Genomic DNA, 144,179 nt, shown 5'->3' with positions numbered 1-144,179 from the left:
ATTGGGATCTCATATTGTTAAAAGTTTCTGCATTTCAAAAGAAATCATCAACAGAGTGAAAAGAAAACCCACAGAATGGGAAAGAATTTTAGCCATCAACCCCTCACACAAAGGACTTATATCCAGTACATATAAAGAACTGAAAAACATCAAGCCCCCCCCCTCCCCAATTCAAAGACTCTCTTCAAAATGGGCATCTGAGATGAACACTCATTTCTTAGATAAAGATATACAAATGGCAAATAAATACATGAAGAAATGTTCACCATCACTAGTCATTAAAGAAATGCAAATTAAAACAGCACTGAGATTTCATCTCACTCCACCAGCTGCCACCAGTAAATCAACTGGTAACAAATGTTGGAGAGGCTGAGGGGAAAAAGGAACACTGCTCCACTGTTGGTGGGAGTGTAGACTGGTGCAGCCATTCAGGAAATCAGTGTGGAAATTTCTCAGAAGACTAGGACTGGAAGTTCCATTCAACCCAGCTATTCCCCTCTGGGTATTTTTTCAGAAAAACTGAGAAGTTCATATCACAGTGATATATGTGCACCCATGTTCATAGCAGCACAATTTGTAATAGCTAGGTCTTGGAAACAACCAAAATGCCCATCAACTGCAGAGTGGATGAAAAAGATGTGGTATTTTTATACAATGGAATATTACTCAGCTATAAAAAGGATGATCTTGAGGCCTTCATAGGTAAATGGAGGCAACTTGAGACTACCCTAGTAAGTGAAATAAATAGGAATTGTATTTATAAATATCACACTGTATCTCTAGTATAAAATGTAATAAGAACTATAGGAGTAATAAAACCCAAAATGTGTAATAGCTATTATAAAAAAGAGAAAAAAAGAAAGTGCTCTAAAGGATATAACTGCATGTTTAAGTGTATAAGATAGATAACCATATTACTAAGTTTATGTTGAATCAGTAAACAGAACTGTTTGCAGTCTCACTGTTTGAACGCTCACTTTGTATGCTTTAATTTTTTAACTTGAACGACTAAAATAACAATTTGTAATCTATGAACTAGTGATTTCTTACTTTTTTGGAAATTTTGTATTATTTCTATCATTTTATCTGTTTTGCTTTTTTTCTCTTTAAATAAATTTTTTTAAAAAATTCTTTAAACAAACAAAAAACATTTTGTGCTTTCATTGTTTGATTGTTCGATCATTTTTTAATGGTAACCAATGTTAACTCCCTATTATCTTGTTTTACAATCCTATATTTTCATTGTTATGTTTGGTTTGGTTTTATTCTGTTTTGTCTTGTTTGATTTTGCTATATATGATGGCATAAGTAGCTATTACAAAGATAACAAGATATATTATGGTTCTTTGATCATTTTTTCATGCTTAAATTTTGTAACCTGAACAACTATTTCTAAGATTAAAATATGCAATATATTAACTAGTGTTAATTTTCTACTTTTTAAAAAAATTCTGTATTTTTCTATCCTTTTTCTGTTTTGCTTTTTAAAACAAACATACAAAAAAACCCTCTAAGATGCATTTACTTTCCCTTGCTGGTTTTTTTAAAAAGTAAATGCATCATTATTGGTTCAATTTCTTTAACAATGACATAATAGCCTTTACATGATTTATTGTAATTTTTATAAAATTTATACCCGTGACTAAAGCAATGAAAACAATGTACAGAATAGATCAAAAGTCAGATGTGTTCATCTGTTAAGACTCATAGACAATTCATAGAGGCTTCGTGATGTCTTGTCAAAAGCAGATCAGGAACACTGTATAAAATTCTGTGCTATGGGCTGAGGTTATAGCTCAGTGGCACAAATGCCTGTCTGGCATGGGTGAGGTCATGAGTTTAATCCTTGGTACCAAAATTCTGTGCTGTGTCTCCAGTAGAAAGAGAGAAGGACCCATTTTTGTCTTCTTTCCAGAGTTAAAGAGAGAGATCAAAATCAATTTAATCCAGAATCTTCTGGAGGGAGCCCCAAATCCTCCAAATACTCACAAAACAGATTATACAAATAAATAAGCATCTGGCATGCAAACATCTTTAATAGTTTTAAAGTTCTTGACCAATGAGTAAAATGTGAGACCTGAAACTCTGTATTCCCTGGTGAACCCCTAGAGGGAAAAATTAACTTACTGACCTCTGTGCAATACGATCTATCTGTGGAGAGCAAGAATCTGCTAGTTTTATTTATATTTATTTTTATATTTTGCTTTAGAATTTCAATTTTCTCTCTATACAGAATATATCAGTATAGTGGTACAAGTATATATAATTTAAAATAAATATACACACAAATATTGATGTGAACATGCTTGCATTTTTAAAAATAAGTCCTCGCAAAAAAGAAAACATTTGAGACCAATTTTTTCAATTTATGTCAGAGAATTTCAGTGTAAGCCTTCAACTGAAATCTATTGTACTTAATATTTTATTGATAATAGTGAAGTACTTTATCAGTCTGAGATTTTAAAAAGTCAGAGCAGGGCTGTCAGTACCGCTCAGTGTTAGAACACAGGCATAACACATGCGAGGCCTTAGTGCCAAACACCCAACTAGAAATCAGAATAGATCCAGGCTCATCCTTTAACAGAATCAGTCTCACTTCTGACGTAGGTGGCATTCTCTCTTTTTTTTAGTAGAAAATAGACAAGCATTTATCTCACTCTGTTTTCTCCAAGGCCCTAAATTGGCCCTCACCATTAAAATGTCATTGAAAATTAAGAAAACTAGAACTCATTGGACTGCATTGTAGCTTCTTATTTTCTTTTAAGTGAGAAGCATGCATAGTGTATTGTAGGAATAAAAGATAAAATGTGTGTTAAGTAGTGCATAAGCATGAACGGTGCAATATACACTCACATTAATGCATATAATTACATGGTACATGCAATTATCAAACCAATGTTATGAGTGCAATTTGCATTAATGTTTTTAATTAATGGTACTATTTAAAACAGATTGTACATAGTCTTTCTTGAGACAAGGCCTCACTATATAGTACATGCTGACCTTGAATTCACTTATGTAGCCCAGGCTGGCTTAAGTTCATGTCAATCCTGCCTCGGCCTTCTGAGTGCTGGGATTGCAGACCTGTATCACTATGCCTGGCTTAAGCTTGTTCTTCAACCTAATACTTCATCTTGTTAATATATAACTATGGATAAATATACTGAGAAACAACTTGTTTTGCTTTTTTAAATAAAGTTTACAAAATACTTCTTCCATATTTTTCTATTTTGTTATAATTTTTGAAATTCCAAGTAACCAGATGGATAAAGTAATGAATCAAGACAAAATCTATAGTGCTAATTTTTCACTTTTCTAAGAAACATTTCTCTTTTTTTCCAATATTTGTGTAGTTCATGAAAAAGTAGCATGCTTGTGAATATTATCCACCATTTATGTTGTATGGGAGCATAGAAAGAAGACCAGAAATTTGGGCCTAGATTTGAATTCCATCCTTGAAAGTCTTTTCTCCATCAGTATCCCAGTCACTCTGATGGCTCCCCAGTCTCCTGGTCATTTCTGTGGATTAGAATTTCAGTGGTATGGATGGTGAAGAGCCTACAAAGGCTGTGAGGTATAGAGGTAGGAAAGAGAGCGGGTATAGTCATGGATAGTCTATGGCTGTGGGTGAGTCTGTGTGTTGGCTTTATTCCAAACCTCCCCCACACCAATAGAGACCAGCCATTTCTCAGGGTAACTCCCTACATAAGTATTTCCATCTATTCATGGCTTTGCTCAGCTATCAAGGGGCCACAGAAAAGTATATTAAAATGAGAGATTCTTCCATTCCCTCTAGGTCTCATAATGGTTTCGTCAACCCTGAAGATGGTGTGTATCAAAAAGGCAAAAATCAAGATCCTAAAGCAAAACTCTAACCCTAATACTAAACTAAACTAAACTAAACCAAGCCATTATACTAACTAAATCAAGAAAAACCTTCCTACAATGCAACAACCAACAACAAGAAGGGCTTTCTAGCTTTTGATTTAGAAATACTGAGCATGAGTTCCCCTGATTTATTAAGAAATAGCCATAAGTAGAATAATCAGAATTTAGACAGATCAGAAATTTGGCATAGATGGGATTAGAGTCCAGGGGATTTAAAATCTGGTTATAAAAGAAGCAGAGTTGGTAGACTGAGGAACGTGAGGTGAGGAGAGCTGTTTACCATGAGAATGGGTTATTGATGGAGATTATTCAAAGAACGTGTTCTCTTAGCAGACATTGAAATAATATAGACTATCATTCCTCTGGGACAGCAAATATCAGTCCTCAGAAAAAAATCCAAGTATCTAGGTATAAATCCCTAAGCATTTGAACTTCTTAAGACTCCAGATGATTTTAAACCATTGTGGGCTTAAAATTTACTGCATCAAATAAACTATTAGTCTTTTTTGACTGTGAATTTGTTGGCAGATATTAACAAGATTTTGGACCCTAATTTCACCAGTTGTTAATTCTAACTGGGAATAAATAGCAGGAAAAGATCTTGTTATGGCTTATACCTAGATGTCCCTCTAAATCTTCATGTGCTCATAGCTGGGCCTTTTGGGAGCTGGCTGGATTTAGGGTGTATGGACTTGGATATGTACCCAGTTAGTGCACCTATTGGTTTACTGTTTTTCTGGGTGTGGAAAATGGGGAGCTCTCCTGTAGGTGTGGGTGGCACCAAACAATAGACTTATAGCTTAGATGGAAAATAAGGAGGAAAGAAAGAAGACAGCCTCCTGCTTTCTGCTGCTGCTTTCTGCCCTGCCATGAACTGTTTCTCCTCTGCCATGCCCCTGTGCCATGCCACTGCAGGTGCATATTAGAGGAACATAAACAAAAACCCAGGGCAAAACCCAATGACTAACATTATAAAACCATCACCTACTTGTACCATGTACTTAAAAAAATGTACTCTACTTACCCTTATGAAAGTGTTACTTATATTTACTGCAAGCTGACCTTGTCTCCTTCTGAGAAACAAGGGCTAAAACCCTGACTGACCTAGACTAGATCAATCAGTGGGACAGTTATCTTTAGAAACTACCGCTACAAGTATGAAACACACTTCAAACTCACTGGGCATCCCAAGCGGGATGTTCCCTATCCTGTAGCACCACGCTGCTGCTAAAATAGCTCTTCTGTTTTCTCTGCCTTTGCTATATTTTAAATGAACTTTCACTTTCTATCAGTCTTGACTCCCACATTTCCTGTGAAGAGCCCCACTTCTTCATTCCTTGGAGTGAAGGCAAGGACCGGAAGAGAGGTGTAAGCTCATTAAAGGGGAACCCTAGTCTCCCATCCTCCACTGGACACAACACCATTGTGCCTTGGAGCCAGCCAGCTATGAAATGAAACCTATAAGAATGGGGAGCCAAAATAAACCGTTCCTTGTTTAACCTGTGGGTGTCAGGTATGTTTATCTCAGCAATGAGAAAAGTGACTAAGGCATATCTAGAGCAATCATAGAATTTACCAGTGCCACTAACAAAGGAATATATTATTTCATTACATTATAATGTGTTTTTTTAAAAAAAGTTTCCCCAGTGTTAACTATTCAGTTAGTATGTTTTTACGTATTTTCTATATCCTAATAGCACAGATTTTTACCTTTAATCACATTATCCTTAATTACAGTGTCAATATAACAATCTGTAATGCTCTTATTATTTGACTCACGCCTATTTCAAAGTTCAGAGTGGCATGTCAGTTTAACCCCCAGCTCTGAGGATTTCTCCCTTTGGCCCCAGGAATGGGTGAAACCTTCAGACCTTAGGTGGTCCAGGGGGCACCGAGTGATGTTTTAGCTGAGCAATGTCCTAACTATTTCATTTACCCTAAGCGAAGACAGGAACCATGGTGCTGAGCTGGGAGTGATGGAGCATCCCTGTAATCCCAGCACTACACAGGCTGAGGTAGGAGGATTGCTGTGAGGTTGAGGCCAGCTTGGGCTACATAGTGAGTTTGAAGTCATCCTAGGGTACTGTTGTAGTCAGGGGTTGTACACAGAGAACAATTCAGATCAGGACATGGAGTTTATAATATTTTTATAATGGTCACCGGAAGTTAATACAGAAGAATGCAGGAAATCTATCCGCAACACCAACAACATAGATTATATAAGTCAAGAGCCTAAACCCCACGGCAATGTCCCACATGAGTCCAGATAAAAACCCAGAGCTCAGGACAACGCCTCCACGAGTCCAACTGGAAGTCCAGGGCCCACAAGGACTCACGCCAGTCTCTTTTACGGATTCGTGCTGGGAAGACCCAAGGGTCAGTGGTGGAAGCCAGAAAGTCCATGCCAGCAGGATGAAGGAGCTGTGCTACTGGGATGAGAGTTCTACACTGGAGCTGAGAAGTCACACTCACAACAAAGAGCGGGGCTGTCCTGAAAAGAACCACAGCTGTCCTCAGTGACACGGAGGCCCAGAGCTCCTCCGACGACAAGCACAGTTAGGAACGTGCCAGGAAGCAGCGTGAGGAGTTCACCCTGGAGACCAGGCAGCACATGTCTTCCCCTCCGGAGCCAGGAAGCAATGCTCGATGTGAAGACCAAAGCTTCTCCAGGAGAACCAACAGCTCAGACAGCAACTTGTAGGAGAATTAACAATTCCTCCATAATGCCTCAATGCCTCTCCACACCTCTCTTCTTCTCCACCTATTTATCCTGGCAACCCTCCTCAGGTAGAGCATCTTCTCTCAATGCATGCTGATGTAATCCAGCTGGCGTTAAGTTGACCACTAGTTATCAAATCATAACAGGTACACAAGGAGAACTTGTGTCAAACACAAAACTAAACAAAACATCACAGTCTAGTGGTTTTTAATTTTACTTTATGAATTGATGAATATTTCAATTTAATATCCAAAAGTGAAGTTGAAGCAATAATTTGTTTGTCTAAGAAAGCAGATTTGGCCCAGAGGAGGCCCGATATGCAGAGTTCTAGGTTTAATTCCATTGCAGTTCCTTATGCAGAGGGACAGGAGCCTAATAATCCTCCTACTTAAGCTGAATGTTATGAAACATTTTGGAAAATGATTGTTTTCTACATGGCCTAATTCTATGATGAAAAGCATCCAGGACAAAACATGAGGAAGATTCAAACACAATTGCACAATTCTTGTGCACTCCACTCAATATAAAGTATCTTGTTTCTACAAAGATACCAGAATCATACACATACTGTTGTTGTTGGTGGTGGTGATGGAGGTGGTAAAGTTATTTTGTTGTTGTTTTTTACTTTGAATGACAACTTTCTTGGAATATATAAATTTCTAAACAAAAGTCTTTAAATTTTTAATTTACTATTACTAAGCAGAATGAATAAAGTATAAGACACATTCTGGGAATACATGAGAACTATGTAGAGTAACTACACCTATAAATTTGTTGCTTTTTATTCCATATAAGAAAGCAGATCAGAAGTGAAGTGAATAGAAATAGTGTTATTAATGATTGAACCCAGGGGGTCAGTATAAAACTCATGTTCATTGCACTAGTCTTTGCTAATATTTAATTTTATTAATTATGTTAATATTTAATTTCAATAGAAATGCAGTCAGTATAATCTTGTCAAGTAAATTGTATTTGGAGTAGTAATGAATCAATTAAATTTAAAATTACTCTAATAATAATATCAATTTAAAGGAGTTTTTTACTAGAGACTTCTGGCCTAACCATAATGGAGTAATTGCCAGGGGACAGTCCACAATTATAAATAACCACAATACCATGTGTTATATTTTAAAAAGACTCATGTATTGAGGGCTGGATTTCCAGTGCAGCAGCACTCAGGGGTGGCGCCTAGAGAGGGATCAAATCATGACAGCATTAATTTAATCCATTGATTTATACTTCAACTCACTTACTGGTAGGTGGGTAGATAACTAAGACACAGGTCACTGTGGGTGTGGCTTTGGAGATGTGCGTGGTCCCTGGACCCTTTTCTCTCAGGTTCTTTCTCTGTGCTCTGCTATCTCTCTAGCATGAAGCAAGAAGCTTTCCTCCACTGTACTCTTTTTAACATGATATTTCCACACTTTGGAGCCAGTTGACTATGACCTGAAACCGCTTAAACCATGAGCAACTTGCAACTGCTTAAACCATGAGCCAAAATAAACCTCTCCTCCTTTAAATTGTTTAGCTGGGATATTTGTCCCAGTGATGAAAAACTAACACACCATTACAAAGATGTAAAAGACCTATTTGCAGAATCTTTATAATAATCAGGGAAGACTATGATTCCTGAAAAAAATGTAAATAAACAAGATAAACTGCATGCACGCACACACACAAGTGGCTTTGCTGGTGAGTGATTTCAAAAATTTAAGGAAAACAAATACCCGTTTTATACAATACTTTAGCAAAAAGTAGCGGTGGTAGTGATGGAGAGAAACAGTCAGCAGCTCATGAGGCAAAGTTGATTATGATACCAAAGCCAGAAAAGAACATTACAAAAAATAAAACTACTGACTAACCTTGTCACATCCACGCAATCTCCTTAAAATTTTAGCAGATTGAACTCAGTAACATAGAAAAAGAATAAATATTGTGACTAAATGGAGTTCAATCTAGGAACGCCATGTTAGTCTAACATTTGAGTATGAATTGGTGCAATTTAACAGAATAAAAGATCATCATCTTAGCAGAAGCAAGAAAAGTACTTGATAAGTTCAACATGGTAAAACCTCTCAATAAACACAGAAGGAAATTTCTTTAAGATAATAAAGAAGATCGGTGAAAAATCTGTAGCTAACAATGTATTTAATAGTGAAAGATTAAAACATTTTTCCCTTAAGATTAAGATCAAGGCAAGTATGTGCCTGGTCCCTGGACCCTTCTCTCTCAGGCTCTTCCACATATATTCAAGATTTTAAATACTGTTTTTTAGAAGTGTTAATGCGATATGATAGAAAAGAAACAAAAAGCACAACATTGTAAACAAAGGAGTAAAACTACATTAATTTGCAGATGACATAATCAAATATACAGAATATCCTGGGTAACTTTTAAAACCTAGAGCTTATATGTGAGTTTAAGATGGTTATGGGGTGAGTTTAATAAACACAATGCTATTCTATTTCTATATATTAGCAAATGAACCTTTAAGATCTAAAATCTAAATAACACTATTTACAATAAAATAAAATCCACAATACTGAAGAATGCACTTAGTAAAATACAAGCCATGTACTCTGAAAATTACAGAATACTACTAAAACTCAAAGACAAAAATAGATAGACATACCTTTTTTTTTGTTTTGTTTTGTTTGAGGCAGGATCTCACTGTGTAGTTGAGGGTGGCCATGAACTCACTATGTAGCTCAGGCTGGCCTTGAACTAGCAGTGATTCTCCTGCTTTGTCCCCCCGAGTGCTGGGATTTCAGGCATGTGCCACAATACTTGGCAACATTTGCTATTAAGTTGAAACTTCCCCTAAATTTGTCTATAGATTCACCTCAACCTAATCAGAATCCCAGAATGCTTTTTAATAGAAACTGCCAAGTGGAGTATAATTTTTTTTCTAGAAAATTAAAGAAATAAAGCAATTCTAGAAACAAAGCTGGAAGATGTGCATTATCTAATTTCAAGATTGCTATAATAGTACAGTAATCAAGACTGTGGTACTGCCATAAAGTAGACAACAGATCACTACATTGCTGTGTAGCACAAAGGTAGGCCTTATATATTTGATTTTTTGATCAAAATGCCAAAGAAACTTAAAGAGGAAAGGTGATATTTCCATCAAGTTGTATTGGAACAATTGCTTACGTAGGCAGAAAAAAATATCAGTGGAAACTCATACCTCACACCAAACACCAAACACAAAAATTAATTTAAAACAGATCATAGTACTAAACAATAAAGCTGGAATCAAAAAGAAGTGTCTCTATTTGGTACCAAAAAGATGGATTTTGTGGGAGAAAAGTTTTCCATCAGGGCAGGGGAAAATTTCAGGATGATTCAAATAGATTAATTTGTTGTACATTTTATTCCCATTGTTATTCCACAGTGTACTCTGTTTCTCTTATTATTCCAGTAGATTTTCATACGGAGCATTAGCCCCTCTCTCCTCCACACTCACAGTTCACAGTAGGGTTTGTGCTCCTGTGAGAATCGAAGGCTGCAGCTGATCTGACAGGAACCACTGTGAGCCTCTGGTCTCAGCCTCCAGAGTGCTGGAATTACAAGAGGTACAAACAGCCAATGATACTTTTTATATAAATTAATTTTTATCTCTGTAAATATCTTGAAATATTCAGCTCAAAATGTAATATTTGTTCAGATATCTTACCAAAGAAGATCAGTGAACTGATGGATATGTTAACTAGCTTCACTTAATCATAATTTGCTTCACGATTCCAAAAAAGATGGCCATGGCCATGTTTGTTACCCAATGCAGAGTTCACAAACAAAAATGAAATTTTGCCAAGTCCTTCTTTTTGCATGCCAAATATGCATATATATATATATTTTTCATGCCACAGATCAAACTCAGAGCCTCTCACATGCTATGCTCAAACACAGAGCTATACTTCAAGTCCTAGAACTTTTTCATCACCCTCAAGAATTTTATCCAGCCTCTTTGCAGCCCATCCTCCTTTACTCTCAGTCTCATTGCTTTTTTTGTCACTGGTTCAAACAATTAATTTTATTGGTAAATTTTAGATATACATAATGATAATAATCATAGGGAATTTGTACCATTTTTGTCACTGTATTTGCATTTTCAGCCTAATTTTGTTTTACATTTTTGGCTCAAGTTTCTTCTTCTTGGCAGAATTTTGAATGAGGTTTGGCATGTGTGTTAGATTTATCAGTATTTATTCCTGTTTTATTGCTGAGTAGCATTCCATTGTACTGATGGACACCACATTTTGTTTATCCGTTCACTGGTGAAAGACATTTGGATTGTTTCCATTCTGGGCTGTTGTGAGTAAAGTTTCAATGAGCAATGATGCTTACAAAAATAAAGGTGGCATGTAAGACTATTTATTGATAGGGAAAGATACCTATAATCAGTTACTAAATGAGAAAAAGTTACAAAAAGTTTTGTAACAATATCAATCCATCTTTTAAATATTACATTGGTGTAAATAAGTAAATGTGTAGAATAACGTGCAAAATATTAATCAGGGTAATATCTGGATGTTGTGATTATATGATTTAAGTTGAAAAACCAAATGAGTAGGGCTGAGGGCATAGCTCGGTGGTAGAGTGCTTACCGAGTATGTGCAAGGCCCAGATCTCTATCTCTAGCATTACAGAACAAAAACAAAAATGAGAAATAAGAGGGCAAACACTTGAGAGGTACAGAACAGGTACCTCTCAAAGGAAAATATGTCAACAAGTATGTGAAAAGGTGCCTAACACCTTTAGTAACTACAGAAATTAAAATTAGCTGGGCGCAGTGGTGCATGCCCGTAATCCCAGCATTTGGGAGGCTGAGGCAGGAGGAGGAGGAGTACCATGGGTTCAAGGCTAACCTGTGCTACACAGTGAGTTCAAGACCAGCCTGGACTACATAATGAAACCCTGTCTCGTAGAAGAAGAAGAAAAAGGAGAAGGAGGAGGAGGAAGAAGAGGAGGAAGAGGAGGAGTATGAGGAGGATGGGAAGAAGAGGACATGAAAATTAAAGCCCTGATAAGATGCCATTGGTGATAGTACCAAATATTGGCAAGCTGTGGAGCCAGAAGAGCTCTCAGCTGTTACTGATGGGCAAGTGAAATCGTGTAACCACTTTGGAAATGGGTCTGGCAGTTTCTCATGAAATAAAGCATGCACCTACCCTATGACCTAGCAAATACACTTCTTGGTATTTACACAGGAGAAATGAAAACATTTGAACACAGAAAAGACTTGTACATTGATGTTCATCGCAGCTCTACTCATAATACTGAATTACTTCAGGAAAAAAATAGTGTTTCAAAAGCTTTATCAGGCTGAGTGTGCGCTCAGCATGCATGAGGCTCTGGGTTTCATCCTCAGCACCAAAACACAAAAGTAAAACCACTCCTCTCGCCAAAAGAAACCACCAACAGAAACTTTTTCCCTGATTCTTTTGTTTTTCCAACTTTGGCCTCAACAACTAGAATAGTAACAAACTAGAAACCACCAAATGTCTGTCAGCAGAATGAAGAAACAAACTGGGTGTATTTATTCTGTAGCATGCTACTTGGCAAGGACAGACACAGAACTCCAAAACACTAATCATGTGGATGAGTCTTAGCACTGTTACACTGAGGAAAAACAATCCAGAAACAATAGGATATGTATTGTCTGACTCAGTTTATAAGAAGATCTGGACCAGGCAAAATGAACTATGATGAAAGATCAGGGGGTGGGTTAGGAGTGTGCAAGGAATGATGGGATGGAGTTAAACCAATGTTCTTATCTTAATGAGAACATTGTATCCAGCTGCTGAAACTCCCACTGTATGTTTAAGGTTTGCTAGCTCCCTGAATGTAAATCATATTTCAGTACATATTGAGAAAATTAAAAAGAAAAAAAAAACAAGTCTATTATGCAACTTTTCAATTCTTTATTATGCAAAAAAGTAGAAAGGTAATGTAGTGAGCACTCCATTTGATTAGACTATTTACTTGCTAACTTAGTTGTTGGCAATAAATTGCTTTACACACACGTCAGAACTGGTCTTCACAAGCTCATGAGCAAGAATGATTGTATGTTCACTTTTTAAAAGGTTTCTTGTCCGTCTCAACAGGTTTCGTGCTTTGATAAATGGTGATGTTTTCTTGCCTTCTCAAAGATTTCAATAGAATATCAGAATTGGACCCACTGAGACCTACGGAAAAGCTTGCTTATTTCCAAATCAGCAGGGCTCCGTCTTTCAGGGTTGTTCACCAGTCAATTCTGCCTCTTAGGAGGGAACAACATGGACTGATTGATTTTAAAGGGAGCTCACTGTTGTTTGCCATTTTACCAAAGGAAGAAATACATTGATGGTTAATGCTATGCTTTTCTCCATTTTTATTTTAGAAGATGAATTAATGGGAAAAAACAAGGCTGATTTTAGTTAGAATGTTATTTTTGTCAATTATTTGTTATGTGATCTTGAATACATTTCTTAGTTTTTCCAGCCCTCCGTTTCCACATTATGAGGCATCTAACAATATCTAACCTATCTCAAAGTACCGTGATGGTGCCTCCCTCAGATTCTTAACAGCAGGAAAGAATGAACACTGCTTCTTCTGCTGCAGTTCAGAGATAAATGTACTCTAAAATGTGGATGTTCTTTGGTGAAAATATATGTGCCAATTGGAACATTTTTTTCTTTATTTCTTTTCAAAACTGGTGAGTAGGTTACATGCCCAGCGTTTTTCGCCATCATTATTAGTTAGTAGTAGGATTTTGAGACAGCGTCTCACTAGGTTGCTAGATTTCCCAGGCTGGGCTGGAATTTATGATCCTCCTGCCTCAGCCTCTAGCATGCTGGGAATATAGGTGTCAGCAAACGCACCTGGCTAATGTGAACCCTTATACACGGGAGGTGGAGATAGATGAGTTAAGTGGGTAAAGTAGGGAAGCCTGAGAGATGCTCACCTTTAATCTCCTTGGAACGTCATGAACATTTTAGAATAACTATATATTGTTTGCACTCTCTTTTGTTCTCTGAGCAAGAGCATCTGGAAAGCCATTCCTTGCAGTTGTGTCTGTTTTTACTGCTTACTGGGAAGCACTGATCTTGGACTTAGCTGCTATTTGGGAAGCCAGAGTTCCCAGGCTGGTGGAGAGGCGTGGCCGTGACTCTCTCCGCCTACACACTGTTCTGCAGTCCATGCACAGGCAGCACCCAGAGGCCTCTCGGCAGCCAAACCAGTGCCCTGCCTTTCCCTGAGTTTGAGATAGAGAAAGGACCCATTTTGGGGCTTTGTTACTCCCTACAGGGCCACCAGTCTTTTTTCTCTGTAAAGCCCAGCTCTGTCTTTATAATAAACACATTGGAGACCACCACTGGAAAGAGAGCAAAGAGCAAGTTGACATGCTGTGAAAGCTGTCTTTCTGCTTGGAGTATTCCGTGTTGCATGCTGGAGGGGACCGGGCGGATGCTGGATGACTTATAGACCAAGGCTTGTAGAAAATGTTTGTTTGGTTCATCTGAGTCATCACTTACATATTCCCCACATTAATTGTGATATATTTCCAAATTTAAAGTTTCAGAGTGTTAAAAAAGATAGCATTGGTTTTTGTACACTGGGTCACAAACATATATTTCATTAAACCTTTGTAACTTTGTATAGAGAACTCCTCTCAGTCCTTATCATAGTTTAAGGAGTTTAAATTTGTAATTCCATCAACAAGTTATTGGAATTCTAGTAAGTTAATTCCAGTGCACCACTTACAGCGCAACCCATGGCAAGAAGAAAGACACTAAGACACATTTATAGTTATGGGAGACAAGAGGGTCCTAAGTCCTACCAAGACAGTGGTTCACCAGAACAAAGGCCTCTACCCAGGGTTCAACCTGGATTTTATTAACTCATGAAGAAGAGAGAGGCTTGAGGAAGCGTGACTGTCAGAAAGACAGGAAGTACATAAATGTTATGAGCTGGGTTAGGTGAGTGGCCTGATATCAACTCTGCAGTACTCTGAGGGACAGATATGCAGACAGAGTAATCTGCATAGCACAGCTGAGGTAGCGTCTAACGTTGTGGGTGGTGCTCCCGTTGATGCATAAACTTTTCTGCCCTGGGAATTCGTAGCCTCTTATCTCAAAGTTATCCCAGTTGACAGCATGGAGAGGTGGCTCTTCATCCCACCTGGCTTAACTGTGCCTTTTGGGAGTCATGGTCTAGGAAACAGTGACTATTGCTTCAAAGATTATGCATCAGCGCCTCAGCCAGCCCTATTTACATTGTTTAGAGCTAACTGAAGGGATAAAGAAATGGCCTGGCCAGCTCTGTACATACTAGACTCAGAGATAGAACCAGTGTTATCCAAAATGGAGATAATAGCTCTTTAGTCAAGGGCAGTTATCTGGGTGGTCCTCCACGTTCTGTGAGGTGAGCGCTACACTTTGTATGTGGATTGTCCCCTAAAGTTTCAAGTGAGAGAGGCTTGACTTTCAGTGTGGCAGTGTTGAGAGGTGGTGGAATCTTTAAAAGCTAGGGCCTTGTGGAAGATGATTTAAACAATGGGGTTGTTGCCCCCAGTAGGGAAGAATGTAGTTTTCATGGGCCTGGTTAGTTCTGCGGACAGCAGGTTGTTACAAGTGAGGCCATTCCTTGGTTTGACCACTTCTGTACACAGCCCATCATTTTCCTTCTTGCTTCTCTGCTGTGTTGTGACACAGTCAAAACAGATGAAGCCACCCATTCTTGGACTTTAAACCTCCAAAACAGAGAACTAAATACGTCTCTTCCCTTTGTAAAGTACCAGCATTGGGTAATTTGTTGCAGCAACAGAAAATAGGCTAATAGAGTCTACTAGTCTATTTTGTATTAGATATATAGTCATATTATATATCATATCATATTAGATATGATTTTATTAGAATCTGTTTTGTTTGATAGTATCAAGTCTGAGAGTATAGACAATGACTTTGAAGACAATAAGATTCACTATGATACCCATTCTGGTTTGACTATTATCTTCCTTTAAAGTCATGTAATGTCTCCAGTGTTTTGTTTTTATTGATTTTGTTCTGTACTGCTATGTTCAATTTTATTATGCCTGATGATACAGGCAATTCTACTGAAGATAATAAGAGATATCATGGTAACCATTGTTGATCACCTTGTTTTTTGGTTTTAAGTCATGTACTATGTCCATCCTTTAGTTTTGACTGATCCCATTTTGTTTTCTTTCATTTGATTTTATTCCCTTCAAACTAAAAAAATAGCAATAAAAACACTGTCCCAGAAGCCAGGTTGTGGTGAGCTGGGGAGAGGGAGGAGTGGGATTATATTACTTGAAGTGTACAAAATTTCAATAATACAGGGTAAATCAACTCTGGAAATCCCAAGCACAGTCTGATGACTATAGTAGTAACATGGCATGTATACTTAACACTTGGGAAGAGAATACATTGAAAATGTTCTCCCCACAAAAAGAAAAATGGCAACTCTGAGGAGATGGAAAGGTTGATTAGCTGAAAGTAGTACTTTTCACAATGTTTCAAAACACCATGTTGTATATGTTAAGTGTGTACCATTTTTACTTGTCCATTATACCTCACTAGAGCTGGGAAAAATATTCAGCCCTATGCAATAGATTGAGAAATTATATAGCAATATCTGAGTATGAATTTAGCGAAGTATGAGTAGCAATTTATATTTTGCTACTCATAAGAGTGCCTTTGAAATTAAATTTTTCACTGTGGGATACACTGTATCCCACTGAGCTCAAAGATTGTTCAGTTTTTTTTGTCAGCTTGATGTATTTTTGTTAGTAGTGTTGACCACTGCAATGATTACCTTAGCAGAGAAATTTTTAGCAAACTTCCTGTGTTATTGTAAACTTCCTCCTACTAAACCACTATTCCTCTTCTCAGAACACTCATTACAGGCTTCAGGAGAGCTAATAATCAGCAGAAAATTAACACAGCAAGGTATGTGTTTAAAGGCATCAGCTTCCAGGAGACAGAAGTTTTTGTTTTGTGTTACCAAGCATTGCTTTTTATTTGTGGTATGTCTTTCAAAGTTAAAGATTACTTTTTGAAGATACGAACTTTCAGTTTAGTCTAGTTTGCAGGACAAGTTGAACATCCCTAATCCAAAATTCTAAACTTTAAAATCCAAAACTTTTTGAGCACTGGCATAATACCTCTGTGGGAATTTCCATCTTTGATCTCGTGAGCAAATTTAATTAGCACTTGGTACCAGGCACTATGCTATGTATCATATTATTTTACTAACGTGAAAAATTGTGACTCAGAGGAATTAATTTGTTTACTATATTAGAACATAGAAGTATCAAAGCTGGAAAGCAAAAATTATTTAAATAAAGTCTATGGTCTCATTACCTTTTTGCCATTTACACTATAGTAATTAAAGGATATGCTAGTGAACGCGGGAACCAATATGCTGCCTTTCAAAAATGAGATACTTGAATAAAGACTAACTCTGATCCCGACTAGACCAGTCCTTGGTATAGAATATGAAATTTTAAAAGCATATGAAAATAAAACCCAGGTACAATCCCTGTTGGATATATATGCCCTTTTACTGCCTCGTTCTATTTTTATAACCCAGCAATGTCTCCTTCTGACTTGGAAATTGTAGATTAATGCTAAGAAAGGCTCAGGTTAGCCTTCACTGAGTTGAGCACCAGAGTTGTGTTTAGTCACAAGGAAGCAGGACTTGGATGACCCCCATGCAGGAAGCAAGGGCTGATCTGTGCACAGGGTAGGACTCCTGAGGACACACTATGGTAATATTAGTTCAGAATCCCTTTTGGAGGCTGGTGCATCGCAGCACCAAGCCCGTATCCAGCTACAGATATCCAAACTGTTTCACCCATACGGCAACTGTTCAGTAAAGAACAGCTAAACTCAGAAAAACAAAACTTCAACTGAGCCTAGCTTTAATTGTGATGGGGAAGCGGAGTGCTTGCCGAAGAAGGTTTGTGACTCTAATGTGTATGTGTGCTATGTGATTTGGGGCTTAGATGACCCCTGTGCCCTGTCACTGCTTCCTTTTCCTAAGTTCCCCTCCCTTCATGGTCTCTCCTTTATCCTCATAAATTGTTGGTTTGTCTGCTGATAAACAGTTGGAGCAAGCCGGGCTTGTGGACATTTTTAGAGTCCTGTCTGCAGTAGTGAGAACCGCTGATTTTAGAAAGAAAGATAGAGACGAAAGCAGACAGAAAAAGGGAGAAGACACAAAGAATGCAATTGGCAGTTAAAGACAGTCACAGATAGGCCCTGCGGCTCAGCCAGAGAAAGAAGGAGACAGACCTGGAGAGACTCAGAAAGAGGATAGATTGGGGTGGGGACACAGGGGACAGTGAGTCATGAAGAGGGAGAACCAGAGCAAGTCAGCAGAGAGCCAGGCAGGAGACAGCGTCAAATGAGAGAATGGCATGCTGAGCAGACAGGGTGAGCAGGGATAGGAAGGAAGAGGCAGGAGCATGGGATAGTTTTGTAGGTCTGTCTCACCGGAAATGAGGAGTTGGATAGATTTTCCTGAAGTGACAGCCTTTTGGTTAGGACTGCTGAAGGGTGTGCACGTTGCCATCCTAAGCAGAGGCAAGAGTCCTTCCCCACAAGGACTTTCTGGAGGACTGGGCTTTCTGGAGGGCATCTGGTGGGTGTACGTGTCTGTGCTAGCACCCTGGGCTGCTGCAGGACCTCACAGAATTGCTGAACATTGGAACTGAGATCCTTGTGGTGTATGTGTGTGGCTTCTACCCATTTACCCTGTTTCCAGTAACAACCTCTAATGTTTGTGGGGAAACCAGCCCTCCCCTCTTTCAGTCACTGTGGCTTTTGTCAAGTTGATGGCATAGTACCTCCCTCACCCACCCATTCCAGGGATAGCTTCTCCTGTGGTCAGTCACTGCTTCGGGGATAGGTACATACATAATTTAAGGGAGGCAAATCAGAGCTAATAGTGTCACTTTGAAGATTTGTTGGGAGTCTTGGGTTTGTCCTCACATCCAGACTTGAAACATGAAGCCATGCTGGCTGGGGGTTAGGGTGCCATCTTGTCACCATGTGGTCTGGAAATGAAGCCAACACCCAGACAGCAGACAGCAAAATGAATAACTGGGTTCTTTTGGCCTCTTTGAGTGCTAGTCAGGCTGTTTTGGAAACTGGAACTATCTCTAGACTTTTTATTATTACATAAGCCAAAAATGTACCTTTTTGTTTAATAGTTTAACCAGCTTGGTTTTTTTTTTGTCACCTGATATTAAATTCTAATCGATACTATGTGTGTGTTATATGTCATGTGCAACCACATTTTATTTGAAAAGGGTTTAATAAACCTAATATTACAGCTAACTAACGGTAACATATGAACTGTTGTCTCATCTACCATGTGTCTCTTGCATCTCTGAACCCACTCTTTCATTCTTTCTACTTTATTTTATTTTTATAATATAGGGCCTGTTTTGCTCTAGAGATGCTGTAAGCTCTAGAAATACCAACCTTTCTGAAATTGTCACCTTAGACAATGCTCATCTTTCTTTAGCTATTTCCTTTTTCTCTGTCTTCTCTCTTCCTTCTAGACCATGGTAAGCAAAATATGACAGATAACATTGGTACTTTTAGGTAAATTTGATAAATAAACCAAATCTTTAAAAGACAATGGTGAAAAGATAACCAAAGAAATAAATTTCCAATGCAGGAATTCCACATATTGTGGCATGTGGTTAGTGCATTGAATTTGGAGTGGCCAAATCTCCTTAAAATTCTCTGAAATTGGGGCTGGAGATTTAGCTCAGCGGCATAAGCGCCTGCCTTGTAAGCAGGCAGTCGTGAGTTCGATCCCTGGTACCGATAAAAAGGAGAAAGGCAAAAAAAAAAAAAAAAAAATCTCTGAAATTCCATTCCTAAGTCCACTCTTTGTTTCCTAAGATTATAAATGACAATTCACTGAAGAATCCTGAAATGTGTCTCCTATGTAACGTACACAAAGTTTAGAGCAATAGTTCTCAAGCTTCTTTGTGTGTTAGAATCACTGGGGTCAAAACACAGATTGCTGAGTTCCACCCCAGTTTCAGGTTTAGTGGGCCTGAAAGCTTGCATTTCAGCAAGTTCCCAAATGGCACTGGTGTGGGTCTGGATGCTACACTTTGACATCTCTGTTTCTATTTAAGCATAAAACTCTACAGGAGGTTGTCCAGGTGGCATAAACCCTCAGAACACTTCTGCCTCAGTTCCAGAAGTTCAGGGTCACCCAGAAGAGACATGAACAAGAGTTCAAAGTGTAGCCTGGGAGATGGAGGAAGTCAAGGCCAGGGGCTCTGCTGTTCTGTAGGTGAGTCTACTGGTGAAGTTGCCAGATTATACCCAGAAGATCACAAGGACTACAAGTAGTTGATTCTTGGGTAGTAGGAAACTATTCTTTAAATTTAGGATTTTTTTTTAGCTTTCCAGTGCTGCAGTATTTCAGCTTTGCTCCTTCTTGCCCAGCCAACCCCTCATTCCAGACAATAGTTTGTGTTTTGTTTGCTGTTATCTTGCTTGATTTGGTCTTTTGAGACAGGGTCTGTCTCTGTAGTTCAGGCTGGCCTTGAGATCACTAGGTAGCCCAGGCTGGCCTCAAACTTGAGGTGATTCTCCTGCCTCAGCACTCTCAATTCTGGGATTGCAGGTGTGCGCCACTGTGTCTGGTTCCACACAACAGTTGAAACTATTCTCATTTTTCTGCATTAAGGAAGAGATGGTGCAATGCAAGCAGAGAAATGGGGAGTCTGTGTCTTGGCTCTTGTGTGTACAGGCAAGAGCTGCAGGCATGTGCCCAGTATAGATGTTTAGGGCACCATACTCAGAAAAGGGTCCTGAACTAGGGTTCAGTGATCTTTAGTGAATATCTTGGAATTCTTAAGTTTAGCTTTGAATTAAAGTCTTGCTGGACAATGCTGTGTACTCTAGGGACTTAAGGCCTTGGCTTTGTCCAGTCTTGGTCCTTGTCTGTTTCCTTTTTCCCTGGTCCCATATGTCCTGCCTTCTTGACTTTCCTCTGCCTGAATTTGGATCCTCTGTCTTCCTTCACATTTGGTAGGGACCTGGATACAGGTGCATGAAAGGTCAGAGTATATTTTGTATACCCTTCTGTATCTGGGGCTGGCATAAAGGCAGTAGCTTTCTGGCCCCAGACTGTGGGTGCCACAGCCATCTAGTAAACAGTCCTGTAGAAGTTCCTACCCACTCCCAATTCAGGCGCTCAATGCATTCAGCAGGAAGTTTTTTTTTCCTTCAGGGTTGCCAGCTTTTTGTAGGCTCATAGAATGAGGAGGTTCATTTTCCCATTGCCCAGCCCCAAATTTCCATCTTTGTCTGAGGTCTAAAAATGATATTACTGGCCCTGTATATGGGCCTGAAACAACTCTCAGAGACCTTTGTGCTTTTCTTCTAATTTTGCTACAACAAATGTGGTTTAATTATACAATATTTTTACAAGGCAGGAAAAGCTCTACCATGAAAAGGGACTCACAATGCTTATAGTAAAGATGACTTTATGATTCTAATCTCCCTTTTTCTGCATTGGGAAAAGAAATAAAGGGAATAATAAAAATGCACAAACCACAAAGTTTCATTCTCTTCCCCATTCACTGAATCCAGACAGAAACAAAAGAATGTAAATTCCCAGTGATTGACCAGAATGAAGGCAGGAACGTCCTAAAAGGACCAGGACTTCAGAGACCAAAGGCCTCCTCAGTGGCCTCTTCAGGGAGCGACTGCAGATGGAATAATAGCCTGTCTGTAGGATGATCTCAGCAGTTTACTGTACTTTCAGAATGGAAGTGGATTCTGTGACCAAACTAAATCTTTGTTGATAAAAATTCTTGTATAACCAAATAAGATCCAGGTTGTGACAAATCTCAAGAAGCTCAGATAAAACAAATCCACTCTGCCAAAGTACTTGAGTTAAGCCAGGCATAGTGGTGCATTCCTGTAATCCCAGCATTCCGATGGTGACGTAGGAGAATTGTCACAAGTTCAAGGACAGACTGAACTACATAGTAAGACACTGTCTCAAAACACCCAAAAACAAACAGAAGTATTTGAATATTTCTCTGGAGCTCCTTGGAAGTGAGTTGATTTATGAAAATTTGTAGCTTCTCTTTGTGGCACCAAACCTGCCTGCTATAAGACAGAATTTAATATAAATGCAATTGGTACCTGTGATAAGCCAAGAAAAAACTTCTATTCAAGAACCTGAAGCATCCCCAGAGGAAAAGGAGCAGAGAAACTCAGACTCAAAAAAAAAAAAAAAAAGACACCTAGTGACTTAGAGTGGAGAGCTGATTTATTTTTATGAACTCAGAGTAAAAGGTGCTTCCGAAGAAGTCAATCCCTGAACAGTTAGAAGAGTGAACACCCTACTTGGCTGGGTGCCTTCTTCATTGATGTGGCCTCTGGGCAAAGGGAATTGGGTTCCAGTTCTCAGAAGCTCATATTTCCTCACCATCAGGGACCCTGTTTAGTACTCAATGGGAATTTTGTCCTTATCAGCATCGTTTTTCGAAATTCCTCACCCTGATGCAGACTCACAAGAGAAGAAAAGTCCCTTTGGGATGTTTTACATCGTGACTCACTAGTCCCTTCCTGACTTTCTGGGGAATCTCATCCACACACAGAGGTTCCATTGACTCCTGTGGTCCCTGTCAAAGCCACATTCAAGAATGGAAAAGATGAGCTGGAGTCTGTTTCATGACAGACTTACTGGCTAAGTTCTGTTGCAGCCACAGGTCAGAGCAGCTTAGCCTGAAAGAGGCCCATTAGCACTGAATCCCTGAGGGAGAGGAAACTGCTTTCCTTCTTGGAAGATCTGAGGCATAAACTGCTGTTTTTCTTTGTCATCTCACTTTTAGCCTTTAAAAGAAAGAATATAATTCTAGTTTTGATGTTTGCTGGCAGATTTCAAGTCGTCTCCTCTTCAGCCCATAGCTAGTGTGAATGTTAAGCTGCTCTGTTCGCACCAGTTGGGAATTAAGAGATGCAATCTCCTCCCACATACAGTCAAGCTCATGCCAGCCATCATGAAAGCCAAGCCAGCCTCTTTCCTTGGCTCTTTGAAGCCATGTTTAGATCAGTTTGGCAGCCATCCTTACCTCTCAAAAAAGCTTCATCATGTGAATGATAAACATTTCCATATCCTTTTGGTGCATATGCAGCATCATCAGTCTCAAATCCAAATCAAATATGGAGTCCTGGGTCTATCCTGCTTCTATGAGCAAACACAACCACCCACACATGGCCATAATTGGTAAATACAGAGCAGATGAGAATCAAAAAGGGAAATATCAGAGAACCACAACATAGAGGAAGACCTCATTCACTGGAGAGTTGGAAAGCTGCCATCCTAGTTGTTTAAGAACCTGGGCTTATTTTCAAGTTTGCATGCATGAATCGGATCTTGAGGACCTTAAGATAGACTTTGGAGAAGGAACTAGACAAGAGGCTGTTGCAAAAGATGCCCGCTCCCCTGCCAGCATATTTGAGTCTGTTAGTTGCCCAGGTAATAGTTTTTATTTCAGTTCCTGTTGCTTCTGGTCTGTCAGATGCACAGCTGATTACATGATGCATATTGTAAGAACTCCAATCCCCAATTGACAATCCATTATGTCTCTGTATCTCCTGCTTGCTTATAATATATAAGCCCTAGACCACCTGATATTCTGGGAATGATCCCAATCAGTACATGAATAAATCTGCCTACAAATCATGGGTGTCAGTTGTCTGTTTCTGTTTGCAGTTGCTAGATCATTTCCCAATCACAGACTTGCCACTAGGTGGAGACTACATCACTTGGCTCCAAGTGGCAATGCAAAGGCTTTTAAAACTGCTGACACAGAAACCACAATTCATAAAAAGAGTGGCCAGAATTTGCAGCTGGAAACCAATTGGGTTGATTGCTTGTTAAAATAAAAAAGTCAACATTCCATAGAGCTTAAATATGACCCAGAATCGGTTAGGATGATTTTTCAAAATTTTCAAAATATAGTTCAAAATTATTCAGCATATAAAGAACTAAAAATTTTCCTACTTTAATACATATGTACATATGTTAAAATACAGTAAGTGTACATCAAACAAATTCTGATTACATTTAAGATATGCAAATACTCTTACAAGAAGCACACAATACAGTGTGGGAATAGAACTATAATGGATGATAAGGTGTTTAGTACTGCTATGGTTTCTATCTCGATGTCTCCTTAAAGCCTCATGCAGTTGGCAGGGGAAGGCTTTTCAGAGGTGGTTGACTCCAGAGTTTGTGATTGGTTCATGTTCCAGTGGTGGAATTAAGGGTGTGAGTGCTACACCTGCCCTTGGATGAGTAGCCTGCATACAATATAAGGACAGAAAGAAGTGTGGCTCTTCTCTCTCGGTTACTCCTTTTGCTGTCTTCTACCACCATAAACTGTTGCCCCTCTGCCATGTGCTGCCCTGCCTTGGAGCCAGCTGATTATGGACTGAAACCACCACAAACTGTAAACTAAATAAATATTTTCTCCTTTAATTTTGTGTGTTGGGTATTTTGTCTCAGCAATGAGAGAAAAGTAACTAAGACAAATACGTACAATGATAGTGATATAGGAAAATGGAGGAGCATGTTAGGGGTACCTAACCTAATTTAGGGAATGTGGATCAGGAATTTGGAATCAGCTTTAAGGAGGAAAAGATACGTATAAAAGAATGAGATGACAGTGAAATTGGGGAAGTAGAAGAAGGTATTCACATCTAAGTTAGGGGCAGTATGAGCAAAGATATCAGGGAAAGTGGGCATGGAGAACGGTAAGCAGTTGTGGGATTGTGGGGCGCAGTTATTTGCTGCCAGGATGGTGGAATATCCAGGACCAGGTCATGGAAGGTTTCATATAACATCATCTGCTACACTTAACCCTACGGGTCATCCTATCAGGAATCTGATCTTTGTTTTGTCAACACTAACACAAGAGTCATAGTGAAATCATGGTAGCATCTTGGACCTTGGTTTCTTGTGGCACATGTACCCATCTCTGTACAGTCTTCCCTGTTTCCCAGCCTCCCTTTCAACTATGTTCGTTGTGCAACTGACTCTGCCTATGGTTGTGAGTAAAAGCAATACGTGTCACAGTCCATGCTGAGATACTTATCCACACCTTAGAGGCCAACTATTGAAAGTTCATGAGGCAAGATGGAAGGAACCTGGATCACTGAGTCATCTCATGGGGGAGAGTTCCTGTCTAGGGATGCCCATGGTAGAGTTTTCATATGCAGTAAACTTTTACATGGTAGAATTTACTGTGCAGTAAACTTTTCCTGTATTTAGTCACTGAGATTTCATAGTTTATTAGTACATAATAATGTAGCCTGTCTGATTAACCAGTTTCTCCACCTCAAGAGCATGGATTGTCTCCTTCCAAAGTGTTCTCATACTTCCATAAATCTAACAATATAGAAAATTCCTCTCCCAGTTATCTGGAAGCTCCTCACTGCTTTGCCCAAGCTTCATTAGTCCTGCCTACATTCTTGTCCAGAATATTTCTGAATCTTACCGCATTATACCCTAGATATTCAGGTTGCATAAGCTCTCAGTGTTCAGCTAGTTTTCCTTTCTGTTTAGTGCCTGACTTACCTTGACAAGAGCTCTACTAAGTGGTGGTCCAGGGTCTGATTGAAAACCTCCAGTGACAAAACTCTTTGCTTTGACTATACAAAAATTCTTCCTCTTGGTCATTCTAAATAATGCCCACAAGTCTTAATCCCCATGAAATGTGCCTGTGGTCTCTACCTTTTATTTTTTAAATGAATAAATAATAAATCCATTTAAATAAATTAACAGTAACTCCAATTCAAATATTTGAATCTTTTCCTGATTTTGCCTCATAATGGCAAGAATTCTTTTGTTCCCTTTACACAATGAACTATTTATTTTCTAGTCAATGTGCATACATAGGTTATATGGCCTATGTGTGACAATCCAGAAATTATTCTTATACCAACTTCATACATCTACAAATAGGAAGCTCTTTCTTTGAGAGGTTTTTGTCTGCAATGTCAAGAATAAGGTCTGAATATAAGCAATAGCAGTCTCAAAATTCAATTATCTGGAAGCAATAGCCTACCTATAATCCCATGGAGACCCTCTGAAATCACAAACATCTTTCAAAAGCTAATACAGACTTCCGGGAGAACATGGCAGACAGATAACAGCAACTACCGGAGGCTCTCTGAAAGACTCGGCTCAGAAGCCAGGAATGGTGCGGACTAAGGAGATATAAACAGGTGGAGATATGCTCTGCTGACTCAGGAACGAACTGGGCTGAGAGAAACCAACTTGGAATGCAGTCCTGGTGCTAAAACAGGAACAGAAAAGCCTCGGGGTGGAGGCTGGACCCCGCGCCATTAGAAGCCGCGATTTGGGTTTCCCGCCGGGAGGCGGCTGGCTGCCTCCACAGCGGCTCGGCAAGGAGAGATGCGCGGAAGCTCTGAGAACGGCAATCTGTGAACGGAGTCGAAAACAGGACGGGCAGGGAGGTGTGCACTGACTTGTGGTGAGGTGAGTGAGAGAAACTGACACTCTACCACAGTTTGACTCCAGCGGAGGACTTTCTGGGCCCGAGCAGTCCTGCAGGAGCAGGGCCTGGTGGTGACTCCAGCCACACATCCCCCTCTTGGACGGGATTGGTGAAAAGTGCCTGGCCTGCTTGACGCTGCCAGTGGACCTGGTAGACTGTCCCAACCCAGATCCCAGAGCCTGACGGTGGCTGGGAGGGGCGACGCGTAGGCTGCCTGGTCTGTAACTCCCTAGTGCGCAGCAGTGAGCGGGAACACCTAACCGTCGCAATTCGATCAGGCTGTGGATGACTGGGAGAGAAGCTGAGCCTCTTATATAAGCTTGCATATATAAGGAACAGAGAATATGGGAAGAGGCAGCAACAAGAAAGGCTCCTTGGCCCCCAATTCTGAGAAACAGGCAATAGCGGACACCGCACCAATAGACATAAAGCGCCATATAGAGAGCCTCATAGACCAATTCAGGAATGAAGTTATCAATGACCTGAAGCTAGAAGTATGCAGAATAGTTAGAGAAATGCTAAGCACCACCCAAGAAAAAACAGATGGTGGAATGGAAGAACAGAAAAAGAGGGGAGAATTGTTTGATGGAGAAAACAGAGAAAGCATAGAATACGTGAAGCAGGTTCAAAGGGACTACCAAGATACTAAGAAGTCTATCGAAGACTGGCACAACAGCTTGAAAGAAACTAAGGACAGACTATCTGAACTGGAGGGCAGACTTGTAATATGGGAGAATGAAATGAAGAACTTCTTAAAAATAACAAAGAAACAAACAGCAATAATACAGACAAGAAGATGATAAGAGGATCCATAACTTAAGGATTAAGAACATAAAAGAAGAAGTAGGGACACAAACAAGTGAACTACAAAAACTACTCACAGAAATAATCCAGGAGAATTTTCCTAATTTAGCAAAAGGTAAAGATACTCAGTTGTATGAGGCATACAGGACCCCAGCTACCTACAACCCAAACAGAGCAACACCCAGGCATATAATAATAAAAATTCCAGAAATTCAATACAAGAACAGAATATTAAAAGCTGTCAGAGACAAGAAACAGACCATTTACAAGGGAACACCCATCAGAATTACAGCAGATTTCTCTGCACAAACCATCAAATCACGAAGAGTGTGGGGGGAAATAATTCAAGCTTTGAAAGATAATAATCTCCAGCCAAGATTGAGATATCCTGCACAATTATCCCTGGAAATTGATGGAAAAACAAGGTGCTTCCAGGATAAAGAGGAACTGGGGGAATTTGCAACCACCAGTTCAACTCTACAGAGAGTATTGCAGGATATTCTAAAAAAAAGAAAAATACAAAGAATCCAGAAATAGTGGCAGGGAGGCCACAACGAATGGAGCAGAGAACAAAATGAGGAAGACAAACTGACAGCTACTGACAGAAAAAGAGCTCAACAGAAATGAGGCAGAGAAGATTGGATGATAGGAACAGCTATTTTGGAGAAAATGACATCTTACTAGGTAATACTGATTTAGTATCATCTTGTTTTGAAGTCTCATCTAGCTTTTGTCCTTCTGTCTCCAATGGTCTAAATAGGTTGTATCTTATTGGATTTTATTATGTATGATAGTATAAGCAAAAACCTTTTAAAGACAAGGAGATTATACAGAAACCATTGTTCATTTTCTGTTAGTCGATTCTAAATACTCTGTAATGCTGTCATTCTCTTAAAGGTTTTACATTGTTTTGATATACTTAATGCTACAGTATACGAAGTTGTGCTCAAGGATTTTAAGGAAACAGACAATATGGTAACTATTTTTAGGTTAGGATTATCTGGTGGTGAAACACTATTCTGCTTAAATGGTTATGTTTTGATCTGCGCTGTTTCGTTGTTATGCCCTCTTTTATCTCAATCTCCACTCCATTATTTACTTTTTTATTTTTATTCTTTTAATTAAAGGAAAAAAATAGCAGGATATATTATAGTAACCCACTTTGACTTTCCATTACCTCGATTTAAAGCCCTGTATTACTCTCACCATCTGGTTTTTAACTGATGTTCCCCTATTCTGTTTTGCTGGATAGTATCAGGTTCGAAAGTTTAGGCATCAGCTGTGAAGATAATGAGATTCATTATGACGCCCATTCTCGTTGACTTTTATCTACTTTTGAAGACCTACAATGTCTCCAATGTTTTGGTTTTGTCGGTTTTATTCTTTACTGTTTTGTTCAATTGTATTATAACTAACGATATAGGCAATTCTATTAGAGATAGCGGGAGGCATTATGGTAACCATTGTTGATCACCTTGTATTATGTTTTTACATTATCTATTATGTCCACACTTTTGACTTGACCGATTCTGTTCTGTTATGTCACATTTGGTTTTACTGTCTTCCAAAAAAGTAATAAGAACCGTGGGAGCAATGAAACCCAAAATGTGTAATAGTCATGGTACAAAAGAGAGGAAAAGAAAGTGCTCTAAACTATATAACTGCATGTATATTTAAGTGTATAAGATAGAAAATGATATCACAGAGTTTTATTGGATCATTGAACAGAACTGTTTGCAGTATCATTGATGGAATGTCCACTTTACAAGCTTTAATTTTGTGACTTGAACAATTATTTCTAAGATGACAATATGTAATCCATTAACTAGTGATTTCCTACAGTTCATTTTTTTCTGTAAATCTGTATAACTTGTGCTCTTTCTCTGCTTTTTTTTTCTTTTCTCCTTAAATAAAATTAAAATAAGAAAAAAAAATAAACTTAGGAAAGCATAACATGAAAAAAAAAAGCTAATACAATAAAAACAGAATAGAAGTAAATATCTACTCCTGGTTAGGAAGTTTCAACATGAAAGCTATTCATAAAGGACTTCGTCTTTGATTCAATAGTTGTTCAGTGTGCATATTAGAACTTAATGAGTCACACTTCATCAAAATTTAAAATTTTGCTCTGCAAAAGATTCTGTGGAGAGTATGAAAATAAAAGTTACAGAATGGGAGAAAATATTTGCTCATCACATGTCTACTGAAGGACTAAAATCTAACATATACAAAAAACCCTCAAAACTCAATGGTAAGAAAATAAATAATCCAATTAGAAAATTGGCAAGGGATAGGTTGTAGCAAATAAGCTGTGGAAAGATGTTCAGCACTATTAGGTTTCAGGGACAGGCAAAGTAAAATCACACTGTGATATTGCTACACCTCTACTGAAATATAGGAGTGAATATGGATGCTGAAATATAAAATAGTACAACATCAGATGCTGGCAAAGATACAGAGAAACTGGATCACTCATATGTAGCTAGAAAGAATGTAAAATGGTACAACCATTCTGGAAGACACTGTTGTAATTTCTTTTAAAACTCAACATGCACTTCCATACTAACTAATAGTTTTTGCTCCAGGGCATTTATCCCAGGAAATGAAAATGGGCACTCAAAATATTACATGAGTATAGCAGGTTTATTCCTGATAGCCAAAACCTAGAAAAAACTCAGAGGGTTAAATTGGGGCCCACTCACACCACTAGATGGAAGGATCCTTGTGGTGATGGAAATGTGTTACCAATGTCACATCACTGTTTGTGGCATCGTATAGTCTTGGAAAATCTGTCCACTGAGGGGAGTTAGCTAAGGAATACAAGAGTCTTTACAGGTGAATCCAACACCATATGTCTGTCTACAGCTATCTCAATATATATTAAAAAATCAACTGAAATCTCTTCTCAGCCCTGGATAATGTCTGAGAATGAGAGCCAGGCGTTTTTCTTAGGTTATTCCAATAGAGCAAATTTGTGAATCACTAAATTAAGCATCTCAGAAACTTCCAAGCAATTCTTTAAGGAGAGGTAAAACTTTCCTAAAATTCCATCTTTAGATATATTTTTGTGAAAGGTAACAACAAAGACGCATCATACAACTTTTTGGCTAAAGTCTGTCAACAAAAAGGAAAAAAAAATACTTCTTATTCTTATTGGGCCCTTCTTATTTTCTGGTAGGCTCCTAGTCTTAAAGCTTCACTAATCAAAAATCTAAGCCTAAAAAACAATGTCATTAATTACCTCATTACTGGAATAACTCACCAAAACTGTCTTTAAAAGTCATTTCATAAGTACTGAAGTCTCTAATTCTCCATCTTCTTAATTAAGCATAATACCCTATTAATCTAGCCTGACCTGAGTTACATGACTGCTGTTAGATGCGCAGAGGCTGACTGAGATATCACAGGTATACTATTCTATTTTAAAAGTAATGATCCACCTACATCTGACTATACTTCAGATCCTTATATGATTTACTCTCCTTTTCAAGAAATTTCTCAGAGATCCCACTTGTTACAATAAGCATCCTCTTAGAGCAAACTGAAAAAGAAAGGAGGGAGAGAGATTGAACCTTTCTTCTTAAATTGTTCTTAACTTGACCTTTGTAGCAAGTCCAGTTGAACCATTGGAAGAATTTTTGAAGGCTTCTCAGTTGCATTTTTTCAGTTTTTATCATGCTCTACCCTTCTGTTTGAGACAAGCTCTCACTATGCTAGTCAGGCTGGCTTTGAACTCACCGTGTAGGCCTTGAGCTCACAGTGAACTCCTGCCTCAGCCTCCCGGGTGCTGGGATTGCAGCATGTACCATCATGCCTGGCATGCTCTACTTTTTTGGTCTAAGCCTTCTCTTGGACATTTTCTTTGACATTAAAACATTGTTGAATGCACTAGTAGAGTAACATTAAGGTAATGAGAAGAGTTAACCTTATCAAACATAATAATCTGGTTTTCCTGAAAGGTGTCATTTTTATTGCATTAAGTCTCCTTTCTTACAGGGATCTGAGAAAGATACAAATATTAACGATGTAAGTCAAATCTACTTTCTTACCAAGCTGATTTTCTGTGTGATTTTTACACTCTGAGAAGCAGAAGTACAGTAGCAGCTCCATGGAGATCAATGGAATAGGTAAAATGAAAACTATCTTTAATATTTTTTAATTTCCAAGAAATCTGTTTTGAGTAAGATGAAGTCGTGTTGTCCTTGTGTGCTAGTGTACACATGAAAATTCATTTGTTATCAAGGAGTCACTTCATTTGAGAGAGAAATTCTTCAGGGCCTCAACATGCACAGGTGTGTAACATTAAACGCATTGAATGTCAACCAATAGGAAACAACCTGTACAAGAAGATTACCTTTCACCCTACAATGTAAAATTCCCACTCAGCAACATCTGGAGACTGCATAGTCCAGATGTGATAAAATAGATGACTCAGATAGGAAAACCATACTGAGCCCTGGCTCTGTGTGAACCCAGCTTGTTTCCAAAACAATTCCCTCTGCCTAGAATCCACACCCTGCAGCTCCAACTACCCTCATCTAGTCCTCACAGGTCCCAGAGACCTCTCTCACCTAGACCCTCTGCTCAGTCCAAAGTGTTGTTCTACTAGTCACTTGCCCAGTGGATTCCTCTCAAATTCCAGATTTCAATTAAAACTATTTATTCCATCCTCCCCGCCACCCATACACTCTGGAGTCAGTTTCTGAATTGGCACCCTGTTTATTTCTGAGCCTTTCTCCAGGGCTTGATATCTAACAGAAAAATATCCTTTAAAATAATGTATGATTCCTCCAAAAATGAATAAATTAACATGTGCTTCTTTTAGCTGGAAACAAAACAAAACCAGCCCCCCAAACCCCTAGATGTCATACCACTTCTTCACTGAATTTTAGTGACAAATATTTTTAAACTCACACATGCATATGCTAATAAATCACAAAAGAATATTACGATTAGTTCAGACACTCAGGTCAGAGACTGCATTCCACTAATGCACACAGAACTTTAACAGGTGTCACACTGAGCACCCTGCAAGCTAGACCTGAGTGTTCCAGTTCACATCTGCTCCTTCTTCTGACTGCTCATGTGTGCCTATTACCTTGCCCCTTCATCCACTCGATAGGTACTTCTACTGCTTTGTGAATCTTCCCAACCTCTTCAACTAGAAGTCAAGCTGCTGGGAAAGAGGCACCACCTTGTTAATACTAATGATAAAATAAACATGGATGTGCATTTCCTACTGCTAGACATAATGCTATGTGCTCTTCTGTATTAGGAATAGATGTGATGCCTGATTTCCTTTATATGAGAATCCTAACATAAATAATTTAAAGAGCAAAATATAAGATGATAGAAAACAGGGGAACAGATTATTTGGAGATGAAAAGGGAATCTTGGGGAAAGAGAAGACCACAAGAAAGGGAGGAGAAGGAGAAGGTTAAAGAGGATCAAGATGTAATATGTGGACATACCAATGTGCTATGATGAATGTATTATTTATACATCACAAACATATATTAATAGAAATTCAAAACAAAACAAAAATTGATACTAGAAATTGTGGAAGATACATCAGTATCTTTTTTAGGCAACAAAGAACTCTGAGAAGATAATTTCACCTCACATGAGGGACAAAGTGATATATTCTTATGTGATTTTGGTCAAAGTAGTGTTTGAAGCATGAGAATAAACAAGAAAGAAAGAAAAGAATGAATAGATGCAGTGGAGCCACAGTTCTAACCCATGCCAACCAACCATGGATCCTACACACACACTGTTCTTAAACCTGAGTCTGAGACCTCTTTGCATGATCTTTTGCCATTTCCGTCTATTTTCTCCTCTGTAAGATGGGAAGACGGCATCTGCCTCAGGCAGTAAATCTGAAGAATTAATACCTATAAAATGCTTAGAACCAAGACCAGCACACGGCCTTAAAATGGGCATAACAATGTTTACAACAACTCATCCCACACTTTTCTACTATACATTTCTACTATATAATGGTAGCTGGCTGTGGCGCTCAGCTGCACCCGAGGGACACAGGAGCAATTTTTGTGTCTACCCACTCCCATATAGGATGAAGACTGGCAAAGTGTGTGCACAAAGTGTGTGCAAAAGTGTCAAACTGAATTTTCACCCATATTATGGACTAGCAGGATTTTGTATGTTCATCTGAGCATTTCAGGGGGTAAAATTTACCCACACTACTCTTCTGTTCTGTAAGCATGTATTTTACCATGAAGAAATGTGGATGTGACTCTCAGTAGCTGTACCTAGGGAAAGAAAAAAACCCATCTGTGCATTCACTCTCTTGGCAGGCAAATGGTGAGCTGTGCACAGGAGCTCTCCAAAACAGCAATAGGTAAGTTTTACCCATGAAATGCTCATTGTTAAATTTCTTTCATTGAGGATTTGTTATTTTTACAAAAGTTTTCTTTCGATTTTTCTGATAGAAGATTTTTCTGATACCAGTATTTTTCTGATAGTATCTCAATTCAATACAATGGCACATGAAAAGCCAGATTTGAGAGTCTTAGAGGAAGTCAAAAGTGAATCATCAGATTACTCATGCATGGATGATGACAATAATAATGACTTTGATATTGGGCATGTGGGCCAAAATTTCTATGATGATGAAATGGAGCAAAAATCGATCAATACAGACACAGGGAATGCAGATCTCCTTGATTGAGATGATGAAGTAAACAGGAATGTGAGTACACATTTGACTAGTCAAAATGGTACAGAATGGTCATGTAACCAAATGGAATGTTAGAACTAGGTCTAAAAATATAATGTGACTCTCAGCAAGGACGAAACCTATAGGATGAAATGCCAGTATTGCTATTCAATGTTGGAAATTATTTGAATAGATGAAATGCTGTGTTACAAGATGTGAAATACACAAATGCTGAAATACAAATCATTCTGTATGCACTGATGGCCATACTAAAAAAATGTGCTTATTAAGACACCTCACTAGCTGAACTGAAAGCCTTCTTAGGTCTGCTACACTGAGCAGAGCTTTCTCATGGTCATCATAGGAATGTAAAAGACTGATGGAAAACCGATGAGTGTGGGCTTGAGGTTTATAGAACAGTGATGACACTGAGATTTGGTTTCTTTCAAAACTGTCTGAGGTTTGATGCCAAAAAAGAAAGAAAAAGAATTGGTAATCTGGCTGGTATTCAATCACTGTTTGAGAGCTTTGTGGGTAACTGACAAGAAATTGACACACTATCTGAACACATGACTATTGATGAACTCCCTTGCAGCATTTCATGGTGGTTGTAACTTCAGGCAGAGTATTAGTAGAAAGACCTTCAAAACATGGCATAAAAATTTCTGCCCTTACAAATGCAAAAGCATATTATGTTCATAATTTAGAAATTTATCGTGGTACTCAGCCACCAGGTCTTTATTTGTATAGTAATAAACCAAATGATATTGTGAACAAATGAATTGAAATGTGACATTGCACAATTGGTTTACCAGTTTCCAATTGATGTCACATTTTCTAACTGAGCACAAGTTGACCAGTATACAAATTGTACACAGGAACAAAGCAGAAATTCCAAATGAAATGCTGCAATCTCAAACAGAGAACTGTAGAGTAAAATCTTTGAACTTCAGAAAGATGTAATATTGACCTCATGTATGGCAAAGAAAAACACACTTTTACTGCTGATGGCAATGCTGCACCATGATGGAAACATTACTAGGGAAATCCTGACAAAATGGAAGCCTGAAATGGTAATTTTTTACAACAAAATTAAAAGCAGAACAGATGTTATTGATGAGTTATGCAGCAACAATGATGCCTCTCGAAACACATATTGTTGGTCAATGGCTGTGTTTTACTTGATCCTAAACATGTGTGGCATAAATAGTTTGATGGTTTACAAAGAAAATAACAAGTGAAAAATACCAAAGAGAAATCTTAGAAAACTGGGACTGAAACTCATAAGAAATCATCTACAGAAGAGGAAAAACAAAATGTTTCCCGGGGAGTTAAGCAAAAAAAGCTGCACAGCACCCTGGTAAGGACAGGTAAACGGGTAAGTGAAGCATCAAAAAGACCTAATACAAAAACAGATGTTGGGAGCCGCGTCTGTGATAGCTCGCCTTGCGCGGCGGACGTGAGGCCTGTGGTAAAGAGCAAAGCCTGAGGTAGATTACCCCTCCCACCGAATATGTTAGTTTCCTGCTTACCGCGTAAACAACCCGCTCAACAATATAGTCTGCCTGGCAACTGATGATGTTAGCCAATCAGCTTGCCTTGCTTACTTTAACATGATTGGACACTGTACCCGTATATATACCGGTGCCACCCCTGGGCGGAAGAAGAAGCCAGGTAGAAGCCCGGAAGTAGAAGCCCAAAAGGAGCCGCGGAGAGCGGACCGGTAGAGGCTTCGGAGCGAAGCACAAAAGGAGCCGCGGGGAGCGGACCAGAGGAGGCTTCGGCTGGGAGCGATCCCAGGGCAGGCTGTACGGAGAAGAAAAATAAAAAGAAAAGGTTGTCCACTACCAGACTTTGTCGTGTGTCCTTCCTGCCGGCCGGGAGCGGACATCGACATTTGGAGGCCCGCCCGGGGACTGATCACCCCCGAGACGTGGAAGTGGACAACGCTCAAGTACAGAGCTGCGAGACAGGTGAGTTGGGGATAAGCCTGGGCTCTGGGTGGCGCGCACCTACAGGGCTTTTAGACTCCCCTCAGGCTCACGCGTAAGTGGCGGATTCCTTGGGCCTCACGCGGTGAGTAACATATTAAAAGATGGGAAACATGTTAGGTAGCAACACTAAGAGCGAGGGTGGTTGTGGAGAAAGCTCTCAAGAGCTTACAAAAGTACGCAGGGTATCTGAGCAGGCCCAGTCAGGGAGCTCCCGAGAGGGGTCCGTCAAGGGGAACAAGGATGCTAAGGAGGAGGACGGGGCTCTAGCCTCGGAGTCGTCTGACTCCGAGGACGAGGGAAAGTTGAATGGCAAGGAGGCCAAAGAGACCAGCTGTCAGGAGCCTAAGTCGCTCAATAAGGAGTCGCAGGGTTCTTTTCCAGCGTTGCCCCGCGAATTGCGCTCTGCTCAACCTGGTCTGCGGAGGAGTAGAGAGCTCCTGAGCGCTCCCCGGCGCGAGAGGGAGGCGAAGCCTTCCGCCCCACCTTGGGGGCCGTTTCCGGAGGCGATTCCTCGCCACGAGGCGGCCGCCTGGGAGCTCTCTCCCCTTTCGCCAGAACAGGAAGTGATGCACGGGCCCCCATTTTCCGCCCAATCACGGCCGCTGTCTTATGCTCCGCCGCCGGCGGGTCGGTATTTTTACAGGCGGCTTTGGCAGGGGGGACGCTTGTCTCATGAGGTACATCCACCTGGGATAGATAGTGGCCCCTACGGGATATTTCCTGTACAAGTAGCTATGGGCCAGGGACGCAATGTATGGGAGCCTTTTGAGATAAAGCAGATTAGAGAACTTAAAAATGCAGTTACAACCTTTGGGCCGACTGCGCCTTACACCATTGCCATGCTGGAGAATCTGTCTTCTGGGCCCCTCACCCCCGCGGACTGGATTCAGCTGGCAAAGGCGTGTCTGCCCTCGGGTAGTTACCTGGATTGGCGAGCCTGGTACACAGAGTTCTCTGCCGAGCAGGCTGAGAAAAACGCCGGTCGAGGAAATGGGAGCTGGGGATTTAGCTTAGCGGCATAAGCGCCTGCCTTGTAAGCAGGCAATCGCCAGTTCGATCCCTGGTACCAAAAAAAAAAAAAAAAAAAAAAAAAAAAAAACGAAAAAGATAAAAATAAAAAATAAAAAACAAAAAGGGGGAGTAAGCCAAGGCCTGCCTCCAAAGGCGCGGTTATCTATGGCATGACAATGGATGGGCCCGGATCCGGTAATCAGCTGGAACCGAGGCGCGGTTTGTGTTTTCCCACAGGAACCGGGACGAGAACCACTGTGGATACCGGAGAGACTGACACGGGCAACAAAGCCCTCGACTGAAGATCAGACCTGCCCTACTGGAGATCCATCACAGACCAACCAATAAGATGAATAGAAATAGCGGTAGCCCGAAATGGACAAGAAGATCCTCAGGCATATGCATGGCTTGCTCAATTGGCCCACGACCGAGTCTAGATATGGCGGGCATCCCTCATTCTCCTCCATAAGGTGACAATACACAGCAGGGTAGGTGAGTCAATGACGGGTAAGAGCGTGCCTCCCCAGCACGACTCGACCTAAGCCAGGCCCTACCCCATCCTGCACGTAAGCCGCTGGACTGTTAGATGCTGCCCAGGTCTAAATTTCTCTCCGAGGGAATTTCTTTACGGAGAGGAAATGAGTGCAAGCTTGTGTGCATCCAGGTTCCGTCCAGTTTGTGCCTGGCCCTAGAAAAAGGACGAGGGCCTCAGGGCCTTGGCAGACCATGGCATGGCCAACCAGGGTCTAAGCCAAGGACCTACGGTGGGCCTACACATAGGGCATAAGCCTCTGCACCCAGTCCAGGAAGGGCTACGATGCGCACATTCATAAAAAATAAAATAGGGGGAGATGTTGGGAGCCGCGTCTGTGATAGCTCGCCTTGCGCGGCGGACGTGAGGCCTGTGGTAAAGAGCAAAGCCTGAGGTAGATTACCCCTCCCATCGAATATGTTAGTTTCCTGCTTACCGCGTAAACAACCCGCTCAACAATATAGTCTGCCTGGCAACTGATGATGTTAGCCAATCAGCTTGCCTTGCTTACTTTAACATGATTGGACACTGTACCCGTATATATACCGGTGCCACCCCTGGGCGGAAGAAGAAGCCAGGTAGAAGCCCGGAAGTAGAAGCCCAAAAGGAGCCGCGGAGAGCGGACCGGTAGAGGCTTCGGAGCGAAGCACAAAAGGAGCCGCGGGGAGCGGACCAGAGGAGGCTTCGGCTGGGAGCAATCCCAGGGCAGGCTGTACGGAGAAGAAAAATAAAAAGAAAAGGTTGTCCACTACCAGACTTTGTCGTGTGTCCTTCCTGCCGGCCGGGAGCGGACATCGACAAACAGAAAACCCAAAAAGATGCCAACTGTGCCCTGCAAGAAAGGGCAGGAAATACGTGCTTTCAGGGTAAGCAGTATTTGGGTATGGAACATGGAGACTGCCTCAGGTGTGACAATTGAAGCCAAGCTTATTTCCGTGGTAGATTTTGTTTGCATTTATATTATGATTCACATAGAAATTTATTTCCAATGTTATCTTAGGTCTGGTAAGCAAGTAAACTGCTGGTGTGAAAATATTGATGTTTATTTGAAGCATTCACTACATATTTGATATTTTATGTTACTGATGTCTTATTTTCCTGCTAAGTGCACACTGTACAATACTGTAGGAAGCTCCTGACGAAACAGGAAGAGTGGTAGTAAGAATGATCTTCCCCCTAGAGAAAGAAAGCTCAGAACTTGTGCTCTCAGTGTTAAGTGAGACGGGTGCCTGGAAAATGCAGTTGTCAGGTGTGAAGACTACCTTCAGTGAGACAGGTGAAGCAAAGATTATTTTTGTTGCGGACTTTGATTTGCACTTACATTGTATTTCACATGGGACTTTGTTTCTGATGTTATCTTTTAGGTTTTGTAAGCAAGTGCACCGCTGATGTGAAAAATGTTGTTTATTCTAAACATGCAATACATACTCAGAATTTAATATTTTAATTGATATTTTATGTTCCCGTAAATTACACATTATATAATATAGTAAGAACCTCCTGACAAAACAGCAAGAGCAGCAAGATATCAAGTATGTCCTACAAAAAGGCCAGGAAAGCAAAGCACCTGTGCAGTCAGTGTAAGCAATACACATGCATGGAACATGTAGCTGTGAGACAACGGCCATACGTGTGAAAATTGAAGGAAAGATTGTTTTTGTAGAGTTCTACTGATATTTTCATTGTAGCTCATATAAGAATTTATTTCTGCTATTTTTTAGATTTTGTACCCCAAAAGTGAAAATTTGAAAATTTTTAATGAATTGAATATTAAAAAGTCAACACTTTATATTTTTGATATTTTTCCTGTTAAATACCCATTGTACAGTGAAATAAAACTTATGAAATTTAAATTAAATAATTCATCAATAGAAATATTCTAAATAATAAATATGGGCATTATACACCTGTTTCTGTACTTTCTTATGACAAAATTTAAGTTACAACCTTCGAGTTTTTAACCCTAGCTGTTGTACAGCCATTGTTTATATAGCAGGAAAGTCCCATGTGCAAAGAAACCCTTCAGTCCCTGTGTACCAGGCAGAAGTTCATCAGAGGTCCAGATGCCGGGTTCTGATGGTCCCTCTCCACCCCACCTTTCTCCTCCTCAGAGCACACTTCACAATTCTCCACTATGTTCTGTAACTGGCCTTTTCCTGCTCATGTCACAGAGATTTGGGAAACCGTAATCTTTAGTCTACAAGGCGTAGCATAGGAATTGTTCTTCCACATTATTTTCTCTATTTGTTAAGAGCAAACTACTTGATGGCTGGAAAGAGCTCTGTAGGGCTAAAGAGCAGGCCCGGATGAACGACGCCCTGCCCTCTAGTGCCCCCTGCTGTCTTTCCATGGGAAAGGCAACAGAAAGAAAATTCGTATTCTCCAACCAAGGTCCTAGGAGAAATACTTATAAATGAAAGTAGGTTCATGTTATTCTTTTCTTGACTCACTTCTTTGGATTTTAGTTGTTTGCTCTGCCTTTTCATAAATCGGCTTTTGCTTATACATTTCTTTCCTCGTTTATATTTTTTTATTTGGTCGTTTTGCTCTGGAGCTCTGAATTTTTGCCTTTTTCACTTTGGCAGAGGTAGAGACCGGCGCGCGGGAGCGAGAGGCTGCTGTCTCAGTGGGCGAAGGCTGGGAGCGCGGGGCGGTCGAGACCGAGAATGATCCGCCAGGCGCTGCCTCGCTGAGCCGCGGTAGAAGACAAATCCGCCCAGATTTAGAGCGCAAGCTGTTGTAGCCAATGGGACGCTAGCGCAAGACTGAATGGCACGCAGAGCTAGCCAATGAGATCCCGTTTCTGGAGATGTGGTCCCGCCCAGGCGTGGGCCGGGGGCTGGACTGGCCGGGGTGGGAGAAGGGTGAGCGTGGGTCGGGGCGCGCAGCTTCGGGAGACAGCTCGCGCCCCGCCAGGCCCCGCCAAATCCGAACCCCACACTCAGCCGCCCCGGAAGGCGGGTCGCTCGTCCGGATTGCGGCGTCCCCGAACTCGGGCGGGAAGGGCGCTAAGGCGACCGGTAGAGCAGCGGCAGGGCGAGGACGCAGGGCAGGTGAGGGGCGTAGCGGGAGGTGTCCGTGACTTAGCGGGGCGGGGGAGCCGCTGGGGGAGCCGCTCGGGCCCCGCCAACCGGGTCGGACCAGGTCCTGGAGACCAACGCCGCTCCTCCCGCCCTCAGCAGGGTGTCCAGTGAGTCACTTCACCCCGAGGAAGACTCCGTTCCTTCCTGTCAGCGACATCTGGGCTCAGGGAAGACAGGGTATAAGTGGGTTTTAGGCAAACCAAGTTCGAGAGTGTCAAATGCGGGGGCCAGAGCTTGGCAGATGCCTTTCCTTTCTCTTTCTCAGCCCTCCGGTGCTGCAGCCTTAAGTTTTGTTGCCTTCAGGGCAGGGGTGAAATCTCAGAAAGCAGGTAATGCAGGTTTATGAACTACTTTCAGAGAAAGTGTCAATCCCAACTCTTTATGAACGCGACCTTACGGAAGGTGCAGACCTTTGCTTCATAGTGGTTCAACCTGTAATTCTGCCAGTGGCAATTTTGGGAGAGCCATCCTTCCTAAATCATGTAAGACTTTCTAACTTGTAAACTTATGGCTTCCATGTAAGAGTTCTTGTCTCTGTGTGTCTTATCCTGTCATTGCAGATTATTGTGTGTTGATCAGAATCTGGCCAGCGAGAGACTCGCAATACTATTTTTTTTGGTCCAGTATCATTGAGTATTGTAAAAATGGATGCCTGCACTGGAAGAGCAAAAGGATTGGAGTTTGTTCACTTTAAAGATGAAGCCAGTGTGGAGAGGGGAAGCTGTGTGCTCCATCAAGGTTCCCTGTGTATGGATTTGATTTCTACGAGAATGGCATTCCTGGATCGTGATGATTGTCTGAGCTGCATGTGGTCAAGCATGCCATAGGAAGCAGAACTTGGGTACTTGTTCCTGTACAGATTAAGTAGAGAGTGAGACGTAAATAGGCAGATAAACTTCGGGAGGGCAGGTGGCACCTGATAGTTCTGTATGTGCATGTTTGGGGTATATGCCAAATGCTTCCTATGTAAGGATCCACGGATGTTACGAAATAAGCATTTAGTGCCATTTATAGAAGACAACACTGAGGCTCCGAGAGGACTGGGTGGAAGAGATCAGACAGTGCATAGGAGTGAACAACCAGAATCCCAGCTTCAGGGATGTCAGTCCCTGCTGTGTTTCTGCTGGAGGAAGCGAGCCTGGCTGGCAAGCCTAGAAGAAGCTCATAGTGTCAAAGGCTGTGAGGGAGGCAGGACTGCTAATGTACATGTATTGGGGTGAACTAGCTGGATTGCAATTTAGAAAAGTTTGGGAGGTCAGGTTTGGGTGTTTGGAGGGGATGAACTACTTTATAAAGTGGCACCTTGTAGCTCAAAGAGAATAGAGTACCCGTGGGTAATGTTACTGAGAAATGCCAGTGAGAATTAGAGCCAGAATCTAATTTTCAGAAGAAATTTTCCTAACTTTGACACTGAAAATCCCAAGCCCCAATAAACCCCATGGTTCCAGTTTTAGTGCAAAAAGTCCCTTGTTTATGGTTTAAGCGCTGGAAGTTTTGCTTTCCATGAAACTTCTAAGTTTTGGATTCAGCACTGAAGGTCCCCTAACTCTTCAGTAAGTCTGGACAATTGATCGACTTGCCTTTCTGTTGGAATAGGCCCCACATCAGAAGCAAACAAGGCTGGGTGGCCTTGGTAGAGACCTTCAAATGACAGCTGTGAAGAAAACTTGCTGTAGAGAATGTCTCGACCCTAAAGCTACTAAGGAGGAGATAGAGGAGTATGGGATATAGTTTTTTTTTAAAGTGACTAAATCTTTAAAAATTTATTACAGTAAAATACACATTGCCATCCACCCCCTCAAAATACTGTCTTATCTCATTCTTGCTGCTTTCTAAAGCAGTTCTGAACTTCATCTTTCATGAGTGTTTTTAGTTGCACTATTGTGGCTGCCTCCGTGGTTTGAATCAACTTAAAATGTTCGCCTTTCATGGTCCTTTTGAATTTGTGGAGGAGCCAGCAATTGCACGATGCCAGATCTGCTGTGTAAGGTGGATGAGGACACACTGTGTTTTAACAAGCCTGCATTTCTGTCGGATGGCACTTGGCAGCATTTTATCTTCATAAAGACAGTCACAAAAGAGGACTTCCAAAACCACGACACGAAGTGGCAAGAATGATAACTGTGTGAAGTGAGAAGGAGTGTTTTGAAGAAGACTGAAAGCAATCTACCTTTTGCTATAAAAATCTTTTTAATTTGAAGCTACGGTATATTTCAATCATACATCATACTTTGGTGATGTTGGAGAGGTGAGTTTCTCCTCAAGGTGTAGTTTATGCTCACTGCCAGCAACCTGCTGTTTACCTCCAGAATGCTCAGTGGGCTTCTTTCCTGTTCTTTCTGACCTTTGAGGGACCTTATTTCCTGTGATTTCCCTTTAGGACCTGAGCCAGAGAAGGCATCAGCCCTTAGCTTTCTCTGTTTACAGTTAAGGCCATTTGAGTTTTCAGTGCCTTCAATGTCTAAGAAAAGACAAAAGTGCTGATTTTATCACCTTTAGAGAGGGGAAAGCTGGGAGAAATTCAATACGATTAGTGGGAGCAAGGTAGGGTGTTCTCTCCTCCTGTGTTTGGAGAGCCAGCCTTTGGGTTCGTAGGGGCCAGGACAGCAATTAGACATCCCAAGTTTAGCACCGAAAACACTGGGAAGCCCTTCTTCGGAACTGAAAGACCTTGGTGTTTTGGCAGTGTGTATAAAATATTGGAAGAAAAGTACAAAACCTGTTTTGGAGGCTGGAAGCAGCACTGTCTGGTGTCAAGCGCGGATCAGAGCTTACCCACTTTCTGTATCCACTTTGCTGTTCTGTTTTCCTCTGATGTTGGCTACCATGGTTCACAGTTCCTGATCATGGTTATCTGTCCATTATTGCATAACTCAGTGATGTGATTTAAATGTACTGTAATTCATAGTGATGGTTCTGTCTTTGACTTTGCTTGGGGATTAACTTTTGTGATTTTTTTTTTCTTTGCACAGAGCTTTTTTTTTTTTTGAGACAGGATCTCACTAAGTTATTAAATTATCCACACTGGGTTCAAATTTGTGATCCTCCTACCTTGGCCTCCAATGTGCTGTGATTTCACGACGTTGTAAATATTGTGATCATCTTTTACTTATTTTTCTGTATGACAATATTTTTAAAAAACTCAGATAATGAAAATGAGGTCAGATTACCCCAATGCAGACATGACCCCATCATTGAAAAACAAAGCTAAAAGACTGTGCTATTTTAATAACAATGGAAAAGTACATACAACTTGTTTAGAGAGGTAAATAACCAAACAGAGCATACTACACAATATGCATAAAGGAATTTACAGTTGGTCATGGGGGAGAGGGGATATAGAAACATAAGGAGCATGAATTTCAACATCAAGGACAAAACAGCAAAGTTCTAAGTCAATAAGGAGTTTTGCTTTCTGAAAAGACACCAGGGTTGAGTCAAAACTAGTTACTGGACTGGCATGGGGCAAGTCACATAAACAAGCATTATCCTCTTAGTCTCTTGACTGTTCTGTGCAACTGAATAGTTACATGTTCTAATTCAGAGGTTGCAACTAAAATATCCTCAGATGAGCAAAAGGAGAATTTCTGCTAACAGGTACGTTGGCTTCTTGCCGTGTAGAGCTGATCCTGTCACATCTCACCAACAAGCATGCTTTCTACCATACGGTTTTACATGATACACTGAAGTGGAGCAACAAAACCTTTCCTGTAGCTCTTGGCTACTTCGACTTGAAAAGTGAAAATTTTTTTCAGTAATTATCTTGGTTTTTAAAAACCATCAAACTGGTTTTATTTTTGTCATGGACACATGCATGACATTGAAATTTGTCATTGTTTGGTTTGTTTCTTTTTTGTTTGTTTGAGACACTCTCGCTTATGTAGCCCAAGCTGGCCTCAAACTCATGGCAATCCTCCTGCCTCAATCTCCTGAGAGCTGGGATTATAGAAATGTACCACCACACCCAGTTTCTTTGTTTGGTTTCTTAAATGTTATGTAAGTGTGCGTTAAAGTATTTGTTTACATTTAAGAAGCGTTCTGTAAGCATAATTCTTTCTCAATATACTTTCCTATTTTGTTTCATACATAACCTAATCTAAAAAAATCATTTTTAAAAAACCACTCTTTGTTTTTATTAAGACAGAGTCTCACTCTGAAGTTCAGGCTGGCCTTGAACTCACTGTGCAGGCTAGGATGTCCTTGAACACATAGTACCCTCCTGCCTCAGCCTCCTGAGTGCTGGGATTACAGGCGTGGGCCAGCACACCTGGATAAGCCATCGACTCTTGAGATGTAGACTTGCACACAAAATTGGGGGTTGAGGAGATGTTCTCCTTGATTGTATAAATACCATTTTGTGTTTATTATCCATCAAGTGCTTCTCACAAACTCTCACTGTCTCCCAAATTGTTTTGCCAAATTAAACTGAGGTCTCTCAATTAAACTGAGAGAGACCTCTCAGTTTAATTGATAAAGATGCAGATAACATGACTATTTAAGGGCTGGGGGTTTAGCTCAGTGGCACCTGGCAGATGCAAGATCGTGAATTTGATTCTTGGTACCACCCCCCAAAAAAGATTGTTAAATATTGTTGAGTCCTACTGAAACAGTTTAGCTATGTCAACAAAAAAACATTTCAGAAGAGTGAATTCTTGACCATCAATATATGACATCTGACATCTAACAAAATTTTAAACTTAAGAAATAGTAAAATATGATTAAATTCACATTAGCCTTACAAAAAATTACAGAAATTCTTTTGGGGAATCAGAACCAATTCTATCCTAAACTTTCTAAAACTTATTTTTGAATCATCACTTTGAGTTAAAACTTAAATACAAAAGAATTTTACAGTGTCATAATTCCCAACACAGATTTCATTGGTTTTTGTTTAATGACTGCAACACTTCAGAAAATATATATCTATTGAAACATACCACCTACCTAGTGATTTAATAAAAAGCCACTCAAGATTATTTAGATAAACATTCTAGTTACTTTTCTGTAATAAAAGTAAAAAGATTTTACATGTTGGATGCATTTTACATTATAAATTATAAGTATATATAGGCTATAAAACTTAGAATTTTCAATCAATTTTATTTTAATTATGCAAACTACAAATAATACTAAGCTCAGTGCTGTCGTTACTTCCAAAATTTAAGTTTCTAGTTTTATTTTTATTCAGTACAAAAATGATCTTGCTCACACTATTGAACTGCTTAAAACTTTAGACATACATAACTCTTGGTTAAAGAACATATTACAAGAAATGTTTTCTATGTTCATATTTTTTAATGAACTAATTAATTTTGTTTATTTATTTTTGAGACAGGGTCTTGCTCTGTAATTCAGTCTGGTCTTAAACTTACTACATAGCCCAGGCTAGCTTTTGTTGTTGTTTGTTTATTTATGAAAAAAGTAAAACAAAATTTCATAACAAAATAAGCGAATAACAATAGTTAATACGTTGCATATTGTTATCTTTAAAGTAGTTACTCACAATACAAGATATGGGCACAAAAATTCTCCAATATTAGCACAAACCTTTTTTAATGAACTAATAGACAGTAGTCATATGACTATCTTGCATTTTTTCCTCTTTCCCTCACCCTGTTCCTTTTTCCCTTTGAACAATTTCGCCCCATTTCACAATATCTGACCTTATTTATTCTTTCAGTTTCTTACATCAGGGAGACAATATGATGTTTACACATGTGAGTCTGATTTATTTCATTTATGAGTATGGTCTCAAATTGCATCCATTTACCTAATATCTGTATTCTTATTTTAAAAACAAGTTTCTGGTATATGCAATCTAAATCAAAATTCACAAATCATAGCTGCAATCTTGTCAACTTTCTGCTTAATAGGGTGTAAATCCAGTGTAATGCAGAAGTAATTCAAAATTAAACATAATAGCACTATCAACAAGTCATAACTACTACATATCACCACTACTGGCTTCCGCTGTACTTCAGCCAGGCACAGCAGATGTGAACATCTGATGAACGCACTGCTTTGAAAATTAAAGCTGCAAATAAAGAATGCATAAATATGAACACAGCAATACCAACTTCTCTCTGTAAGGCATCTTCCACTGATTGATAAAGTTTTATAATTCATGTTTTACTTATGTTTGCTTTGCTCTGCTCTGAGACATGTTCTTGCTGTGTATCCCAGGCTGGCCCTGAACTGCCTCAGCCTCCTGAGTGCTGGGATTATAAGGATGTGCCACAGCCCCCAGGTATCATCCTTTTTAAAAGGAAATATTTTCTACATTGTCACATGCAGTAATTTCACTGTACATTCTTGACTATACCATAGTCTTCAAATTCTCTTACAGAGTTTGGCATATCAATTCCTCTAGAAAGTCAGCCTGTCGTATTTTTACTAGTGTTTAGTGCTTCAGTGGCCTTTTTCACTGTTTAAAATTTTTTAATAGTACATATTTTCCATACATAGCAATTCCATTTGTCATAGGGAATTCGTACGTGTCATGTCTTAATTCTTCTATTTTCCCCATTTCCCTCCTTTCCCTTAAACTGTTCTCCTCCACACTTACAAATCCTTATTTCCATTTTTTCCTTTCCATTCTTTTTAATCCCTTTTCCCTTCTTCCACATCTCCTTCCCATTTGAACATCTTACTTTACAATATCCATCCTCCATTTTTCTTCTTACTCTTTGGGTTTCTCATACAAAAGAAACAATGTGGTATTTAAACTTGTGTGTCTTATTTCATTTAACGTCATGGTCTCAAGGTGCGTCTATTTACCTAAAAATCAGCCAAGTTTATTCTCTATGGCAGAGTAGTACTCCATTGTATAAAAAAACACATTTTCTTTAAAATTCACAAGATTTAACGTGTCATAGGGTTCGTTCTTTGCTTTTTGTATTCTGGGGAATCCTGATATTCTTAGCCCCACAAAATCTCAAGGCTGCTTGACTCCTTCAGATTCCTCAAGGACTGTTGTATAAGACAGTGGGCATTACGTATTTATTGTCAGCCTAAAGCTAAGTCGAGATGAGACTGTCGGGTTCGTTCGTGGGAACAGATTATCCTGCAATAGACAAGATTTAAAGTACTTTCCAACTCTCAACTAGCATTTTTCCTAGATACCAAAGTCTAACCGTCCCTGGCTTGAAATGTAAAACCCATAATCTTGATTTCCCAGTCACAGCTGCAGGATCCGGTAGTGTCATTAAGGGTCCTGGGGCTTCAAACCCAGACAAAGCTGGGTTCTGCTTTGGGGTATCTTAGGCATTTCACCTCTTCAAACTTTCAGTGGTTCCTCCACTGAAAATGGGAATCATCTGCTAGACTTTATGTAAAATGCTTGGGTTAGAAGTCTTCTCATGAAGCTGGGGTTGCAGCTCAGTGGTAGAACATGTCACAGGATGCAGGAGGGGCCAGGTAAGATCCCCAGGACTGAGGATGGCTAAGGGACAAAACCTGTGAACACTTCTCCCCTTGTAGGATCCTTGTTACACCCTGCTATTCCGGCAGGGGGCAGCAGACGTCAGCCCCTGGTTCTGGGGTGGGGCGAGAGCAGGGGAGGCACTGCGCAAGCGCACAGCCAAGAAGCGGGGCCAGGTCGACGTGGGAGGGGCGCGGAGCTGGACCTCCTGCCGCAGGCTTCCGGGCTTCGGGCACCCCGCTTTTACTTTGGTAGGCCCCGACTTACCTTTCCAGCCGCGGGGAGGGTTCAGCGCTGCGGGTGAGCTGTGCGTGCCCACAGTCGGATTTTCCAGCAAAGGCACAGAATATGAAAGGGCGTTTGCTGAGCGTGACCCCCCCCCCATCGCTTCTTTCCTGGGAATGTCCTGAAGTCTGCCTTTTCCTGGCTGTAAATCGTCGCCCATCCTGCCTTCTACCCTGCTGCAACTGGGGTGTTTGTGAGGGTGGTGCGGTGGGGTCATGGACTATGGCACAAATGCCTGGTAGGGTTTTAGCTTTTCCAGCAGGCACTTCAAACTCCCCTCGAAACTGCCTTCCGAGCTCAGGGAGTAGGTCATTGTTGTACTGTTAGCGTGTGGACGTGCTTTGGCTATAGCAACATACACAAAATTTCTTTAATTGTTTGAATTTAGTTGTTTGATGCTGGGGCCCAGGCGTGGCTGGTAAATCATTTTGCTGCCTTTTACCCAAGATGTTTACAAACGGAGCGGAGCAGGTGATGGGCTCGCCGCCCTGCCGGCCCATCCTTTTTCATCCCTGTGCCTGACATGTGCGCTTTCTGGCCAGGCCAGATGGCCTCGCCATGGAAAAAGGGAAAGAGGTTAATTGCTTTTCGTCTGAGTTTCTCTGCAAAAATAGAAAGTTTTTGCAAGCGTTGGGAGTCTCCCAGTCAGTTCACTAAGGATGTTAGAGAGCTATTTGGTTCCTAGCAACGCAACCTCACGTCAGGAAGCTTCCTTGGATCTCTCACCCACTAACTTGGAATATCCTTAGCACTGACCCATGCAGGGAGTGTGTTTGGAGCTGGGAGGACAAAGGTGAACTGAGCCTGAGTTTGCCTTCAGGGGCTGACTGGCTAAGAGGGAGAATCCCAACGTGAGTAGCTCTACCTCCAGGTAAAGGGAATGTGTCCCCAAGAGAGGTCACTCAGTGGATGGACAGGAAATCTGCCTTTCATCTTTCTCAGTATTGGGAGAAAATTAAGTCCCCCAAATAACGTGAGGTTGAATCACCATCTGGGGAGCCTCAGATCCTTAAGGAAAGATGTTTTCCTGACTTCCTGGACACCTCCTCTCCCTCTACCACACACCTGCCTCTGTCCCAGGGACCAGTGGCAGGGCTGTCCCTACCTCTCCTAATGGCCCTTCCAAGCCAAAGGCTAAGAGCTATATCATTTCCGATTCGTCCCCACCCCTTAATCCCCACATCCAGGCCTGTTGATTCCCCATCCCTGAAGCTCTGAGTTCACTCAGGTTGTTCTAACCTGATCGCCAGCATGCTAGGCAAGGCTCCTGCCCGGAGCTAATTCATCTTCCCCCGCTGCAGCCAGGATGTGTTGCAGGAATTTAAATCTGAGTGTGAGGCTCACCTCGCTAACCTCACACTGCTCTCAGGACAGAAGCCAGGCTTCAGAGTGTGCAGCCCCTGTATTTCTCTCCTGACCCTCTCTTCATGACTTCCCTAGATTTGTTTTCATCTTGAAAATGTGACCTGCTTTCTCATGGCAAAAGGCCCCGTGCACACTGCTTCTTCGTGGCACATGGCTTCACTCCTCCCAGTCCTGCTTTCCCTCAGGTCACAGCTGGGACCCTGCTTCCCTGGCCATCGGTCCTCAGGCATCTCACGAGGCTCACTCAGCATCTGCCTCCTCCTGCTACGGTGCTGTGCATAGGTTCTGTGAGACCAAGGTCAGGTCCAAGGGCTTTTCTTGGCTTCTTACAGTATTTACAAAGAAGATGCTCAGTAAATGTCATTAAATAGAAATGAGTTTAAATGTCAGTTGTGATATGGTGTGATTCACTGAGTTCCTGACTCACAAATTCACCCTACCTCTGTTTCTCAGTGTGCTGAAATAGAAATGGCCTGACCTACATCAAGCCTAAATATAGGTGAAAGAGAAGGTAATTGTTATTATTGGAGCAGCAAGTGCACATGAAACTTGCCTGCAGCTGAAATCTTGGCAGTGCTGTGTGACTTTGGTGCATTGCCTGCCTTGTCTGTGCCTCAGTTTCATCACCTGAAAAAAGGGGGATAGAAAAGATAGCAGTAATTTTACCGTGTCATGAGGTGATGATTATGAGGCGCTACATATAAAGCCTTAGCACGGTGCCTATTTCCTGGTAATTGATGACCCACATTATCATCCTCGTTACTGTAACTACTTGTTTATCCATCATGCAGTCAATAGATGGTGTTGATCCAGCTCCTTCCTCCACGTTAGGTTCCGCATCGCCACCTCTGAGGTACAGATTAGCTCCTCTGTGTTCTTCATGTTCTCAGACTTCTTTTCCTCCTCAGACCCTTCCTCACAGGAAGTTGTCCTGACTCTCTGAAGTGAGCTCAGCACCTCTTTTCTGTTATAGTTACTACAGAGAGTAAAATCCTGGTTAATCAGTTGAGCAGTGAAAAAATTAAATAAACAATACACAAGAAATCTCATATATACCAAGATAATTTTCAGAACTAAGCACTTCCAGCTTGGTGGTAAACACTTCTAATTCCAGTACTTGGCAGGCTGAAGCAGGAGGGTCCCCATAAGTTCGCCAGTTTGGCCTGCATAGTGAACTCAAGGACAGCCTGAGGTACATGGTAAGCCCCATCTCAAAAAAAATGACAAAAATGCCTCAAGGAACTTTGATTTATTTATTTGTTTATTGGTACCAAGGATCAAATTCACAACCTCATGCTTACCAGGCAAGTGCTTGAGCCACTGAGCTAAATCCTGGCCCCCCCAAATTGTCTGTTTTTTGGTACTGGGAATCAAACTCATGACTTCGTGTTTGCCAGGCTGTGCTGTGCCACTGAGCTGTATCACCTCAGAGACTTGAGACTCCTCCATTGGCCTCACCTAGGAGGGACGTGGTGACGGAAGAGGTGGGGCTGGAGGAGCAGCAGCCTGTGTGGACTCCTCAGGCCTGTGGCCAGCACGCTCCCTGCTGTGTTTGAGAGTCGGGGCAGGACTTTACTGAAACTTCTTACCAGTGTGGAGCCTGCTGTTGGGGCGTACACACAGCAAGATTCACTGCCATTAATCAATGACTGATTGCCAGGACTTCTTTTAGTGATGCCATTAAGCGTGAATGTCTGCATCACTGCAGGAGAGCTGCCACAGCGGAGCAAATGACAGAGCAGATGCTTAGTGAGTCCTTCTTTCATTACTGAGCATTACCCCTTTTTGGTTCTTCAGTAAGAAACGAATGAAAGAATGAATATCTGCACAAATGTGAAAGTATTATAAGATAGAGTTACAGAAGTCAGAGAATTAGGAAGAGAAAGAAGCCATTTGCTGCAGACTAGAATGCCGGAGCGGGCTGAGTGCTAAGGAGAAGGGGGCTCCTTGCTAAGGGCGGAAGTCAGGGAGAAGCTTTAGAGGGCGGGGGTTGCAGAGGGTCGTGGGGTGTGAGGTGGAGAGAAGGAGGACCCTGCAGGCACAGAGGTGCAGCGTGAAGATGGAGTGTCAGGGCCCAGGGCCCAGGGAGGGGAGACCCAGCCAGCCGGGCAGAAGTCTGGGGTGAACGGGACACCTCTTTTCAGTTCCTCTGCATCAGTTCATTACTGGTTACTGCAGGGAATAAAAACCTGGTTAACCTGACTGATGAGCAGCTGCCTGAGCGTAAGAAAGATGGGAGGACACTTTGAGAGAGGTGAAGGCTGAGCTCCCTTCTTTAACTTCTATAATTCTGTGGAATACCTATCGCTTTTTTGTTTTCAAATTCATTGTATTTGAAGTAGAAAAAAGAAAAACAAAATTTCAAAACACGTCAATCAGGAGGCAACGATGCATTGCACATTGTCATCCCCAAATCATTCACCCAGAGCACAGGACATCTGCATTCAGTTGTCTGGACATACCAGCACAGATCTTTCTCATCAGTGAACTCAGAGAAATCAGTAGTGTAACTATCTTAACTGTTCCTGTGGCTGTTACTGTATGCACACTGCTTGTATTCTGTGTATTTATCCCTTTTCCCTTTAGAACTGCAGCCTCACCAATGGACCTGATCGGTTTTGGTTATGCAGCCTTTGTGACATTTGGAAGCATTTTGGGATACAAGCGGAGAGGTAAGCCTAAAGCAGAATTCTAGTTAGAGGGACTTTGTGGGGAGCTCAAAGCTGTGCTCAGGTCGTATGAGGACCTATAAGTGGGACAAGAAGCCAGAGATGCGTTGCAGATGGCTAAAGACTGGCTTGTCATGGTGGGATTTGTAGAGGAAGGGTTACACGGGGCTGAGTGTGACAGCCTTCCTAGCTGGGGCTTCTAGGCTCTGTCTGCCGTAGACTAATTTAACCTGAAATTATGAATTGCATAACTGCTTTACTTTTCAGGGCCACTCATTATTAAATAAGGGTTGCTTTTGTGTGCATAGTGTGTAAAAATACTGAGTTATACTGGTACTGTTGGTCAATACACTACTTAGATAGTATATCCATGTTTCATAGTCTGTTTTAAAGAGGACTGTTTAAAATCCTGATAAGGTTATTGGTGAAAATTATTTTTTGTCAAAAACATGTCTAAATAACGTGTATTACAGAACAGGAAAGAATAGTTCTGCCTTTTTGAAGGCTATGAGCAAGGTTGTGCGCTTGTGCGGGCACATATGTGTGTGTGTGCCTATATTGGCTGGCTGGCTGAATTTCCCGTGATATCAAAAAAAAGTAATAAAATAAAAATACCATGCTCGTACCCTCAGAGTTTCTAATCTAATAGATTTTAAATCAGAGGATCACTGTGAAGCAGTGACTCCATGTCACGTCACTGCTATGTCGCTCACAGTCCAGGGCCCAGGCAGTGCTTAGCATGTGTGCCTGGGGTCGGTGGCTTGGAGCTGGCTGGCTGGGGCTGGTGCTGGATCACCCCTCGTCTCCATAAGCCTCTTCTAGTCCTGGAGTCCTACATCGTGAGGCTTGAAGGTCCGTTAATTACGTAGCACCGAAGCAGCCCTTGCTTTGTGAGGCACGTGGCTTTTTACCATCAGCTACCAATGCCGTTGGTTCTCATCAACGTCATCACAACCTCCTAGTAAAAAGATTAAGCCAAAGTGAAGAAGAGCACACAAATGAACAGAAAGTAGCACCAAAAAGTCAACCGATTGCCCAGGATCAGGTAGAGTCAAAGCCGCTGTCACCGGCAGGGTTTCTTCCTCGTCCATGTGATTCCTGCCCAAGCACCGTGATGTGGCTGTTTCTCTGCTTTGCATTAGGGGTTCAACACAAAACAGTCAGTTCTTAGACACTATCGATGCAGAGGTCCATCTTTATTTTGGTGTTAAGTACTGATGTCCACTTGGAAGGACACTGGAAGGTGCGTGTGTTATTCGTGCAGTGGGGGATGAACTGCCTTTATTTTGGGACTCTCTTTATAAGCCTGTACTTTCTTCCCCAAGGTGGCGTTCCATCTTTCATTGGTGGTCTTTTTGTTGGATTTTTGGCTGCCTATGGAGCTTACCGGGTATCCAATGACAAACGAGATGTTAAACTGTCACTGTGTAAGTAACACTTTTTCCCCACTTACAGCGAACTGAACCTTGAGAAAACTGGTTGTCAGATGTTCAGTAACCTTGTGCACTGTACAACTCTTGTTTCTGCTGGACAAAACTGACATAAAAACAATAGTACTGCTGTGATGCTTTCCAACTCGAGTTTCTATAAAACTTGTTACTAGAAAAATGAAGTTAATTCTAATTTAGAAAAAGCAAAGAATTATTCTTGGACTTTCTGATTAATTTTATAAATGTACATTTAATATAGTTTTTACAATGCCAAGAAAATACTGTGTCTAAAAAGAGACAGTCTTACATTATGTGGCTGAGTTCACTTTTTGCTTTGCCCGAAGATACTCAGCTAAAGCAAGCTTACTTCTGTTTAGCTTTTCCCCCTAATGTGCTTAGTAAAAGAATGTTCACAGAAGAAGAAAATGGAAACCTGTGTGTTTAAACCCACAGGATATGTGCCTTTCTTTTTTTGTCTAGCTGGAAAGTGAGATATAGTTATGTAATTCTTATTCAAAAAACTATGCTGGGACATAGAGAAAATTACCAATGAACACAAAATTTTACCAGTTTTATATTTGAGGGAAGGAAAGCGATCTGGTGGGGTTTTTTCTCCTTTATTTTTTCTTCTCTCATTTTCCTCCTTTATTTTAAATACAGGTTAGGACTATTTTAAACAAAATTATGTCAGAAGATAAACCATATCAGCAAGCTATAGATAATGGGCATTTCATTCGTATTTAAGTTTGTATGTTTATTATCTATAATTTTATTTTTATGTCAATAAATGGTTTTTCTTTGAAAGCTGTTTTATCTTAGTTGTTCTCTCATTGCTGAGACATAATATCCAACATCCACAGTTTAAAATGCAAAAGGATTATTTCAGTTCACAGTTTGTAGAGGTTTCAGTCCATAGTTGGCTGGCTCCAAGGCAGGACGCCATGGCAGAAGAGAATTCCCCAGGACATGGTGGCAGGCAGCAGAGAGCTCTAGAGACAAGGGAGGGACATCTGGCCTTCCAGCACACGCCGGTGACCGGCTACTTCCAAGCAGGCTTCACCTCCCAAATCACGTTTGACTATAGAACATGCCCCACGATCTGGTGATTTTCCCGAAGCCTCACCTATGAGCACATCTGGATATAAACCATAACATTGTTCTTACACTGTGGCATTAATGCCTAATCCTATGGTGGTAAACCTAAACGACCCATGTTATTTGTTTAAGATAAAAAATGTTAGCATATGAGTTGTTTTTTTCTAAACGAAGACCTCAATATTCAGGTTTCATTGCAGTGCCGACACTTTTCAATAAGTAAGTGGGTTTTGGGTTGCAGTTGGGGCACTCGTCTCTAAAAGGTTCACCATCACTGTCCTAACCTCTTCCACAAAACCACCTCACAATCCTATTGGTGTAGTTCTTAAAAGGCGAAAGCAGTACTTGTGAATGTCATATTATTAGTCTCCAGACCTCAAATCCCTCAAAATGGAATGTTACAAAGAAAATATAGTCTTCTTCTTGATATTACTTTATAATCTGATCCTTTTTTTTAAAAAAAAATGTTATTTACTTACACTGAGTTACTGTTTTGGGAGGGGATACTGGAATTGGGCCCAGGGCCTTTTATTTTTTTTAGAGACAAAGTTTCTTTCTTTCTTTCTTTCTTTCTTTCTTTCTTTCTTTCTTTCTTTCTTTCTTTCTTTCTTTCATCTATCCTTCCTTCCTTCCTTCCTTTCTTCTTTTTTTTTCTTCCTTCCTTCCTTCCTTCCTTCCTTCCTTCCTTCCTTCCTTTTTTTTTCTTTCTCTCTTTCTAATGGTAACAAGTTTTATTAATGGTAAGGAAAGAAACAGGCTCTGCAAAGCAAGTTAGGGCCAACTAAGGTAGAAAAAGAAGTACACCCTAGCACGTGACGGCAGGCCACCATGCAAGAGAGAACGCAGGGGCCTAGACACGGGGCCCTGCTATGTCACTAAGTTGCCAGGCTGGGCTCAGACTTAAGATCTTGCTGTCTCAGCTTCCAGAGTGCTGGGGTTACAAGCATGTGCCACTACACCCAGGTTAACCATTTCGTAGGTATCTCTTGTGTCCAAGTGTACCACCTAGTGCTTCTGAAGAAAATTAAGTAGGACATGGGTCTAGCCTAGCCTTCCCAGAGTCTCCTAGGAGCAGAAATCAAGCAGGAAAAAGACTTTTGAAGATATTTCAGGAATAAATTCTAGCATGTTTGTTTACTGAGGAACTTTTTAATAAGCAAGTTTACAAACTTTCAGTGTAGTGCTTTATTCAAGAAAGCAGCAACTCAGGCCTATCTGAGTTACACTGAAAGCTTTGAATGTGCCTCCATTTCACAAGTGAGACCTGATAACATGGTGGAAGCTCTGACTCATGGGTTGGCTTGGCTTTCAGTTACAGCTTCCTTCCTGGCCACCATAATGGGTGTGAGATTTAAGAGATCCAAGAAAGTAATGCCCGCTGGGCTGGTTGCAGGTTTAAGGTAAGAACTCTTTTGATCTGTACTCTTCTTCCATCATTTTGAAGTACTGATTTTTTAAACCGAAAACTAGTTTTGATTTGAAAGGTCAGAGTAATTTTTTATTATAAGACACATGGCTGTGAAGACGGATCAGCAGTCACTGAGTCTTCGGCCTGTGTGTGCGTGGCACCCTTACGGGATGGCCTTGGTGTTGCTGTGGGATCAGCTTGCTGTTCCACCCTCACCTGCTTCAGAGTAAAGAGCTACATTTCGCCTCATTTTTCTTTAATTCACCGGAAGGAATAAACATGTTCGTAAGTCTCATTTGGAGAGTTGGACAATGACAGTCTGATGCTATTGTTTTGAATGTTAATGGAGAAAAATTTAATACTTTTTCAAAGGTATATAGCCTCGTTTCTCTTAATTTGACCCAGTAATTCTATTCATGAGATTAAGTATATTATCAAACATAAACTTGGAGATAATATTTTTAATTGCTCTTGGAAGCTGCCTTTATATGTTGAAAACCATAAACCTACTCATTTTCTTTGATACGCATTTTTATTTTTTGGAATTTGTTTCAAAGAAGTGATATGTACGTAAAGACTGATATTCATTGCAACTTTATTTTTTTAACTTTATGTTTAATGGAAAACGTAAACCGAAAAATTAGGAGCACCCTAGAAATTCACTATTAGGCAATAGTTCAGTAAATATTTTGCAATAAATGTTTTGTCCATTTAATGAAACATTGAGCAGGTATTTGCACTCCATTCTTCCAAAAACTATTTAGAGGCATTAGAAAACCTTAATCACATAATGATAAATAAGACAGGATTAAAGCCTATTAAGTGCAATGTGAAAGTTTTTTTAAATGTGTATAAAGCCTAGGGATGTTGGTACTTGGGAGGCTGAGGCAGAAGGATTGCTGCAAGTTCAAGGCCAACCTGTGCTACTTAGTTCAAGGCCTGCCTGAACTACATAGGAAGACACCATCTCAAAATAAAAATAAATAAGTAAATATGTCTGGGTATAAAATAAAATAAAAAGGAAATGCTTTACACTGTTAGTATTTTTTCTCTGGGTTGTTGCATAGTGAATAATTTAAATGTTCTTTCTGTTTTGCTGTACAATTTTTTAGTGTGGATTTGTTATGAGAGGGAAAAAAGTATGATTACAAAGGAAATCTTCCCATTAATGACTCTTGGTGTTGGGAAGATTCAGAAGTATAGTGTATTGACTAAGAAGGCCTCGGGCAGAGGAAAGTAGCTGCAACTGTAATAATAGCAGCCTTCCTATGGGCCCCTAGTTATTCCTGGATATTTATTTATTTATGGTGATACTGGGATTTGAACCCAGGGCCTTTCTTTGCACTGAGCATGTCTAGAACCCTCGCCACTTAAAAATTTTAGTATTTAGATGAGGTCTCACTAAGTTGTCCAGCCTGGGCTCAAACTTGGGGTCTTTCTGCTTCACTCTTCCTTGAGTGCTGGGATTACCCCACCATGCCCAGCTCCCTGAGTTTTTTTTGTTTTTTCCAAGTTGCTTTACTTGACAAGCTTTTGAACGTTGGTGTTTCTTCCCAAATACACCTCTCAAAATCCTCATCCCAGGTTTCCAGAACAGTGAGTTGTTTTCTCTCATTCATTCAGTGAAGCTTTTTCAGTTGGGTCTGGGCAGTCGGAATACAGGGATGGCGGGGTTGCTCCTGCTGGAGAATGGAGGGAAGAGAGCTGCAGAAGCCATGGCTGGATTGCGGCTGGTTGTCCTGTGTGACCCTCTGTCCGGGCCAGGTAAGAGTGACCCTTTCTTTGCCCCTGTTTTATTTGTGTGCAGCCTCTTGATGATCCTAAGGCTTGTCCTGCTGCTGCTCTGAGCGTCCAGAGGAGCCGCACTCGAAGTGCTCATCATTCCATGACGACGGGCAGAGCATATTCTTTGGACCTTAAAGGATAATTCCAACACACAATGTTAAGTGTTTTATGTTTGAAACAAAGGTAACACTGTCATCTTAAATCAACAGGAGTTTGAGTTTTTTTTTAAACGTAGAACTTTTAATTGTTTGTAATTGTCAAGCACTGTTTCCATTAAAGGTATTTAATAAGTCATGATATACTTTCATTTGCTGTGTCTGATACATATATCTATAGCTATACCTCTCTCTATATATATTATATATTGTTTAAATTTTATTTTAAAGGGGTAAAATTAAACGTAACACAACAGAACAAAACAGGTCAGAAGAAAACAATGTAAGAGACACAGAGTGCTGGGGTTACAAGCATGACACAGGAGATCATCACTGGCTATCACATTGTCTCTTGTTTTTTCTAAATAGTTGTCCGTATCTTCACACATAATGAATTCATACAAAACAAAATAGTCTTAGACTGATCAGAACAGGATGATCAAGGCAAGATCTTCAAAACCAGATGGTAGGGAAGTCAACAATGGCAGTCTTTGTGTCTCTTGTTCTCTTCAAAATACCTATCCATACCTTCATGTATGTTAAAGTTAAACAATACAAAACAGACTAAAATCACTCAGAACAAAGAATAATTGCTAGATTTTACAGTATGACGCTATGGAATCAGCACTGGGTATTTAAGAGTTTCTTTTGCTTCAAAGTAGCTATTCATTTCGTCATGCATTACGTAATCAATTTTCATGAACTGTTAAGGAGAAGTTCTATACATGCATGAGTCTTTACATGCATACCTATCCTTTTTGTGTTAGACGGAAAAATAAACCAAAACAATATAAAAGAAATTCCTAGAAAAACAGGAAACGAAAAAGACACAATAACAGAGAGCCCCAAACACTGACAATATAGGCCTTCAAAACAAGATGGTATGAACATCTCTAGGGTAGTTATTTTACATAATGATCTTCAAGAGGTCCTCTGATCACCATACAATAATATGCACAATTGTTCCAATCCTATGAATGTTAAGTATTTTGTATCAAGAACTTATAGAATCTGTAGCACAACCATCTTAGCTATCCTGTGTGTTTATGTAATTTTAGATATTTTTCTTTTCTCTTTCTTTTTCTTTTTCTTCATTTTCCTTGAGATATTATTTTCCCCCTTTAAGCAGACCCTTATCCTTTCACTATATTTATTGACTTTTTTATATCTTATGTACTCATACCATTTATTACACTTGGGAGACTATTGTATTTACACATGTGAGTTTGATTTATTTCACTTATGAATATGGTTTCGAGATGTATCCATTTACTTGTAAATATCTTAATGTGATCTTTATTTATAGCTGAGTAGTACTCCATTGTATAAAAATACCATATCTTTTTTATCCATTCCTCAGTTGATGGCATTTAGGTTGTTTCCAACATCTGGCTATTAGAATTGTGTTGTTAAAAACATATATCACTGTGGTATGACGTTTTCAGTCTTCTGTGAATATGCCCAGAAGTGAAATAGCTGGGTCAAATGGAACTTCCAATCCCAGCTTAATGAGGAATCTCCAGACTGACCTCCACAGAGGTTACACCAGTCTACACTCCCACCAACAGTGCAGGAGAGTTCCTTTTCCCTCTGTCTCTTCAGCGTTTGTTGTTGGTGGTTTTCTTTTTTTTTTTTTTTTTTTTTTTTTTTTGTCTTTTTTCGTTTTTATCGGTACCAGGGATCGAACTCATGACTGCCTGCTTGCAAGGCAGGCGCTTGTGCCGCTGAGCTAAATCCCCAGCCCTGTTGGTGGTTTTTTTGATCCTAGCTATTCTTTCTGGAGTGAGATGGAATCTCAGTGTGGTTTGAATTTGCATTTCTCTAATGAGTAATGATGCTGAACAATTTTTCATCCATTTATTTGTCATTTGTATTTCTTCATCTGAGAACTGTATTCATCTCAGATGCCCATTTTTGGATCAGGTCTTTGAATTTTGGGGATGTAATGTTTTTAAATTCTTTATATGTTCTGGAGAGAAGTCCTTTGTCTTGAGGGACAGTTTGCTAAGATTTTTTCCCAATTTGTGGGTTTTCTTTTCACTATGCTGGAGATTTCTCTTGCCGTGCAAAAACTCTTTAGTAATATGGGATCTCAGTTACTGATTCTGTGAAGTGTTTCACATACGATTTGATTCCTGTTCATGAATTCTCTACCTACCCCTATGTCTTCAAGATTTCTACCTACTTTGTCTTCTAACACATTTAGTGTTCCTGTTTTAAAATTTAGATCCATTTAGACTGTAGTACATGGAGATAGGCATGGGTCTAGTTTTAGGTTTCAGCATATGGAGAACCAATTTTTCCAGCACAATTTATTAAAGAGACTATCTTTCTTTCAGTGGACCTCTTTGGCCCCTTTATCAAAGATAAGGTGGCTGAGTATGTTTGTAGTTGTATCTTCTAATCTATTCCATTGATCTTCAGGTTTGTCTTTATTCCAGTACCATACTGACTTTAGTACAGTAGCTTTGTAGTATGACTTCAAGTCAGTGATTGTGATGCCTTTTGTCTTGCATTTGTTGCTTGGAACTGTCTTTGCTATTGTAGGTCTCTTCTGGTTCCAGATGAATTTTAGGAGTGATTTCTGTAGATCTGTGGGGTATGCTAGTGGTATTTTGATTTGGGATTGCATTGAATCTGTATAACAATTTGGTACAATGGCCATTTTCACAATGTTTGATCTTCCTATCCATGAACAAGGGATGTCTTTCCCTTTTCTGAGGTCCTTGTTGATTTCTTTTTCAGGGCATTATACTTTTCCCTGAATAGATCTTTGCTTCATTTGTTAGATTAATTCGTAAGGATTTCAATTTTTTGGGTGCTATTGTGAAGAGTGTGGCTTCTCTTATTTTTCACTCAGTGGTTTTGTTTTTAGTGTCTAGGAATGCTATTGATTTTTGAGTGTTGATTTTGTATCCAGCTACATTACTGAATCTATTTCTTATACCTATGAGTCTTTCAATGGAGTTTTTGGGGTCTTCTAGGTAGAGTACCATGTCATCTGCCAATAATGGTCATTTAACTTCATCTTTTTTTAATTTCTCTTTCTTGTCTAATTGCCCTTGCTGGTATGTCCACCACTATATTGAAGAGGAGTAGTGATAATGTTCCTGCTTTTAGGGTAAAGGCTTTCCTTTCAGTTTTTGGCTGTTTAATATGATGCTGGCTGTTGGTTTTTCATAGGTAGCTTTTATCATATTGAGGTAAAGACGATCTATTCTAATTTTCTGTAAGGTTCTCTCATGAATAAGTGTTGGACCTTATCTAAAGGTTTTTGTACATCTATACAAATGATTATGTGGTTCTTATTTTTGGCTCTGTTGATATGGTGGATTACATTTATTGATTTGCATATGTTGAGCCATCCCTGCATTCCTGGGATGAATCCACTTGATCATGGTGTATGATCTTCTTGATGATTTGCTGCATCCTGTTTGCCAAAATTATATTGAGAATTTTTAGATCTATGTTCATTAGGGAGATTGGCCTGTAGTTCTCTTTTTTGGTTGGGTCATTCTCAGATTTTGGTATTAGAGTAGTATTTGCTTCCAGGAATGAGTTAGGGAAAATTGCTTCCCTTTCAATTTCATTGAAGAGTTTGAGGAATGTCAGTTTAAGTCTTCTTTGAATTTCTTGTAGAATTCCACAGTGAATTCTTTTGGACCTGGGCTCTTCTTTGTTGGTAAGGATTTAATTACATTTTCAATTTTGTTAATTGAAATTGGGTTATTCAGCAGTGTTAAATCTTCTTAACCCAGCTCTGATAATTCATATGTTTCTAGGAATCTGTCCATTTCTTCTGTGTTATCAAGCCTACGAGAGTAGTTTTTTGAAATAGGTTTTGATGATCTTCTATATTTCTAAGGGTCTGTAGTGATTTCACCCTTTTCATTCCTTAGTGCATGAATTTGAGTTTTTTGTTTCCTTTTTTAAAATAAGATTAGCTAGGGGCTTATCAATGTTATATATTCTTTCAAAGAACCAACTCTTTGATTCGTTGATTCTTTGTATTGTTTTCTTAGTCTCTATTGCATTGATTTCTGCTCTGACCTTTATAATTTCATTCCTCCTTTCTTTTGGCTTTGGCTTGACTTGCTCTTCTTTTTCTAGATGTTTGAGGTATAGCATTAGGTTGTTTATTTGTGTTTATTCTGTTTTCCTGATGTGGGAATTCACTGCTATAAATTTTCCTCTGAGAACTGCTGTTTTCATTGCATCCCACTGGTTCCAGTAAGTTGTATTTCTATTTTTGTTTGTGTATAAATATTGTTTAATTTCTTCTTTAATGTCCTCCATGACCCACTGATTGCTCAGGAGTGTATTATTCAATTTTCAGGTGTTTGTGTGGTTTTTGCACTTTCTTTTGTCATTAATTTCTAGTCATGGCACTATGATCCATAATATGCATAGGATAATTTAAATTCTTTTGCATTTACTTAAGTAAATGTTCTATGGGCTACTATATGGAGTATTTTAGAGAATGTTTCATGTGCTATGAGAAGAATGTATATTCTGATGTTGTTGGGTGGAACATTCAATATACATCTACCAAGTCCATTTGTTCACAGGTGTGATCAGTTCTGTTTTTTGTTTGCTGATTTTCTGTCTAGTTGATCTGTCCCTTTGTGTCAATGGCATGTTAAGGTCTCCTGTTATAATTGTGTTATTGCTTATTTGATTTTTCATTTCTGTTAATATTTGTTTTGTATAGCTAGGTGCTCCCAAATTTGGTGCATATATATTTAAGATTGTTATCTCTTCCTCTTGAAGTTTTCTCCTAATTAGTATGTAGTAACCTTCTTTATCTCTTTGGATCATTCTTGGTTTGAAGTTCAGATTGTTTGCAAACAGAATAGCTATCTCTGCTTTTGGGGGAGGGGAGATCCTGTTGCATGGAGCATTGTTTTCTATCCTTTGACTTTTGGTCTGTCAGTTTCCTTTTGGGTTAAATGGGTTTCCTGTATACAGCATATGGTTGGATGTTGTTTCTTGATCCATTCTGCCAGGCATTTCTTTAAATGGGTGTATTGAGGCCATTTACATTAATGGTTATAACTGATATATATTGGTTTCCTTTTGACATGTTATCTTTCTGCTGTTGATTCTTTACCTTTCCACTGTTTGTTTGCCTTCCTTAGTGTTTTATTTTTTCTATGTCTATCTAGAATGTCTTTCTGTATTCTTTACAGGGTTGGTTTGGTGGTCATGAAGTTCTTTAGCTGTTCTTTGTTGTGGAAGTATCTTATTTCTCCATGCATTTCGAAGGACAGTTTTTCAGGATACATCAGTCTGGGTTGGAAGTTGTTTTCCTTTACAATCTGAAATACTTCACTCCATGCTCTTATTTCATTATTTGTTTGAGAAGTTTGCCGTGATTCTGATAGGCTTTCCTTTATAGGTGATCTGTCTCTTCTTTCTAGCAGCTTTTATGTTGGATTTTGGGATGTTGATTATTATGTGTCTGGGGGTAGTTTTCTTTTGGTTATGGTTATTTGGAGTTCTGCATGCTTCACTGATCTGTATGTCAGTTTCCATTCTCATGTTTGGGAAATTTGCAGCCATTACTTCTATAAATAACTTTTTGATATTATCTGTGTTGTCACCTTCTTTTATCCCTATCAGTTTATCCCTATCATCCCTTATTTTGTTTCTCTTTGCATCATCTTGCAGCTGTTGAATTGTTATTTCCTGATTCCTTGTTATTTTTAAGAGATCTTTCCTTTCCTATTTGCTAGCTGCAATCTTGTCTTCAAGGTCTGAAATTCTATCTTCACTTTCGTTGAGACAGTTTTGCCAACTTTCGATGGAATTTTTGATTTCCTGTATATCTCTTTGAATCTGCTTCATGCATTGTGTTTATTTCCTATATTGTTTATTGAGTTTCCATCTTTATCCATCGTTCCTCTATTTTTTAACTGTATCTTCTTTAGATGTACTCAGCATTTCTTTCATTACATTTATCATTTCTTCTTTTACGTGGGAGATTATTTCTGATCTGAGTTCTTTTATAGCTTCCTGGAGTTGTTTCTTTACTTCAGTTGTTATCATTTCAGGCATTCCAGGTGTATGGCTTATATTTTCTTCTGTGTCCATGTCTTCTGTGCTTGCTTAGGTTTGGCTAGAAGTTTGCGATTGCATTTTGGTCTTTTGTTTTGTCAATTTCCTATATCTCTGGGTTTCCAGTATTGTTCCAAAGCATCCTCCATGCACTGGGAATCATCTGGCCCACTTTTGGCTCGGGGGGCAGACTATAGGTAACTGCTAGGCAGTTGGAGGTTACTGAGTATGGCCCAGTTAGGCCCACAGGGACCTCCCATGCATCCTCTGATGATTTGGGGTGCTGGGTGTGGTCTTAGTGCCTGGGAGTGGGGTTCCAAAGCTTCCCCGTGCACTGGGATTCAACTGACGCAGGTTCAACGGCACCCAGAACTGAATTCAGGCCCCTGCTAGCCGCTTGGAGTTCACTGGGCATGGGCTTTATATTATATTTTTGAATACATTCATGACTCAAATAAGTTAAACTTCAAATTATCTGATGAAGGAAATCCTTACATGAAGTTCATAAAATGTTAATGTGCTACTTGATGCTTGTATTATATTTGAATTTTTTTCCTATTTTAACTGTATGCTGTCATTTTTGTCTTTCTCTTTAGAAGAATTCCATTCTTGGCTCACTTCGTTCCAACAGGATATATTCAGTATTCAAATAAAAGATATTTTGTTTTAAACTTGTTTCTTCAATTTTGGTGCCCTCTTTTTATATGCAAGTCATCTATGACATGTAAATGTTCAATTATTAATGAAACGAATTAGGAAAAGGTGTGATTAAGGCAATATTATACTTCTTCAGGGCAGATAATTTCTGTATGTGTGCATGTGTGTCTCTGGAATAGTAGTAATTCTGAGGGGAAAGATTTGGGCTAAAAACACTTCATTTTTAGGCATAGTCAAACTTTAAGTGTGCAGGGTAACTTTGGGCCCAAAATGAACATGAGGAGTCCTGAGACCCAGGCCAGCTGTCTTCCTGCCTCATGTACATTTTGAAAGATCATTCCCACTCTGAAATATACTTACCGATATCTGTAAGAAATTTTAAGCAAGATGCCAGATGTGTTGGCACATGCCTAGAATTCCTGCACCTGGGAGGCTGGGACAAGAGAACTGCCACAGGTTTGCTGTCAGACAGCTTTAACTACATAGTGAGTTTACTATATAGTTAGCATAGTGTAGCATAGCATACATAGCATAGTATAGCACAGTGAGCATGAATTATATAGTGAGACCCTATCACAAAAAAAAATATAAAAAATGAAAAAAAAAACACTTCAGAAAAGAAAAAAATTCCATAATCCTAATAGTTCTCAAGAGATTGTCACCCTAAGTCACACTAGGAGGTGATGTCTAATAGAATGTGCTACTTACTGGAAGCTACCAAAAACAGCTGAGGAGAGCCTTCAGGTTTGAGCTAGTAACAGCTTCTCTCAGACTGGGTAACACTGAAGTAGAAGCTGTGTGAGATGGGGCATAGAAACATATGCTGTGGTTTCTGTAGTTGCAGCTATGCTCTATGTTGGACTTTTCTCAAGAAGTAGTAGAAGTGATGATTATGTGCACACGTGTGTGTGTGTGTGTGTGTGTGTGTGTGTATGTGGTTTTGTTTTTAAAGTAAATCCTTGCTTAATTATGCTTAATTGCTTAATTATGCTTGCTTAATTATGATTCTGTTCTTTCACACTACTGGTGTATATAAAATTTAGAACTCTTATTTGGCTATTTCTAGCTAATTGGTGTCAGGGTGTCTTGGGAAAAATAGAAATGTTTCTGGCTTATAGGCATGCATGAGGTAGTTTATCTCTTCATGCACTTATTTTCTTCATTATTTTGTTAACTTGGCTTTGGGTATTTTTCTGGGCCTTACTACAAATATAGTATGAAGTATTTACTGAGTTCCTTAGGCCTTTTATCTGTTAATATTCAGTTATTATGGTGCTTGTAGTTTTGAGAAACACAGCATGTTCAAATGGAAACACATTCTTCACATTCCCAACGGATTTTCTATCCACCTGAGGCATCCTCTGGCTTCCAGGCTGCAGAAATTTGTTAATTTGGAGATGTGGCTATGCTTAAATTCCATGATCCATGAGATAGCAAAATACAGTAAATACAGATGAAGCATACTCTTACACCTGAGCAAAATGCATAAAATCTATATCCACACTGCTGCGGATGGTGGTGATGTAAATATAATTATCATACACTGTATAACAATACAAACTGATACTACTACCCTCTAAAAAGCACGTTGTAATATTTCTCAAGAAGTACAAAAATATAGGCTATAAATTGTATCTTAGTGATGTTAGATATGGAAAGAATATACCTTTAAAGATGCTGTTTGTTGCAATATTGTTTACAAAAGCAAACATTCCAAAGCATCCTGGTAGGCAGTTAGGAAAGGTTCTTATTTTTCATATGCCATGCTTCTGTTATGTAATCCTTGAAAACCTAACTAAATAACTGCATAAAATTCCATACATTAGCTATATTCACATTTATGTAGACATATTTCAAGTGTTTGACATTTAAGTTTGTGATTTTTACCTTTGAAAACAAGTACAGTAAGTGGAATGTTATGTAATGATACACATTTCCAAAAAAACACGTAACAATGAGGCAGACTCAATAACAATAGAAAACATGTTTATTATGTAATATGAAGTGGAAAATTGAGCCTACAGACTTATCACAACTCATGTTTAAAAAGCATACTTTTTAAAGATTATAGATAAATCCACTACTACATCGAAGTGTTGTAGGATGAAGTCCTGATATCTGACAGACATTTGAGTACCAGCCCCGGTACCTACTAACAATGTGGAAGCTATTTAACCTCTAAGCCTCATTTTCTGTGTACCTCGAGAAAGGACAAAATAAATGAAGTGATAGCCATTTGATTCTTGATAAAATGCATGACATATAGTAAGCTTCAGCAGCGGTTATGGTTATTAGTAAACAGTGTTTGTTTGCAGTGGTATTACCGGAAGTGTTCTCCCCTATTATATTGAGAGGAAAGCACTTTCATCAGGTTTCTACAACATTCCAGGCAAACTCTTTAAGACCTAAGAGATGTTGGAAACCTGTTACCGTTCCCTGTGCCAGTCTTGTGCTGTGACCCTCGTGTGCTCTCAGTATTTTGTTAATTTACCATGTTATATTAGAAGTACCTGTCTATGTATTTGTCTCCCGGACTCTCATACTTCTTGAGGGCATTTTTACTTTTCTATAACAAGTCTTGGCATAAAGAAGTTAGCAGATTCTTAAGTGATGATGAGTGAAAGAATAAGTGATAAAAAGTTTCTCTACCTTTCTGGGAGTCCTTTGGATAGCGAGGGAAGCCCGAGGGGACACTGAGTTTGCACTCAGGCCGTGACAGGACTTCAGGGAGCTGTGTTGATGCTGCTGGCAGCTCAGCCATAGCCCACATGGAACTCTTGCCGTGATCTCTTACACCTGCATGGTATTCGAGACGGGAGACGATTAGGGCGTACCTAACACATAACGACGATCCTGATTTAGCAGAAAGTGTTGTAGAAGTGAAGAGAACTGGTTTCCTTCGGCCTACCTGTATGAGTTGGATCCTGTCCCCTCTCTCTTGGGGTTCAGTTTAACCAAAAGATGTGGACTAGATTAAATTCCTCTGACTTGTACTTACTATAGAAGGCAGCTTCTTTCTAAAATGTTTTATTGTAAATTTATTATTTTTAATTAATTTTGTTTGTACATTTTTGCTAGAAGATCACATTCAGCATAGGGAATTTCTACCTGTATTTAATATATCTTGATTTCTCTGCTTTTTTCCCCTCCCCCTCCCACCCTTCCCTTCCTAATTTACAAAAGCTTTGTTCCAACTTTTTCCTTCTGTTCTTTTTTTTCCTTTTCCTTTCCTTTCCTCCTCCCTTCTCCCTTGCTCTCCTTTCCATTTGAACATTTTCTTCTGACTTCTCAATATCTATCATCTATTTTGGTCCTTATTTGGACCTTACTTTGACTTCTCTTACATGAGAAGCATGCTATATTAAAATGTGTATCTGACGTACTTCACTCAGAAGTATGGTCTCAAGGTGCTTTCACTTACCTAAAAATATCTCAGGTTTATCCTTCTTTAGGGCAGAGTAGTACCCTGCACTTCTGTGTCCATTCACCTGTTGATGCTCATCTAGCCTATTTCCAAGATTTAGCTGTTACAAATTGTGTTGCTATAAACATGGGTGTGCATATATTGCTGTGATAAAACACTTTTAACTCTTTCAAGAGTACATTAAGAAGGGAAATAGCTGGATCAAATAGAACCTCTACTTTCATTTTTTTTTTTTGAGGACTCTCCATACTGATTTCCAGATTGGCTGCATGAATTTACACTCCCACCAACAGTGGAGAAGGGTTCCTTTTCTCCCACAGCCCCGTCAGCATTTGTTATTGGTTGATGTCTTAAGATTATTCTTGAAAAGTTTTATTGTTGTTGAGAAGGGAAGAAGGAACACAAACTCAGCAGTCTAAGCAAGTTTTTTGCTAAACCTGAGAGAGTGTTCTTTGTTCGATCAGAACAGAGAAGGTCTCTTACAGGCTAACAGCCTTTTTGAGTAGCATTTTTGGGTGGGCTTTTGAGGGGGCAGGTAGGGAAACAATAGACTTGTGACTTGCTGATGTGTCCTCTGTAACCTGCTGGCATGTCCTCAGGGGCCTGCTCATGATCTGCTGGTGTGTCCTGTGTGGCCTGCCGCCTGGTGCTCTGTGACCTAAGTAAAATGAAACCTAATTTCTATTAGATGGCAGGTGGGCTCCTTTGAACTGGTGATGTCCCTGTCCAGGCTTTATCAGTTGTTAAATTTGAAGCTTTAATGACAGATATGTTTCTAGAAATTTATATTATTTTAATTTTAGACAGCAAAATTTTTTAAATATCCACATTTTTAGCAAAAATTTTTAAATATCCACATTTTAAAATGTGGAACTCAAAGCTAACCTTTATAAAATCCTTTGAAAATATGTTTACAACTCACCTGTCGTGTAACTAGAGATTCTATATATTGTAATTTATCAGAAATGTAGGAGCAGTAAATCAACAGAAGGAAAGGGAGGTAAGGCTAAAACAAATGTGTAAGGTGTTTGTTAGGGACACAGAGCCAGGATCAAATCTTTACCGTGAGCTTCCCTAGTCACTGACTAGGCATCAAGTTACAAAAGGAAATGGATTTTTACATTACACCATACTTTGTGATGACTCTTTCTTATAGTATGAAATTTCCAAAGGCTAAATCAAGACTAGGACAAAGGTTATGGGACTTCTGAGTGGAGCCAACAGTCATACAAAGGGCACCTGAGTTAGCCAAAGGTCATAACCTAATCAAGACTAGGACAGAGGTTTCCTTAAGCTTTGCTGGATTGACAGAAAATGAGACACAGAGAGACTGGACAATGCTCTGGTCATGCCAGTGAACCTCTTCCACAGTCAGTACCTGGGAGTGAGTCTCCCCTCTACAGCCACTCTGGCTAATATCCTGTCCACAAACCAGTAACCTGAAGTCAGAGAACACAACTGGTGTGTTTCACACATGGTGTGGTTCGTGGTGTGACTCCCTGGTTTCTAGTCACGGCTTCTCCACTGCCTCTTCTAGCATGGACAGTGTTGATTCACCTGGCTTATTCACAAATTGTGGATCCATTCCTTCTTGGTTTGGAGGTCATTTATGGCTATGAAGTAATGCTCAAACTCTTTTGAAAGCTAATTTGGGTGATCATGCACCAGCTTGGAGAAAGAAAACTCTGGTTTAGTCTCAAAAATCTTTGCTAATTTTGAAATGCCTGAAGTTCCGTTGTTCACTCACTGCCCTCATAATTCCAATTTGCCAGTTAGACACAGTTGTCATTCTTCCTTAAAGTGAGACGGAGTGTGTTGAGCAGGTTGAATGTGTCACACGAGTAAGCAAGTTTTGCAACTTATTCTGTGTCACTGAAATGTCCTGCAAGTGATAACTATTTTTCTACAAGAGATCTCTGGCATTGCTCTGCCCAGGCAAATTCTGGCCAGTTATCTCTTTTCATCTTCTCACTTCTGTGTACAGGAAGAGACATGCATGCTCAGTATCCATCTCCTCTCTGAGATCCACAAACAGATGTGAGTTAAGAATATGTACTTTCTTTTTTTATTATCACCATCTTTTTATTTTAAAGAGAATAAAACCAAACAAAACAATAAAGCAAATCAAGACAAACAATGAAAGTGATACAGGACTTCAAAACAAGGTAATAGGAAATCAACAATGACTACCATAATGCATCTTCAAAATAGCTGCTCATGCCATCACATACTAAAATCAAACAAAACAGAACAGAATAAAAACAATGAAAGCAATATAAGACTTCCAAGCAAGATAATAGGAAATCAACAATGTTATAATATATCTTGGTATTATCAAAATAGCTGCCCATGCCATCAGATATAATAAAATCAAACAAAGCAAAACAATAAAATCAAGCCAAACAAAATAATGAAAGTCATACAAACTTTAAAACAAGATAATAGGGAATTAATAATGGCTACCACCTTCAGAAGAAAATCCCCCATAATTGCTGTATTTCTGTGCATCCTTTTTCTAACAGGCTGTGGACTAGTACTTGTCTGTGGCTTGAGGGTTGATGATAATCTACTGTTTTATATTTAATTTTTTATGGTTATTTTTTTAAATTTTATTTTGAAAGTATACAACAGAACAAGTCAGAATAAAGCCAACTAAGATCATACAGTGAAATTGGTACAGAACTTCACAGCAGGCTACCAGGATAACAGTAATAGGTATCACAGTATATTTTGTTATCTTTATAATAGTTGTTCTTTCAATCACGTATATCAAAATGAGATGAAAGATAGAACACTATAGAACTTATCAAAACAGAATATTGAATAGAGCAGTACCATTTAATCAGAAAAGAACAAAACAGTTCTTTTGTTTGCCTTCAAAGAAATGGTAGAAGGAAGTTCCCCTGATTTGCTATGGTCAACCTCCCAAGAGATGCTCAGATTTCTGGTTCCCATTTGCTAATGGGCAGGGCCGGGGGGAGGGGGGTGCGGGAGGAGAAGGAGGATAGGGGAAGTGGGATGTTTGACTCTAGGCCATTTAGCAGTAGGTTCACTATTGCTTAGCAGGGAGGCAGGATGGTCATTGTTTCACAGTGTCCTTAGTTCCAACATGGCACGGATCTCAGGAGACTGCTGGTTCTCCCCCTGGAAGGGCTGCAGTCTGCCCCACTGCCTCCCCTTACCAGGGAGGGGAGGTGCTTGCTTGGTTCCCAGGGTCCTAGGTTCCAACATGGCGCAGATCCAGGAGACACTGCTGGTTCTCCCCCTGGAAGGGCTGCAGTCCACTCATATTTAATATTTTTGAGACAGGCTCTCTGTGTATCTCTGGTTGGCCTTAAAATCACAGCATTTCTCCTGCCTCAAACTCCTGAGTATTAGGATTTTAGGCATGAGCCATCATGGCTGTATTTGTTAATTCTAAGAAAAAGTATAGAAACTATTTAATTTTGTACATAATTAAAAGGGATGAATTGTAACTTGCTATGTCCACAGGCATTTTATCATATAATTAGCATTTATGTGGCACACAATCACAAAAGCATGTGCATGTTGCTGGTAAGTGCCATCCAACAGAAACGCAGGGATCTTCAGTGTGAGAAGCAGTGCATCAAACCTTTTTAAGTGTGTGGCAAATTTCAACTATTTCAAAACATTTTTTACAATCAATTTCAGTATGAGGCAAGTGAGTGTGAAATGTGTTCTGTGTTTTGACTATTTATCAGTCAATTTCGTGGAGTTACTTTGGATTACTTTGAGTCTATGGATATGATCCTGAGACCAAGGTTCAGAATTCTGAATAAAACCCAGTTCTCCTCTTGTGGAAATAAAAGTATAATCAAGTTACAATGTTAATGAGATATTGATTCTGTTTTTTGACCTTGATGGAATTGTGTGACAGATTTGTACCCAGGACCAACTGTGATGAACTCTGAATAGTCTAAGAGCTTATTAGAGCATTTTAAAAATGATGTTCACAGGAAGCCTGAGAAGGGGCAAACCGTTTCATCTTTCTGTTAAATAAAACATTGCAGAGTGCCCTCATCCACCTTATTGACTGGATCTGTTATGTAATAAAACTCCCATGGGAAACTGTAGCATAGGGGGAAAAGCCTCCCATAATCCGTACTGCTCAGACCATTATAAACAATTGCACTATTAAAGGGGTGATTTAGAAATTTTGGTACAGTGCTCAGAAATGCAAACATGAAAAAAAAAAAAAAACAAAAAACAAAAGAAACACACACATGGCCAGAGTTGGGCAACAGTGCATAGAATTGGTTGTGCAATCCTCTACGCTAAATGGGAAACAATTAGAATTAGAATTATTGGGTCTGAGGCATGTAACAGGATAATGACAAGGCCGAGTTCAGTCAGGGCAATTTTATGATTTATCTAAACCATACCTCAAAATAAAAGATAAAAAAGGCAGGGAATATAGCTCAGTGTGAAGGCCGTGGGTTCCTTCCTCCGCACTACCAAGGAGAAAAGAAAAAGTGAAAAAAGAGAGGGAGGCAAGGAGAGAGGGAGACAGAGAGGAATAGGGGAAAAGGCGGGGGGGGGGGGGGGAGGAGGAGAGCAAGACAGAAGGAGAGAGGAGGGGGCGGGAGAGAACAATTTACCTGGATTGGAGACCTAGTTTCAGACTTGGAGAAAGTCATGCAAAATAAGGAAATAAGCTTCCACCATTGTTAGTGTGGTGTTTGCATTAGTTAAGATCCTCTTTGAAAATAAAGAGCACTTCAAGAGGAAAACTACCTGAACTTATGCTAAGTAAAAAATCACGAGCCAAGACAAATATTGTACAATATGCAGGAGCTAAAAAGAAATTGGAGCAGTGCTGGCAAAACCTTTAGGGACTGAGTGGCCAAACTGCACCCAAAACTCGTTTATCACAAAGTGCCAGTATTGCAATGAAACCAGGATACTGAAGTTTTAGGTTAGAAAACAAAGCTGACTCATACTTTAAAATCTTTTGTCTTAAAATAATAGTACATGTGCCTCTGTCTTCTGCCACCCTTAGTGTGCTCGGCCACCTGCCTGGTGCTGAAGAATGCCTGCGTCTGCCTGCAGCTGTCTCCTGATAGCCAAATGTCACTCTTAGAATAAAGATGGGAATTGGGACTGTGGAGACCGTGTGTGTGGAAGGGAACTATGGGAAGGGAAATGCAGTGTCTGCTGGCGGGAACCCGAGTTGTACCCGAGTTGAGGAAAGAAAATAAGATGAAAGCACAGCTCCTTAGATTTGAGTAAAGGGAACCCCAGAAAAACCAGGGTCAGACCCCATCATGGAATAGAGCACTGGGAGAGGCAGATAGGTCCTGGGTTTGTCTCATTAAACAATGCAAAGCATTCTTTTTGAGGTGGCCTTTGCATCCAACTTCCTTGCATAACAAGATTACTTTCTTGCCTCAAGCCAGGCCCTAAACAACCATTTTGGAGGCCAAGGGGAGGTAGAGTGAAGACTGGATGAGGGCTGGAAGTCAGAAAAACACCAGCCCAAGGGTCTGAATATTAGATTCCCTGATTGGAAATGTGGGACTGTCTCTCGAGGTCATCAGATAGATAATGTGCTGCAGAGGGATGTCAGCTGTGGTGCCGGAGTCCAGTTCTTCCGCATGGTAGATAAGTTCAACCAGGTGACTGTCAGCCTTGCTCAGCTTGTTGCCAACCAGGTTTTCTTTTCCACAGCTCTTTAACACCTACAGAAATGAAAAATCAGACCAAGAGAAAGAACTTCACTAGAGCCTGGAGAGGATGCTTTTTCTGGTAGGGAGTGGGGTGAATCTACCATTGCCACCCGTGACCACATCGTTTGTTGCAAAGAGCAACCAGCAGGGTGAACTTTTCTCAGGAAGGTTTGTGTTTTGACACTTGAAATGTTTATTGGTAGGCATACACCTGGGGCCCAAAATATGAGAAATGTTTTCATTGTCCTATTGTCCATAATGAAAAATGTTTTCATTTTGGAGCCTTGGCCAATCACTGTGCTGATTCGCCTTGATTCTAGCCAAATAGAGGTTATTTATATCTACTTCCAACCACAGCTTCTCCTTCCTACAAGTATCACCCCTGCTATCATTCTCAAACTGTGATCTGGAAGCTCGTCCCACAGAAAACCAATGTCTGCACCACAGGTGTGGGAGGAAGACTTTATTCAGTGGTCACAGATACGAGGAGAGGATGCTTTCCTCACAAATCAGTTGTTCCACTCCACGGAGCTGAGGGATGAGGAAGGGCAAAGGTAGACTAATAAAGAGGGAAGAATGCTCATGTCTTTTCTTGGAACAGGCAGAGATCTTCAAAACCTGGAGTCCCGCCTCTTTTTCTCCCTCTGAGGTTTGATTCGGGTTGTGGTGGCTGGTAGGCATCTCTGGCCTTGAAGGGAGAGGAGTGAGGCTAAGCAAGTCTGTGGCAAGTTTCCCTGAGGTATAGTTTTGGACAAACATTTTTCAAATGTTCAGCATGTCCACACGTACGGTTGAGTAGAATCTGATCCAAAGGTTAAGGCAGCAAAGGAGCCAGAATAACGTGAAACGAAGAAGCAAGAGCTTTTTGTTGTTGCTGCTGTTGTTCAGTCACTCTGGAAATCTGCAAGCCCCAGTAAACAGTCCCTGCTGTCAAGAGGAGCAGGCTTCATGTTCCTGAAAAAAGTACCAGGTAACTCTTAGCATCTTAATCCACATACTAGAGATGTTATCTACAGTAAAACTACTGCTAGACTAATAATGTGTGGAGAGATGTGAGCTCCAAAATCAGTGTTTGTAGGTCAGCTAAAAGCAGGTAAAGAGAAATATTTAGATTTTCCCTAGGTGACAATACCAGATTAGGGTACCCTGTACAGTGGTTACTTAGGGTGTCTCTATAGGAAGACAGAAGCTTGGAAAGAGACAACACTTAGGACCCATGGACTGTCCCAACCCCACCCCAGGCACCAGAGACTTGCCTGATTGGATTCTGTGGTGCAGAAAACGTGGCAGGCCATCTGCTACTCAGGCTCATTGGGCTGTGCTTTGATCAAACACTAAATATGGGGAAACTAAAGGAAGTTTCCCCAAATTTGGGAGATGGGTTAGAAAGAGAGAAGAAGAAGGCAAAGGTCTGGTGGATCTCCAGAGACGATATCTTGCATCTCCTTTGGCTGAGCCAGTGAAGGGGGATCACAGAACCCCAAGCCTATGTTGTTTTTTCCTAAGAATTGCCCAGAAACCTGCAAGACCTCAGCGTTTTCTCATGCCCATCATGGAGAGTGAGCAAGAGAAAGATAGGCAGAAGTGCAGGAACAGCCTTTGGAAATGACCAATGTTATCTGTATGCAAAGAGACCAGCAGCCTGCCTTTTCATGCAGCCAAGGGAAAAGGGACAGACAAGCCAGAGCAGCACATGAAACAGGCTTCCTGTCAGAAGAACGGCAAGGTAGTGACTATGCTGACTGCTACCCTGGCTACACCTACGAGGACATACAGCAAAGGCCCAAGATGACAGCACTAGAGGGAGTCTAGACATCATCAGATCCAGCCTGAGGCTGGAAGGCAGAGAGGCCAGAAAGAAAAATTTAAAAATAAATGTGTTAGTTTTGTGCAGGAGAGGGACAGTGACACAGACTATATAGTATAATTGAATTCCTGGTTCATATAACAAAATGTCTTGGTATAGGTCATTATACCAATACAATCCAAATATAAAAAAATCTTTCTTTTAGTACCAGGGATTGAACTCACAACCTCACACTTACCAGGCAAGTCCTTAAACTGCTGGGCTGAATTTCTACCCCTGATAGGAACAAGTCTTAAGTAGCTATAAACACAAGAGAGACATTTCCAGATTCTAGAAATGAAAAGTTAAGCAAAAGCCAGAGTGGTAAGCGCAATTGAAACTAATGGTTTATTAGGTACCAAACCTAGAAATAGACTTCACTGGCTAGGGAAGATGTGTTAATATCCACGTGGGATTGGAGATAAAGCTAATAGAAGTTGAGAGCTAAACAGCTCGCTGATGAGAGATGGAAGTCACCGCCTGATGAACTATTTCATCTACAGAACAGAGGAAACCTGTCAACAGCCAGTTGGTGGGAAGAAGTGAAGTTTGGCATATTCTGAGTTAACATTATGTGTCATGGGAGAAATGGAAGTTGAAAACAAAGAGTCCTGATTAGTGAAAATGGAAGATCCTTCCAGGCATCTGCACAAACTAGTCCCCAGAGGATGTGGTCTTTCTTCATGTTATCAGCCCTGTTCTCTAACTTGTTAGCTAACAAGGTGAGCTAGACTACAAAGGCAGGAATGTGTTCAAGTATTGGCAGAGATATTAATTGGCAAGTGGTTGGTATTTTTCTTTTAACCCCTGATGCAGCAAATCAAGGAAACCTTGTAAGCTAAATGTTACAAACTCCCAGAAGTAGGTCTTAAACTGGATACTCCTAAGAGCCTGTCTGTAAAAAGGAATCAGATAGATCAGAGAGTCCCAAAATCTTAAGGACTACTCGATTGCCTGAAGAGAAAAATTCTTGTTGCTCTACAGCTAGAAACTAGTAAGTTTAGTCTCTAGCTGTAGTATGTCTCTGAGTGCATGTGTGCATGCACACACGTATGTGGGGTGTGTGTGTTTATACAGGCATTCACTGGGATTGGCCAAGACCTAGTGACAAGAGAAGTAGGATTTTTCCTCTCTCCTTTATGTTGCAAAAGATCACTGCAAAAGGAGAAATATTCTTTTTTTTTAATCCTGCTATTTTTTAATTTAGTTTTCCCTTAATTGAAAAAAAATAAGAAAAAATAGATTAATTTTTAAAAGGGTGGGATTGAGGTAAAAGAGGTCATTGTATTAGGACAACACAGGTCAGAACCGAACAATTTAAGCATCATTGTGTTTCACCCCCAGATAATCTAACATAATAGTAGTCACCATAGTGCTTCCTTCCTTGAATTATTTGGGTATAACATCATATACTATAGCATCAAGCATATCAAGTCAGTCTGAAGCTATTCAAGAGAATGAAGAAATTACAGGGTATTTAGAAGCAGTTAACAGAAAATGAACAATGGTTTCTATATTATCTCTTTGCCTATAAAAAATTTTGTTTATACTATCGCATATAGTAAAATATAGTAAGATATCACATGTTAAAATCAGTGGAAACAAGTGTACAACAGCTTGATGGGACTTCAAAACAAGATGATATTAAATCAGCACTAGCTTTTATGATGTGTTGTTTTCTTCAGAATAGCTATTTGTACTATCACCAATACTAAAATCGAACAACCCAGGTTAAAACCATTGCAATTAATGAGTGATAACATTATATGGATTCAAACTAATATGATTGGGAATCATGATTGCCACATACTTTTATGTATTCTTATCATTTCTTACACTAGGGAAACTATTCGGTATTTATACATGTGAGTTTGATTTATTTCACTTATGAGTATGGTCTCAAGCTGCGTCCATTTATTTATAAATATCTCAATGTAATCATTCTTTACAGCTGAGTAGTACTCCATTATATAGAAATACCACAACTTTTTTATCCATTCCTCAGTTGATGGACACGTAGGTTGTTTCCAAGATCTGGCTATTACAAATTGTGCTGCTATAAACATGGGTGCACATATATCACATATATCATGTATGATGCTTTCAGTTCTTCTGGGAATATGCCTAGAAGTGGAATAGCTGGGTCAAATGGGGCTTCCAGTCCCAGCTTTTTGAGAAATTGGAGAAATATTCTTACAGCACCAAGAACAGCAGAAAAATTAACACTTCCATCCTAGTTGCTCTGAAAATTATGTCACACTTAGCTTTGAATGCCCTTTCCTAAGAAATCATAGTACCAGGGGATTCTGTGCTGCGACTGACTTAAGACTGGCCATGCCTTGACCTCAGAGGCACTTGTGAAGACAGCAACAGGGTAACTTCTAACAATATGTAGTAAGAAGAAAATTCCTTACATTATTATAAATATTATTGAGTAGAGCAACAGTTGAAACCTGACACTCTCATAGCTGAACATAAATTTTGAAAAATAGTTGAAAGGAAAGAGGAAGAGAGGAAAGAAAGAAGAAAGGGAGGAAGAGAAGGAAAAGAAATTATAAACCAATCTCATATAGAAGTACAAAGGCAGACCTATACACTGGCTCACACTCTGGGAGGCTGCAGCAGGAGGATACCATGTTAAAGCCCACCCTGAACAATTTAGTGACTTAACAAGACCCTGTCTCAAAATATGAATAAAGGGCTGGGGATGTAATTCAGGGCAAAGCCTAGATTCAATCCCCAATAACACTCACACAGACACATATGTATACCAATTATATGATAAAAGACATTTGCACATTAGCGCTCTCTCTCTCTCTCTCTCTCTCTCTCTCTCTCTCTCTCTCTCTCTTTCTCTTGCTCTCTCTGTCTTTCTCTCTTTGTGCTTTCTGACCGCCACTAAGTGAGTAGCTTATTTGCATATTCATAGGCATAAGCAAGGACTTTTGGAACAGAATCCTAATGGTACAAGAACTAATACTGAGAATTACCAAATGTGAATTTATCAAATTAAAAACCTTTTGTACAGCAAAGGAAACAGCCAACAGAGTGAAGAGATAACCTATAGAGTGGCCCACAGAAAAAAATTTTCCCATCTATTTCTTGGACAGAGGACTAACATCTAGAAAATATAATGAACTCAAAACTTTAGACTTCGCAAAATAAAAGTCTCAGTGAAAAAATGAGCAAATGTCTCTTGGAAAATCTCTTGTCAGTTCATACAAAAGGGACCTAGCATCTGTGTGAGAGATTTCCTAGATTGGAAGTCTTTAGAGATTTTACTTTAGATAGAAGAATTAAAAGAAAGTTAAAAGATGAAGTCTTGACCTGTGAGGAGCAATTCTTGTTGCTTAGCCCTACCCATATCAAGTTGTTTTCTGAAGCTAGAGAATTACACCTTCTCCATCATTTCATGAGTCCATGGGACTTCAGCCTGAACTCTTAGTTTTAAAGAAAGAAGCACACAATAAATGCAAACTACAGTGCTTTTCCAGTTTGTGTTCTTTTTATAAATGAAAACACTGGTTTTTAATAATAATCAAACTTTGTGAGTCATATTCCAAACCTCTGGAAGGATAAGTGTGATATAAGAAGAGGAAGTAGAGACAATGCCTCAAGCAGCCAAGATTTCCTATTCTCTATTCCATTTTGAATGAAGAACTTGGACAACATTATGCAAGCCTTTAAGTTTTCTGTGACTAAAATCTGATTGTTATAGACCCCTCTATTGACTTTCTGGCTCAGATCTAAAATGTCACCCCAAGTGCTCATGTTAACACACGGGGCCTTTGGTAGATGATTAGATCATGAAGGCCATAACTTCTTCAGTGGATTAATTAATTGGTGGACTCATAATGTAGTGCTATTATTAGGAAGACGTGAAGGATTAGGAAGTATAGTCTGGTTCCATGGAGTGGGTCACAGAGGTATGATCTTGGTGCTTGTATCTTCTCTGTCTGTCTGTCTCTCTCTCTCTCTTTCTCTGTGTGTCTCTCTCTCTGTCTCTAGCTCTCTCTAGCTTGCTCTTTGTAGCTCTTTCTAGCTCTGTCTTTCTCTCTCTCTAGCTCTCCCTCTGTTCTTTTTCTCTTTCTCTCTAGCTCTCTCTTTCTCTGTGTTCTCTCTTTTGCTCTCTCTGTCTTTCTCTCTCCCTCTCTGTTCTCTCTCTCTTTCTCTCTAGCTCTCTCTTTCTCTCTTTATGCTTTCTGTCTGCCACTAAGTGAGCAGCTTATTTGCACCATGATTTGCCCTTATCATGTTTCTATTTTGACACACACCTAAAACCAATGAGTCCAGTTGACCATGGACTGGAACCTCAAAAAGCATGAGACAAAACAGATTTTTCTTCCTACAAGTTAATATTCTCAAGTATTTTATGACAACAGTAAAAACTAAATAGCACTCTTCATCAGCCTATCAACATCACTCACCCAGTCCTTCCCACCTCAGCCACCTTCCTGGGATGACCATGTACCATCTCTTGTGCTTTCCCTAAACTTGATGATTATTTTTGAGTGTGACTCTTCACACTTCATATTTCACCAGTTCTGTCTGTGAAGTCAACTGTATCTTGTCAAAATTGATTTTCTCCTTTGTACAACTAACAACCGCTCTGAGCCTCAGATTAAGCTGAGGGAGAGAGCTCTTCTAGAAGCTCTGCTTTTCCAACCAAAGTATCTTATCTAACAACAAGGTGGAAATTACTTAAGCCAAATCAATAACAAAGTAGACTGACACCAATATTCAATATCCTTAAAGGGAAATAAATAAAAGAGTGGTATGTCAAAATAGCAAGCATATATCAAAATCTTACTGGCAACTTGTCTTCCTGGAACACTTGACACACACCTGGTACATCTATAAACAGTTTCAAATCCTTAGTGACTTACTCCTCATACCAACCTATATCCTAGAAAACACAACGATGCCCATTTTATAGCTTAAAATATAGAGTCACAGAGATTTAGCGAGACAAGCAAGCATATGGAAAAGTTCATAATTAACTCATGCAGGCACAGAACTATAGTGTTGGGGTTAAACTTGTGTGATAACTCATGTGACCATACAATATCACAAAGTTTATATTTTTAAATTTAACCTGAAGGGAGGAAGCTGGGAAGATTGGCAGAACAATAAGCAGGAAAGTAAAGAGCCTCTCTGAGAGAAACAGCTCAGATGCTGGAATAAAGCATCCTGGAGAAGACCAGATGGAAGGAGATGGATCCTCTTGACCCAGGAAGAAACCAAAGTGGAAAAAAAAAAACCTGGATGGAGAGACTGTGGCCAGACATGCTCTCACCAGAGCTGGTCCCACTGTGTACAAAACACCACTGGAATGCGAAGACACATGTCGCAGTGTCTTTGGTCATGGTGAAGTTGGGGCTTGGTGAGCCCAAGGGCCTTGGCAGGAGGATGTGGTCGCAGAGAGTAATGGAAGAACAGAGAACTGCACTGGCTCACAGTGAGTGCAGGGAACTCAGTTCTCCTGCAGGAATGGGCAATTGGTCAGGTGACATTTTAGAGTCAGGCAGGATAAAACTGCAACCAGAACTGCAGCACATTCAGTCAGGCACTCCTAGTTCAGAGAAGACTGGTAAGAATTGTGCCCCTGTGTGTGATCCAATAGCCAAGGACAAGGTCTCCCTGAAACTATCCCTAACCAGCCATGTCCATGTGGCACACACTAACATGGTAAAGACTTCCAGTGGTTGAGCAGCTCAGGGGCCAGCCTGCCCTGCCCCTGCTTGTACTTTAGTGGCCACCAGCAGACTAGGGAGGGCAGCAATCCCTAGCCAGCATGCTTCAGAATAATCGTAGCCAATACAGGAAGTGTCGGGGACTCCCACTATCCACTTGTCTGGAAGAAACCAGAAACATGACATGAGGAAGAAACAAAAGGAAGTCTCCAGCCTCCAATCTAAACAGCATTGGCCCATGAGAGGTAAACACAGAAGATATTGAGGGTTGCACACCTGCATTTCTGAAGAAGCAGCATCTGACATGAAGAATTGTCTTCATGACAGTATACAATAACTTAAAACAGAAATACTAATACAAGTAAAGGAAGATATAAAAAAATAATAAAAGAAGTACCTCTCAAGAAGACACAGATGGAAGAATGGAGGAACATAGAAAAAGGAGAGAAATCTTCAATGAAGAATATTTTTAAAAATTAGAATATATGAAACAGAGTCAAAGAGATTACCAGAAAATTAAAAACTCCATTGAAAGCTGGCAAAACTGCTTGAAAGAAACTAAAGATAGACTATCAAACCTTGAAGACAGGTTTGCAACATGTGATCACAAAAGGAAAGATCTCTTACAAATAACAAAGAACCAGAAAGTAACAATACAAAGTCTAGAAGATGACAAGAGGATCTATAACTTAAGAATAAAAAGTGTGAGTGAACAAGCAGGGGTAAACACAAATGAAATATAAAGGCTATTTCTAAAATAATTAAAGAAAACTTCCCAAGCATAGGAAAAGGAAATGATATTCAGATATATGAGGCATACAGAACTCTAGTCAGCTATACCAAAGTAGATCTACACCCAGACATATAATAATCAAGATCCCAGAAATTCAACACAAGAACAGAATATTAAAAGTTGTCAGAGAAAAGAAACAGATCACCTATAAAGGAAAACCCATCAAAATCACAGCAGACTTCTCCACACAAACCAACAAATCAAGAAGAGCTTGGATTGAGGTATTCTAAGCCCTGAAAGAAAATAATCTCCAACCAAGATTGATGTACCCTGCAAAACTATCTTTCAAAATCAATGGAGAAACAAGATGCTTCCATGACAAAGAGGAACTGGGGGAGTTTGTGACCACCAATCCAACCCTACCAAAAATACTGAAGGATATTCTAGAGAGAAAGAAAAAAAGACCATGGTTTCAGGAACAGTGGCAGAGGGGCTCACTGAATGGCACAGACAGTGGAATGAAGGGGAAAAGTAGACAACCAACAGCAGAAAAATAGCATGGCAGAGATGAAGCAGAGAAGGTTGGCTGTAATTGCTAACATGGGTGGTCTTGATACACTAATAAAAAGAAACACAGGCAGATAGGGTCCATCAAGATGCCCTATATAAGAAATATAATTAATCTGAAAGAGGACTTATAGAATAGAAGTCAAAGATGAGAAAATAGGGGTAGCTCACCCATCAGCTGCAGATTGGTTGGAAAGACATGACACTATTATACAATAGAGAACTGTTCAGTTATAAAGAATGAAAACCTTGAGGCTCTTGTAGGTAAATGGATATAACTTGAGATCGTGCTCAGGGGTAAAAAGGCCCAGAATCACTTAGGTTAATAGCAGGTTGCCTCCCTAATCTAAAAACTAAAGGAGTTAGTGGGATACAAAATATACAGTGTACCCTGGGAAAGTGCAAGAAGAAGTATTGTCTAAAAACGGAAGGTAGAGGACACTGTTAATCTTGTATCATGATTTGGAATCCATATTGTTTTCATCGCTCTGTTTAGTTTGGTTATATTCTGTTCTAGTTTGTCTACTTGTACTAGATTTGAGGGCCAGACAGCTATTTTAAAGATAACAGAATATACTATGGTAACCATTTTTTATTTTCTATTAACTTAATCTAAATTCTGTATTGCTTTCACTGTCTTGTTTTTACTGATATTATTTGAATCTGTTTTGTTCAGTTGCTATCTTGTCTTGAGTGATTTTATTTGAATCTGTTATATTTGATAGTATTAAGTCTGAGAGTATAGGCAACTATTCTGAAGACAATAAGATTCACTATGATATGCATTCTGGTTTGATTATTACCCTCTTTTGTAGTCCTACAATTTCTTCAATGTTTTGTTTTTATTGATTTTGTTCTGTAGCATTAAGTTCAATTTTATTGTACCTGATGACATGGGCAATTCTATTGAAGATAACAAGAGACATCATGGTAACCATTGTAGATCACCTTGTATTGTGGTTTTGTTTTGAATGACCCTATTTTTTTTCTTACTTGGTTTTATTCTTTTCAAAATATAAATAAATAAATAAATAAACAAACAAACAAACAAATTTAACCTGGAGACTTTAATTATTTTTCTTAAGTTGAAGTTCCATAATGATGTCCTATGTATTCTAAACAAGGGAATTCTAGTTATAAGCATTAAAGCTGTGCAAAATCAGTGGCAGAATCTTACATGATTATTGGTCCATGGCGTATCTCGCTCTGAGGCCACACGTGTTCTATTCTAATCTCATTAGATGACAAAAACTTTCCTGAAATATACAACTCCATAACTATGAGCACTTTGTAGTCCCTTCCATGCAGTGACACCCTCCGAATCAAGAATTACCCATGGATAGCTGTATAGGTCAGGTTGCAAGTGAAGTCAATTTAAGAAAGAACCACTAAACCTGATGTGGTGGTGCATGCCTGCAATCCAAGTACTTGGGAGGCTGAGGCAGAAACATCAGTGTGAGTTTAAGATCAACCTGTACTACGAAGTGAGACACTGTCTCAAAAAGTTAAAAGAAAGGAAAAGAAAGAAAGAAAGAAAAAGCTTAGTTACATACTGGCAGTTATGCCTTCTTCTTGATGGATTTGCAAATTTCCCAATGGCTATGATCAAACTCTATGCCAAACTCAAAAATATTTCCTTTATATTAAATATCAGAGAGATATCAGAACATTAAATTTGAAATTATAGCCACGTGTGCATGCCTGCAATCCCAACACCTGGGAGGCTGAGACAGGAAAATGGTTGCAAGTTTCACAACAGCCTGAGCTACAAATTGAGCACGAGGCCAGCCTGAACTGCATAGTGAGACCCTGCCTCAAAAGGATAATGAATAAATAAATAAATAAATAAACTGTACTACTAATCTCCGTAAGTTCATCAAAAAGAACAGTTTGTGCTTTCATTGTTTTTTTAAATTTATTACTTTATTTGTTAATATTAAGAAGAAAAGGTAAAACAAATTTTCACAACAAAATAATGAAAAAGTAACAAATGTTCATAAATTATACAACATAATCTTTAGTCACTCAAGTACAAAATATGGGCATAAAAATTACTTCAATCAATATTAGCACAACCTTTCCTGTTCAGTGAACTAAGTGACACTAATGGTATAACTAACTTGCATTTTTTTCTTTTCCCTTCTATCCTTTCTCTTTTCCCCTATCTTATTTTCTTCTTTTTATTGAACAGTTTCCTTCCATTTCACAGTGACTATTGTATATTTTGAACCTTATGGTTTCACATATGTCACTGTGGTGTGATGTTTTTCAATCCTTCTGGGAAGATACACAGAAGGGGAATACCTGGGTTGAATGGGACCTCTAATCCTAATTTTTTGAGGAATCTCCACACTGATTTCCACAGTGTTTGTACTAATCTACTTTCTAACCAACAGTTGTAAAGGGTTTCTTTTTCCCTACAGAATCAGGAGCATTTTTTATTGGTTGATATATTTTTTTCTAAAAATTAAATGATTTTTTAATGAATAAGGGAGAGGATGAGATAAAAGGGGGCATAACAACATAACAATACAGGTTAAAGCATAACACTTTCAGCAACCTAGTGCTTCACCACCAAATAACCCGACTTAATAGTAGTTACCATAGTGTCTTTTCTTTGAAATATTTGAATATAACTTCATATGCTATAGCATCAAATATATCAAGACTGTGTAACACCATTCAAGTGGATGAAAGCATTGTAGAGTATTTAGAACCAGCTAACAGAAAAAAATGATCAATGGTTTCAATATTATCTCTTTGCCTATAACAATTTTTGTTTATACTACCACATATGTTAAAGTCCAGCAAATTACAACATAATAAAATCAATGGAGACAGGAGAACCATAGTTTGGTATGGCTTTAAGACAAGATGTTATTAAATCAGCACTAGCTGTTATTATGTCTTATTTTCTTCAAAGTGGCTGTTCATTGCATCACCGGCCATATCAAACAGCCCAGAATAAAGCCATTCCAAGTAATGAGTGACAATTTTTTTTTTAACTTTTTATCGGTACCAGGGATCGAACTCATAACCACCTGCTTGCAAGGCAGGTGCTTATGCCGCTGAGCTAAATCCCCAGCCCATGAGTGACAATTTTATAAGGCTTCAAGGCCATATAATCGGGAAACATGGTTATCACATACTTTTATATATTTGATTCATTTCCTACACTAGGGAAACTATTTGGAGTTCACAGATGCGAGCTTGATTTAGTTCACTTATGAGTATGGTTTCAAGCTGCACCCATTTATTGATAAATACCTCAATGTGATCCTTCTTTATAGCTGAGTAGTACTCCATTACATAGAAGTACCACAGATTTTTTATCCATTCCTCGGTTGATGGACATTTGGGTTGTTTCCATGATCTAGCAATTACAAATTGTGCTGCTATAAACATAGGTGCGCATATATCACTTTGGTATGATGCTTTCAGTTCTTCTGTGAAGATGCCTAGTAGTGGAATAGCGGGAACAAATGGGACTTCCAATCCCAGCTTTTTGAGAAATCTCCAGACTGACCTCCACAAAGGTTGTACCAGTCTACATTCCCACCAACAGTGTAGGAGAGTTCCTTTTTCCCCACAGCCTCTCCAGCATTTGTTGTTGTTGATTTTCTTGATCCTGGCCATTCTTCCAGGAGTGAGATGGTATCTCAGTGTGGCTTTAATTTGCATTTCCCTAATAACCAATGATGATGAAAAATACATTTTTTCATGTATTTATCTGCCATTTTTATTTCTTCCTCTGAGAAGTGTGTATTCATCTCAGATGCCCATTTTTGGATTGGGTCTTTGAATTTTGGGGGTCTGATTTTTTTTAATTCTTTATATATTTTAGACAAAAGTCCTTTGTCTGAGGGGGAGTTCACTAAGATCTTTTCCCAGTTTGTGGGTTTTCTTTTCATATGCTGGAGATTTTTTTTTGACTTACAAAATCTTTTTAATGAGAGGTAGTCCCAATTATTGATTCTGGGGAGTATTTTCCGTGCAGTTTGAATCCTGTTCATGAATTCTCTACCTACCCCTACGTCTTCAAGGTTTCTACCTAATTTGTCTTCCAATAGATTTAGTGTTTTTGTTTTAATATTCAGATCTTTAATCCATTTAGATTTTAATTTAGTACATGGTGATAGGCTTGGGTCGAGTTTTAGTTTTCGGCACATGGAGAGCCAGTTTTTCCAACACCATTTATTAAAAAGACTGTTGTTCTTCCAGTGAACCTGCCTGGCTACTTTATCGAAGATAAGGTGGTTGAGTGTGTTTGTAGTTGTGGTTGTATCTTCTAATCTATTCCATTGATCTTCGGCTCTGTTTTGATTCCAATACCATGTTGATTTTACTACTGTTGCTTTGTAGTATAACTTCAAGTCAGGGATTGTGATGCCTCCTGCTTTGTCTTTGCTGATTAGAATTGCCTTTGCTATTCTAGGTCTCTTCTGGTTCCAGATGAAATTTAGGAGTGATTTCTCTAGATCTATAAGGTATGTTTATGGTATTTTTTATTGGGATTGCATTGAATCTGTATAACAGTTTTGGGAGAATGGCCATTTTCACAATGTTTATTCTTCCTATCCATGAGTAAGGGATGTCTTTCCATTTTCTGAGATCATCTTCAATTTCTTCCTTCAGTGTATTATAATTTTCCCTGTATAGGTCTTTCACTTCGTTTGTAAGAGTAATTCCTCAATATTTCATTTTTTTGGTTGCTATGTGAAGAGTGTGGCTTCTCTTATTTCTCTCTCTGTGATTTTGTTGTTAGTATATAAGAATGCTATTGATTTCTGAGTGTTGATTTTGTACCCAGCTACATTACTGAATTTATTTATTATATCTAAGAGTCTTTCAATGGAGTTTAGGGGGTCTTCCATGTAGAGTATCACATGTCATCTGCAAATAATGACAATTTAACTTCTTCTTTTCCTATCTTTACCCCTCTTATTTTTCTCTCTTGTCTAATTGCTCTGGCTAGTACTTCCAGTACTATATTAAATAGGAGAGGTGATAAAGGACATCCTTGTCTTGTGCCTGATTTTAAAGTAAAGGCTTTCAATTTTTGGCCATTTTGTATGATACTGGCTGTTGGTTTGTCATAGACAGCCTTTATTATATTGAGGTAAAGACCATCCATTCCAATTTTCTGTAGAGTTCTTATCATGAAAGAATGTTGGCCCTTATCGAAGGCTTTTTCTGCATCTATGGAGATGATCATGTGATTCTTACTTTTGGCTTTATTGATATGATGGATTACATTTATTGATTTACATATGTTGAACCATCCCTGCCTGCCTGGGATGAATCCCACTTGGTCATGGCGTATAATCTTCTTGATGATTTGCTGCATCCTGTTTGCCAATATTTTATTGAGGATTTTTGCATCTCTGTTCATTAGGGAGATTGGTCTGTAGTACTCTTTTTCGGTTGGGTCTTTCCCGGGTTTTGGTACTAGAGTAATATTTGCTTCCAGGAATGACTTGGGAAGAATTGCTTCCCTTTCAATTTCATTGAAGAGTTTGAGTGTGGGTATTAGGTCTTGTTTGTAGTTCTTGTAGAATTCTGCAGTAAATCCGTCTGGGCCTGGGCTCTTCTTTGTGGGTAAGGAATTAATTACATGTTCAATTTCATTGATAGAGATTGGGTTATTCAGCAGTTTTTCATCCTCTTGATCTAGCTTTGGTACTTCATATGTTTCTAAGAATCTGTCTATTTCTTCTGTGTTATCAAACCTTTGAGAGTAGAGGTTTTCGAAATAGGTGTTGATGATCTTCTGTATTTCTATTGAGTCTGTGGTGACTTCACCTTTTTCATTTCTTATTGCATGGATTTGAGCTCTTTCTTCCCTTCATTTAATAAGGTTGGGTAGAGGCTTATTGATTTTATTTATTCTTTCAAAGAACAACTTTTTGATTCGTTGATTCTTTGGATTGTTTTCTTAGTCTCTATTGCATTGATTTCTGCTCTGATTTTTATAATTTCCTCTCTTCTTTTGGCTTTGGGCTTGACTTGCTCTTCTTTTTCCTAGCTGTTTGAGGTATAGCATCAGGTTATTTATTTGTATTCGTTCTGTTTTCCTGATGTGGGATCTCAGTGCAATAAATTTTCCTCTGAGGACGGCTTTCATTGCATCCCATAGATTCCGGTAAGTTGTATCTGTATTTTCATTTGTTTGTAGGTATTGCTTAATTTCTTTTTTAATTTCCTCTGTTACCCACTGATTACTCAAGAGTGTGTTATTCAGTTTCCATGTGTTTGTGGGATTTTTGCAATATCTTTTATCGTTGATTACTAATTTCATGGCGCTATGGTCCGATAACATGCAAACGATAATTTCAACCCTTTTGCATTTATTTAAATATGTTCTGTGAATTAATATATGGTCTATTTTAGAGAATGACCCATGTACTGCTGAGAAGAATGTGTATTCTGTTGTTGTTTGGTGGAATACTCTGTATATATCTATTAAGTCCATTTGTTCACAGGTGCAGTTCAGTTCTTTTATTTCTTTGTTGATTTTCTTTTTGGTTCATCTGTCCATTGGTGTCAGTGGTGTGTTAAGATCTCCTGGCAGAATTGTATTACTACTGATTTGGTTTTTCATTCTGTTAGTACTTGTTTTATATAACTGGGTGCTCTGGAGTATGGTGCATATATATTTAAGATAGTTATATCTTCCTCTTGGAGTTTTCCCCTAACCAGTATGTAGTGACCTTCTTTATCCTTTCTAATCATTATTGGCTTGAAGTTGACTTTGTCTGCAAACAGAATAGCTGCCCCACCTTTTTTTGGGGTTCCTGTTGCATGGAATGTTGTTTTTCATCCTTTGACTTTGAGTCTGTGAATATCCTTTTGAGTTAAGTGGGTTTCTTGTAAACAGCACATGGTTGGATTTTGTTTCTTGATCCATTCTGTCAGTCTGATTCTTTTAATTGGTGTATTGAGACCATTTACATTAATAGTAAGAACTGTTATAAATTGGTTTATTGTTGACATATTATCTTTCTGGCGTTGCATGTTTATCTTTCTGCTCTGTTCAACTGTCTGCTTTATTTAGTGGTTTTTTACCTAAATGTATCTAGGCTGTCTTTCAGTATTCTTTGCAGGGTTGACTTGGTGATCATGAAGTTTTTCAGCTGATCTTTGTCATGGAAGTATCGTATTTCTCCATCAAATTTGAAGGACAGTTTTGCAGGGTACATCAGCCTAGGTTGAAAATCATTTTCTTTTAGGATCTGAAATACATCAGTCCATGCTCTTCTTGACTTTATTGTTTGTGCTGAGAAGTCTGCTGTAATTCTGATAGGTTTTCCTTTATACATGATCTGTCTTTTCTCTCTGACAGCCTTTAATATTCTATTCTTTTGTTCAATTTTTGAGATGGTCATTATTATATGTCTGGGTATAGATTTATTTTGGTTGTGACTATTTGGAGACCTATATGCTTCATTGATCTTGATATCAGTTTCCAATCTCATGTTTGGGAAACTTTCAGCTATTACTGCTCTAAATATACTCTTGACATCCTTTATGTTGTCCCCTTCTTTTTCATTTATCCTTATCAATCTTATGTTGTTTCTCTTTGTGTCGTCCTGTAGGTGTTGAATTGTTATTTCCTGATTTCTTGTTATTTTTAAAAGATCTTTTCTTTCCTGTTCACTTGTTGCAATCTTGTCTTCGAGGTCTGAGATTCTATCTTCACATTCATTGAGGCGGTTTTTACAACTTTCAATGGAGTTTTTTATTTCCTGTATATCTCTTTGCATCTGTTTTATGTATTCTGTTTGCTTCCTATACTGTTCATCCAGGGATTCTATCCTTCCGTTTAATTCCTCTAATTTTTTAACTGCCTCTTCTTTAGCTATGTTTAGCATCTGCTTCATTTCTTTTATCAATTCTCCTTTCATCTGAGAGAATATTTCTAGTTTGAATTCCTTCAGGGCTTCCCATACTTGCTTCTTTATTTCGGTTACCATTATTTCAGGTATTTCAGTCATGTGGCATGTATTTTCTTCTATGCACATGGCACCTGGGCTTTCTTGGGATGGGCTGGATGTTTGAGATTGCATTTTAGACTTTCGTTTTCCTGTATTTGGAAGCTTCAAGTGTTGTTCCAGGTGTGAGAGAGAGATCCACCAGCCTGGGATGGGGTACCCTGCGATGGCCCCACTCACTTGACCCAGCAGGGAACTATGGCCTGCTCCTCAGACCAGAAAGAGTGTCTCAGGCTGGGCAGAGCTCCCAGCCGCTGCTGCCACAGTCTCTGATCTGGCCTGGTCCCTGGGTCTGGTAGAGACCTGGCCTGTGTCCCCAGGTCACAGCGAAAGTTCCCGCAGGCTGGGCGGAGCTCCGAGCCACCGATGTTACTCTTACCCTTCCGGTCTAGTCTCTGGTCTGGTAGGGAGCCCATCTGGTCCCCCAAGTCAGGGAGAAAGTTCCCGCAGGCTGGGCGGAACTCCCAGCCGCAGCTGCTATAGTCTCTGAACTGGGCTGGTCCCCGGGTCTTGTGGGAAACCGGCCTGGGTCCCCCGGTCAGGGCGGAAGTTCCCACAGGCTGGGTGGGGCTCCCAGCCGCAGCTGTTACTCTTACCCTTCGGTGGGGAGCCGGTCTGGTCCCCCAAGTCAGGGAGAAAGTTCCCGCAGGCTGGGCGGAGCTCTCAGTCGCAGCTGTTACTCTCACCCTTCTGGTCTGGTCTCTGGTCCAGTGGGGAGCCAGTCGGGTCCCCCAAGTCAGGGAGAAAGTTCCCGCAGGCGGTGGTACAAGCGCCTCTGTCACTGCTTTCGTTGGCCGCCCGGATCTTGCTGGAGTTTTATTCTCTCCCCCAGGTAACACACCGCGTCAAACTACACCTCGGCCGCGCCACTCACCAACACTCCGCTTCTCCCAGCCGCCCGGGCCACAGGCAGCAGCAGCCGCCGCCGACTGAGGAGCCGCAGCCCTGTTTTATTGTTAAATGTACTCCGCCTTCAGTTAGTGAGATGCTGAGTCGCAAGCTTCTCCAGCAAACGAGCTTTGAAGAGCAGGAGAGCTTCCCAGCGGAGATCGCTTTAGGTTATTCACCAACTGCTGCCGCCGCCTCTGGGCCGCACTCGGGGGCGCCACGCTCGCCTGCGACCGTCGCGGAGCCGCCGCGGCCTCCCCTGCTGCTTGGGCCCGGCGCCGGCCTCTGGGGCCCAGGCTTCCGCCGCCGCCGCGGCCCTGCGGCCCCCTCCTCTGGAGCAGGGGTCTCCCGCAGAGGGGTGCAGCACGACCCCGACGCGACTCTGTCCGAGACGACAGCGGCGAACAGGCAGCCGAGGTGCGCCAGGTCACAGTCCAACCGTCGGAGGACAGTGCACGACGAATCGCGTCAGTCTCCCGCTCGCTGGGCCTGAAGAACAGGCATTTCAGCCGCTCTCCGCAGCCGCCATGCTTTCATTGTTTGTTTGATCACTTTTTCATGCTTTTTTCTTGTAACCTGAACAACTACTTCTAAGATAAAAATATGTACTGTATTAATTAGTGTTAATTTCCTACTTTTAAAAAAATTTTTGTATTATTTCTATCTTTTGTTTTGTTTTTAAAGGAAAAAAGGGTCTACAACGCTATGGAATGAACTAACAATGACTTATTTACCACTTCTGCTTTCCACTCTGAAGAGAACTTTATAAAAACGAATAAAGACATGTAAAAGTTAAGTAATGGTAATTTCAGATATCTAAATGTTCCAGACACATACCTAGCAAAATGTATAAACACCAAGTAATTCCTTGGAATTGTAAAGTAGAAGTCAGGAATGGTGGAGAGGTAGAAAGTGTTGAAAATACAAGGGATGGAGCTTGTTAGGTGATCTGTGACTGTCTTAGGGCTCAGAAAGGCTTGGCTCTCTGAGTATTAGCTAAGGAACTGTTTTCAGTGCCCTCACAACCGTGTTTCCCTTGCTTTCTCATGGCTTCTGAATCATGACTGGGCTACAGGCAGCTCATGTTCCTACATTTCCCCAACCATCCAAACACATGACGGACATGCCTCAGATGAAAACAGAAATAGGCCCACTGGGTTATCTTGAGTTCTTTTCTTTCATGAATGTGACAAGGTCAGTCTCAGGCAATATTGTATGACTGGTATTGAGACAGTCTGGAATTCGCTGGAAGTTCTGGTGAGAATGTGAAGAGGGGAATAGTGAGAAACAATAACCAGAGACTCATTCTTGCCTTGAAAACCTGGACCAGTGTTCTTATTCAAGAACTTACAGATACCTGGATGCTAGAATCTGACAACATGGAGAGGGCAGATGATTGGAGAACAATTCTCACTAACCCAGGAGGAAAGGAAAAGGAAAATAAAAGTAGGAAGAGGAAGGAAAAATGCGGGTGGAGGGCTGAAGTATGATACGCTCACTGAGACCTGTTCCACACTGTACTGGAAGCTCCATGAAGTCTGACGATTCAAGGTCACACCAAAGCTACAGCTGCTGATAACAGGAGTTGGGGAGTCCCTGACCCTTAGCTGGAGGACGTAGCAGAGTGTGGAGTGGAGCCACAGTAGAGAGCTTTATTGGCTATCAGTGGGTGCTGGAAATTGGGTCTCGTGGGGTGAGAGGCTGACTGGTAACAAGAAATGACTGGAAAACATCTTGGAGTAGGGCAGAGCCTGGCACCATGATGGCATCAGTCAACCACCCATGGCCCAGAGAGGACTGGTGGGAGCAGCTTGGGTTGAACCACACTGCTGGTCGGGAACCAATAGCCAAGGATAAAATTGTTCTGACCCTGTGACATCTGCCACAGCACAGTTTAAAGTGCTGAAGGCAGTCACAGGTTGACTGCCTCAGAGGGGAAAGGCCATTCCGCAGCACCCGTGCATGCCACCTCAGATATCAGCAAACTGGAGAGAGCAGAAAATCAGAACACTTTAGAAAAACTGTAAGGAACACAGAGACAGCCTGAGACCTCCTCCAAACACCTGTCTGAAAGAAACCAGAAACATGATAAGAGCAAAAGATAAGACAAAACCTCCAGTCACTGACCCTGGGAAAATAAGTCCAGGGGAGGTAAGTACAGAAGAGAACCAGTCCAGCAATCATGCAGTGGTAGCCACAACATCAGCAGACATAAAGAAATACATTTGTGACCTCATAGATGAACTTAAAACTGAAATTGTAACCCAAGTGAGACAAGAAAAAAAAAAAGGTTAATAAAAGAAATTCTAAGCCTCTCTGAAGAAAACACAGAGGGAAGAAGGGAGGAACCCAGAAAAGGAAGAGAAACCTTTGGTGAAGAATATAAACAAAATCTAGAATACATGAAACAGATCCCAAGAGACTACCAGGACACTAAAAACTCCATTGAAAGCTGGCAAAATGCTTTGACAGAAACAAAAGTTAGCCTTTTGAAACTTGAAGAGAGATTTACAGTATGTGATCATGAAAGAAAAGACCTATTAAAAATAACAATGAGCCAAGAAATAACAATTCAAAGGCTAGAAGATGACAAGAGGATCTATAACTTAAGAATACAAAATGTAAGCAAAGAAGCAGGAGTAACCACAAATGAATTGCAAAGACTATTCACAGAAATAATTAAGGAAAACTTCCCAAGCATAGGAAAAAGGAATGATATCCAGATAAATGAGGCATATAGAACTCTAGCCAACTATAACCAAAACAGATCTATACCCAGACATAATAATCAAGATTCCAGAAATTCACCACAAGAACAGAATACTAAAAGTGGCCAGAGAAAAGAAGCAGATCACCTACAAAGGACAAATCATCAAAATAACGACAGACTTAACAACACAAACTATTAAACTGAGAAGAGCCAGGGAGGGAATAGTCCAAGCCCTGAAAGAAAATAACCTCCAACCAAGATTAATGTATCCTACAAATCTCTCTCTCAAAATTAATGAAGAAACAAGATGTTTCCAAGACAAAGAGGAACTGTGGGAGTTCATGGCCACCAACCCAACCCTACAGAAATACTGAAGGATATGCTAGAGAGCTAGAGAAAAGAAAAAAAAATACCAGGATTCTGGTAACAATGGCAGAGAGGCCTAAATGAACAAGGAGGACAGTGGAATGAAGGAGAAAAATGTACTAATAATAGCAGAAAAATAGAATAGCAGAGTTGAGGCAGAGAAGGTGGGCTATAATTTTTAACATAGCCTAGATAAACTAACAAAAAGAAACACAGGCAGAGTAGTTTAGGAGGCAGGATCTATTGAGATGCTCTGAATAGGAAATATACTCAACCTAAAAGAAGGTTAATAAACTGAAAGTCAAAGATGAGAAAATGAAGCTCTAAGTGACAGGGAACCAGAGAGAAACAGGAACAACTTGTCCAGCAGCCACAGACAGGTTGGAAAGTTATGACACTTTTGTGCAGTGTAGAACCACAAAGCTAGAAGGAAGGAAAACCTTGTGGCTTTAGTAAGTAAAAGAGTACAGCTCAAGATCAAGTTCAGGGGTAAAAAGGTTCAGCACCATTCGGATAGATAATGGGTTGCCCCCTTAATCTAAAAACTAAAGGAGTTAGTGGGACCCAAAATATACAAAACATCCTGAGAAAGGGAAATGTGAGGAACTGCCTAAAAAAGGAAGGCGGAGGACATTGTTAATAGTGTATCAGAATTTAAAAGCCACAGTAATCTTATCATTCTGCTTAGCTTGATTTTATTTTGTTAAGGTCAGTTTACTCATACTAGATTTGAGAACATAGATAGCTATTCCCAAAATAGCAAGCTATGCCATGGTAATTATCCTTAATTTCCTATTAACTTAAACTGAAGCCCTGTACTACTTACATTGTCTTACTATAACTGATCTTATTTGAAGCTGGCTTGTTAAACTGCTGTTTTGCCTTGACTGATCTTATTCGAATTTGGTATGCTTGATAATATTGAGTCTAGGAGTAGAGGCAACCACTCTGAAGGTGACAAGATGTAATAGTATACCCATTCTGGCTTGATTATTAACTGCTTTTGAAGTCCTACAATGTCTCCAAAGTTGTGTTTTTATTAAAATAGCTATGTTCAATTATTATATGTCTGATGAAGTGAACAACTCTATTGAAAATAACAAGAGAAAGCATAGAAACTACTGTAGATCCGCTAATAATGTAGTTTTATAAGTTTTTTTTTATTTCATGTTTTTCTCTTTTTTTTTTTTGTCTTTTTCATTTTTACCGGTACCAGGGATCGAACTCATGACTGCCTGCTTGCAAGGCAGGTGCTTATGCCGCTGAGCTAAATCCCCAGCCCCCATTTCATGTTTTTCTAAGAATTTGTTTTTTTGTCTTGTTATGATCTGTTTTTCCCTATATTACAGAAAGGATAGATATACATGTAGAGATTCACACGTGGGGAGAATTTCTAACCAGTTTATGGGACCAGATTATATAATGCATGATGTAACAAACACATACTCCGAAGAAGAAGAGACACTAAGAAATCCAGTGCTAATTCTTTAGCATTATGATATAAAATCTAGCAAAACTATTATTCACTGTTCAGAATGATATTAGTCTAGTCTCTTATGTTCAATTTCAGCGTACATAAAGATAATGACAGCTACTATAAAGAGAATGAGGGACATTATGGCAGTCACTGTTGACTTCCCAAAGTCAGATCTTGAAGAGCTAAAAAGCCTTCATCACCCTGTTATGATCGTATTCATTCTATAATGTTCAGTATGTTCAGATGGGGATACTATTTGGAAGAAAACTAGAGACAATAAGACAGAGAGTGAAGATCTCCAGTAGACTTGCTTTGAAATCAGTGTGTCTTAAAATTGTTTCCTTATGATCTGTTTTGTTCTGTTTTGTTTAATCTGATCCTCTTTAAGATATGGGCAGTTCTTTTGAAAATAGCAAAAAGCATTATAGTAGCCATTGTTGATCATCTTGTACTTTGTTTTTACATCATATACTATGTCTATTTTTGTTTTAACTGACTCCATTTTGCTTTGTCACATTTGGTTTTATTCTCTTCAAATAAAGTAATAAGAACTGTAGGAGTAATAAAACCTAAAGTGTGTAATTATTATTATAAAAAAGAGGAAAAGAAAGTGCTCTAAAGGATATAACCACATGTATATTTAAGTGTGTAAAACAGGTAACCAAATTACTAAGGTTTTATTTGGTCATTGAACAAAACCCTTTGCAGTCTCACCGTTTAAATGTTCACTTTGTATGCCTTAATTTTGAAACTTGAACAGCGACTTCTAAGATGACAATATGTAATCTATCAACTTGTGATTTCTTACTGTTTTTTGATATTCTATATTACTTCTACCTTTTTTCTCTTTTTCTTTTATTTCTCTTTAAATTACATCCTTTATAAAAGAAATAAAAATAACTCCAAATAGCCATAACCAAAACAAAACTACACCCAGACATACAATAATCACCATCCCAGAAATCCAACATAAAAATATTAAAAGCTGTTAGAGAGAAGAGACAGATCACCTATAAAGGAAAGCCTATCAGAATCACGGTAAATTTCTCAACACAAATAATGAAATAAGAAGAGCATGGAGTGAAGTATTTCAGGAAAATGATTTCCAACCTAGACTGAGGTACCTGCAAAACTGTCCTTCAAAATGGATGGAGAAATAAAATACTTCCATGACAAAGAATATCTAAAGAACTTCATGATGACCAAGCCAACCCTGCAAAGAATACTGAAAGACAGTTTAGATACACATAGAAAAAAACCAATAAGCAAAGCAGAAAATTAAACAGAATGAATAGATAAAGATGCAACAGCAAAAAGATAACATGTCAACAATAAACAAATATATAATAGCTATAACCATCAGTGTAATTCACCAATAAAAAAAAAGACTGGCAGAATGAATCAAGAAACAACATCCAACCATATGCTGTCTATAATAAACCCATCTAACCTAAAAGGAAATTCACAGACTGAAAATCAAAGGATTTTCAATACACCATGCAATAGGAACCCCCCAAAAAGCGGGGGTAGCTATTCTGTTTGCTGACAATGTGAACTTCAAACCAAGAATGATCCTAAGAGATAAACAAGGTCATTAAATACTGGTTAGGGGAAAACTTCAACAGGAAGAGATAACAATCTTAAATATATATGCCCTGAATTCCAGAGCACCCAGTTAAACAAAGCAAGTATTAACAGAAATGAAAATTCAAATAAACAATACCACAATTACAACAGGAGACCTTAACACACCATTAACACCAAGGAACAGATCAACCAGACAGAAAATCAGCAAAGAATTAACAGAACTGAAACACACTTGCGAACAAATGGACTTGATAGACATGTACAGAGTGTTCCCACCACCAACAACAGAATATACATTCTTCTCCGTGGTACATGGGACATTGTCTAAAATAGGCCACATACTAACCCACAGAACATATTTAAATAAATGCAAAAGAGTTGAAACTATCCCATGCATGTTATCAGATCATAGCATCATGAAACTAGAAATTAATGATAAAAGTAACTGGAAAACCTCACAAAAACATGGAAATTGAATAATACACCCTTGAGCATTCAGTGGATCACAGGGGAAATTAAAGAAGAAATTAAACAATACCTACAAGCAAATTAAAATACAAATACAATGTACTAGAATTTGTGGGATGCAATAGAAAGCAGTCCTCAGAGGAAAGTTTATTGCACTGAGTTCCCACATCAGGAAAATAGAATGAATACAAATAAACAATCTGATGCTGCACCTCAAACATCTAGAAAAAGAAGAGCAAGTCAAGCCCAAAGCCAAAAGGAGGGAGGAAATTATAAAAATCAGAGCAGAAATTAATGCAATAGAGACTAACAAAACAACACAAAGAATCAATGAATCAGTTAGTTGGTTCTTTGAAAGATTAAATAAAATTGATAAGCCCCTAGACAACCTAATTAAAAAATAAAGAAAAAGTTCAAATTCATACAATAAGGAATGAAAAAGGTGAAATGACTACAGACTCTGTGGAAATACAGAAGATCATCAACACCTATTTCAAAAACCTCTACTCTCATAGGTTCGATAACACAGAAGAAATGGACGGATTCCTAGGAACATATGAAGTATCAAAGCTGGGTCAAGAAGATGTAAAACTGCTGAATAGCCCAGTTTCTATTAATGAAATTGAAAATGTAATTTAATCTTTACCTACAAAGAAGAGCCCAGGTCCAGACGGATTCACTGCAGAATTGTATAAGAAATACAAATAAGACTTAATGCTGACATTCCTCAAACTCTTCAATGAAATTGAAAGGGAAGCAATTTTTCCAGGAAAGTCATTCCTGGAAGCAAATATTATTCTAGTACCAAAACCTGAGAAAGACCCAACTAAAAAAGAGAGCTAAAGGCCAATCTTCCTAATGAACCCAGATTAAAAAATCCTCCAAAAATATTGGCAAACAGGATGCAGCAAATCATCAAGAAGATTATGCACCACAACCAAGTGGGATTCATCGCAGGCACACAACGATAGTTCAAGATACATAAATGGATAAATGTAATCCACCATATCAATAAAGCCAAAAGTAAGAATCACATGATGATTTCTATACATGCAGAAAAAGCTTTTGATAAGGTCCAACACTCCTTCATGCTAAGAATGTTACAGAAAATTAAAATAGATGGTCTTTTCCTCAATATGACAAAGGCTATCTATGATAAACCTATGATAAAACCAAATGTGGCATCATATTAAATGGCCAAAAGCTGAAGGCCTTTACCTTAAAGTCAGGCACAAGACATGGATGTCCCTTATCACCACTCTTATTCAATATAGTACTAGAAATACTAGCCAGAGCAATTAGACAAGAGAGAGGAATAAAAGGGGAAAATATGGGGAAAGAGGAAGTTAATCATTATTTGCACATGCCATGTTACTCTATATAGAAGACTCCCAAAATTCCATTGAAAGTCTCCTAGATATAATAAATAAATTCAGAAATGTAGCTGGATACAAAAATCAATGCTCAAAAATCAATAGCATTTCTATACATTAACAACAAAATTACAGAGAGAGAAATAAAAGAAGCCCCATCCTTCACACTAGCATCTTAAAAAATGAAATACTTAGGAATTAATTTCACAAAGAGGTAAAAAATCTATACAGGGAAAACTATAATTCCCTGAAAAGGAAATTGAAGACAATCTCAGAAAATGGAAAGACACTCTTGTTCATGGATAGAGAATAAATATTGTGAAAATAGCCATTCTCCCAAAACTATTATACAGATTCAATGCAATCCCAATGAAAATACCAACATACCTCACAGACCAAGAGAAATCACTCCTAAAATTCATCTGGAAACAGAAGAGAACTAGAATAGCAAACGGAATTCTAGGCAGCAAAGGCAAGGTAGGAGGCATCACAATCCCTGACTTGAAATTATACTACAAAGCTACTGTAATAAAATCAACATGGTACTGGAATAAAAACAGATCTGAAGATCAATGGAATAGACTAGAAGATACAATCACAACTACTAATACACTCATCCACGTTATCTTTGATAAAGGGACCAAACATATTCACTCGAAAAAAACGACAGTCTCTTTTTAATAAACGGTGCTGGAAAAACTGGCTCTCCATATGACAAAAAATTAAAACTAGACACATGCCTATCACCATATACTAAACTAAAATCTAAATGGATCAAAAAAGATCTGGATATTAAAACAGAAACACTAAATCTGTTGGAAGACAAAGTAGGTAAACATCTTGAACAAACCACACAGAAAATACTTCCCAGAATCAATAACCAGGATCACCTCTTATTAAAGTATCTGCATGTCAAAAGAAATCTCCAGCATAGTGAAAAGAAAACCCACAAACTTGGAAAAAATCTTAGTGAGCTGTCCCTCAGATAAAGTTCTTCTGTCTAAAACATATAAAGAATTTTTAAAAATCAGATCCCCGAAATTCAAAGACCCAATTCAAATATGGGCACTTGAGTGGAATACACAATTCTCAGATGAAGAAATACAAATAGCAAAAAAATACATGAAAAAATGTTCATCATTGTTAGTCATTTGAGAAATGCAAATTAAAGCCACACTGAGATTCCATCTCACTCCTGAAAGAATGGCCAGGTTCAAGAAAACTACCAACAACAAATGCTGGAGAGACTGTAGGGAAAAAGGAACTCTCCTGCACTGTTGGTGGGAGTGTAGATTGGTGCACCCACTGTGGAGGTCAGTCTGCAGATTCCTCAAAAACCTGGGATTGGAGGTCCCATTGGACCCAGGTAATCCACTTCTTGGCATATTCCCAGAATAACTGAAAACATCACACCTCAGTGATATATGTGCACCCATATTTATAGCAGCACAATTTGTAATAGCCAGATTTTGGAAACAACCTAAGTGTCCATCAACTAAGGAATGGATAAAAAAGCTGTGGCATTTTTATACAACGGAGTACTACTCAGCTGTAAAAAATGATCACATTGAGATATTTACTAATAAATGGGCGCAACTTAAGACCATACTCATAAGTGAAATCAATCAAACTCATATGTATAAATACCATATAGTCTCACAAGTGTAAGAAATAGTAAAAGTTTATGGTAATCATGATTCCCAATTTACATTGTTTTGAAATCTTATAATGATCGCATTGGTTAGTTGTAATGGGTTTGCCCTTGTTTGTTTGATTTTATTAACTGTGATGGTATGAACAGATAATTTGAGGGAAACAAGTCATTATAACAGCCTGTACTGGTATAATATCATCTTACTCTGAAGTCCTACCATGCTTTGACTCTTCTGTTTCCATTGGCTCTATCATGTTGTACCTTATTGGATTGTATTACATGTTAAAATATAAACAAATTTTCTATGGAAAATGAGATAATATAATAGCCATTGTTTGCTTTCTGTTCTTTGGTTCTGAATGCCCTATAATACGCTGATTCTCCTGAATGTTTTTATACTAATTTGTTATGTTTGATACTATTGTATATGAAGTTATACTCAACTATTTCAAAGAAAAAGACATTGTGATAGTTACTGTTAATTACTGTTGTATTCTATTGAAATTCTGTGTTGCTTACATTGTTCTGTTCAGATCTGCTTTGTTATGTCTTGTTTTGCTTAATCTCTTTAAAATAAAAAACAAGAAAGATAACCTCAAAGTTCTTGTAGATAAATGGATGCAGCCTCAGATCATGCTCATAGATGAAAGGGTTCAGAGTCACATGGGTGAATATCGTGTTGTCTCCCTAGTATAAGAAACTAAAGGAGTTAGTGGGATCCAAAATGCACAATACATGTTGTGAAAGTGAAAGGGGAGGAAGTTTCTAAAAAGGGAAGATAGTGGTCATTGTGAATCTACAATTATGATTTAAAACCCATATTGTTTTCATTGTTCTATTTAGGTTGGTTTTATTCTGTTTCAGTTTGTCTAATTTTATTAGATTTGATGACATAGACAGCTGTTGCAAAAATAACAAAGTATATTATGGTATCCATTATTGATTTCCTGTTATCTTGTTTTGAAGCCCTATATTGCTTTCATTGTTTTGTTTTCATTTATTTTGTTCTATTTTGTTTTGCATGACTGTATCATGTCTGATCATGTAGGTGTCTACATTGAAGATAACAAGAGGCATTATAGTAGACACTATAGTTTTATTATTATCTTGTCTTGAAGTCCTGTATTGCTTCCATTGTTTTGTTCTTATTGATTTTATCCTGTACTATTTCATATGATTTTATTATACCTGATGGTATGGGCAGTTATTTTGAAAATAACAAGAGGCATTATGGTAGCCATTATTGATTTCCTTTTATCTTGCTTTCAAGTCATGTACCATGTTCATTGTTTTTGTTTTGATTGACTCTATTCTATTTTGATTTTACTCTCTTCAAAATAAAAAAAATTTGATTCCATACCAGATCCTAACAAACAAAATTCAAAATTAAGACTTTTCAGAGGAATTTCCTTATGCCACTATTATATACAATCATCTATGGTTTATCCCATAAAATCCAGGATCAACCTTTAGGCAAAGAACTTTATTATCACAAAATTTAGATGTTTCACATGCATGGGCTTGGTCAATACCAGTTTAACTAAAACTTGAACACCTTTCTTGCTTCTTCTAACTGTTCTTCAGTCATTAGAGGCTTCCTCTGGCTGCCAGGCTGCAGTCATTAGAGGCTTCCTCTGGCTGCCAGGCTGCAGAAACTTCTTCACATTTGGCAGGTTACTGATTCTGGTTTTTAGAGCCCACAAATTATAGTTTCAGCATTGGGTCTAAAGTACAAATCAACTGTTAGAAAATCTTTCTCCACCTTCCCAAAAAAAGACAAATTAAGTGGTTCTATTACACTAATGTGGTGCAGGAAATATGCACTCATACAGAATATAAGACAGAGAATACATAGCTCAATAGCATCTTGCTTGAACAGTTTTTAAAATTTTTATTAAGTCTTTCTTGCCTTCCTTGTTCAATTTTTGGTTTTAATTAGTACACGTTTGTAATGCAAACTGATCACAATCTTTGTGGAGAATTGGTACATGTACATGACAAACTTTAATTCTATCTTATCCCTTTCTCCTCTCTGCTCTCTCTTTTCCCTCCATCTCTTAGTTCTCTTCCAACTTGTAAAAGATCTATCATCCTATTTTCTATTATTTATCTTTTACTTTGCTATTCATTTATATTTTAGAATTATCATAAAAGAAACCACACAATATGAAAACTCTCTTTGATTTCACTTAAAATTATGCTATCAAGGTGCATCCATTTTCCTAAAAATGACTTGAGTTTATCCTTTTTTTTTTTTAATTTTTTTTTTTTGTCTTTTTCCTTTTTATCGGTACCAGGGATCGAACTCACAACTGCCTGCTTGCAAGGCAGGCACTTATGCCGCTGAGCTAAATCCCCAGCCCCGAGTTTATCCTTAATTATGACAGATTAGGACTTTATTGTGTATAAATACATTTTCCCTATCCATTCATCTGTTAATGAATTTATATTTTGCTTCTAAGACTTAGCTTTTATGAATTTTACTGTTGTAAACATAAGGTATGCATGTATCACTGTAATAGGGTGTCTTTAACTCTTTTTAAATTAAGCTTATTGGTACAATTTAGGTAAATATAACAATCACATTGTCACAGGGAATTTTGCCTGCACATGATATATCAGTTATTTTCCTCCCATATCTCTACCCCCTCCACAACAGGAGGATTGCTGTGAGTTCAAGGCCAGGCTGGGTTACACTGTGAGTACAGGCCAGCATGAACCACATAGCAAGATCCTGCCTCAAATAACAAAATCCTCTGGTGCCCTAGTTTAATATTATTTCCCTAGTCAGAGCCAGAATCTGTACTGAATAACCCCACCAAGTCTGCAGTAGGATTACTGCCGAGTGAGAGGCTGATCCTTGTACATGAGTTGTTCATCAGGTGAGAGCAGTGTCCTTGTCCTTTTGTCACCCAAGGCTGCTTGCCTGTTTGCACTACCGGTCACAAGGATGGGGCTTACCCTTGTCCTACCCCTAGCCAAGGCTCTTGCCTACTTGTGCCACTGTAACAAAGTGGGGGGTGCCCTTGCCCACATCAGGCCAAGGCTGCTTCTCTGCTTATGCTGCCAGTTGGAAAGGAAGGGGCTACTTCTAGTCCTTTGTAACGTGGGCTAAGTCTTGCATTTGACAGCAGCTCGAATGGTCTGAGTCTCAGCTCCTACCTCCCAATGAAGCTCTCAGTCTACTGTCCAGCTGCTGGCTGTCTGTTATGACTTAACGGTCCTTCCTTCATTCCACTCCTGGCTGCTGGCACTGAAGTAACCCAGGAGGTGTTCTGCTGCTGGTCTTCAAGCTTAAACCCTTTGATACAAAATGACAGTCCCACCAACCAGTTGCTGCTCCTCCACACAACTGTGCTCAGTGCAACACTCTGGTTCACTCACCAACTGACGACTCTAGGGTGGGCTCCGGAAAGTGTCTCATGTTTTCTGCTACCTCTGACTGCACATGTGTAGGCAGAGGCAGGTGTCAGTCTCCCAGTAAGAGCCTAAGTTGCTTTCACTGACTCCCTCCCTGCCAGGTCAGCACACAGCTTCTCTAGCCATACCACACTGTCTCAGGCCTGCAACAGTGAGCTGTTTCTTCTGTAGCAATGAATCCTATTTTCTTCTCCTTTTTTGGTTCTTTGTGGTTCCAGGGTGGCTTGGATATTCTTTGATTTCTCTCCAGGATGTTGTTTCCAAACTCTCAACACTTCATTCTAAGAAGCTGAGTAGCTGACACTCAGTACTCTGCCATTTTGGATTCCCCAAATGTCTTTAACTTTAAGAGGATATCCACAAGGGAATGGTTGGGTCAAGTGGAATTTCTAGTTTTAGTTTTTGAGGATTTACATACTAATTTTCATAGTGGTTGTACTCTTTTACATTCCCAACTTTGTAGAAAGGTTCTTTTTTCCTTGCAGCTTTACCAGCATTTGTTATGATTTGATTTTGGGAAGATAGTCATTTTTATTAGAATGAGCAAAATCTCAGTCCCCATCCTGTAATCCTGTCCGCCAACCACCAATATCCATAAATATCATTAGTGTAAAAGTTGGTTTTATCTGGACCCTGATTAATATTTTCTATCTTCCATCCCAACTCGATCTTTCCACATTTAGCTTTCTTTCCTTCACTACATCTCCCTGCCTGCATCTGGCAGACATTGTTGTTCTTCTGGTTACAAAAAACCCCAGAATGACAAGGGTGTATGTCTAAGAAGGTTGGCTAGAGGAGAATGTTTGGAATATGCAAAGAATTTAAAACCTTAGCCCCCATTTAAAGTCCCAATTAAAGCATGAGCAACTGAAATTGGCAGATCCTTTTGAGAATAAGTATAAATAGCCACTAAGTACATGAAAAAAATCCAACATCCCTGGCTATTAAAGAAGTGCAAATTAAACAAACTGAGATTTTGTCTCATTCTAGAAAAAATGACTATCTTCACAAAATCAAATCATAACAAATGCTGGTGAAGCTGCAAAAAAAAAAAACAAAAAAAAAAACAAAAAAAAAAAGAACCTTTCTACAAAGTTGGGAATGTAAAGTAGTACAACCATTGTGAAAACTTGTATGTCTAGATGGTCACTTTGGAGGCATGAGGGAAGGGACTGAAGACGTAGAGGAGCTGGAAGCCAGAACTGCACCCTGGGTCCAAACAAGAGATTCACTTTGGGAAATGTGGGGCCGCCTCTGTGAGGGCAGTGGAACAGTCACCTGCAGCAGGGTGAAGTTGGCCAAAAGACTGGCGTCAAACTCTTCAACCATGTACAAAAGTTCAGTCAGGAGAATGTCAGCCTTGCTCAGCTTGTTGCCAACAAGATAGCCTTGTCCATGGCCCTTTAACACCTGCAGAATTTGAGAAGTCAGACTGAACACAAGCAGCATCAGACTGGAACCCCGGCATCCCCCTGAGCCTCTCACCCCACACCACCCTGCTGCTGCTTCCCTGATGAGTGTGGAGCTCCAGCCTTTACCAGGGCCCTGACTCATGAGGAAGGGTGAGGATCAGGTGCTGCTACTCCTGTGCTACAGCCCAGGAACCCCCTTCATTCTCATGCCTGTGCTGCTCTCCTTCTCCACATTTTCCATGTGTACAGTGCTCAGCTCCTGCTGCACCACGTCTCCATCCTCCCACAGCCCGAGAGGAGCAGCCCTGAGTCCTTGGGATGCACGGCTGCCCTCTGCTCTCCGTGTGCCGTCTCCTATGGGCAGCAGCTCCAGCCTCACAGCAGCACCCTTCACAGGTGTGCAGACCACTTTAGTGCCTCGGTTTCCCCTTGTCTCTGTTCTCTGCATTTTCTAGTTGCCTCCCTGGGATCTGAGATAAACCTGAGCTAACTCAGTTCATTTCCTTTGCAAGATGGGCTCTGACTCCTTCCTTAGACTGGTATAATCTTCATGGAAGTTGCCTAGCGGTAAACAGTACTGATAGCTGTAACTCTGCAATGTATAAAAAGTTGTGTGTTTGACTAATGGTGAAAGAGGGAGAGACATGGACACATGATAGAGGCAACATATCTGGATGATGTATATGCATTCATTCAACATGTGTTTCCACTTTTGTGGCTGTATAAAATTTATGCAATAAACTTTTTGCAAGGCATATGATTATTTAAATACTCCAGCAACATGGAAATCAGATCAAATAAAAAGCAAAAATAAACATGATATCACCTTCTAATAAGAAATCCTCTTAAAAAGGTCAGTAAATACCTTCGGTGTAAAACAGAATGCAACATCAAAAGCCTTATTGTAATATATATAACTCATGTGTTTGCATGGAGTTCTTAGGTATAATAATGTACATGATTTAAATGCCTGAGAACTTTTCATCATGTTATATGTCCTAACCAATAAGATCCCCAGTGGCATGTTTGATTGTTCCTAAAATCATGATTTTTTTCACTGGGCTAAGCAGCAATTATTAAGTTTTACTGAAGTAATGAAAGTTTAATGCTTCATAAGATGAGTGTTGATGGATTAGTTCTCTTACTTATTTGTGTGATTCCATGTCCCTTATAATGTTTTGGGGGGACCTATATGTTTGTTTAGCTTAAGTCCAAGTGGTTTTTTCTTGAAATATTCTAGCTTAACCTTCACAAATAAGGTTAACGAAGGTAGACACTACATTTATAATGGTGACCTTTATTTGTTCAGTTTGGATGGCCCTCCTCCCAAGGCTGAGAGCCATATCCCCAAATCCCATAGGAGTCTTTCTTATCGTCTCTTTACATGTTCTCCTCCTCTCCATCTCTCTAACACCACCCTTCTTTAGAGTCTTTGCATTCCTCCCCAAAACCCTACAATATTCTCCAGCTGGCATTTGCTGCCATGTCTCTCTACACCGGGTCAGAATACCATGTGCCACACTGTTCTCATCAGGCACTCTGGGATGCAATGCAAGCCCAGGGCCTTCTGCAGAATCCACACAACTTGAAGAGCGGCTCAGTCTTCCACCCACCAATTTCTCCTTGTGAATATAACATCCCATCAAGGAGGAAATTCTAGGTTGAGGCATAAAAACTTCAACTTTGGCTCAAAAGTCCTACCTTTGGTATAATCATGTAATGCTTCCTCTCACTTTGTGTTTAGGTATCTCCCTGAGCCTCACTGTTTCCGTGCTGGTATTTTGAGGACTTCCTGGAAGGCAAAGGCTCTAGGAGAACCCAGCCATGGCATTTCTCCAAAACTTTGAACTTGGTGCTCACAAACGCTGAGCAGACTCACTTACTTTTTCAAAGGCAGGTAAGAAACGATTCTTTGCTTTGTCTCTAATCAAATTCATCTTGCTCTCTTTTTGATCTGGAGGAGTTATTATCAAATGTAAGAGCAATTCATATAAATCTGCCACGCCTTCTGTATACATATCAATCCTGAAAGACAAACACATCCAATCAAATATTTCCTTTCTTAGACTTTATGATTTAAAATCTAAGTAAATAAGAACACTAGGGCCTGGGAATTTAGCTCAGCGGTTCAAGTGCTTGCCTGATATGCATGAGGTCATGAGTTTAATTCCCAGGGACAAAAAAAACAAAAGCATTACATAGTTACAAAGTAATTTACCTACTGTGGATACGTTTTATATGTAGTCATTACACTGTGAGTTTTACTTATATATTAACATTTACTCCTTACAACAATCTGTAGGGATGTATATATAATTTTTGCTATATCCACGAAACAAATGTAGGTTCAAAGAGCATTGGTGGCCACTGCAGATTCACAGCGAGGAGCGATCTTTGTGGAATCACTCTATGTGGCCATCAGAGCTGCAAACAGCACTTGCAGCCTCTGTGTGGTTTGCTAGCACACAATCTTATCTTCTTCACATGTGCCTAGACACCAAGCAGGTGACAGTCTCCGGCACAGCTCCTCGGGCTCATCTCTGTTCTTTTCACTCCCATTACACAGAGGCTCACCGGCATGTTCATGTTAGAAATTCTGCCAATTATTTCCCATGAAACATATTTGCACAATCTTTTAAACATGTTTTCCAACGTTGGCCTTATTTCCAACTCTATTCTGCTTAAAATAACCTCTTCATTGATGTGTTTTTATATTCAGCCATCACCAGTTGCCATAAGAGACCTTTCTTTTTGCCATTTCAAGCTAGACTTTCGACAGTTATTTTGGAATTTATATGACAGCTTTACTGCCACATATTTACACACCTTAGCTGCCAGCCCTTGAAAGATATAATACTCATGTTTATATTGCATTCACAGAGTTTTATAAATATTAGAATTCACTAATGTTCAATGTTCATCAGAACACTATTATTAACCTACTCTCAAAAAATTTTGTTTCTTTGGCAACCAACTCTCCTTGATTACAGTCTAGGAACTCACTAATAGCTTCTCAGTCTCTATGAATTTTAATGTAATGAACATTTCATGGAAAATCATGGAACATGTGGCCTTCTGTGTCACCTTTCCTTTGTATGTGCAATATATTACCAGATTTTATTCCAGTTATATAATACACCACCACTTCATGTATTTTTATGACCATCGTATGTCTCCAGTACAGTTTTTCTCTACACACCCATTCTTGGATTTTGGGGTGTTTCTACTTTTGAAAAATTCAAGTAATGCTGATAAGTATATTTCTTTCTTTTTTTTTTTTTTTTGTCTTTTTCTTTTTTATTGGAACCGGGGATCGAACTGATGACTGCCTGCTTGCAAGGCAGGTGCTTATGCCGCTGAGCTAAATCCCTAGCCCCGATAAGTATATTTCTAAACAGTTTAAAAAATTTCATTTTCCTGTGGACATATATCTGGTAGAAGCATTGCTGGATAAGTTCATTTTTAACTTTTGGAGGAACTGCCAACAATTTCATGCAGGATTTCATTTTCAGTCAAGCAGTTCCATGCCAGGAAGGACAACCCCAGACCCCCAACCTTGGTTTTAAAGAGCTGCTCTGCTGGTTTTAACTCCATATGAAATGCATTAGTCAGCCCTGGTACCATGAGACTCACTAATATTCATCAGGCTGACATGTTTGGAGAATAAGCAGGTTTCTTAGGTCCAGGTCATCATTTTTATAATTTCTGAAATTGGAAAATTAAGTTCTTTGAATCCTGCCACTCAAAAACCCCTCTTTCTTGTCCTCAAAATCTGTGTCACTTGTCCAAAGCTGTTGACAAAGGTCCAAATTATAAATTTTTGTGCTCCTAGAGTCAACTATACTCTTATTTCCTAGGACTTTATTAGTGTGCCTCATTCATCATGTCTAGGCCCACCCAGCTGCTTGTTTGTTTGCATTTTTAGAGACAAGATATCTCTGTATAATTCAGGTGGGCCTTGAACCCACTGTGTAACCCTGGCCAGCCTTGAACTCAAAGTAATCCTCCTCCTAACTCAGCCTCCCAAATGCTGGAATTGCAGGTGTGCACCAACATGTCTGGCTCTCAAGCCCACCCTATGATTGCTCATGATCTTCCTGCCATGGTGCTGCTCAGTCAGTGTGGGACCTAAATGTCCCATGGAAAAGCCAAAATTCTACCGTACAGGAGTCTCTCCTTCGTGTCTTTCCCATAGAGGTTGTATTTGGTGGCGATGTAGTTGAGAATGGCTCTGGACTGCACCAGCTTCATCCCATCCATCTCCACCATGGGCACTTGCTGGAACATCAGAACTCCATCTATTGGAAAAAGGAAAGTAAAAAAAGGGTGAAATGTTTATGATTTCCAGTGTCTGCGGATGAGACTGCATTTGTACAAATGACTTAAATAAAACAAAGGGGAAATATTACACACTTATCTTCAGGTAAAGTAGCAGTTTGTTCCTACCTTCATGTAGTTCATTTTCTTATCAACCTTTCTTTTGCTTTTTAACCTATTCATTTGTCTTCCGTTTCCCATCTACATATCAAATACCTCTTGTTTTTCAGAATGTTTTATTCATCTTCATGAATACTATTATGACTTGCATCTAGATGTTCCTCCAAAGCCTCATGCAGTGTGCAATCATAGGTGGGGCTTTTACAGAGATGGCTGGATCTAGAGTGTGTGATGCTGAGATCAAGGGTGTGTGATTACTGAATGAATCCCCTGGCTGGGTTGGCATAGCTCCAAGCGTGGTAATGGACAGGCCCATCCTGGGTGTGAGTGCTGCCTGCTGAAAGAGTGTGTGGCCTGGATGGAATATAAGGAACAGAAAGCGGGTCGCTTGCAGCTTACTACTTCACTGCCCCTGCCTTCTCCCTCCCTGCTTTGCCACTTACTCCTCTGCGATGTTCCTCTGTCGTGCCACCTTGCCTCAGAGTCAGCTGACTACAAACTAAAACGTCTACAATCTGTGAGTCAAATAAACTTCTTCTTAACTTTGAGTTTCAGGCATTTTGTCTTAGGAATGATGCAAGTAACTAAGACAAAGACTTTCAGAATGTTTGAAGGTGAGCTGCAAAAGTAATATTCATGATGTCAAGAAATTTACAAAAGTTTTGAAGAAAAGTTTTTATATAGCGATGTCAATCTCAGTGTAGCTGGGATATCCACTCGCAACAAGCCATAAATGAAAAAGCTCACGATAACTGCCCCATACATTTCTCTGCTTGTTACCTAGTGATTATCCTTGTGTGTACATCAGTAGGTGAACAGTGTGGAATCGTGAACTGACTATAGCTCAAACAAGAGGAAGCAAGGAGAGATCATTTATAGGGTTGTGAGGATTGTTTAGTGACAAACACTCAAAGAGGTCTGGCCCTTTTTATTCCTGAGACGGAAGATCCCTCAAGAAGATACATTTCATATTTTACCACTTGCTATTACTCCATCATCCCCACTATCACCCCTATAATGTATGAGTGTTGCATGATATCTGTGAGTAAGAACGGTACAATGGCGAACCTAGGAAGTAAGAAATGCCAGGATCCTGAACCATCAGCTAAGAAAATCTGTGGGCTGTGAGTACAGCTGGCCCAAGAGAGAAGCCACGTAGGCTATGACTGACATGAGCACAGGAATGGGTCTCCCCAAGTCTTTTAGAACTTACATTTTACCATTGGGTTTCTCAGATGCCAGATATGGAGTCACTGGACTTTCTGTTCACCTTGTCGGGTTTCCATTTTGATGTGGTCCTGCTCTTTTCTATGCCCCTATTTCTCTTTCCTGGAATGAGAATGTTTACCTGCACCATTATAGGCTCAGGATTGTCTCACTAGTTTTTTTCTTTTTACAGAGATTCATAACAAAGAATTTGCCATGCATCTCAGAAGAGTTGGAGTTGGATTTCAGGAACTGCTGAGACTGTGGGGAATTGTGTTTCCAATTGTATGTGGAATAGCTATATTACATTAGTGTTGGAGGATGCCAAGCTGCAATCCTCTGAGAAATGAAGTCCCTTGCCTCTATCTTTACCTGACCTGTCCTCCAACCCCGTTTGCTGAGATATGCAGAGCTGACTGTATAGAAGCAGATATTCCCTTCATTGGCCAAAAGAATGTGACTGAGTTCAACCAAAGCATCAGTGTGTCTCAGGATGGCAAAGTGCTGTCCCTCGGGCAAGAATTGCTCCCCTGGTGACAGCTGGACTAGAGGTTTGAGCCTGTAAGATTTCAGGGCTAAGGCAAGACACAACATCTCAGCTGAGGCCATGGGACTCAGAAAACATGATGCCTTCTGACAGTAAAGGTGCCAGCTGTTCACACATCAGGTTATCTGTTGTGCTACTAATTGGAAGCCTCTGTCCATGGTGCAGAGTACTTTTTTCCTCCTCTGCACGCCATGTCTGCAAAGCTTTTTTTTCTCAAACATTCTATTGAGACCTCCACCTGCATCCCTGATTAGTATCAATTAGAGCATGGGCACTCTAACTCCTGGCCCTTTGTTCCACGGAGAATAATCAGTCATCACAGAGCCCCTTCACCTGCGGATCTCTCTCTGTCTTTTTTCATCCATGTGCCACATTGCCAGAGAGGAGACAGAACAATTCCATAGGGATTTCAGTACATTACTTTGAATTATGACCTTAGTATTTTCTTTATTGGAATATTAAATACAGAGGATTATTTGGTTGTGAAGTTGACAAAGTGTGGGTTGTGACCATGAATGAGAATATGTCAACTTCACTGAATTAAGAAATGCCTGGATAGAGCATGCTCCTGGGTGTGGCTGGGTGTGCTGTGGAGTTGTGGTTTGGGGTACCGTACGTGGCCTGCTCCCCCCATTCCTCTCTGGCACTGCTCCTCTAGTCTGTTCCCTGTCGTCATGAACTAAGCTCCTTTGCTCCACTGCACCCTTCTGCCATGATGTTTGTCTCTTGGAATCAGTCAGTCATGGGCTGAATTCTGAAAGCAAGAACCAAATTAAAGCTCCCTTCGCTCACATTGTGAGTGTCAGGTATTGTGCTTCAACAACAAGAAAGCTGGCTAATACAATATTCAAGCTTCATACTGAAAACCTTCATCAGAGCCATTTAGATACTTGATCTTACCCTTTCTTAACTTTTCCAAATCTTCCGGACATGTTATAAACTTCTCTTCAAACTGGAAGAAAATGTAAAAAATTCTTCTTAGTTAATTCCATAATATTATAGTCCTTTAAATGTGAATGACCCCTAAAATGATGTAATAGACATGAGGAAATTAAATATCTGAGTCTGGCAGTGTCTGATCTTGGGCACTTGGAAATTTATATTGGATCCATCATGAAAATGGCATAGATCACCATACAGGGCTGCTCATTTGTATTGTTCCCCTTTCTCTGATCCCAACAAGTCCATAGTTAGGCCTCAATTTGGGAGAGCTGTGACTGGAAGGCAGGGACTTGGAATTCTTTTAGTTATAAAATTGTATAATCTCAGCAGAACCACTGATGTCTAGTGAGATCCAAATAGAATCATTATGTTCCCATCTTAGTGTATGTGATAGGCCAACTTAAGATTTTTGTCATCATTGAGTCTCTACCACTGGATCTGTGGTGTGATTTACACCACTCCTTTCCTTTTCATAGTTTAACAGAAGTTTGTAATCATGAAAAGGTAGGTAAATCTCCTTCTCACTTGCTTGGGAAGTCAGCATTTGTCGTTGACTTCCAAAATCTGAGAGGGTGGGCGGCACAAATGCTGAAGAGTGTGTGCCACCAATTTGCATAGTATCCACAGAACCATTGGATGTTGTGGCTGTTCACCACAGGAGAACGTTCAAGGTGGAGCATGCACGATGAGGCTTATGGCCACGGATGAGCCTGTGATTACCAGTCTTTGGGCAGAGAGAGTGCAGAAGGTTTAAGCAAGGGTCTCTAGGCACCCTTGCCCACTGCCCTTCTCAGTCATGGGTTGGTGGAGAAGTAGAAGCCTTCCATGCTGAGGACACTGACTCTACTTCCTCTTCTTGTGCTGAACTTATTCTATCTGGAGGCTTGGGATGTATCTCAGTATCCCCATCTGGCATCTGGAGCATGCTGAAACCATGTCATTTATTTACAGGAAAAACAAAGTCTGGGTCGATATCATTTGCATTTTTGTGGACTTGTTTCTTGTGAAATTAAGAAAGGATCATGCCAAGGAGTCATAGATTTATGTAGGACTGAGAAATACTGTTTCCCTGGCTTAAGTAGACACATTGCTAAGAGCCTAGCAAGGACTTTAGAAGTTCCCTTTATAGGACATGACCTCACTGTTATGGCTTGTATCTAGGTATTTCCCTAAAGCCCAAAAGGCTCATGGATGGGCTTTTGGGAGGTGATTGGATCATGAATGTGTGATAACCACATTGTGTTAGCCCACTGATGAGTTTGTAGCTAAATGCGATGTTGGGAGGTGAAACCTGGTTGGATGAGGTAGATCAGTAGGGGTGTGGCCTGGAATGGTAGATGTCTCTCCTCTCTCCTCCTCCTCCTCCTCCTCTTCCTCCTCTTCTTCTTCCTCTTTCTCTCTCTCTCTCTCTCTCTCTCTCTCTCTCTCTCTCTCTCTCTCTCTCTCTCTCTCTCTCTTCTCTGTCTCTCTCTCTCTGCCTCCATACCATACCATACTACTTTTCCTCTGCAATGCCCCTCTGTTACTCCATCCTGTCTTGGAGACTGAAAACTATGGGGTGAAACCTCTGCAAATTGTGAACCAAACAAACCTTTCCCCCTTTAATTTGTGGATGTCAGTTATTGTGCCAGGGTGACAGGGAAGTAACTAAGATACTCACCCTTTAACCTTCCTTTACTGCTGTCACCTGAGCGACAACATCCATAGAATATCCATAATCTCCTCTCTAAGAAACCCTCACTCAGTTGCCAAGAGGGGTCTGTCCTCAGAAGCATTTTTATCAGTAATGCCTCTAAAGAGAAGGAGTCTCCATGTCCTAACAGCATCTCCCTTCCATTAAAAAGATACAGGAATGTCCTTAAAAGTACAATGCTCCCTTTCACACCCTTATTGAAATCTCCTGTTTACTTGTCTCTGCCCTAAGATTATCCAGTCTGCCAAATCTGGTCTCTTATTCAATTAAAATTCGGAGAAGCTTTCACAGAACCTGGCATTTAATAGATTTTCCCCAAATTACTTGTTGAACAAACGTATTCTATTTTTAGCAGGAGGTTTGTTACTGTCCACTCCCTCCATCCTTCCAGTTGCATTTTTTAAACTTAGCTCTTCTTGGTTTTGTATGTTTTTACATTATTATTGTATAAATTTCTAGAGCTATCTGTAAAATACAGATAATACACAAATCTTCCTGCTATCAGTCACCCAGGAACTCTAGTAGTTACCAAATGAAACTAATCTAGATTTATCTGTATTCCCACCTTCTCTCCTATCCTTGTCATAATGTTCAGCCAGTCCTAGGCATCATATGACTTCCTTAGAAACACTTTTGAATGTGTCTGTCTATAAAATATGACTTGTTTTGTTTTTGGTGCTAGGAGTTGAATCCAGAGCCTTCTACATGCAAGGCAAGAGCATTACCACATAGCCACATGCCCAGCCCCAAACATGATGGTTTTTATTTTATTTATTTATTTATTTTTTGTCTTTTCGAAACAGGGTTTTACTACACAGTTTAGGCTGGCTTTGAACCCTGACTGGCCTCAAACAAGCAGTAATCTTTTTGCTTCAGCCTCCTGAGTTCTGAGACTACAAGTAATAAAAATATCACATTTAAAAGCACTCTAAAAATTAACTGTATTTAATATCTCCTAATATTTAACCAACATCCAAGTTTCTAATTGTTACATAAATGACCTAAATTATATAATTCATTTAAATACAAATGAATTTTATACATTGTAAGTGTTTGAGCTTTCTTTTTAAAATATACTTACTTATGTGCTTTTTTGCTGGAAATATAATTTTATTTGGTCAAGTTGTTTGATTTTTTAATAAGTAGGGATATTTTTATTTATGACAAAATTCCTCATGGATTCTTTTTTTTAAATTTTAAAGGAGAAAAAGAAAAAAAACAGAAAAAGTGTACAAGTTATACAGAATTAAAAAAATAAACAGTAGGAAATCACTAGTTAATAGATTACATATTGTCATCTTAGAACTTGTTGTTCAAGTTACAAAATTAAAGCATATAAAGTGAACATTCAAACAGTGAGATTGCAAACACTTGTGTTCAATGGCCCAACAAAAACTCAGTAATATGGTTATCTATCTTATACACTGAAATATACATGCAATTATATCCTTTAGAGCACTTTCTTTCCCTCTCTTTTTTACAATGACAATTACACATTTTGGGTTTTATTACTTCCACAGTTATTATTTTTTTGAAGAGAATAAAACCAAATGTGACATAACAAAACAGAGTCAGTCAAATCAAAAGGATGGACATAGTACATAATGTAAAAACAGAATACCAGGTAATCAACAATGGTTACCATAAGGCTCTTGCTATCTTAAAAATTATTGCCTATATCATGTTATAATAAAATTGAACAAAACAGTAAAGAACAAAACCAATAAAACCAAAACATTGGAGACATTACAGGACTTGAAAAAAAATCAAACCAGAATGGGCATCATAGTGAATCTTATTGTCTTCAAAGTTGCCTATACCCTCAAACTTGGTACTATCAAGCAAAACAGAATAGAGTAAAATCAGTAAAAACAAAATGGTAACAGCAATACAGGGTTTCAAATCAAATTAATAGGAAATCAAAGTGGGTTACTATATCTTGCTATTTTTATTTATTTTTTCCTTAATTAAAAAGATAAAAATAAAAAATAATTTAAAAAAGGAGATTGAGATAAAAGAGGACATAACAACAAAACAGCACAGGTCAGAACATAACCTTTTAAGCAAAATAGTGTTTTACCATAAGATATCCTGACATAAAAGTAGTTACCATAGTGTCTCTTTCCTTGAAATCTTTGAGTATAACTTTGTATACTGTAGCATCAAACATATCAAGACAATGTAAAACCATTCAAGAGAATGACAGTATTACAGGGTATTTAGAACCAACTAACAGAAAATGAACAATGATTTCTGTATAATCTTCTTGTCTATAAAAGTTTTTTGTTTATATTATCACATATAATAAGATCCAATAAGATACAACCTGTTAAGACTGATGGAGAGAGAAGAACAAAAGCTTCATGGGATTTCAAAACAAGATGATACTAAATCAGCACTAGCTATTATGTCTTGTTTGCTCCAAAATAGCTGTTCATACCATCCAACCTTCTCTTCCTCATTTCTGTTGAGCTCTTTTTCTGTCATTAATTGTCAGTTTGTCTTTTCATTTCACTTTCTGCTCCATTCATTGTGGCCTCTATGCCATTGTTTCTGGAATCTTGGAATTTTTCTGTTTTAGAATATCCTGCAGTGTTCTCTGTAGAGTTGAATTGGTAGTTGCAAATTCTAGTTCCTCTTTATCCTGGAAGTACCTTGTTTCTCCATTAAATTTCTAGGGACAGTTGTGCAGGATATATCAATCTTGGCTGAATGTTATTGTCTTTCAAAGCTTGATTATTTTACCCCATGCTCTTCGTGATTTGATGGTTTGTGCTGAGAAGTCTGCTGTAATTCTGATGGGTGTTCCCTTGTAAGTGATCTGTTTCTTGTCTTTGACAGCTTTTAATATTCTGTTCTTATATTGGATTTCTGGAATTTTGATTATTATATGCCTGGGTGTAGTTCTGTGTGGGTTGTAGGTAGCTGGGGTCCTGTATGCCTCATTAGATCTGAGTATCTTTAACTTTTCCCATATTAGGGAAGTTTTCTTTGATTATTTCTGTGAATAGCCTTTGCAGTTCATTTGTTTGTATCCCTGCTTCATCCTTTACATTCTTAATTCTTAAGTTATAGATCCTCTTATCATCTTCTAGCCTTTGTATTGTTATTGCTTGTTTCCTTGTTATTTTTAAGTTTTTCCTTTCATGCTCCCATATTACAAATCTGTCCTCCAGTTCAGATAACCTATCCTTAGTTTCTTTCAAGCTGTTATGCCAGCTTTCAATAGAGTTTTTAGTTTCCTGGTAATCTCTTTGAACCTGCTTCATGTATTCTATGTTTTCTCTATTTTCTCCATCAAACAATTCTCCCCCTTTTTTCTGTTCTTCCATTCCACCATCTGTTTTTTCTTGGGAGGTGCTTAGCATTTTTTAACTATTTTACTTAGATCTTGCTTTACTTGATTAAATACTTTACTTTTGAACTCATCTATGAGATCCTGGAGATATCGCTTTACATCTATTGGTGCCGTGCCTGATATTGCATGTTTTCTGTCCTCATTCTCCTTTGCAGTTACCTTTCCTGGATCACAGTTACAGTTTGTTTGAGTTGCGCAGGCTAGGTTTTCCTGCCTACTGCAGTGTACTAGGGAGACACAGACTGGGGCAGCCTATGCTGGGCCCGCCCCTCCAGGTCAGTCAACCTGCTGAAGGCTTCACTGCATTAGGGTGCACTGCCAGGCACAGGGACCTGGTTTGGGTTAGCCTACTGGGTCTTAATCTGCAGCGTCACCCAGGTCAAGCACTCCCCACCAATCCTGCTTGAGAGGGGAGTATGTGACTGAAGTCACTGCAGCATCCTGTTTCATATAGTCTGCATGGTCCCAGAATGTCCTCTGTTGGAGCCTCCTAGTCTATAGAAGGGTCCCTGTTCCTCTCACTCACTGGAGGTTGATGCAGGGCCCCCCGCCAGCTCTGCTCTCAATTTTGTTTACCAATTTCTGCTCTCAGAGCTTTCGCATCTCTATCCCTGCAGTGCCAATTTAGATGCAGCAGTGGTGGCAGGAAATTCAAGCTGTGGTTTCAAGAGGCATGGGTTCCAGGTTTGGCACTGAGACTTTAATTGTTTCAGTCATAGTACTGGGATTGCATTTCCAGTTGGTTTCTCTCAGCTCAGTTCGTTCCTGGGTCAGCAGGGTATATCTCCCCCTGCTTAGGACTCCCCACACCATACCATTCCTAGAATCTAAGCTGGCTATCTCAAAGAGCCTCCATAGCTGTTGTTATCTATCCACCATGTTCTCCCTGAAAGGTTTATTTCTTACAGTTTTTGGAGGTTTCAGTCCATACTCAGTTGGCTCCAAGGCAGGGTGGCATGGCAGGGCCTCAGTTCAAGCCAACACCTGTCCTCGTGCTTGTGACTGTGGCCCTCAGACTATTTACCTCAGTGCTGCACATAGCTGGGCCATCAGTGAGGCGATTCAGCAGGGTGGGATGGAGTGGGGTGGGGGTGGGACGCCTCTTCACAGATTCTTATGGGAGAATTTTTCTGGCTTAGAAAACTGTTTTGATAAAGTGAATTTTAGGTCCAACATAAGAACTAAAAACCTACCTCTACCCCAGCTGCAGCCAGGAGCCATCGGATGGACTCCATCCTTCCCCGTCCATCGAAGTAGTGAAGTACTGGCTTCCCTGCCATATTAGCAGTCTTTGGTTTCACTAAAAGTGAATAAATGAATGAATTAATATACAGAACAAAATATACTCTAGGATTATGGTTGGCGATCCAACAATACAAAATAGGTTTCTCTATTCCTGGAAGGGTTAGAGAGAGAAGTCCCAGAAACTTCCTTGAACCAAACTGTCACTCTTCTGGGTGCACTGTCCTGAAATTGCACCACACGTGTCTCACATTGCCATTTCTTTATCCTGAGGACGTAAGCACACAGCACAGGCCTCATCCCATGGCAGGACCTGGTAGCCAGGATAGAGCCTTGAAGACCAGAGGACATCGCCAACAGGGAGGAGGTGACTGGACAGAGTCCCTCTCCAGTTCTTTGGTTCCATTTGTCCTTAAATATTCAGTGAGGCTCAATCCTCCCTGACTACAACCACAATGTGTAGTTTTCCCTCTGGAGAAGGCATATTTTTTTTCTACCAGAATTCTATTTTTCCACCACTGGTTTAAACTTTACTTTACACTCTAGAAAAGGGTGATTGCTACATTAACTTGTAAGGAAAGTAACGTGTTTTATAAGGATTGTAACAAGCCTGCTACATAACACGCAACTTCTCATTTTTTATCGGCTTTTAATCATAAAGATAGTTTGATATAGAACCAGGGCAAGATCCTTCTTAGCATAAGATCATCTCACCCATTTAAGTCATGCCAAGATTATACTTACCCATTGCATCATAGGCCTCTGAGTCTTCCACCAAATCTGAATCTTTTTCTAGCCCCATCTATCACTGGATACACCCATTAAAGAGTGGCTCTCTTGGCCCATTTGGAGACATCAACTTCCCAGTCACTCATCATGTATTACTAAGCTTATCTCATTTTATCTTCTTGCTGTACCTTTAATACAGGCAACTGTAGCTCTCGGCGAAGTCCCTGATATTTGGCCCCCAGTGTGATCAGAATGCATGACCTTCAAACCACAACAGCCACCATCAAGGTGCTGGCAATCCACCAGAACTTGCATGACCAGCTGAAAGGTAAGTGAAGCATTTTTCTAATGCTCAGACACATGTAGTAAATAGGAATCTGTTCTAGTAGTCTGTTCATCATGGGCAACATTCTCTATATGAAGAAGAGAAATAATTTAGTCTATTGATTGTGAAGCTGGCTGTTAAATAATATAGACATCAGAATGCCATGAAAGCAGGTTTTTGGATTACTCTAACTTCTTTACTTCTTTTCTCAAAGTGGATACACTCAATATGAGACTTTGGGATAAAATACATGGCAGATTTTTTTGTAGCTACAACCCCGCACCAAAAAATCCATCCAAAACAATAGCTGTGCATAAACTAGTGAAAGTGGCCCTCTCCTCCTTGCAACAGAGCTTAGCAAAAAAAAGCAGACCAATAAGGTACCATCACAATACACTCGAACTGTGCTGACCAAAAGATTACAAATGAGACAAAAAAAAAAAATGGAAAAGAGCCCTTATATAAGCATAATGAAAGAGATCATTATGACCCCCATGGGCTGCTGAAGAAAAATCAAACATAGTTTTTTTTTTTAAAAAGGGATAATCAAATGTATTCCTATTGCAAGATATTCATAATGAAATGCAAAACTTTTCCAATTTACTCACACACTCAGCTTTGTTCTCTACACCCCAATTGGAAAATACTGCTTCTTCCACTGTGCTTCCTATAGTTCACCCAAAATTAGATCAGAAACAATCTCCCTCCTCCTCCACCAAGGAAACTAAAGTACAGTGACATGACACTATATTCACGTGCAGTATGCAGAACTACCACACCTGGCTCATAAATGCAGTATGTACAAAACTTTTAATCTTTTACTCTTGAAAGAATTAAGGCAGGGCATGCTTGACAATGGAGTCCAGGGTCTTTATACTCTTGGTTGTTTGGATAACATAATTCAACGTTTTCAAAAGGTGCCAGGTGATGTAACCATCTTGCCCACACATGCCTATCATCAGTGCAATTCCCACATTTTGAATTACATTTAAAGGCAATGATTTCAGAAGAAACTCAGAATAAACAAGATAAGATGAAAACTTACAAGCTATTACTCAGGAAATGCTATCTGGCTCGGATGTGCTGATTTGAAGGTTCAGTCATGCACACAGTGCAAAGAACTGCTGCATCAAGCATGGATTTCTGTCCCAGAAAATAGTACATCCAATAAATCTTTTACCCATAAGACTTTACTCCAAAGTCTTACAGAAACTTACACCAAGATTGCAGCTAGACTGCAAGAAGCTGTAAATAGACAGATTTCTTCTTATGATAATGCAACTAAAATACTCTTTTGTCAATTAGCATATGAGAACATCAACAAGGATTGTAAATGAGCTTTAGCCTCAGTGCTTCATACTAAGGACTCATCTACTTCCTTACAAGCAGGCCAAAATGCTGAATCTACCAGTCACACTTCTGCACTCATGGCACAGGCTACATCCCAGTATCTTGCCCATAAGGCTGATATGGCCAAATGATCTAATTGTTCAAGGACACACTTGCTGGTCCTACAAAAGCACCAGCCCCCTAAACTAGGCAGGCTATTACTAAACCAGGCTCTCATTTACCACATATCCCATGTCTGTATTGCATGGAAGGTTTTCACTGGGTAAAAGGTTGTAAGACTACATTTCATAAGGAAGGCACATCCTTGCTTCAGGGAAATGGCAGATAAGCCCTTCCCTGGGGCCAGGCACGAACAAGGGGACAGTATTAAACAATGTCCCGCTACCTCATGCACAGTTAAGTCAGTTGCATCTAGTTCAAACCACACAAACATCAGTATCTCTACCAGGATGGGTACGAGGCAAGACACTAAGACCCTCCTTCAGGGACCACCCAGAGTGCAAGACTACATTTACTTGCAGCTTCACACATTCATTTACTGGAGGGAGGGAATTAGTTTTAATTCCCAGTGGAATCTATGGACCAGCACCAGAAGAGACCATGGGATTAGTTACTGGAAAATCAAGGTTAATTTCTAAAGGGCTTACTGTAATTTTTACTATAATAAGTGGTGAGTGTCACAAAGAAATATCAGTTGCACTGTATTCCAGCAACATTTGGGAACTGAACCTGATGGTCAGATTGCTCGAATTTTACTCTTTCCTTTAATCAATTCATCGGCTCTCTCCCTCTTGCATGAAGCTGACCATAAGCATCTGAGCAGAGAAATTTATTTTTCTCAGAGTATTTCTCTTTTATAGACCTCCTTGTACTATTAAATTAAATGGAAAATGCTTTACTGGACCGATGGATATAGGATCTGATGCCACTATAGTCAATAGCCAATCTTGGCCATCTGCTCAGCCAACTAGACCTGCCTCCACAGCTCTGATAGGCTTAGGTTCCCCTCAATCTGCCTCACAGAGTGCTCTACCATTTCTGTATATTGGCCTGGAAGGACCGGCAGGCATTACAACATCATTTATTGAACCCATTCCCATCAATGTATGAGGTAGAGCGGAGCACTGTCCTAGTTACTTCTGCCCCTCAGAAGAGGCATCACCGCTAACAAGATGATGACCCAGATGGGATATCAAGAAAACAAAGGTCAGGGTAAGAATGTAGAGGGCTGTCCACTTACATTTGAGCCTTTAATAAAACAAGGTAGATCCTGAATTGGATGTGAGGCAAATTTGTGGTGAAGACCAAGGGGAATTTTTCCACCTATTACTGCACTGCCAATTCAATGGAAAACTATAGAGCTTAAATGGATTTTTCAATGGCCTCTAACTCAGGAACAGTTAAAGATTCTATCGGCATTCGTAGAAGAGCAGCTATAATCAGGCTATCTGTTGGGCCGTGGAAGATCCCTGTGTTTGTAATTCCAAAAAGATCAGGCAAGGAGATTAATACAAATTTAAGAGCTGTGAATCCCTGCATACTGCCAACTGGCCGGCACCACAACCTGGCCTACCTGGTGTTTCTGCAGTCCCAGGACACCGGCCTGTGGTTGTTATTGATTTTATTTATCTCTCTGCTCAGGATGGACCCTTTGTTTTGCATTTTCAATACCGAGCATTAATTTTCATGATCCAGCAAAGTATTTTCAGTGTTCTGTTCTGAGCTGCTTGAGCAGGGAGCCAGGAAGAGCAGCTCATGTAGCAGGGTAACTAGTCAGGACCTGCAATGAGGTTGGGCAAGTTGGCTGAGGGTTGCACACCAAAGCACAGGCTTCAGTAAAAAGTGAAGATTCAATTACCTAATTACTTCCTTTTTATTTCTTTATATGCTTTTTATTTTTATTCATACATGTTTGCCATACATAATGATTACATACATCATGGACAGGTAGTACATGTATGTAACACCTCTCAACTCTTATTGCAAGAATTCAACTAACTAATTACTTCTTAACTAACAATTATTGAGCAATTTCCCTGTGTCAAGTGATAACCAGGGCTGGCAGGGAATGAGATACCAGCCTGACTTGGTCCCTGCCCTAAGGAGATGAAGCAAAGACTCATAAATACTGACAGAGCAAAAATGTATCTTGTAATTGCTAAACTTTATCAGTTTATGAGGATTCAAAGCGGATAACATTGTTCTCTAAGCAAGTCAGAGGCATGGGAGAAAGTTACAAAGTTGTGAATCAAGGACTTGTACTTTCTGCCCCATACAGCTCCTACATCACCCAGCCTCATCTGTTTGCATATTTTTCACGTGTCCTTTCTTATTGCTTATATTAGGGTTGCTCCCCAAGGATATATAAAGAAACTATTTGTAGCATATCATGCAGTGCATATTCTCCGTCACATGTCAGTATCTTTGCCGCCAGGTGGTATGGTTTTTCACAGGATCTCTTATATTATGAAGCTTTCCTGTATAATTGTGTTTTTTGCATGCTGACAATGATTCCTTGACACAGCTGACTCTAATTGGGTTACGTCCTACTTGATGACTTTGGTACCTTGCATACTTGTTCTGATATATCTGGTCATCCTTTCTGGACTTCCCAAGACATTAAATAAAAAGAGGACCTAAGAAATCATCTGGTTCTTCCTCCAAATTTTAGAGTGTTGTCATTGTCAGCTAACTCATACACAACAAAGGTGAGATTCAAACTCAGTTCTTCTGATATTTATTCTAGTGTCTTATTACTAATTTTTCACAGCCTACAAAAGTTACAGTTTTGTTGTTTGTTTAGGTTTTTGTTTTTTTGTTTTTGTCTTTGTTTTTATTTTGTTTTGTACCTCCCTATGGACACTCACTTGATTGTGAGCTCCAGAAAGCAGAGAAGTTGTCCTAGTTGCTATCATGGCATATTTCTCAGCATTCAATTCTCAGTCCGTGTACCTGACAGCATGGTAGCTCAAGTCACATAAGCTTTTTTTCATTTGCTTTATAGGACTTCATCATTTAAGAGTACAGTTAGTAGAGAGAAATTAAATCAAAAGCTAGGATTATGGTAATAAATTGATTTATTATGATGATAATTGTGATAATCCTGATAATTATTTATAGAACTCTAAAAGCAGTGAAAGTCATTTATATAAAAGGGACAAATTGCATAAAAATTGGTTAGGCAAATTGGCAGTGTAACCTAGGAGAATATTTAACTTGGCAAATCAAGAGAATTAGTTTATGTTCTGTTATACTGAGAACATAGTAATTCAAAAAGAACAGCATTGTCATTCTTAGGTTTTCCTGAAAGTTAAACTCAGTTCCACCTGACGTTCTCTTCTAAAGTCTTATCTATTTATGTTCACTTGCATTTTGAGATTTTGAACACTGCTCACCTTCTGGTCTCAGCAGCACTGAAAGAGGTGGAAAGGGAAGAAGAAGAGGGAGAAAGACAAAGAGAATGAGAGAGAGAAGCAAGAACAGGTGCAGTGGGAGCTGGAGAAAAGGAGCAGGAGGAAGAGGAGGAATGTCCTAGTACTTGGCAAATGACAAAGGCGCGCACATGCGCATTCACTTCTGTCATAGAATGCAAGTTTGGATTCGGATTGGCAGCTGCAGAGGATTGGTTTCCACACTGGTTATTTGGCCTCAAAGGTACAAGAGGCATACATCCATCCGGATCCATATTCACTGCTTAAGATGATTTCCCAGATATGTGACCTTCCCAAATAAAAACCCAGTATTTTTGTGTGGGCACCTGCAGGAATCACACTAGTGCCACATCTTCAGTGTCCAGTGCTTTAGTGCACACTGCTGTGCCCTCCAGGCTCTCTGTGGTTATATATTTAGATGGCTGAAAATGACAGCACTCTTACTTTTCTCATGTCATCAACGACTGTGGATTCATTTTCTAAATTACTGCATTTTTTTCCTTAAAGGACTAAGAAAAGATGCTTGAGTTATACCCTGAGCACACAAGGCAGAAGACCTGAAGTGTTCACACAAGGAACCACCTAGTGAAACAGACATGAGAACATTTATGAAGATTTAAAAGGCAGCACCAACCTGAGTGATGTCCTGCCGTTCTCTGTGTTCAGCAGTCCAAGGCTGACTGAGCAAGGGAGCAGAAGCTGCTTTAATATCCTGGCCACTCTTGCCTAGAAAATCGCTGAGCCCAATAGGGAGCAGCCACTCCCACAGCTGAAGCTTCCGGAGTCCACGCCAGATTAAACAGAAAATGAGTAATCATTGCTGCTGCCCTTCAGTGCTATCTGTGAGTGCACTAAGAGGGGTCTGAAGTTCCTTCAGCTGCCCCAGAAGGTCACGTGTATTCTGCTCCTGAAGGATTTTGTAAAATAGGCTGCCAAGTTTATGGCCTACGAAAAAATATGGTGACGGGAAGACAGGGCCTTAGGGATATGGTTTTGGGAAATGAGTCCTGATGGAGTAAATTGTGAAATCATCATCTACATATATTGAAAGTCGAAATTATGAATACAGCTGGACAATTGTATAAACACAGGGAATCTGGGTGTCTGGCCTCCACAATGAACTGTAATCCTTTTGAAGGCATCCTGGCCTACAGGTGTCAACAATATTTGAAGCAAATCCCAACAGCATTTTTAGTTCATCAAAAATAAATTAATTTCTCCTTTTAAACTTTCTTTGAAATTACTAAGGCTGCAAAAAAATTACAGAACTGAAGAACAGTTTGTACTTTCATTGTTTGATTGTTTGATAATTTTTTCCTGCCTAAATCTTGTAGCCTGAACAACTACTTCTAAGGTAACAATATGCTTTATATTAACTACTGTCAATTTCCTATTTTTTTCAAATTCTGTGTTGTTTCTGTCTTTCGTCCTTTGCTTTTTAAAATAAAAATTATAGAACTAATACAGTGTTCAAAATATCCTTTAATCCAGAATATATCTTATATAACCTAAGTACAGTGTCAAAATGAGGAATTTCACATTGATGATATTGTTAACTGAATACTAATCCTTGTTGAGAGGTCGCCAATTTTTCAACCAACATCCCTTTTCTAGTCCAAAATCTTCTCCACACTCAACACAGTACTTAGTTTCTGTGTCGGCTTGTTTTCCTCACTCTGTGGCTGGATCTCAGGTCCACTGGTGTTGCATTTCAATGTTATTTATGAAAGCTCTAAAAAGAGTTTGAAGTTCATCTAGTTCTGTTGTTCATTTGTCTTCTGTGATTTGACATTTTGGAAGGATAGTAGTTATTTTATGGAATGTGTCTCAACTTGAATTTGCCTGCGTTTTTCTCAGTATTTGCAGATGTTATACTTGATTTTTTTTGCAAAGTGTTTTACAAGTTAAGCTACCACCCTCTCAGTGCATGATTTCCAAACATAATATTACATTCCAGAGATAATGTGTTGCATTCATGGTAATGTTAGCCTTGATCCCTATTAAAATCATGTCTGCCAGGCTTGTCAAATGTTACTTTGTTCCCGCCTGGAATAAATAAGTATCTTGTGGGAGATACATTATGACCATGACAATATTCTGCTTCTGAATACATTTTTATCAATTTCTATCTATTAGTATCCATAATAGAACTTTCTTGGAGCAAATATCACTAAAGTGCTGATCAATTTCCCTCATTCCTTCCACTTTTAGTAACTGTAATTCTTCTCCAAAGCATCTTTCTTGTTTGATTAGTTGTTTGTCATCAATTTACTGACATTAAGACGGACTGATGGATATTTTAATCTAAGAATCCAAGCTAATACATCCAAGACATACTGTGTTACACAGATTGTCCCAGCTTTGGTCTGTGAGGGCTGCTGCATGGTGGCTTCTAGCTTATCTTTTATAGCAACACTCTCTGTTGCGAGCATTTCTGGATATTTTCTGTACTGAAGGTGTTGCCTGCTTATCAGCTATGTCTTCTGCCCCAGTCCTGCATTCAGACATTTCTCAAATGATTCTTGTTTTTGTTTTAAATTGGGAAATGTATTCAAAACTATATACTTCTGGATATGGTGGCACATGTCTGTAGCCCAAGCCCTTGGAGGGCTGAGCTGAGGTGGATAGTGACGATCTGAGACCAGCCTGGGCTACAAAGAGAGCTCAAGGCCAGCCTGAACTGCATAGTGAGACCCTGTCTCAAAAAGAAAAAAAAACAAACCCAGGCACTAGACTCTGCCTGGTCCTCACTTCTGAGGTTGGCATGGTCCTCAGTGCTTACCAATGGGAAACACATACACACGTATGTGTTAGCTCACCTATAGACTGAATACACTATATATTTCTGTATCTATATTCATGTGCATACTAACAAATCAAGTGTACCAGATATTTCAATTCAGTAGATTTGGTTAGCCTTTGAATGAACTTTCTCTGACAAATGAGAAACTTTACATATTTGCTTACTTGTAATGTGCATGATACCAGAACCAGCTAGTAGGTAGCTGCATCAGAAACGAAGTTACTAAAGAGAGCCAAATATGTTTTATCTTGCACATCTGCCTTCAGCCTTACACTACTTAGTCAAAATGAAATTTTCCAAAGATACCTGTTAGTTTCCCCCTCAGCATTTCAGTTTGGTTGACTTACCTAGTGAAATGCTGTTAGGCTGTTAGAGTTTGTATCCCAGCTTGGGTTGGCTTCACATTCATGTTTCTTCTAATTAATTATTTGGTCTCTTACAGGTATAACTTTCCCACGGTCCTAAGAGTCATGGTTAATCCTAGCAGTGCCCTCAGAGCGATGAGGCTCCCTGCTCATCAGTGCTGTCCATTCCCATGCCTTCTCTTTTCCATTTTTCTCCTCCTCCTCCTCCTCCTCCTCCTCCTCCTCCTCCTCCTCCTCCTCCTCCTCCTCCTCCTCCTCCTCCTCCTCCAGGGAACCAATGGCATTGGTTTGTGACTTACCCATTTGTTTTTATCTTGCTCAGCATATATTTTCATATAAGCTGTTCTTCCTCTCATGAAGGGTAACATACTACAGAGACTCTTTTTCTTCATGATTTGTTATTATTTCCATTTCACTATGTATCTGGGGATTTAGCTCAGTGGTTTAAGCACCTGCCTGGTAGGCATGAGGTATGAGTTTAATCCCCATTACCAAAAAAACCAATAACATTTCACTATGGATCACAGAAATTATCTCAAATTCAAAAAGAAACTTTTTTTTACAGCACATCTCTTCATTGTTTGGGCCTCCACTTGCCTATGTGCCAACATTTATATTTTTTCCAGTATTTTTGAATTACACACAATACTGTGATACCATTGTGCATATGTATTTGTGTATTGTGGGAAGTGTACCTCACTATGCTTCTTTAAAATGTAAACATGTAATAAGCAATTTCACTATACTACTAAAAATATATCATTTCTAATTTTTTTCAAATAGCCCATATGAATATCCTCAGCTGCATCAAAACGTATCTTATAGTTGGATTATTTACATCCGCAGTAAAGCAGGCCCACAGAAGACTCTGAGTGATCTGCACAAATACATTTTCTAGAGATGGATGAATGAACACAGGGTCAGGTCCTGAGAGCAGCACTCTGAGCCCAGGTGTCCTTGTTTGCCTGTACTTGTATGAGGAGGGAGTGTGCATGTCACTATTGTTTTGCGATGTGTGTGTGTTGTACTGGCTCACAACCCACTGCATGGGCTCACAAAACCACAGAGAAAACACTTGGACCTCCAGATCTTCTGAGAGGCCTCCTGGGACGCAGGGCACAGGGCCAAAAAAGAGCCATGCAAGATATTCAGGGGGCAGAGTCGAGTGATTTGTGTCCCCATTAGTGTCAGGGAAAAAGAACCAAAATGAGTGCCACCAACTGTCTGTCCCCTATGACGCAGTGCCTTACTCTCAGGCTGCAGTAGATTGATATTCTTTCTGTTTTCTGGAGCCACCCCTGAGATGCAAAGGAATTATCATCCTTTTTCTTTGCCACCTAGTGTCTCTCTGACCCAGTGTCTCACCAAGTCTCTCCAGGACAGGATTCCAGGAAAAGCTCCATGCTGGGCCTTTCTCTTGGCATCCGACTCCCTGGGTATCTGCCATCTGGACTTGTCCACCTGAGCCCCTCAAAGTGATCATGTGTCAAACTCAGCTCATTTCCAATCTCAAATATACTTGATCCCACACACCGTAGTAGACTGCACGGTTGTCCAGGTTGGACACCTCTTTCCCATACCCTTCCTTCAGTCTGTCCTCTCCCCTCAGTGTCCCTCAATGTGTCTCTGGACAGCAGCACAGAGAGCACCCGGGGTTTTGTGTAAATGCAGAGTGTCAGGCCCCTCCTGCTCTTACAGTATGGTAATCTGACTTAACCACATCCCCAAGTGACTTGCATGCCTGTTAATGTTTGCCGCACAGATTGTATTTTTATTCAACTTTCCAAACCTCATGGTCTGAGTACTCCTAGTACAGTGCTCTCCCCTCGGAGGGAGCAGGCAATGTTCTGTTACATTCCATCCCACACCTGCCGTCTTCACGTGGGAACTCTTCCCCATCTCCCCTGCTTGCAGAGAAACCCTCACTTTCTTCCAGGGCAGGTTGTTCTGTTAGTGTTCTCTAGCCCCAGGTCATGACTGGCTCCCTCCCACTATGTGAAGAAGTTGTGACATGGTGATAGTGATGTGGACTCTGGGCTCAGAAACACCTGGGATTTGGCTCTGTCTCCAGCTGGGTGACTAAGCAAGTCTTTATCTTTCTGAACTTTAGGTAGTAGATCTTTTATGTTGTATTGATTAGCCTGGCATAAATTCATCCACTTGCTTGATTTCCCTGTGTGGGCTTGGTTATCTCCTAATACCTGTGTCCTTGCAGATATGGTTGCACCCTCCTGGGAGGGCAAACTTCCCTCCTACACTTGTAAGAGTAGACTGGATGCACACGGTCTTTATGAGGCACGCAGTGCCTGTTTTAGATGGCATTTCCTGCTGATCTGCCATGAATCCAACTCTGAGTTTGCCAGCTCCTAAGTGACAAATGGAGGATGACACAGATGATTTATCCAGGTTGCTTTCTATAAACTGTAGTGATTATATGAATACTTCTGCAACTATAGCAGCCTTTTGTTTGGAGGACCAATAAACTACCACGAACTATCTTTTTTGTCTTATTTTATTTTATTTATACCCGGAATCTAACTCAGAACCTTGTGCTTGCCAGGCAGACACTGAGCCACTGAGCTATATCCCTGAACCTACCATGAACTACCAACAATTTTAATTACAGTTTTTAAGATACATTTTAAGTTAAAAACATGTTTAGTTGCTACAAATTCAATGTATTCCCCAAAAGGATATACTTTATTATTGCTTCTTCTTTTCTTTCTTTTTCTTTTCTTTGTCTGCTTTTCACCTATTTTTGACACCAGTAGTAATTATCAGAATGAAAAATATATATCCTACTCAAATTTGCCTGTTGGTTAATTCAGAAAAGAAGAAGTTAAATTTGTCTGTAGTAGTCTTTTTTTTCAAAAGGGGAAAAAACTGAAATTGATGTTTCTGTTTAAATTTAAGTTTTACTATGTATAGTATACAAATATATATTTTTGATAATTGGTGAACAGTCAAAATGTTACATGAGTGTCAGTTTTGACATGCATTTTCTCTGAGGTTTTGACTTTAAAATTGAATTAAGTGAGTCGTAGCACAAAATGCTAGCACCACATATGCAGTATAGAGATTGAATTCCAGTTAAGGAAATGATCTTTAAAAATAAAAAATAAAATTTTAAAATTACATCAACTTGTTTCATGAGGGTCTCACACCACAGCAGGCAGAGTTGGGGAGGGGACTCCATAGCAAAGACAGCTGATGGGAGATGGTAGTAACCGAAATTCACCCACCCGGAGAGGAGGTCGTTCTACTGGGAACACCCAGAGTGTGCATGTGTTTGGATAAATGAATGCCAACACTAGCTGTGTGGCACAGGTTAACAGATACAAGAGTCAACTGGGGATCTTGCTAAAATCCAGATTGTGAATCAGCAGTGCTGAGTGAGGTCTGAGACCGCATTTCCACAAAGTCCCAGGTGCACTGTGCTGCTGTTGAAGGCTACACTGGGCATTGTTAATATGAGCCACAAAAGTCAAATCTGGGTTGAGACCTGTTCACATACATTGCTGGTAAATTAGGTTCCTGAATGTTAGTTCTGAAATGGTTGGAACTTGAGAATCACATTCTTTCAATCTTTTCCTTTCTCAGCCTGCACAGCTTGAGTCACAAAACCTTGTATTGCTTATTCTGAGCTGTTGGATAGAGTCCAGGCTCTAACGCACTGAACCCCTGGGGTCAGGATTCCTCCATCCTGACTTCATGGTTCACCAGTGTTTGAAAGCTCTGTCGCTGCTGTGTATCTGAAGATATTATTCTATGCTGTAACCCCAACTTTAAATGCAGCCCAAGTTTACTCTCCCAGCACCTCCGTAGATTCTGCCGATGTGACCTCAGTGCATACAGTCTGGCCCACTCTGCTGGGGCCCATGATCTACCAGCTGTGGTCCTGCTCACTTAAGGTGGGATGTAAATCCTTCCTGTGTTCTATTGCAGTGTGAGCACGAAGCGCACAGGGCTCTCTCATTTCTGTCTTTCCGATGAGGTTGTATTTGATGGTGAGTGGTTGAGAATGGCTCTGGTCTGCATCACCTTCATCCTGATTATCTCCATCATGAACACTTGCCGGAATATCAAACTTTCATATTTTGGAAGAAAAAGAAAAAGTACAGTTCCACTCCTTCAGGATAAAAATTGTTGAAATATTTGTGATTTGGGGAAGATGGAGGGAAGGAAAAATGAGGGAGGGAGGCAGGGAATGAAAGGAGGGAGAGAAGACAAAGACAGACAGCTGTGAGGGAAACAGGCAAGTGAAACAAATCAGTGAAGGAACACTTGCCAGCATGCATGAGAACCTGTGCTAGACCCTCAATATCACACAAATGAAAGTAAACCAATTTTAATCATTACTTTGTAATGTTTGAATTGATGTATAATGTTCTTTTTAGACTCATGTACTCATCTAATTTCGATTATTTTTTAGTGATGCTTTAATTTCCATTAAGATTTATACTAGGTCCCTTGTATGTTTTGTTTTGAGTATTATCATGATAATTTTGTAAGGAAATTTCTAGGGATTGCAACAAGTCTGCTAGTTATGTGCCATTTCAAAAAGTTCCCCACGTAATTCTCATGGTGGCAAGAGCATTTAAGGTAGGTTCTAGGATGCATTCTTATGTGAAGGTTCTGTTGTGTGCTTTTTCAGGCTCACTCTATTGCTGGAATATTCACCTGTCATTTGTCTGAAAACAGTTAAAGGTCTCTGTGTTTCTTTGGAACGGAGAATGTCGTGGGACCCTGAGCTGCCTACAGCTCATTCTGGTGAAGAAAATGAGAAAACAAAGAAAGACTGCTCTGGTTTGTGTCTCCATGTCCCTCCAGAGCTTCATGTGGGGATTTTAGGAGGTGGCTGCGATTAAGGCTTTGGAACTGCCCTAATCCCAGCACCTGTACACAACACAAAGGATTGCAAAAGCCTTGTCTCCTCCCTTGCTCGTGTGCCTCCATGGTCTTCTGCTTGCAGGAACTGGATCTCCTCTGTAATGCCCCTCTGCAAAGCCACTCTGCCTCAGAGGCCCTTGATTATGCACTGAAGCCTCGATAAACTATAAGCTACATAAAATTTTCCACCGTTTACTTTGGATGTCTGATATTTTGTCTCTGCAGTGCAAAAAATAACTAAAAGACCATTAATGAGGCACTGGGAACGGTTCCTTAGCAAATAGCCAGAGCTGTCTGACCAGTTTTTCCCTGGAGGAGTTGTCTGATCTAGTCTAATAGCTGCACCCTTTATGTAAGACTCAAGGAATTGTCATCCCAACACTTTGGACACTGATCTGCTGATTACTTCAAACTACAGGGAACAACAGACACGTAATAGTGCTGTTTCTGGAACATTCTGTGTGTGATTCAAAGTGAAAACTCTGGCTAGAGTCCGCTGGAATTTCACTTTTAGCTACTATATAAGCTATCACCTATTCCTCTAAAGGCCCTCTGTCTTCCTCACATAGTTTGCCTACCTACCTACATGCACCTTCCCGTTTGCTATGCAGATGAAACTTTTATGTCACCTTGGTATTTCAGGTGTTTACTTTTCTTCAAGGGTGTTCCTCTATCTGGTAACACATTTTAATGTTCTTGTCTTCTGTGAATTTATCTGTAGTCCACTTTAGATCCTTAGTTATCAGTTCTGTCAAGGGAAGCATGGCTCCCTTCCCTGCTATACGGACCTCCCGTGTACTCTCTCCTCACGGTCTCTAATGCCTCCTGTACACATGGGAACTGCCTTGTGGTAACGTATCCACTGATCTTCAGGACAGCTGCCTCAGGCTCACCAAGTATTTTTCGTGACCATTTTTTAATTTTTCCATGTCCTCAGGTTTCTTTTTTTTTTATTTAAAGAGAAACAAAACAAAACAGTGAAAGGGTATAAGTAATACAGAATTTCAAGAAAAAAATATACAGAAGGAAATCACTAGTTAATAGATTACATATTGTCATCTTCGAAATAGTTGTTCAAATTACAAAATTAAAGCATACAAAGTGGACATTCAAACAGTGAGATTGCAAACAGTTCTGTTCAATGATCCAACAAAAACTTAGTAGTATGGTTTTCTATCTTATACACTTAAATATACATGCAGTTATAGCCTTTAGATCACTTTCCTTTCCTCTCTTTTTTACAATAACAATTACACATTTTGGGTTTTATTACTCCCACAGTTATTACTTTTTTTTTTGAAGAGAAAAAACCAAATGTGACAAAGGAAAATAGTCAGAACAGAAGGACTGACATAGTACATGATGTAAAAACAGAATGCCAGATGATCAACAATGGTTACCATTAAGCCTCTTGCTATCTTAAAAAGAGTTACCTATATCATCAGGTATAATACAATTGAACAAAATAGTACAGAACAAAACCAATAAAACCTAAACATTGGAGACCTTTACAGGACTTCAAAAGAAGATAATAGTCAAACCATAAGGGGCAGTATAGTAAATCTTATTGCCTTCAAAGTGGTTGCCTATACCCTCAAACTTAATACTATCAAACAAATAGAATAGAGTAAAATCAGTCAAAACAAGATGGGGAGAGCAATACATGGGTTCAAATCAGGTAAATAGGAAAACAAAAAAGTTACCATAATATATTCTGCTATTTTTATTTTTCCTTAATTAAAAAATAAGAAAAAATAAATTAACTTTTTTTTTTTAAAAAAAAGGGAGATTGAGAGAAAAGAGAACATAACAACACAGGTCAGAACAGAACAATTTAAGCATCATAGTGTTTCACTACCAGATAACCTGACATAATAGTGGTCACCATAGTGTTTCTTTCCTTGAAATATTTCATATACTATAGCATCAAACATATCAAGACATATCAAGACACTGTGAAACCATTCAAGAGAATGAAAGTATTACAGGGTACTTAGAGCCAGCTAACAGAAAATGAACAATGGTTTCTATATTATCTCTTTGCCTATAAAAAATTTTGTTTATACTATCCATATATTACAATATAATAAGATACAGCATGTTAAAACCAATGGAAACAGACGAACAACAGCTTGATGGGACTTCAAAACAAGATGATATTAAATCAGCACTAGCTATTATGATGTCTTGTTTTCTTCAAAATAGCTATAAATAAAATCAAACAACCCAGATTAAAACCATTCCAATTACTGAGTGAAAACATTATATGGCTTCAAACCAATATAATTGGGAATTATGATTACCACATACTTTTATGTATTCTTATCATTTCTTACACTAGGGAAACCGGTATTTATACACGTGAGTTTGATTTATTTCACTTATGAGTATGGTCTCAAGCTGGGTCCATTTATTTATAAATATCTTAATGTGATCATTCTTTATAGCTGAGTAGTACTCCATTGTATAAAAATACCACAACTTTTGTATCCATTCCTCAGTTCATGGACACTTGTGTTGTTTCCAAGATCTGGCTATTACAAATTGTGCTGCTGTAAACATAGGTACACATATAACACTGAGGTATGATGCTTTCAGTTCTTCTGGGAATATGCCTAGAAGTGGAATAGCTGGGTCAAATGGGATTTCCAATGCCAGCTTTGTGAGAAATCTCCAGACTGACCTTCACAATGGTTGCACCAGTCTACACTCCCATCAACAGTGCAGGAGAGTTCCTTTTTCCCCATAGCCTCTCCAGCATTTTTTGTTGGTGGTTTTCTTGATCTTGGTCATTCTCTCAGGAGTGAGATGAAATCTCAGTGTGGTTTTAATTTGCATTTCTCTAATGATTAAGGATGATGAACATTTTTTCATGTATTTATTTGCCGTTTGTATTTCTTCATCTGAGAATTGTGTATTTATCTCAGATGCCCATTTTTGGATTGGGTCTTTGAATTTTGGGAGTCTGATTTTTAAAAATTCTTTATATGTTTAAGACAGAAGTCATTTGTCTGAGGGCCAGTTCACTAAGATTTTTTTCCAGTTTGCGAGTTTTCTTTTCACTATGCTGGAGATTTCTTTTGACATGCAGAAACTTTTTTTTAAAGAGGTCATCCCAGTTATTGATTCTGGGAAGTATTTCCCGTGCAGTTTGAGTCCTGTTCATGAATTCTCTACCTACTCCTACGTCTTCAAGGTTTTTACTCAATTTATCTTCCAATAGATTTAGTGTTTTTGTTTTAAAATTCAGATCTTTGACCCATTTAGATTTTAATTTAGTACATGGTGATAGGCATGGGTTTAGCTTTAGTTTTTGGCATATGGAGAGCAAGTTTTTCCAGCACCATTTATTAAAGAGATTGTCGTTCTTCCAGTGAACATGGTTGGACCCTTTATCAAAGATAAGGTGGTTGAGTGTGTTTGTACTTGCGGTTGTATCTTCTAATCTATTCCACTGATCTTCAGCTCTGTTTTGATTCCAGTACCATGTTGATTTTGCTACAGTTGCCTTGTAGTATAACTTCAAGTCAGGGATTGTGATGTCTCCTGCCTTGTCTTTGCTGCTTAGAATTGTCTTTGCTATTCTAGGTCTCTTCTCACTCCAGATGAATTTTAGGAGTGATTTCTCGAGATCTATGAGTTATGCTGGTGGTATTTTTATCGGGATTGCATTGAATCTGTATAACAGCTTTGGGAGAATGGCCATTTTCACAATGTTTATTCTTCTTACCCATGAGCAGGTCTTCCTATTTTCTGAGATCATCTTAAATTTCATTTTTCAGGGTTTTCTAATTTTCCCTGTATAGGTCTTTCACTTCTTTCATGAGAGTAATTCCTAAATATTTCATTTTTTTGGTTGCTAGTGTGAAGGGTGTGGCTTCTCATTTCTCTCTTTGTGATTTTCTTGTTAGTGTAGAGGAACGCTATTGTTGATTTTTGAGTATGGATTTTGTATCCAGCCACAGTGATGAATTTATTTATTATATCTAGGAGTCTTTCAATGGAGTTTAGGGGGCCTTCTATGTAGAGTATAATGTCATCTGCAAATAATGATAATTTAACTTCTGTTTTTCCTATCTTTACCCCTTTTATTTCTCTCTCTTGTCCAATTGCTCTTGCTAGTATTTCCAGTACTATATTAAATAGGAGCAGTGATAAGTGACATCCTTGTCTTGTGCCTGATTTTAAAGTAAAAGCCTTCAGTTTTTGGCCAATTAGTATGATACTGGCTGTTGGTTTGTCATAGATGGCCTTTTTTATATTGAGGTAAAGACCATCTATTCTAATTTTCTGCAAGGTTCTTATCATAAATGAATGTTGGACCTTATCAAAAGCTTTTTCTACATCTATAGAAATGATCATGTGATTCTTACTTTTGGTTTTATTGATGTCTGGATTACATTTATTGGTTTATGTATGTTGAACTATCCCTGCATGCCTGGGATGAATCCCACTTGGTCATGGTGTATAATCTTGATGATATGCTGCATACTATTTGCCAATATTTTATTGAAGATTTTTGCATCTGTGTTCATTAGGGAGATTGGTCTCTAGTTCTCTTTTTCAGTTGGGTCCTTCTCAGGTTTTGGTACTAGAGTAACATTTGCTTCTAGAAACAACTTAGGAAGGATTGCTTCCCTTTCAATTTCATTGAAGAGTGTGATGAGTGTCGGCATTAGGTCTTCTTTGTATTTCTTGTAGAATTCCATAGTAAATCCATCTGGGCCTGGGGTCTTCGGTAAGGACTTAATTATGTTTTCAATTTCATTAATAGAAATTGGGTTATTCATCAGTTTTACATCTTCTTGACCTAGCTTTGGTACTTCATATGTTTCTAGGAATCTGTCTATTTCTTCTGTGTTATCAAATCTTTGAGAGCAGAGGTTCTCGAAATTGTTGTTGATGATCTTCTGTATTTCTATAGGATCTGTAGTGATTCCTTATTACACGAATTTGAGCTTTTTCTTCCCTTTTTTAAGTAAGGTTGGCTAGGGGCTTATCGATTTCATTTATTCTTTCAAACAACCATCTCTTTGATTCATTGATTGTTTGGATTGTTTTCTTAGTTTCTATTGCATTGATTTCTGCTCTGATTTTTATAATTTTCCCTCTTTTTTTGGCTTTGGGCTTGACTTGCTCTTCCTTTTCTAGATGTTTGAGGTGTAGCATCAGGTTATTTATTTGTATTCGTTCTATTTTCCTGATGTGGGGATTCAGTGCAATAAATTTTCCTCCGAGGACAGCTTTCATTGCATCCCACAGATTCCTGTAAGTTGTATTTGTGTTTTCATTTATTTGTAGGTATTGTTTAATTTCTTTTTTAATTTCCTCCATGACCCACTGATTACTCAAGAGTGTGTTATTCAGTTTTCATGTGTTTGTGGGATTTTTCCAGTATCTTTTACATTAATTTCTAATTTCATAATGCTATGATCTGATAACATGCAAGGGATAATTTTAACTCTTTTGCATTTATTTAAATATGTTCTGTGAGTTAATATATGGTCTATTTAGAGAATGGCCCATGTACTGCTGAGAAAAATGTGTATTCTGTTGTTGGTGGTGGAATACTCTGTATATGTCTATCAAGTCCATTTTTTCACAGGTGTGATTCAGTTCTTTTATTTCTCTGCTGATTTTCTGTCTGGTTGATCTGTCCATTAGTGTCAATGGTGTGTTAAGATCTCCTGATATAATTGTATCATTGCTAATTTGTTTTTTTATTTCTGTTAATAGTTATTTTATATAACTGGGTGTTGTGGAATTTGGTGCATATATATTTAAGATAGTTATCTCTTCCTGTTGAAGTTTTCCCCTAACCAGTATATAGTGACCTTCATTATTGGTTTGAATTTCACATTGTCTGCAAACAGAATAGCTACTCCCTCTTTTTTTTTTGGTTCTTGTTGCCTGAAGTATTGTCTTGCATCCTTTGACTTTCAGTCTGTGAGTATCCTTTTGGGTTAGATGGGTTTCTTGTACACAGCATATGGTTGGATGTTGTTATTCTGCCAGTCTGTTTCTTTTAATTGGTGCATTGAGAACTATTTATATTATTGGTTATAACTGTTATATGTTGGTTTATTGTTGACATGTTGTCTTTCTGCTGTTGCATCTTTATGTTCTGTTTAATTGTCTGCTTTGTTTAGTGGTTTTTTTCCTAAGTGTATCTAAACTGTCTTTCAGGATTGTTGCAGGGTTGGTTGATGATTATGAAGTTCTTCAACTGTTCTTTGTCATGGAAGTGTCTTATTTCTCCATTGATTTTGAAAGACAGTATTGCAGGGAACATAAGTCTAGGTTGGAAACCATTTTCCTTTAGGATCTGAAATGCTTCACTCCATTCTCTTCTTTTTTTTTTTTTTTTTTTTTTTTTTTTTTTTTTTTTTTTGTCTTTTTCGTTTTTATCGGTACCAGGGATCGAACTCACGACTGCCTACTTGCAATGCAGGCGCTTATGCCACTGAGCTAAATCCCAAGCCCCTCCATTCTCTTCTTTACTCTATTGTTTGTGCTGAGAAGTCTGCTGTGATTCTGATAGGTTTTCCTTTATAGGTGATCTGTCTTTTCTACCTGACAGCTTTTAATATTCTTTTCTTTTGTTCAGTTTCTGTGATGGTGATTATTTGTGGGTATAGTTTTATTTTGGTTATGGCTATTTGGAGTTTTATATGCTTCACTGATCTTTATATGAGTTTCCAATCTCATGTTTGGGAAATTTTCTGCTATTTCTTCTCTAAATATCCTCTTGACATCCTTTATGGTGTCCCCTTCTTTTTCATTTATCCCTATCAATCTTATGTTGTTTTTCTTTGTGTCATCTTGCAGGTGTTGAATTATTATTTCCTGATTTCTTGTTATTTTTAAAATATCTTTCCTTTCATGTTCACTGCCTGCAATCTTGTCTTTGAGGTCTGAAATTCTATCTTCACATTCATTGAGGCAGTTTTTACAACTTTCAATGGAATTTTTGATTTCCTGTATATCTCTTTGCATATGCTTTATATATTATGTTTGTTTCTTATATTGTTCATCCAGGGATTCTATCTTTTTGTTTAATTCCTCCAACTTTTTAACTGTGTCTTCTTTAGATATGTTCAGCATCTCCATTTCTTTTATCACTTCTTCTTTTACCTGAGAGATTATTTGTAGTTTGAATTCCTTTAAAGCTTCCCAGAGTTGCTTCTTTATTTCGGTTACTATTATTTCAGGCATTTCAGGCATATGGCATGTATTTTCTTCTATGTACATGGCTCTTTGGCCTTCTTGGGATTGGCTGGATGTTTGGGATTGCATTTTGGTCTTTTGTTTTGTCATTTTCCTATATTTCCGTGTTTTAAGTGTTGTTCCAAAGCTTCCCCTGAATGTGCTGGAAATAGTTTCCTATGTCCTGGGCTCCTGGGACTCCTCTGGTAGTGTCGCTCCTTCCTTGGGCAGCAAGGCTTGTCAGGCTACTCTCAGGTAGATCTAAAGCCTCCTCAAGCTGCACAGCTCCCCACTTTGGCAGCAAAGCTCCTTTTAGTGAAAGAAGGCCATCTGGTGTGGTCCAGGCAATTGGAAATCCTGCTAAGCCCAATCTAGTGTGGCTGCAAGACCAGCAAGCCCCCAACCCCCTAGAGCAAGGATCTCATACTCTCCCAGGGATTGGATGTTGTATAACCATCCAGCTCCTTAGATGGCAAACTCCCCAGGCTGATAGAGGGTCCCCCTATGGCCTAAGTAGGCCTCAAACCTCCTCAGCAGGGCTGCTCCCTCCACCAGGCAGTGACAGTAGTGCTGGTGCTCTCCAGGTCAAAAGAAGGTTGCAAGCATGCCAGAGGATGTTCCCGCAGCTTGGCCCAGTTCCCTCTTTCAGGTGGGGCAGCTGCCATGTCCTCTGGTTGAGAGAGGGCAGTCAGCAAGGCTGGAATGGAGTCCCAGCTCCCTCTTCCTGGCAGACAGCTGCAGTGTGCCCTCCGGGTGAGGGAGGGTGGTCAACAAGGCCAGAATGGGGTCCCGTAGCTCAGCCCAACTCACTCCTCCAGGCGGGCAGCTGCGGTTTGCACTCCCAGTGAGAGAGGGCGATCAACAAGGCCCCTCAAGTTTCCATTAACTGTTCTTTAAATTGGAAGCAGAACCAATGGATGAATTTCTGTTATTTCCATACTATTATCTGCCTTTGAAGTGGAATGGCTCCTGTCTAGTAGGTAACATGGAAAAAGATTTCTGAAGATTCTCAACAGGGCTATCTGGAAATTTACACTGAATCCAAAAAATAAAGGGCATGGGTTACAGCACATGTCCCTTAATTCTTATAGGTCCAACTCACCTCCAACCTGATCATACCAGTATACATGGGTAGGCTATGATTTTCATGAAGGACATTGCAAGAAGTTTGGGACTGGGAATTTTTTCTGGCTAATGAGTTGGACAACCCTAGAAAATCCTGTTCCTGGAAATGAGATCCAGCCAGAACTTGTATGTTCCCTGATATGGGGTACTCCATGGGTCAGTGACCATCTAAAAATATACTAGCAAGGGTTTCTGCTCTAATTTACATCAATTATTATCCAGAAATCTATGTTCTAGATGTTGCACAGCTTCAGTTCTGCAACTCAGGAAACCCCACCCCAAGGAAAGTTCTTAGAATGCACACTTCAACAAGGGAAACAGAATTAGGATCTCTCTCCACTTGGGGCTTGTGTTTTTGAAAACCAAAAAACTTGGATTTGATACAACTTCCAGGTGTGAGCCTCAGTTTTTTCAAGTATTGTATTCTTAACCTAAGACACACTACTGAAACTCTGTGTGTCTGTTTATTCATTTGAAGAATGTAAGTATGGTATGTATGCTGTGGGATCTATGTTATGCTTAGAGCAGAGGAAGTCATAGACAGCTCTTAGTACCTGCTGCACATTACAGTGAAAATTATTCCAATGTCATCAGAATTTTGACAGATGTGAAAATCCATTTTAAATCTTTTAAAATTTAGGCAATTCAACATTGGAAGACATCTAGGATCGTCTCAATCTAAATATAGTTATTAGCTGGGAGTGGTGGGGCATACCTGTAATCCCACCACTTGGGAAGCTGAGGCAGGAGGATTGTTGCAAGTTCAAGACCAGCCTGGGCTACAAAGTGAGCTCAAGGCCAGCCTGAATTGCATGGTGTGACCCTGTCTCAAAAAGACAAAAAATAAAGGCAGCTATTTAAACCTCTGTAAATTATACTGTATCCTGAAACTAGCTATTTTTAGCTTTTTTTATGTCCAGCAGCAGTAATACTGCCTCAACAAGGCTCTCTCTGAGACAGTTTATGAATTATTAATATAATGTGAAAATTTATTGCTACATAATCATGCAGTGGCCTAATAGGAAGAATCTGTCAGCTAAATTGTAGGAAGAGAGTCATCAAGATTTTGTACACATCAGTGTTGATATATTGCTGTTCTTGCATCCTTGTGTGTGATCTAGGGATAACTATTTAACCTTTGTAAAGCTTTTCTCATCTTTAAAATAGGGGCAGAGTATTTTTTTTCCAGAATAGTGCAGTGTTTTGAAAACAAAGAACAATCCACATAAATCAAGCAATAAATAGTACAGGTGTTTTCATTAATTAAGATATTTTAATTGCACTCTTTCTGATAAAATGTTACAAATTTTTAGTTTCTACCTCATTCTATGAAAGAGTGTTATGGATTTATCTGATCACATAGGGTCATTCTGGAGGCAGTAATGTGGGGTGTGTGTTCCATTTACAAGATTCAGTTCAGGAAACACATATGGGATGGTCATCATAGGAGAGAGGATGAGTGTCCTGGCCTGTGGGTAAGTCCACAGAGACCCTAGATGGAGAGTGGGGATGAAAGGGGTAAGAGACGTGAAGAATAGAGTCAAGTCAGAAATCTGATCAAGTCTCATTTATTCAAGGAAAAAGTAACAAATATATAGGGTATTGGGGGAGGAGGGAGCTGGTTCTGAGACGTCAGCAGGTAACTTAGCAACAGTGGCAAGACTGATTAAGGTTAATTCAAATTTTCAAATTACCGCGCATGGACTCATAAGCATAATCCCTGAATGGGCCAAACAAACTAGGCAGGGAGATGCTTAACTACCAAACTTAACTCCTAGAGGGGGTTAAAGTGGTGATGCCTGCAGATATAGGGTGGCAGCCAATTACAGGGCTTCCCACAGATGAGGAGGGACAGTTCTGGTGGGTGTGACACTGATGGTAAGGCTCCTGGCAGGGGGTGAAATCATAGTGATCAGACTTTGGGCACCAAGAGAATCCAGGTGGTCTGGGTGAGTCCACCATCCTGTGCAGTCATAAGGATGACGAAGAGCAAGTCTTGGTCTATGGGCACTCTTAGGGCTTTCTGGAACAATAGAGAAGCAAAAGGAAAGAAAAAGTGACCTTTATTGAGGACATGGAGAGGAGTGCACCAGTTGTAAGGCTGGGCGTTCTCCTCTGCCAGACACAAACATGCTTTTCCACAGTTGGTGGGCATATAGACTTGTACAATCACTATGGAAATGAATATGAAGATTCCTGGAAAAACTGGACTAGGGTCCTATTTCACCCAGCTCTTCCTCTTCTTGGCATCTTACTGCAAGAACTAAAAACATGATACCACAGTGATATATGCACACTCATTATGGTGGCACAGTGTGTTACAGCTAAATCTTGGAAACAGCCCAAATGCCCACAAACATATGAATGGATAAAGAAGATATATATATATATATATATATATATATATATATATGAATTGGAGTACTATTCTGCTATAAAGGAATAGCTGGAGTCAGTTGTAGGTAAATGGATACACCTTGAGACCATACTCTTAAGTGAAATAAATCAAACACACGTGTATAAATACCACATTGTCCCTCTGCTGTGAGGAACTGAAATTATAAATAAAAACAAAATGAATAAAAGATATTGTGAAATAAGAAGAATATGTACAAT

At 39.5% G+C, this 144,179-nt stretch overlaps 2 protein-coding genes across 4 annotated transcripts; one reads left to right on the top strand and one right to left on the bottom strand.

Moving 5' to 3' along the window:
• Positions 1–47,842: 47,842 nt before the first annotated feature.
• Tmem14a (transmembrane protein 14A) lies at positions 47,843–58,043 on the top strand. Its single transcript, XM_003474914.5, has 5 exons — positions 47,843–47,963; positions 51,949–52,034; positions 53,357–53,458; positions 55,869–55,956; positions 57,772–58,043. Exons 2-5 carry the CDS (start codon positions 51,965–51,967, stop codon positions 57,809–57,811), a joined length of 300 nt encoding a protein of 99 aa, XP_003474962.1. The 5' UTR covers positions 47,843–47,963; positions 51,949–51,964; the 3' UTR covers positions 57,812–58,043.
• Positions 58,044–74,183: 16,140 nt separating this feature from the next.
• Positions 74,184–125,877, bottom strand: LOC100713029 (glutathione S-transferase A). Of its 3 annotated transcripts, none has more exons than XM_063233108.1 (7): positions 125,809–125,877; positions 119,291–119,397; positions 113,005–113,056; positions 110,080–110,212; positions 107,798–107,939; positions 105,781–105,912; positions 74,184–74,683 (listed from the first exon to the last, which is right to left on the bottom strand). In XM_063233108.1, the coding sequence occupies exons 2-7, from the start codon at positions 119,375–119,377 to the stop codon at positions 74,660–74,662; spliced, it is 570 nt and encodes a 189-aa protein (XP_063089178.1). In that variant the 5' UTR covers positions 119,378–119,397; positions 125,809–125,877; the 3' UTR covers positions 74,184–74,659. The 3 variants fall into 3 exon arrangements, with proteins under 3 accessions (XP_063089178.1, XP_063089180.1, XP_063089179.1); XM_063233109.1 differs by lacking the exon at positions 74,184–74,683 and adding an exon at positions 102,551–102,806; XM_063233110.1 differs by lacking the exon at positions 113,005–113,056.
• Positions 125,878–144,179: the final 18,302 nt, after the last annotated feature.

This window comes from Cavia porcellus, unplaced genomic scaffold, assembly GCF_034190915.1.
Source record: "Cavia porcellus strain 051 isolate PalLab524CR breed Dunkin Hartley unplaced genomic scaffold, mCavPor4.1 scaffold_22, whole genome shotgun sequence".
Lineage (NCBI taxonomy): Eukaryota > Metazoa > Chordata > Mammalia > Rodentia > Caviidae > Cavia > Cavia porcellus.
This window is presented reverse-complemented; position numbering and strand designations above follow the sequence as displayed.

Coding starts and splice junctions, on each gene's coding strand:
- Tmem14a (XM_003474914.5), top strand. CDS start 51,965: ATGGACCTGATCGGTTTTGGTTATGCAGCCTTTGTGACATTTGGAAGC. Junction 53,459..55,868: donor AGATGTTAAACTGTCACTGT/GTAAGTAACACT, acceptor CTTGGCTTTCAG/TTACAGCTTCCTTCCTGGCC. Junction 55,957..57,771: donor GGGCTGGTTGCAGGTTTAAG/GTAAGAACTCTT, acceptor ATTTGTGTGCAG/CCTCTTGATGATCCTAAGGC.
- LOC100713029 (XM_063233108.1), bottom strand. CDS start 119,377: ATGGCAGGGAAGCCAGTACTTCACTACTTCGATGGACGGGGAAGGATG. Junction 113,057..119,290: donor TGGCTGCAGCTGGGGTAGAG/GTAGGTTTTTAG, acceptor ATTTTCTTCCAG/TTTGAAGAGAAGTTTATAAC. Junction 110,213..113,004: donor TTTGGAAAAGTTAAGAAAGG/GTAAGATCAAGT, acceptor TTTTTCCAATAG/ATGGAGTTCTGATGTTCCAG.